This window comes from Vanessa cardui, chromosome 24 (assembly GCF_905220365.1).
Source record: "Vanessa cardui chromosome 24, ilVanCard2.1, whole genome shotgun sequence".
NCBI lineage: Eukaryota > Metazoa > Arthropoda > Insecta > Lepidoptera > Nymphalidae > Vanessa > Vanessa cardui.
Window position 1 is genome coordinate 2,387,004 of NC_061146.1, and position 121,896 is coordinate 2,508,899.

Sequence of the window (121,896 nt, forward strand, 5' to 3'; positions counted from 1 at the left end):
AAGTAAAATTTTCGAAAAAGTTATTTTAAATCAACTTCTCGTCCATTTCGGTACAAATGCTATTTTTCATGGTGAGCAATTCGGTTTTAGAAGAGGTCGCTCGACAACTGATGCGGGGATTGCGCTTCTCAAACATATTTACGATGCTTGGAAGAAATCACAGAATGCTATTGGAGTATTTTGTGATTTATCTAAAGCATTCGATTGCGTAGAACACGAAACGCTTCTTTATAAGCTCAAATATTACGGTGTTAAAGGTAAAGCTCTTGATCTCATCGCTGCATATTTAAGTCAAAGAATCCAGAAAGTTTTCATTAATGGAATAAAGTCTTCTGGATCTACGTTAAAAATGGGAGTTCCACAAGGTTCAATTTTGGCTCCCTTTCTATTCCTAGTATATATAAATGATCTTCCTTTCTATGTTAAGGGTATTTGTGATATAGTGTTGTTTGCTGACGATACTTCGCTGATTTTTAAGGTTGACAGGAAAAAAATGACTATGACGATGTGAACGGTGCATTATCACAGATACACAATTGGTTTACAGTAAATAATTTAGTTTTGAATGCTCAAAAAACAAAATGTGTAGTTTTTACCCTACCTAATGTTAGCTAGCAAAATTATAATATATCTTTAATTGGTGACCGTCTTGAAGTAGCTGATACTACGGTGTTTTTAGGAATAGAATTAGATTTCAGAGTTCAGTGGACTTCTCATTTATCATCCCTAACAGGAAAACTCAGCTCCGCAACATACGCGGTTAGAAAAGTTAGACAACTAACAGATATTGATACCGCTCGTTTAGTTTATTTTGGTTATTTTCACAGTATTATGTGTTATGGCATATTACTTTGGGGTAACGCTGCAGATATTGAAATTGTCTTTATTTTACAAAAGAGAGCCATCCGGTTTATTTATAATCTTGGAGCTAGAGACTCTCTTCGGGATGTTTTTAACACGTTCGTTGCATTACGAGATCTATCAGATCTCCTGCAGGACTTTTGTATTGTGCGTTGAACATAATCGTGTTGTTTCACTCCTTGCGGGAGGAACTAACGTGTAAAGTTCTTTAGGTATGAGTAGGACAAATAGACATATTTACTTCCTACTTAAAGATGAATTCAAGGACATTAAAAAAATAAATTAGAGATGGATTAGGTCCCTAACGCACAGTACTGTAATTATTTTCATTCCTTGCGTTAGGAGATATGTCGGTACTCGTGGAATTGTACGCCTCGTAGACGCAAGAGAGTGAAGGTGGGCGGCGCGGGCGCTGCGTGATTCGTTTTAGTGTTGTCGCGCGCACGTTTGCGAAATAACACTCGCGTATATTAGGTATATACGCGAGTGTTGATTATCATTTTTGTTATACAATGAGTGCTTTTAAAAGAAAAAAGTGTAAAAAAATCTATTAATTTTGGTGAAATTTACAACAAAAAATCAACGCCGGATTATACTGCTGCATCGTCCAGTAAAATAAAAATTTTGGAAAATTTTCAAATTTACCCTCCATTGGCTAATAATGACAGTGATTCTGATTATGAAATATTTGAAGCCCCTAAAAAGAAAATGATGAACCTTTCTACGTTGGAGCACACGCAGCTAAGAAATGAAAATAAGATATATATCAGCCCATGTACTGGAAAACGATTTAGTGTGCTTCAGAATACGATATCCAGTCCAAAAAGTAGTAACAATAATACCACATTATTGATAACTAATACTACACCTACTATACCTACTGATCCTATGACACCTACTCGTAGATTTTGTGGTACTGTTTCTCGTAACCATAGTGGTTTATCTACTCCTAGCTCGTGCACTCATTGAATGCTTTATGTACATCAAGTAGGTGCTCAATCAATGTGTCTACCTACCATGTGTTTAATGAAAAACACTTTCCATAATTATTACAATAAAACTTTTTCAATCGACAACTGAGATGTTATTTTATTCCCATCACTACTTACTACACATTTTGAACTATCTTCCGTTGCGGTACGAGATACAATCGATATCATATTTTTTTTTGGTATTTGTAGGCTATTCAAATGTCATAACTGAGTGCGAACCTAGCAAAATATAAAGCAATAGGCTATCTTTCACCCACAAAACTTCTAAATATATTTGATTGTTTTTTTTTTTGATAACTGTATCTTTAGGACACCGATTAGGTCTCAAACGCACCAAATGGTAGGTTAGTTTGGAGATCTTTTAGGTCTCCAAAGCACCAGCTGAAAGTTTTTTGAAAGTGATGGCGCAGGGAACGTGTTTACAAAGTGGGAATACTCACTGTTGCGTCGCAATATATTTACAACAATATTATGTATATTCACAGTAACTTGGATCACTTTGATAAAATCTGTGATAATCATTGTATGTGCACTAAGAGTAAGGATAAGCTTATAACGCCAAGTTTCCGACTCCGCAAAGTCAAGAGATCCTTCTTGGGGCAAGGTATCCGTTTCTATAATAAAATTCCGCAGAAATTTTTAACTTTGGCGTTTAGTAAATTCAAATGGTTTGTAAAAAATAAATTGGTAGAAAAAGCATAATATTCGATACAAGATTTTATAGATCATAAAAAAGCGTGGAGTTAATACCCGTTGACTTCCAAACAGGATACATTAATTGAAATAATTGTATTTAATTAACATGATGTTGTATTTTTTAAATATTAAAAAAGAGTAACTACTGATTTTCTTGCCGGTTCTTCTCGGTAGAATCTACTTTCCGAACCGGTGGTAGCTTCACTTAATTGTAAAATGACGATTCAAAAGTGCTTATAAAAGCCTACTTGAATAAAGTTTATTTTGATTTTGATTTTTTTTATACCAGGTACTTTCCCGCTTCGTAAATTCAATTCATTTGTAAAAAAAACACATTGGTAAATAAGGCAAAATATTCAATGCAAGATTACACGGATGAAAAAAGCGTGGAACTAATAATTGTTGACTTCTAGGCAGGACATACATATGTATGATGGTATACATAATATGTAATAGTACTCTATTTTACTAAAATGAATTTGTATTTTGAAATGTTGAAAAGAGTAACTACTGAGTTTCTTGCCGGTTCTTCTCAGTTGAATCTACATTCTAAAATTCCGCAATTCTGGTGGTAGCTTGCTGGTAAAAGATTACTTGAGTATATACATGACAGATTGATTTGAGGGCGCTACCATTCTTGAAAACTAATTTGCAATGTCCTTCGTATCTTAACGCACCATTTCTATGACATTCTTAACTCTATGGAAGAAATGGAGATGTTTTATAACTCCTTAAATCTTCTTTATTCCACGCTCAATAAAAAATGCCCTTGACTCGAAATCGTAATACATTGAAATAAAGGACGTCCTTTACTTTACGCCATACTAATTGTACCCGTGACGTCACTCGTCTTTTTGCTGTTGGTCTTCAGATGGGTGAATACAATTCCAATATTTGTAGTCCAATCCTTTCTTGAACATAGTCACAGGATATTAGCTACCAAATATAATTATCTAAAAAAGAAATGTCTGTAATACTTCCGCTCAGACAATACAATGGCAGTCTTTGTGACCAATCACATTATTTGAAAATTATCGTATTTTTCTCAGAAACGGCTCGCGTTACATGAGAATTGGATTGAATTAAAAATTAAATCAAACATTTTCCTCTAAAAAGTATTTATTACAAGAACCGTGGCAAAATTAAAAAAATCTAGATTTGGTTTGATTTGGCATTGAAAATGAATAATACGGTATTTTCACCATCATACTTATTAACAGTAAAAATGACATAATATTATACATAGTTAAATAAAAGTTTATCCATAAAATGAGAACAAGCAACAGAACCAAAAAAAGTTTTACCTTAGAAACATTCGAAAAATTTTAATTTCACTTCAAATCTCGTCGCCAAGATGAGTTATTTTTAATAAAACGCAAATTAAAAATATAATTTGAATTTGAACTGGCTTAGTCGAGCATCATTGAACTTATGCCGTTGACAGATTAGCTGTCGTTTGTAATCTTTATCTCAGATGATATTTTGATCATTCAAATCCAACCCTTTGATGTTGAATTGTTAATTTCGTGAACTCATTTTTTTAATTTAATTTTTCTGTCATTGACGGTCTATTGATGTTTTTTCTCCAATTCTTAAACAAGGCTTAAGCTACTGATTGGTTAGTTATTTAAATATACTAGACACACAGACAGACAAGACAGATTTTAAACCCAGACTAGCACCGTCGAATATTCATGTGCCTAATTTGCGTGTATAATTCATTGCGTGCTTGGTGGTGACGGTATAAATACAAAATATCGTTACGAAACCTGCATATGTCTAATTTCATAGAAATTCTGGCACATGTGTATTCCACCAATCCGCATTGAAACAGCGTGGTGGAATATGGTCCAAGCCCTCTCCTTAATGGGAGAGAGGCCTTTAGCCCAACATATTTAAATTTCATAAGGTTTGTCAATTTCAAATTGCAATTCCAAAAAAAATGAAAAGTGAGTTAGAAAGAGACACAAGGGACTTTACATCTTTGTTTCCAGGATTGATGATGTATTAGCGATGTAAGGATGGGTTGACGCTTCTTACGTTGACAATAAATTTTTTGGCAGTAACCAAATGGAATAGTTGGCAGACGATGGTATGAGACTCATGTGGTGGAATTTGACTAATACCGCCTTTCCTTGAAAATTTCCAAGTCGTATCGGTTCGGTTTTGAACATCTCATTGTTTTGCGGACATCTGATGATACGCATGAAACTTGGAATTCTAACGATCGATATCCGAAAAATTCCCCGGAACATTCCTTCAAAAAGCTCTAGATGACGCAGAGTGAGCTAACAGTCGGAAAGGTTCTGTTCAGCGGTAATTCATGCCAATCTGCGTTGAATACTGTGAAATAGAAAAAAAATGGTACTGAGAAGCTACCGCAATTTATTCTAAAATATTATTTATTAGGTACATATTTTTATTATCATTAGACTTAATAACATAAAATGCTTATATATATAAAAATATGAAATAAAACTAGTTACTGTATAAATCTTGACCGCGTGGAATGGTGGCAAGAATGCTAGCAGCATTTCCCCGTTGAATCGCTATTCCGATCGTCTGGGCAAAAGACGAACTAGCCCTCCTGTCACCAGTGGAGGCAATGAGGCGAGGTGTTACATAAATACATATTTTGATACACATACATAGAAAATCCAGTTTGATCCGGTTATAAGTAGTTTAGGTTCTCAGTGATGAAGGTAAATGGATTAAGCTTTCCAACAAGAGCCAAATTATCTATGTTAGAAACTAAAACAGACCATTAGAACGATATGATTGATGTAAGAAGATTACAGATTCATAAACCTAAAATAGCTACAACCTCGTTATCGTTCGATAGACAAGAACGCTCGTGTAAACAATTTGTTCAAATATTGGTAAGAGTTAAAACTAAAGTTCGCTGCAGCGATAAATCTACGTTGTAACATCTAACCAAACAAAAATCAGATAGCACTACATTGCTTATAAAAAAATAATCAGCTTACGTACAGTATGTTGTACGGGCCGGGGTTTTTAATGGCGCTTAAGCTTTTCATTCAAAAGTAGTCATAATATTTGGTTCCTATAGATTGTACTGTAGGTAAAAATTAAACATTCGCAATACAATAACTGTAAAATTAGACAAGGTGTGATGTTTTCCATTTCTAACGATTGATTTCTAACATTTTTTAAAACGCGCCAAAGTTTTTTTTGTGCCAGAAGAAGTTATACTAATTTCAAAAATATGTTCAATAGCCTTTTACATAAATAATGAATTGAATTTGTAATAATTCTCTGTCTTACCTCATGAGATTTCTACTTATATTTTTGTACTTAAATCTCTGGCGTTTGATAGTCAAGGTAAATGGAAATATGTCCACTTAAATGCACACAGTAATTAATTAATTATAATAATAATAATCAGCGTGAAATTAATACTCGTTGACTTCCAGGCATGATATATTACATACACATATAAATGTATTTAACTAACATGACAGTATTTATAAATGTTGAAAAATAGTAACTACTGAGTTTCTTACCGGTTGTTCTCGGTAGAATCCACTGTCCGAACCGGTGGTAGCTTCACCTAATGTTGTTTTTAAATGACGATTCAAAAGTTCTTGTCAAAGCCTACTTGAATCAAGTATATTTGATTGATTGGTTGACTGATTTATTGAACACTTGCAGTAGACTTAATCAACGTACTCATATGTTTTGCATTTTACAATAACGACATATATCCCATTTCCTCAAACTTCATCAAGAAGTCTATTAAAAACATGAAGCTGACGATGAAAGGTATGGAAATTTGAACGCAATTAAAGGCTTTGCATAATCTCTATAGTCGTTTAATCTTCGATGCTAATCTTCCATATTGAGGACATGAAGGGTTGAAAACGAAATTTTAATTTCACCTCAATACGCCCGGATTACAAGCTTATTGTTTATTTAATGATGAATTATATATATTTCAGTACATGTACACAGTATTGAAAATCTCTGATACTAACTTGCGAGGGAGATGAAATTTGCTGTCCCTTTCACTCCACATTAAAAAAAAGAGATAGCGATGCATTCACTACTGATAAAGTAGAATAGAACAGACAAAGTTCTGAAGTATATTATCCTAATACCATATTCTCTTAGCTTGCCCTTAATTTTTCCGGTCGTGACGTTCCATTGGATTACAAAAGAGAGCATTTATGGTGTACTTGTGCTTGCTCATTCTTCACTTCATTCACATTCATGTGTTATCAAATATCACTAATAGAAAAGAAAACAACTTTCGCAAGAAAATGTCTTTCAAGTAATATATATAAATTATTTTTGAAGATTTTGAGCAAACAAATGTCAGGGATTAAAATATTAATGTCAGAAAATAATTCTTAATTATTCCAATTAAAAAAAAGCAAGCAATGTAACAGGCACAAAAACGTTAAGTGAAAATGCTGACGATAGCATCGAGTCAGTTATTTTTCAGCAACTAAACTCTATCCAACTCCCACCGAGAGGCTTAAGATTAACTTAGAACAAGCACCTCTAAGTTCAGATGCTACATTTGTCTTTGACGTTTATCTTATACTTGCCATGTTATACCACTTTGATGCTACAACTTAGTCTTTCAAGTTCGGGTTAAGTTCGGTTAAAGTTGAAAAAGTCCATAGAATTTGTCTTCAATTATTTCTTAATAGAAGAGTACTAATCCAGGTGGGAATCACAAGAGTTTATTATATTTTTTTAAATATTAGTATGGACATAGTACCTTTCTTTTCTTCTGTTCAATCTTTCGAAATGTTATGTCAGGTTAAATGAATAAAAAAAGTAAAGTAACAGCCTGTTAATTTCCCACTGCTGGCCTTCTTTCCCATTTGGAACATATTCCACCACGCTTTTCCAATGCGGGTTGATGGAATGCACATGAGGCAGAATTTTGATGAAATTACCCACATGCAGGTTTCTCACGGTGTTTTCCTTCACCACCGAGCACGAGATGAATTATAAACACAAATTAAGCACACATATATAGTGCTTGCCTGAATTTAAACACAAAATCATTAGTTAAGATGTAAGAGTTCTAACCACTGGACCATCTCAGCATGTTAAATGAATGTATTATTCAAGTCAGTTAAAGAAACTCTGCGTTTGGAGAGGTTCATAGGTCGACGAGTCTCTCTCACGAAGCTGAAAAGTGATCTCGTAAGACACTATGAGGCCATCCTCTTCCGGGCCATCTGAAACAGAATACATGCATAGCCCAAGAACACGCCTTAAGAATATGCCTCAGATATAAGCTTATTTACTGTTGAGATAAATATTTAATTATAAAAAAAATAACAGCCTGCAAATTTCCCACTGCTGGGATAAGGACTCCTCTTCCATTAAGGAAAGGGTTTGGAATATATTCCACCACGTTGTTCCAATGCGGGTTGGTGGAATGCACATGTGGCAGGATTTCGATGAAATTAGACACATGCAGGTTTCCTCACGATGTTTTCCTTTACCACCGAGGGGCGCGAGTTGAATTATAAACACAAATTAAGCACATATATATAGTGGTGTTTGCCTGGGTATGAACCCGCAATCATTGGTTAAGATGCACGCGTTCTAACCACTGGGCCATCTCAGCTCATTGTTGAGATAATACTTCAAAGAAAGTATATAAGTTGTATAACAGTAAGTAAACAAATTATAACAAAGAAAATAAAAAACGGACAAAATAATTAAGTCGGATTACTTTACATATTGATTACCAAGATTTTAAGCGAAAATTCAAGCAATCTCATCTATTTTTTATTTCTGAGAACTCTCTTAATTTTCCAATCCAGATTTCAGGCTTCTTTCTCGGAAAACTTCGAAACAATTAGAACAGCAGGTTAGTTATATCGCATTCCTGAAATTAATTTGATAAACTCTTATCCAATTCGCCTAAACAAAATCGTGCCGTTACATCAAACGAAGCATATTTTGCTTCGAGAATATTTGTTGATACGTCAAAGTAATATTAAATAATCAATTTGCTTCGTTACGCGAATTTCCAAGCTAAAACATATTTAGCCACACCGTTAATTATTTGCTGTACAATACGTTAAGCGATATTGAATCTTAAAGTTATAACATAAAGTAGGAATTTGTCTAAATTGAATATATTATACCAAGTAATAAGGTATCTTCTATTTTATGTTAGTTTTTAGGTGATTGTGGCTTGTGAAGTCGAATCCAATGCTATTTTAAATTAGGAATAGTATTTGCGTTATCAACCAAATTAGAGGAAATATTAAATTGTAATGCCAAATTTATAGAAAAATAGGAAGAGGAGACTCGAAAATCTTACAATTGTAATTATAGACTTCACAGGCTAAATACTAATTTGTCTCTCTTTCTATCAATGATTTGTTATTCAATAAAAGAAACAGCGCTCTTCAACAAAAGACTCCTAAACGAAATTTGTAGATAATGCCGTATTTTTAAATACTTTGAACGAAATGAATGAAAACTACCGCTTAAATGTAGCTTGCTGGGCTGTATCTCAACTGTGTACAAAAGATAATCGAAGTTTTGTTTGGTCAGACAACAGAAACCTTAACAAAGTATATAAATTTAAATAATTTGACATTTGATAGTTTGTCAAGCAATCATTACTTACAAAATATATTACAATAGATGAGTTAGTTGAAACCGAATTTTCTTCAAGCTGACACACTTGTAAACCTTTACATATGAAAAAATATGGTTTATTTAATACGAATATAAGAACAAGCCAATTTTTCATACAGAAACGTTAATTACGTAGCTCAATATAACAAAACATATTTATTGTTGTTTATCGGTATAACACTGATGATAGTTATACGATAATTGTATTTTATATATATTGCCTGATAAAAATAAATAGCAAACCTATATTCTGCAGATATTGCTAATGCTATGGAATAAGTTCACTAACTAATATTGTTAATATTTAAATAATTAGTGTACAGCAATCTTATATGGTGGTAGGCGTTTGTATAGTTGCTTATATAGGTAACGCCCACATTTATGTATTATAGCGTAAAGCAGCAATACTTAATCGGTATATAAATAAGGGACAACATCACATACATTAACTCTGATCCCAATGTAAGCAGCTAAAGCACTTTCTATGGAAAATCAGAAGTAACGAAGGTACACAAACACCCCGACAAGACAACATAGATAACGAATGAACTTTTTTCTACATCGACTCGGCCGGGAATGAAACCCGGGATCTCGGGGAAGCATACTCATGAAAACTTCGCATGGAGGTCTTCATAACTTGATGTGGCATTTTCATGGTATGAACGGTAAGTGATCCAGTAACTACAGGAACAAGGGGCATCTTTGATCCGAAGACTAAAAGCACATTGGGGTTGTGATAGTTAATATTTAATACACTACTAATGTTGGTGGGCGGCCATTTGTCCGTCAATATTTCATTAAACAAAAGTTAGGTATCCTAAATTGACGCCTACATAAAAGAACGAGAGCATGTTAATCAGAATACAAAAGCTGATTATCTATAGTTACTTTTTGCGACGGCGTATTTGAAAGGTGATGTAACAAATGGGTTCCTTTCAAAACCATTTTGAATAGAGATGGATTTTATGAAGTACAGTCAAGTACATATTTGTTATATGAATGTGAAACGATTTATTTAATCAGTAACAAATACGCTGATTTGTTGATGGTCAACAATATCTTCCACTGGCACAAAAATAAATATCTAATAAGAACCGACGAAAGAAGCTCAGCGGGACTTCCTGTTTTTAAACGACTTCAAAAAAAGGAAAAGGTTCTAAATTCGAAATTATAGAACGGACATTATGGAATAAAAATCAGAATGACACGGGCTTTTAGCTGATCTCTGTCAGAACAACAATCATGATATTCTCAGTAATTACCTTAGTTAGAGAGTTTTACTTAAAAAAGAAATCAAAAGTAATTGTTTTGCCAACTGTACATTTTTACACTATAATATGAATAACGTAATAAAGTGTCATTTTATGAAATTCAATAGTACCTCCAAAGCGTTGCATAGAACATCATTCAGACTTGAAGGTGACACGGTATACAATTTGAAACTTTCAAAGTTACACCGACCTAGTGTAACAAAAAAAAATAATAGTCCATGAAATTTGATACACAGTCGATATGATTAATTAAAAACTGACCATATTGGCTAAACTTATTATTAACTAACGACCCGCCCCGTCTTCGCACGGATGCAATTTTTCACAAATACTCTCCTCTCGCATCACTCTATCTATTAAAAAAAACCGCATCAAAATCGAATGTGTAATTAAAAAGATCTAAGTACTCAGCGGTAAGCAACTTTGTTTTAAGCTATGTAATGATGATAAAGACGACCATGTATTATAAACAAAAACCTACTTCTCGAATCACTCTATCTATTAACAAAACTACATCAAAATCGGTTGCGTAATTTTAAAGATATTAGTGTACATATGGATATACAGCGTAATAAATAATAAATAACCACATAAGTGTCTGATAAGAAAACGTTTACAGCCCCTGCATTGTTAACAATTTCCCTGAAAATTCGTTTTATTTTCTTCTCCTTACTTACGAGGTCTCATAAATAGAAGACAGCTAGTGTCGTAGTTGACCAGGTAGGATCAGATAATTCCTTATTAATGGCGTTCCAACTATTCCCACGCTTGTAATTTAGCTCAGCATGTGGTCCAAATTAAATTTAAATAAATTCAATTAAATCTTACTTGGTTAAATAGAATACTAGATTAGATTAACACAAGAAAAAACCTTCTAAAGGATTTTAGCTGTATTTACATATTTAATATATGTATTCGTTGCGTGTGTGTAGGGTATATAGACATATTATGATGTATATAAAAAGGGCATTTTGTTCTTAAATGTTGTATAGCATTTTATAAGTAAACTGTAATAAAGATCAGGCAGACTTCTAATGACGGATTATTTTTGTCTTTAATGGGTATTTCTTGGAACTAATTTGGATACTAGCGGTGTGGTTGGAGTTGATGTACCAAAGATAGAGAGGGTATCGTTGGTTTTTCAGTGGTTATTCCGGTGTGTCAGGGTGCACTCATCGTCCGGGGCACCGGTATGTTCCACACAATCCCTCCACACATCTCCATCCGTACGAGATACCACAGTGATTCTTTTTTCGTGTATGCGATTTATTCGATAGCTTCACTTAATTGTAAAATGACGATTCAAAAGTGCTTATAAAAGCCTACTTGCATAAAGTTTATTTTGATTTTTTGATTCATTAAATTTTCTCGCGCTCATGAAAAATAATAGAACGCGATATGCATTCCGGAAAACAAGTGTGACTTCGAGCTGTTTCTGGAAATTATAGAAAGAAAAAGTCAATAACTTGAAACCGATCGGTGTGAAATTCAAAAGGTCTGTAACAGGTTAAATTATTCATTCCGCTTACGCCTTTCTCTTGTTGACGAAATACCTTCCCCTGGCACTTTTATCGCAGCGCAATGGGGGAAAATACAGCCACCGCGCAAGCAATGTTTACGTTAATAAAAATCATTTAGACCGTCTTTGATGTTTTATTTACCGAGCGGAAATATGTTCTGCGTGTAAATAAATAAGAACACTGATGATAATCAACAATAAAACACCAATAAAAGTAGCCTTTATTAATTGTTGCTAATTTTTTTTAAATGCATTTACGTAAAATAATATTGAAATAGACTTTCTTCGGCGACGACTCCTTTTGGGGGTAAACTGTTTCCTTACGTACAGTTTGTCTGGCTGGTACTAGTAATGTATTCGTAGATACACAAAATTTAATTGTACTTATTATATAATTATATCTGACAGTAAATTTTCAATTACTCTATGTATTAAAAAAACCGCATCATAATTCATTGGGTAATTTTAAACATCTAAGCAAATATAGGGACAGACTGCGAAAGAGCGATTTTATTCTATACTATGTAATGATAATACTCAATTCCAACATACTATTAACTTTGAAAAGGTATTAGATTAACTAAAATACAGGCATTTGAATTAAACATATCATATAATTTCTAATCAGCGTAAGGTTATTCAACGCTAACCGTACTCAAACATAACCTGCGAGCGTACTGTCAAATAATACAAATCAAATTAAACAATGGCCATTCGGATAACGAGAGGACCAGACCAATTTATTTTCAGGTTTATTACTGACCTTGAATCAGCTGATATTCACTATGGATTTGTGAAAATATGGCGGTTTGATTATCGACGAAGTTGTCATCGGAATTTTGGAAGTAAAAGAAAATGGATATGTCTATTTGAATGGCTTAGTGCCGTGTTAAAAATAAAGATACATATATCGCACAGCTATTGGCAAATCGCATGCTATATGAAAACCTTAGGTGTCTCCTTCTTTGATTAGAATAGTTTATACATAATAATCGATTTTTGTTGGAAATATTCCAACAGTGATATGCAAAAAAAATATCGGACAATAACTGCAAATTATTAGTTGTCTATACTAGTAACAGCTTATATTGTTTGAACCTTTGTTTCATTTCACGTTTCGTTTTGTCGTATTCTGTTCCCTTGTTTTATTCGTTGTTAATAATTTAATTGTTCAGACGTAACTCTAAGAGAATTTAAATATTTTTCGATTTTATTTATATCATCTAAAAAATTGTGTATAAAGTTGTCGTCCATGATGATGACGAAAGAGTTTACAATAACATTTAAAACCTTTTTTCAAAATCGAATTACCAATAAGACTCATAATTTACTCCTTAAACCATCACACTATGCTTCACCTCATTGATAGCTTGTTGCTTAATCATGGATTCTGGTCCCTATCGCGCTGAAAAATAACATAACTTTCTTTATCCCCAAGCAGATTTTATTGCTCAATTTTCTAAATGAATATGAGTCGATACTACAAAAAACGTTTGTCCAATATAATTGCAGCGAACCGATGTTGCACCGTTTGATTGTGTAATTCGTTCGTTAGTAATTTTTATTCACTCAATCACACTCATATTATGCAATCGTCTATAACAATCAAGTTTTTAACGGGTTTTCATTGCTCTTTTTGTATTCCAAAATCAAATTCCTAGTTATTATAATTCAAATTTTCAAGGTCATTGAAATTCGTTCATCGAGCTTTAAGTCAATCGTCTTACTTTTTAAATATACTTGAAATCAACAATAACAACTACAACCTGTAAATTTCCCACTGCTGCGGCTAAGCCTCTCTGGCCTTTTGCCTTTGAGGAGAAGGTTTGGAACATATTCCACCATGCTGTTCCGATGCAGATGCTGTTCAGACACATACAGATTTCCTCATGATGTTTTCCTTCACCGCCGAGCACAAGATGAATTATAGACACAAATTAAGCACATTAATATTCAGCGGTGTGGATTAAACCCAGGCAGGGTTTGAACGCGAAATCATCGGTTAAGATGCACGCATTCTAACCACTGGGCCATCTCAGCCCACTTGAAATCAAAAGAGGTCTAAGAAATTTAAAAGATCTTATCAACATATTATAATTTTATCTCCTGTATCATGTGGGGGAAGAAACAGCGCATAATAAAGTTACTACAACTTGCTTACTAAGTTCATAAACAAACATATATTTCAACAGATATCATAAACTATTTTGCATATAAATACAGTATTCCACTAAAACATATTCGAAGTTGAAATCTTTCGGTTACTTTTAGATTTTCGGCTACTTGAAATTTCCCTTAAATTTCTTACAACGATTAATAGAAAGTATATTACATGAATCTTTTTTGGGGGGTAATTTTGACTGATATACTGGTATGTTATAACATTTTCTGAAACGTACTACGATACGTTTTTTGCTAATAATACGTTTTTTGCTAATAAAGGTAGTTACGAAGTAGTTTGTCATGTCTTACGATCTTAGTTCATTCACCTGATATGCTCCACGAACCCTGAGCTACTAGTTTATTAATTTACACTTGAACAATTATAAAACCTTTTATTCTGATCTTTTCTTTTAATTTAACTCGAAAAAGTAAATTGGGAAATATGCCATCTCATCTAAGCTATAAATGTACGTTAGCTACGTCCTTAAAACATGCTAGAATCGTGTCATCTTACCACATGTGTAGAAACTCGCTGTGCAGTGCAGCAGAATGGAACACGTTCCAAGCATTCTTGTGACAATGCCTTGTGTAACTTCACCCATACCATCGAGAAAATAGACCTAAGTATATGATATTTATGACTAAGATGTATTTTACTCCCAGAAGGGGCGAAAAGCTACAGACTTTAATTAAACATGGGCAATTAGTTTTCAATGTAAGGAACATATATACACCCCTATATAATAGTACTTACACCGCATTGGATATAGTATCTTATATTATAATATTATGTAAACTAAGTTCGGCTTACTCCAACGCGAACATCGCTCAATTTGATGGATTCGTTCTATTTCCTCAAATGCTTATGGAAATCTGAAGCAATGCTATAAGGAAGGAGCAGTTTGTAATGTTCGTACGATATCTTAACTAAATATTTTGATAACTTGATTTGATTTACAAATACATTCTTAATTTATTCTTGACTCAGATTTCGAGAAAATCAATTTATAATTATGCTTTGAATTAAAATTTTATTTCTCACAATTTACTTAATTTTAAGTTAAGACAGGCGATCCCGAGATTTTAATTTCATTGCCTCCATTAATGTTTTTTTTTGGATTTTTCTATCAATAAATTTCATCACGGAGTACGGAATACAGCGTTTACACTCCCGAGCTTCTGAAAGCGCTTAAAACTGATTTCCCTGTACCCGATTTTTTGCAGTTTTGGTGACAGTGTGGAAAGAGAAGTTTCAGCACACTTGTACCAGTACCAGTTCCATCATCAAAATAATTATAAAATAATATTATGGTGTGATAATAATGGCTAAGACCAAATTATTACTTAACTAATAACAGAAAAGGAGCCTCCGTTTAGTGGTAGGACCGAATTTGTACATCATCCGTTATTTAAATGATTTTTCTGTTAAACTCAAACTCAAACTCAAATATCTTTATTCAATATAGAAGCATTACACTTTCTTATTGATGGTCAATTGAAACACTACCACCGGTTCGGAAAGAAAATACCCTGACCTGAGAAGAACCGGCGAAAGAAACTCAGCGGGTTTTGTTGTTATATCCATCTATCTATCTTATATTGTATTTTGTGTACAATTAAGAATATTTGTATTGAATTACAGTCTCTTTAACAGCAGTGGAACAACATTATCAGTAAGGTAATATTTTACAAATGTAATAAAAAAATCGCATATGGTATTATTCAAGAAAAATACAAAGAAATCCCTTGAAATTTCTTCATATTTGCTTTTACGAGCAGTTATTTTATATAACTCGAGCGCATTGAACGAGTGGGTTTAGTAAGTAAATCGACCAAACTTCCTACGCAACTACCAATAAGTACAACTTACACTACGGATAAAAAACGAGTTATGTTTTAAACAATTTATCAAATGTAATTATCCTCATAATCAATTATAACATGTTTTTTATTCCACTTCTTTGCGTGCATTGTTGAATGTATCCAGGTGCTGACGTCGACAGCTGAGACCAGGGTCACGAACGACGGACCGCCTTCCACGTCACAGTCTTCTGATTTCCACGAAGATATGATTCCCCAGAGTATACCATTTAAGACAACTGGCGCGCCAATTTCCCTCTGAAATTTCAAAATTATTTCTGCATATTTCATCGAATCATCATAGGTTATATTGTAAATTACTGTGAATTTTTCATGACTAGCTCCCAAAATTGATGGAGCATTGACAATGTTATTGGCAGTGGTGACATCTTACCATTAGATGGTCCATTTGTAAGTTTGCCTTCCGAATTAAACAAAAATAAATAAAGCCTTGCTAATATTGCTTTCCTTTACCTGACACGGATCACTTCCATAAAATGGGTCCAAGCACATTATTGCTCTGGTATTATTATGGTCAGGTACCAACATGTCCAGTTCCTCCATACACTCCTCAGGGTCCGTCGGGTGTAAGTGAGACACTGTCAGAATCCGAGGCTTGTATAGGTTCACTGAGTCTCGGTATATTTTAGTTTGATTCCAGTTCTGAAAAAAATTGCTCAAGATATTGAATAAGACATACTTTTACAGTGTTTTTACTATTAAATCCTGGCTCCCCATAATGGAACTTATCTTCACCATCCAGCGACTTACTCCAACTAACAAAAAAGGTTATCAAAATCGGTCCAGCCTTTTAGTAGTTCAGTCACATCCACACGTACACATTAATTATATATAAAGATTATAATTTAAGGCAGTTTAATAAAAGTATTGTAAATTTAAAGTCGACTTAAATCGAAGCGTAGTTGGTTTTTTTTACGTTAAAAAAACATTCGAAATTTAAATATTTAAATTTTTACAGACATAATTTTTAAAATTTGATGTTACCATCATAACAGGCCATGACGTAACAATAAAGTGCGTTGCAGCCACATTTCTCGGCTTCTTCTGTAGTCTGATAGGATTCATGTTGGGAGTCAATTTGATTGGATTCGGTAGTTTGATTAGAGCCACGTCGAACAATGGCTTGCTGTCATCAAAATGTGGATGAATTTCGAAAAATTTAATAGCAGTCACGAATCCACCTTTTCGGTAATTAACGCTACCGAGTCGCACCCGAATCATTCTAGAAGATTCTCTTATTCTGTAACAAATGAATTTATACTTATGACTATATTCACTATTTTTATGATTTTAAGAGATATTTATCTGAGTAAACTAAGGCGGTGCAAATAGATTTTTGACAAGAACTCATATCCTTTGTTGAAGAATTCAGAGTTTGATTGATAATGGACATTACTTTTGAGCCAATTGAACAACATGGACGTTTGAACGACATGGCCAACTTATGGTAAGTGGTCACCATCACCCATAGACAATGACGCTGTAAGATCTATTCCTTACATCGTCAATGTTCCACCAACCTTGGGAACTAAGGTGTTATGTCCCTTGAGCCTGTAGTTACACTGGCTCACTCTCTAATGAAACTAATTATTCTTTTAAAATGGCCTGTACCATCACTTGTCCTGTTACACGTATCAAGAGATTTCCTTGCAACATTTTCCTAACAGAGCAAATTACACTTAAGATCAAAATAATCGTAGCGTCAAACTCAACGTTAACATTACATTTTTCATGTCTTTGAATCAATTTAGATTGACATTTGCGAAATTTCAATAATTTTGGTATAATATGATGCGACCAGACATGATCCTGAGAAATATCGCAGATGTCGATATTTTATATTAAAATTCTAAGAATGAACTAGTTCAACTTTTAATTCAAAGAAATTTTGTCAAACCAATCTTATAGACAATCATTGCCCACAATAAAAATGTAATTTCCAATTCAATCAAACGATACTCGTACTTTTGGGGTCGTCTGCTGCGAATGTAATTCAACGTAAAGTTACCAAATTGGAATGTAAATTGATCAAAGGTGAACCAGCAATTCATGAATACTTTACAATTTATTCGGATTATCTATACTTTTATACTAATATTTTAAATGTAACTCTGTCTGTCTGTCGCACTTTCACTACCAAACCGCTTAACCGAATTTGATGATTGGTATGAAGCAAATTTGAACAAAACTCCTAAAACGAGAGCCGCGAGAACAACTAGTTATGTGTATATATGCTCTAATTATTAGAAATCCTAAACTATACCCGTGGGAAATCTGGGTAGAAAAGTTTATGTCAATCAATTTGATCAATTTGCATAAGAATGTCCATAAATTACTTGGTGTTAGGGCTTTGCAAGCCCGTCTGGGTACTTATTAGATATTCTACCGCCAAAAAAACTGTTGTTTGGAAGTAGTTAAACCGGAACACAACAATACTGAGTCAGTACTCAGGGTGAATGAGCCAGTATAACTAAAGGCACAAAAGACAAAACATCTTAGTTTCCAAGATTAGTGGCACATTGACGATGTAAGGAATAATTAATATTTCTTTATACAGCGTCATTGTCTATGGGTGATGGTAACCACTTACTATCAGGTGACCTATATGCTCGTCCGACAATCTATTCCATAAAAAGAATCGGTCCCATGTTCCAGAATATCACCCCATCTTCAACAGTTATTGTTTTTTAAAACAAACTTCATGATACTCAATATCATTAATAAAAAAACACTCATTCAATAAAAGATTAATTGACTTACAGGAATAATGAGTCAGCACCCGTCAGCACCCAGCTTTCATCGATCAAAGCACCAGCACTGATGAATTTTGATTTTTTCAGTATAGCAGCCATGAATGGAAATATTTTAGCATCATTAACCGTTGTGTGCTCACTTGAAACATCTACCTTTTTATTATTGTTGATTTGAGTTGATTTTATTGGTATTAATTTCGAACAAATTACGACAATTATTATTAGTACGAATAATTTGTTGATCATTCTTAATAAGTTATTCGTGCCAAGGCCTGAAAGTAAGATATTAATATCTGACATACGATATTAAAATTATGATGTTAAATAAAGTCCGAGGTTTGAATAATTGTATATTTATAGAACTAATAGGAAAAAAAGATCTATGAATAAAATAAAATTTTCATTATCAACAGAATTGCAAAAGTTAAGTTCTCTAATTCTATCTTATATAATCTCTAAACGAATTCTTAAGTAAACTTGTTAAAAATCAAGACTGAACGATCTCACCGTCACATACCAACAAAGGTAAATACGTTTATAAGCTTATAAAATGTTCGTGTACGTTTCAAAGTATAGTAGTGTAGTTTATAAAACTAGTTATCTGCCCCGGTTTTGTATGGATAAAATATAACAAAGTCACAACAAGATTTATATTCTTAAAAGATAAATTCCAGTTAATATTTTTTTAGTAGGCGTCTACGTCACGAAAAAAGTAACTAGACAATATTGAATTTAAACAAAATTCATTCTAACGAATAATAATAGTCATTTTAAATTCATTGAAACTAATATATAATTTTAAATAGACTACTATTTAATACACTACCATGATAAATTTAAATTTTCTCGTAACAACATACAACAATATGTTTTTTTTTCCATTACTCCAGTGCGGGTTGGTGCATATAAATGTGGCAGAATTACTTTGAAATTATACATATGCATTTCCTCACGATGTTTTTTTTCATCGCCGAGTATGACATGAGGTATAAATTCAAATTAATCACATAAACATTCAATGGTCTTTGAACCCGCAATCAGGGTAAGATACGTGCGTTCTAACAATTGGGCCATCTCGGCTCTTACTCTCGTAAACACCATTATAATTATATAGAAATATCTTAAGATGACATCTCGACAAATTTCCGTATTTCCAACGTCGCTGTCGTCTGCGAATTGAGAAATGAATTGTTCTAAGACAGACACTATCGTGGCGTAAACTTTCAGAGACCGTAAAATGTTTCAGATTTTAAAATAAACAAAACGGTCTCTTTTTTCGCTCGAAAAAATGAATAATAAACTTCATCTGACACTTCTCGTAATGGTTTGACATTCTTTGAGAAGAAAGTATATTTTTTTACAATATTATCCTGAATTCATGTGATGTTATGATCACAGAATCAGTTCTAAAGTATGCCGCGTCGGTTGATATTGTCGAATAACTTAATGACATTTATATAAAATTTGAAATTAACATGGTTATTTTTATTGCAGAGCTGAGATGGAGTGGTTAGAACGCGTGCATCTTAACCGATGATTGCGGGTTCGAACCCAGGCAAGCACCACTATATATATGTGCTTAATTTGTGTTTATAATTCATCTCGTGTTCGGCGGTGAAGGAAAACATCGAGAGGAAACCTCCATGTGTCTCATTTCATCGACATTCTGCCACATGTGCATTTCACCAACCCGCATTGGAACAGCGTGGTGGAATATGTTCCAAACCCTCTCCTTAATGGAAGAGGAGGCCTTATCGCAGCAGTGGGAAATTTACAGGCTGTTACTTTACTTTGCTTTATTTATATTACAGTTATTAAAAACAACGAGACAAGACATTCGACATCGTTATTGTTCTCGTGAACAAGACATTCATAGATAATGTCGAAATATCGAGCTTTATCGAATAAAAATAAAAGACATGGTAAATATCCCGTTTTGAATAACTATATTTTTAGTTATACTCAATAAAAGCGCAGAAAAGTTGAAATGTATAATACACAGACAGATTGAAATAGCTTGGAATTTATTCATGTACAGCCCCAATATTTAAGATTACAGACGTGTTCACAAACACACACACACTAACACATTACCAAACAAACTGAAGTATATATAATCGGATCTTTATTGTTCAATAATGAAGATTGGTCCGGTTTTGATCAAATTTATAATAGAGATAGATTGACTGACTGAACACATAATTTAACTTAAACACTTAAACATGCACCCTTCCCCCTTCATAAGGGGGCAAAACCGTGGGTGGAAGCTATATAATTACCAATAATATACCAACGACTGCAGCCAATCACACCGACATGTTTCCAATAAATCGCTACCAACTTTGATTAGTATTGAACATTTCGTAATACATAGTTTGTAAACATGTACGTTAAGCACTTGATTAGAACTGCTGGCTGGGAAATCGTTTGTGTTGTTGCATATTACTATGCATTAATGCAAACCGATTAGTTTGAAGCCAGCTATGAGCTAATAACTAATTACAGGGAATTTACTTGGTGTTAGGGCTTTGTGCTATCCAGATGGTAATCATTACATGTTCTACCACCAGCATTTGATTCTATTCCTGTCTGAAGGTATGATCCAGTGTAATTATAGGCATTAAGGACAAAATATTCCCGCGGCTGGAGGTGTATTGCAGATGGAGTGGATGCTTTCCGAAACGGTGGTATTATTGGTGGTAGTATTTAATCATTGACGATTTCAAAACGCTTCATTGTGAAGTTTAAAAGTAACAAAAGTAACAGCCTGCAAATTTCCCACGGCTAGGCAAAGGCCTCCTCTCCCATTAAGGTGACGGTTTGGAACATATACCACATACCACCACGCTGTTCCAATGGAATGCGTATGTGGCAGAATTTCGATGAAATTAGACACATGAACCTCGCTATGTTTTCCTTCACCGCTAAGCACGCGATGAATTATAAACATAAGTGAAGTATATAGTGGTGCTTACCTGGGTATGTACCCGAAATCATCGGTTAAGATATATGCGTTCTAACCACTGGGCCATCTCAGCTCTTGTAAATTTTACTTGAATAAAATTGATTTGATTTGAAAGTATGGAACTCTTATGCTGCGTCCGATGTACTATTTACTGGGCTATCTATTTAAAAATTAAAAAAATATGTTACATGAAGTTTTGTTTGAAATTTGCATAAAAATTACGCTTCGGTTTAAAAAAATTATATCGAAACAACTTCAAAGGTCTTAAGTCCCATGACGATTGAAAACCTCATAAAATACATACCCTGTTAGACATAATGCGTTACAACGCTTTGCACTCTCATTATATTTTTTTCCTGTGGTCATAATGGATGAAGTACCTTCCAGCCACAACTCGAATTTTCAATTAAATCAAAATATTCTTTATTCGATCATATATTTTATTAAAGCAAAAATTGGGTGCTATTTTATTTATAGTACTCAATAATAAGGACTATAATTTTTTTATGGTATAGTTTGGCGGACGAGCATATGGGCCACCTGATCGTAAGTGGTCACCATCACCCATAGACAATGACGCTGTAAGTAATATTAACATCGTCAATGAATGAAGGAACTAAGATATTATATCCCTTGTGGCTGTAGTTACCCTGGCTCACTCACCCTTCAAACCGGAACACAACAATACTGACTACTGTTATTTGGCGGTAGAATAACTGATGAGTGGGTGGTAAAGCCCTACCACCAAGTAATCTAGGACTATAATATTTGGATGATTAGTTTAGAAGGTTGAAACGTGATATACGCCCTTTAAGATTAGTATCGATAGAACTACCACCAGGTCGAAAAGTAAATATAACTTCACCAAAAACTACGTAAAGTTCGACACAATTTAAATATCTGTAACATAGATTAATCAGTCGTGGGTTTTTTAAAAATGCCTAAAAAAAGTAATCATCTCTAACATACACAATATTTTTGGTATTTCTTTTGCCATTGAATATTTTTCGAACGTAACCGTAGAGTATTTTTATGTAGCGAGGTATTTGTGGATTTTCTTAGATAAGAAAAGCTGTGGTTACAATGAGAGCGAAAAATTTCGATACGTATTGATTGATGGTATACAATGAATAAATGTGGCCCAACAGGCCCAACAGGGCTACTATTCATTCATTGTATATCATAGAATAGAGATAGAATGCGAGAGAGAGAGAGAGAGAGAGAGAGAGAAGATAGAACGCGAGCATCTTAGGATACATTTTGAGATTAAACTCAGGCAAGAACTGAGGGATTTCAATGTGTTTAAATTTTAAGTATGAATGTGGTTACCTGATCATTATTCACCACCGCCCACAAACATCGGTAGTGACAGTACATGAAAGGGGTTCAAAGAAATTCCTCCAGCTAACAATACACATATCGAGGTACCTGTATTTGATATCTGATTGGCAATAAGCGAAGTGTTAACACAGATTACCATTTTATATTATGCAATAAAAAGTAATAATAATCATATTGAGATGTTATTTTTCCAGATTTTTGACCGATTTTAATTAGTACGTCAATAAATAGGAAAAATAAACGTTAATTTTCTAGGTGTATCACAAGCTTTGCTTATCTGTGGAGCAATATTTTTAAAAGCTAATGGTAAGCATAGCCCGATGTTCCCCAGAGATGTCGAGCACCAATGGGATGATTGGTGTCCACTGATCTGTGAAGTCTACATGTACACGTTTAGTATATTTATTATATGGCGCCGTATTGTAATGAAAATATATACGTAACAACAACACAACAACAGCCTGTAAATTCCCACTGCTGAGCTAAAGGCCTCCTCTCCGTTTGAGGAGAAGGTTTTGGAACATATTCCACCACGCTGTTCCAATGCGGGTTGGTGGAATACACATGTGGCAGAATTTCAATGAAATTTGTCGCATGCAGGTTTCCTCACGATGTTTTCCTTCACCGCTGAGCACGAGATGAATTATAAAGATAAATTAAGCACATGAATCAGCGGTGCCTGCCTGGGTTTGAACCCGCAATCATCGGTTAAGTTGCACGCGTTCTAACTACTGGGCCATCTCGACTCACGTAAATAATAATTATATTATAGTATATACAGAAACGTGTTCTAGAGGAAACGTGTTCTAGAGTGGAGACCGCATCTCAGCAAACGTAGTGTAGGACGTCCTCGGGCACGGTAGTGTGACGACTTACCCAAGACGGCTGGCAGGAGCTGGATCCGAGTAGCCCAAGAACGATTTCAGTGGCGTGCAATTGAAGAGGCCTATGTCCAGCAGTGGACGAAAATGGACTGATGAATGGATGGAAATAATAATTTAACTTAATAAATGTAACGTCACTGGAAGCTCGGCAGATTTGGACAACTCATAATTGAGAAACCAATTAATTTCGACAGCGAAGACACGTTGAGGAAGATGCGTGAAGAGGCCTCCATTTGTGGCTCTAAGGAGGTTTTAGACTCTACTGAACTGGGCAACTACCATACCAGACCGGCTGAGGAATGCAGAGTCCCGAAGACTAATACAACATCACTACCCAACGAAAACATGGAAAAATCATCTTCGCAGATTTGAATTAATTATAATTTTTTCGTAATTAATTATAAAAATAAAGTAATAGCCTGTGAATTTGCCCACTGCTGAGATAAGGCCTCCTCTTGCATTAAGGATAGAGTTTGGAATATATTCCACCAAACTGTTCCAATGCGGGGTGGAATGCACATGTGGCAGAATTTTGATGAAATTTGACACATGCAGGTTTCCTCACGATGTTTTCTTCACCGCCGAGCACGAGATTAATTATAAACACAAATTAAGCACATATAAATAGTTGTGCTCAGCCAGTTGCCATCTCAGCTCACCAATTAATTACAAATTAATATTAATCATTCAATAATTGAACTTAATATTGTTCAGTATTGCTCTCAAATTCGTGTAACACTTTAGTTACATTAAAGTAAGAATAAAATCATTGATGTTTTGCATCCTACGGCTGTAGAAAACATAATTGGTTTCATTATTTAAAATTAATATTTTCTATACTATATTACCAATATATATCAACGAGGTTTAATATAGTACACACGCCATAAGTAGACCGGCGGCGTTGAACTGAGGGTATGACAGCCTTAAGAGAACGTCAAGTCGTTTGGCGTCGCGGTTTACAAGTCAATCAAACCCCCAAGGCGCACCAATGGTTGTTTATCATCAATAATAATATGACATAATGTAGAAACTTCCATTATATATCATGAATATTTCATTCAAAACATATTCCGGCATTAATACATCAATATATGCTAAAATTATTATTAATTATCAACCCACCTCTCATAAGTCGAGATGGCCCAGTGGTTAGAACACGGGCATCTTAACCGATGATTGCGGGTTCGAACCCAGGCAAGCACCGCTGATTCATGTGCTTAATTAATCTTTAAAATTCATCTCGTGCTCAGCGGTGAAGGAAAACATCGTGAGGAAACCTGCATGTGACAAATTTCATAGAAATTCTGCCACATGTGTATTCCACCAACCCGCATTGGAACAGCGTGGTGGAATATGTTCCAAACCTTCTCCTTAAAGGGAAAGGAGGCCTTTAGCCCAGCAGTGGAAATTTACAGGCTGTTGTTGAACCCGCCTCAGCTTAACACGGGTGCAATACTGATACTAAATATACTACAGTATTTGTTTATTTACGACATCACTTTAGAAATATCTAAAATTATCACTGTCAGTATAGTGCAATGCACTTGAAAGCCCCCTGGTGTTGCAGATGTCCATGGGCGGTGGTAGTCACTTTCCATCAGGTGAGCCTCCTGCCTCGTTTGCCACCTATGTCATAAAAAAGAAATATTGTCCATGTATTATATACAAAAATCGAATTATTCTGTATATTATAAAAAAACCGCATCAAAATCCATTGCGTAGTTTTAAATAACTAAGTATACATAGGGTCAGACAGCGGTAAGAGACTTTGTTATACTATGTAATGATTTAATTTCGAAGTATTATCGTACGACTCCCTTCTATTCTATTTTTAGAATGAGAGGGTGTCGTACTGTAATTATAAGATTTTATTCAATAATATTCATTAAAATCTAACTTTGATTGTTAGCAAATTTCAATTATCACCAATTATTGTGAGAAGTTTATATATGTCACCGTAAGATAACGAAATTCGTTAGATTACAATCTGACGAAATTGTTTATATTTTATTGATAGATTATATATATAGTATAGATAGCCGAGAGTTATGTGGAAGGTGGCTATCATGGTATGGGCATGTAATGCGGAGCAATGAGGAACATATTGTGAGGAAGGCCTTGAGCATGGATGTGGATGGATATAGAGGTAGAGGACTACCAAGGAAACGATGGATGAATTGTGTGAAAGACGATATAGTTAGAAAGAATGTTACTTGTGAGATGACGTTTGACAGAGAAGTATGAAAGGAGAAGACATGCTGCGCCGACCCCAAATATTTGCATTTTTCGGTGTAATAATATGGTGGACTCCGGAGTGCCAAGGTACACATAACGTTCAACCAATCAGCGCGACATGCATCCGTTCTACCCCAGTTCAAAATCTGACCGCTTCCCATCGATGGCGAAATATAATACGTTAAATTGTCAGATTGTAATTTGACGAATTTTGTAATCTTACGGTGACATATACATCCATATTTTATATTATTAAGTACCTACGAGACAACGTTAATTACTTTATCGCTGTTTATATTAATTCGCTGATTTTTTCTCAAAAATAATAAACGTATACAATCAAAACATTCAACGGTAGGCAATCTGTTCGCCTTTGTAGTGTTTACAGAAAAAGTAAACAACTAATTTTTATGAGTAAAAACAGCGTTCATATCGCACGGATATGTTCCATTTTTGAAAATTTGTAATATGTCAAATATAGTCACTTTTATTTACAAATAGTAGTCGCCCGTGGCAGATAGACAAACAGAGTTACTTTCAAATTTGTAATATTAATATAGATAATATAGGTTTAATTAGATCCATCAACATAAACACCAACTTTAAATACCGACACCCTAGAATATTTACCCTGGACGTGTACAATAACAACATATCATATCATAATCCTATCGGTCGTATGTGTCGCGCATATAACAAAATTTTTCTCGAAAAGGACGCGGATGAGGGTATTGACATTTTCAACAATAACCTAAATCTATTTAGAAAACAATTGGTTTCAATATTTTCAATTAACAAGTAATAATAGTGTTTAAATCAATTTTCTTATTCATTATTTAGTTCCTCATTTCACCATTGCATAATTTCATTTTATTTTTCATTGTCATAACTTGTTCATATTTTTCTGTATAATTTTTTCTTTTCATTTATTGTTTTTTTTGTAATGTATACAATGTATTCTCAAGTGCTGATGTTATTTGATTTTTATAAGTGAAATATTTCGTCTACAATCTGTGTTCACATAGTTGTTGGGTTATAACTTAGCTTGCTATAATGTTTACTTATATATTAAATGTGTATTTAGTTATAATCTGTTTTGTGGACCATAAATAAATAAAAAATAAAAATAAAATTAATATTTAACGAAATGCTTTATGATCTGACGAGCAGTCAATTAATATATAAAATAATATTCATAATTGAGCACTATGTGATCTTATTGATTGTCGTCTAGATAGGTTATGAGTATAAATGGCATATTTTGATTAATTATATGTCCAAAGAGGTTGTCAAAGCTAAGAACGTGTGGAAACAATAGTAGTTTTTGTCCCTAATACACGCTTACTAGTAAAGTAATGTGACTTGCAACGAATATCATGCTTATCTGTCACGTATGCAATAAATAAAAAAATTAACAAAAAGAAATCCGACTTCAAAAAAGCACTATTTTAAAACAAATTAATGTTCACTAAAAAGTAATAAAAATAATTGCGTTTTCCAGATATTTTTAGACTCCTCCTAAGTAACATGAAATGAGAAATATTAGACTACTTAAAAGTCGATTTACGATTACGATTGGTAACACTTAGTACTTTACGTAGTTATGCATATCATTAACATGTGAGAGAAACTGAAGAGGGCCCAAAACAATTTACAATAATTAGTTTCCGAATGAAACCGGAGCCTAAATCCAGGCTATTTTTTCTTTTCCTATGATTCGTTTAATTTAATTATATAGGTATTCGACACTATGTAGACGTATAAATAATCTAAAGTGGCCTCTTTACCCGGGCATCCTCAACAAATTAAGTTATCACGGTGTCGCCGACCCGAATTTCAAACCAACAGCTATTACGATCCAAGCCTAGTCTAGTCTAGGCAAACTGGGTGGAATATGTTCTGGCTACTGGGATCTCCTAAATTGTGGTTAAGGCCATTATTTACGTACAGTACGACACAACTTAGATGTAGCATCGGCAAAATTCGTAAAACCGATCATATCCGAATTAAGTAAATTAACAATACTGATTTCATATGTGAATATGATCTTTCCACAAACGTAATAACTTTTTATATCATATTACCTAATATATTCGTCATTTTGACACCTCGATGAATCATGACTATACTTTTTTTTAAATGTTGATAAAGAGTAACTACTGAGTTTCTTGCCGGTTCTTCTCGGTAGAATCTACTTTCCGAACCGGTGGTAGCTTCACTTAATTGTTATATGACGATTCAAAAGTGCTTGAAAAAGCCCACTTGAATAAAATATATTTTGATTTGATTTTGATTTGATTTACATGCTCTTGCTATGGTTGAACTAACGCGAGAATCTATAGCGACAAATAGCGTCGAATGGCGCGATACTGAGCTATTTCTATTGGTTGTATAAATCGGCAGTAATCTTTTATACTGAATTTGCAAATGCTACATATAGATTGTGTCGTACTATACCTTACACTCAACGATACTTGCGAACCTACCCAAACGGTCTACATCTGTTACTTCATTCATAATAATCTATGTAAATTACTTACAGATGTCGCCCAGAGTAACCAAATACCTTTCAGCGCCCTCTGAAGAAAATATGAGGTATTCATAAAATAATTTTGGAATGCGAGTTTCTTCAGGTACTATTTAACTTTGCTTGATACAAACTTTTAGTTCAATAACTTACCGATAGATGGCACTATACATACGTAAAACGTGTGTTGTAATAATATTATAAAAAAAACAAGTTCAATAGATATGTTTTTTATTTATTATTTACTCATATGCAGGCGAAAAAATATTAGGATTTGATTTTAAAATTATTTTAACAATTATGAAACAGTACATAACTTCACGACTTTGATGTAATATTCTAGTGTTCTGGTTATTAGCCAATAGCTTGACTATAAAATTATTTATTATAAATAAAAATGTATCCGATTTTTTAAAACTTTACCTTTTATTAATTGGACAAAGGAAAAATTATAGGAACTAAAGGCTGCTACACATAAAACAACGTTAGGTATATTTCTAGATTTTATTATAATTTATGTTATACAAAAAGACATTTATATTTACAAGATTATAATTAATGTAAAACTAAATTTAATAAATAAGAAACAATCAAATTACATACATTATTCTAACAGTAAAAAACATACTTTATATAGTTCGACTAGATAGTTTTAATACTCTTTATTAAATAACATGATAAAATTATTTTCTGAGACAAATATACAGTAGAGATCAAAGTATAATTAAATTTTCTTTCGTTGTAATTAACATTAAAATATACTATCTATCTTTTATCTATAATAATATTATAGAGAGACGTAATTTGTTCGTTTGTTTGTAGGGGGTAACCTACAGAACCAAAACCCATTTCTAAAAAAGTTTTAATTGATTAAAAGCTACGCAGTTCATGAGTGTATACATGCATTAAATTTACGAGTACATTAAATAATTTAATTTAATAACTGATGCACCGAGTGTCGTAGCTATCGTAGGGCCAGGTGGTGCAGTGCACCAGGGCCCCGAAGTTCAGGGGGCCCTCCAAACTTAACCTTAAGCTTCTGAAGCTAGAAAATCACGACCCTGCGCACAAGATTTCTTATTTGGTATCTATAATTTTAAAGGGTAATTATTAGTGAAAGTGGGATGGGAAATGAGGGCCCGATTATTTTTCTATGCAGCAGGGCCCTTCCTCACCTAGCTACGCCACTGGATGCACCCGTGCGAAGTCAGCTATTCAAAGATATATGGTACTGGTTTTTGGGCTAAGTATATAAAAAACGTGGAATTAATTCTTGTTGTTGGCAGGATATATTACATACAGACTGTATTTTTAAATGATGAAGAAGAGCAATGTAATGCGGGTTCTTCTCGATAGAATGCGAGATTCTACCACCGGTTCTACTTTCAGAACGGGTGGTAGAATCACTTAAAATGGTTTTTAAACGACGATACAAAAGTTCTTGTAAAAGCCTTACAGACAGATTAACTCCATTTATAATATTAGTGTAGATAAACACACAAACACATTTTTAATTTTTCTTTTTTTAATTACCCACAAATATTATCACACAACTTCATTGTATTTAAATTTGCTTTAGATAAAACTTTATCTATATCTATCTATAAAAATGTGGCAAGCTATATGTTTGATAATACTCACTCATCTCAGATTCTACTATCAAATAGCAATACTTAGTATAGTTATGCAGTTTATAGGGTGATTGCACAAGAGCATCTTACTTCCCAAGGTTCTTAGCGCATTGATGATTTGAGAAATGTTTCATATATCCTACAATTCCAATGTCTATATGCAGTGGTGACCACTTAAATTCACCATCAGTTTTATATAAAAAGTGGTACCTACCCAGACGGGTTTTCATAGCCCAACCCTCAAACAAACAGTAGTGCTACACTAAATTTGCTAGTAATATTTAAAAACAAATATTCCTTATTGTAAACACACAGTACTTCTCAAACATTAAGTCATTTACACCCAATCACTGCTTCTTTTTTCTAATTTTATTTAAAACTTTTTTGACAATAACGAACATTTTATTGGAATTTAAATTGTTCTTAATTATACTTATCCTAATCTATGTATACCGATAATATAACTGTTAACATATCCTATTCAGATAGATCCTTGCTAGATTATGTTCTAGAACAATTATTATTATAAGCACAAAAATTCTTGTATCGTCTTTGGCCGTTGTTCAGTAAATTACATTTATTGTTATGAAACATGTGATCGCAATTCTGACCTTTCAAGTTTATGTGGTCAAATTTGTGACAGTTTGAAAACATGTGGTCACAAGTTTTATCAATTTTTGTGTCACATTTGAGGCATTGTAGAGACATGTGACCACAATGACGATTAAATTTAGTGTGGTCATAGCCTTGTTCTTTTAACGATGTGTGGTTATAGTTGTGTCTTGATAAAGGAACTTGTATTGGATTTTGATGTTTTAACGACATATGGTCGCAGCGCTGGAGCTTCTCTGATTGGTCGTATTTCTTCTTGGATGTTGTTAAACGAGTCATCGTGGTCAGCGTATCGTGTGTGAGTCTTGCCGAACAACAGAATGCTCGATGAAATTCTCTTCGATATTTACCTGTGAAATTTTATAACACATTTTTTTATATTCACGATGATTCTTTAATACACATACTCGTAACATACAGATTTTATATTACTTGGTGGAATTAATTTTAGGTAGTTAAACAGATATTTGAGTCAAGTTGTTAACTGATTTATTTGTTCAACAGATTTCGGCCTTGGGTTCGGACTTCAATTCAAATCATTAAGTTTATTTATTCCAATAAATTGAAGTAGCTTTAGGGCTGGAAATTGTCAATGTCAGAAAACCGTGCAAAAATGCTGAGTAGACTAAATAATGATAGTATATAATCTATTTATTATCATTATTGTTATGTCTATATTCCTACAGATATGCCTTTGTTGTATCCTTTTTTTACGCCTGTTTTTATAATCAGGTGGCATCATAATTTTATTATTTTTTATCGATATATGGTAAAGTAAAAAAAAGTAAAGTAAATAGAAAGTAAAGTAAATGTAAATTTCCCACTGCTGGGATAAGGCCTCCTGTTCCATTAAGGAGAGGGCTTGGACATATTCCACCACTCTGTTCCATTGCGGGTCGTTGGAATGCACATGTGGCAGAATTTCGATGAAATTAGACACATGCAGGTTTCCTCCCGATGTTTTCCTTCACCGCGGAGCACGAGATGAATTATAAACAAAAATTCAGCACATATATATAGTGGTGCTTGCCTGGGTTTGAACTCGCAATAATTGGTTAAGATGCACGCGTTCTAACCACTGGGCCATCTCAGGTCGATATATGGTATCCATAGGCAAAATATATGCCCAAGAAGCGTTGCTGTAGTTGAAATTGGTAATTAAGTAATAAATGCAATTAGTTATATGTTTAGTTGAACTTACCGCTCATAAAGTTGTAAATCAATGGGTTGATGGCTGAATTCGCGTAACAGAGAACGTGCGATATGAGAGCAAGGAACGTGATGACGTCGTTTTGTTTCATATCGAGCACATATCTGTAATGAGAAATACAATGTTTTTATATCAAGCCATAAATTAAACTTTCTTTTTTTGTAAGCGCAATCTTACATATTAGTAGCGTGAGCCGATTTTTGTCCCAGTTATGGTTTTGAACAGTTCGAGCCGTAGATGTGTAGAAAATTAAAGATGATTCTTGATTGTAATTTACTGAATTGTAATAATTTAAAAATGAGTTAATTTTAGGGAGCGGAAACATGTAACTGTAAGTAAATTTTTGTCCATAAACTCCAATTCTAACTGTACTAAAACTATTTGACACAAATTTGACGCAAATGTGACTAACATTTTACATCGAAACCAAAATAAACCTTATAGGTTTCGAAAATTCCCAAAAAAACTTTTGTTATTCAAACCCCTAATAACTAAAAATCAATTTACACCATCGTTCGAAATAAAAAAAAAACACAAAGTAACAGCTTTAAATATCATGTACTTCATATCTTTGAAATCAATTAATTAATTCGAATTTCTAATTCATTTTGTGCTCGGCAGTGATGCAGAACATCTTTATGAAACATGTACGTGATGAATGAGAATCTACCATCCCACTTAGAGCAGCCTGGTGAGGTATACTCTACACTTATTTCTCAAAAACGAAACGTGGCCTATTCACAGCAGTGGACTTTGACTTAGTGGACTTTACATTACTTATTACCTTATAAAGAGTAATATTTAACTATCCATAATTTTATAACATAGCATTTTAATTAATCTCCAATTTCATAAGCGCTCATTAAAGCTTATAAAACAACGTAGATAAGAATACAAAAATGACTACAGAAATGAACACTATGCAAAAATGCATTAAATTTTAGAAGTCTGTAACTAATACTAAGGATACGAAAATTAATATAAATATTATTTCAAATAGGTAGACAGGCTGGCAATCAGGTCACGTGAAATCTCAAAAAGACCATCTTATATATTTATAATACCAAATGTATATAATGACTGGGATATAGTCGAACTTATGACGCCAAGTTTCTGACTCCGCAAACTCAAAAAATACTTCTTGGAGCAAGGTATCCATTTTTATAGTAAATTTCCGCAGACATTTTTAACTTTGCCGGCACAATTGAATTCATTCAAGTCATTTGTAAAAAATACATTGGCAAAATGGCATATTATTCAATAAAAGATTATAGAGATAATAAGCTTGGAATTAGTACTTGTTAACTTTCAGGCAAGATGTGTTACATACATATATAATATGTATAATTTTATTATCTATCATGACCTTGTGTTTATAAATGTTGGAAAGGATTAACTACTGAGTTTCTTGCTGTTTTCTCTCGGTAGAATATACTTTTTGAACCTGTGGTAGCTTCACTTAACATAGTTGTTAAATGACAAATAATGATTCAAAAGTTCTTATGAAGGCCTACTTGAATATATGTTTTGATTTGATATGTATATGTTTGTTGATATTAAGATATTTGCATATCTTTGATTATACTTTTGCGTTTGCAGGAATTCTCACAAGAATGCGACTTTGACGCACATAAACGCTAATTAAAAGTTTCAATAATAAATTCGTCATTGTGTGGAATGTGATCGAACGCTTGTATCATATGGGGAAGTTTAATTTTATTATTGCTTAGTAATTTTATGTATTCTTTCGTTGTTCCGAAGATTGTATCGAAATAATTTATTACATTTTTATTAAATAAAGGTCGGTTCGATTGATGTATGCTCAATTCAACGTTGAATTTCTTTAGATATGTCGATACCTGACATGTTTAATAATTTCGTTAAATACATTTGAAAAATATACAGTTATTTCGTTGATTCGAATAGGACTCTGGTCCAGTGGTTAGAACATGTGCATCTTAACCGATGATTGTAGGTTCAAACCCCGGCAAGCACTGCTGAATATTCATCGCTTAATTTATGTTTATATATAATCTCGTGCTCGATCGTGAAGAAACCGGCATTGGAACAGCGTGGTGGAATATGTTCTATAGGACCTCAAAGTAGAGGTAGCTAAAGTCTAAAACCCAGCAGTGGGAAATTCACAGGCTGTTAATGTCAATATGTAATGTTCGTTTAATGAATGTGTATAATCAAGAACGACTTCAATAAATATATCTCGTAAAACGTTATCTAGTAATGAAGAACAGAAACTTAATTAAGAATCTCCAAAATAAATCACAATTTCTTAAATAAACCAACTATTATAGTTGAATAACTTTTCGTTTTGATCAACGAATTAACAAAAAGGTTTTGATTATTCTGACAAGGTATTAAAACACATATTTGTGTCCGTAAATTTTGAATTCTCTGAATTAAGAATGTATAGTTAATTGGCTCTCGTCTCGGTTTTCTACGTTAACAATATCCCATTACTAGGCTAAAGTTTCTTCTTTCTTTTGAAGAAAAGACTTGGAACTTATACCAGAAATACTTTGAAATTAGACACATGCTGTATAATCATGATGCTTATTCTTCGCCGCCAATCTTGATATTAATTATAAACACAAATTAAGCACATGAAAATTTAGTAGTTCTTGCTTGGATTTGAATCTGCGATTACCAATTAATATACACAGGTTTCAACTACTAGGCCATATTGGCTTGGCTTTGTACATTTAATGAACCATCAATAGTCATAATAATTAGGAGAGATTCCGCGAATATTCACTATTCGGTATTTAGAATTAATTGAATATTTCTTGTTCTTTGTCGAATAACGACATTCGGTGAATAGTTGTCTCAAATGATCTTTAAATATTACTCGAGTCTAACTTATATCAAACTATGGTTAAGGAAAAAAAAACAAAGCTTTTGGAAATTTTATTTTCTTAATAAATTAAAAATGTATAAAATTCAGTGACAAATCTATGATTGCTAAGTACAAGACCTGCAAGCTTGATAGTATAATTTGATAAAGTATAAAATAATTCTTTCTTCGTTGCTTGTAGGGCTTCGTGCAAGCCCGTCAGGTAAGGTACACGCTCATCAAATAGGAATACTTAGTGTTATACTGTGGTTTGAAGAAGGTTGTGTGAACCAGTGTATCTACGGGTAAAGATGATCTAACATGAAGACCTCTGGGGTCGACTGGTGTTTACACCGGTTTTCATGGTTACGCACTCCGAGGTCCTGGGTTCGATTCCCGGCTGAGTCGATGTAGATTATCCTTAGTTTTTTATGTTGTCTTGGGTCTGGGTATTTGTGATACCGTTTTGATTTTCCATAACACAAGTGCTTTAGTTACTTACATTGGGATAAGAGTAATGTATGTGATGTTGTCTCATATTAATTTATTTATAAACATCTTAATTCGAAGTTGGTAGAGCTTTTGGCATCTAAAATGACTATTTCTTAGAGTGCCAATATCTGTGGAGAGTGGTGATTATCATAAGGTAATCATTTATTCATACTTGCTTATTTATATTATAAAAAGAGTAGCATTGAGGAACGGCTTAGAACGAAGTCGCTATAGTACTATAGTATGTATTAAACTAACACAATAAATAAACAATATAGAGCATAATTCAATAAAAAAAAAATCTTATTAAAAGTATAATATATTTTCATATGTCATATAATAGAAAGAGACAGTAAGAAAGGGAAAGAGAGGGGAACATCAACCAGAAAGATGTCTGTCAGTTCACTTTACTGTAAGCCGCTTATAAGCACATCATTTCAAAATAAAGTTGAAACACTTTGACCTTGAAATAGATGTGCAAAAATTCCATTAAAAGTATAACACCTCGCTTTATTGCCTCCACTGTTGTCTGGAGTCTGGATCCTTTTTTTGCTTCAAAATTACGATTGAATTGGAAAATACTTCTAGCGTTCTTGCCACAATTCCTCTAGTTTATGTTTTGTCTTACTATTTTAAATTATTATTCGTATATTCTTATATGTAATATAGTAGAGAAATATTTATAATTTGTAGAGGCTATACCCAAGGAGATACTATTACTATTATTATAGTCCACCTTAAGAGGATCTACAAAACAGTCCGAGATGATAAATGTATATGTATTTATCTCTCGCTTATAACTCTCACTATAACTATTTTTGATCCTTTATTTCGTATGAGAAATAATTGCTTATTTATGAAACAATTTTAAGCAATACAGTATCTAATTAAGTACCTGTAATAAATTGTGCATTTTATAAAAATAAACCTACATATTGACCTATCATCCCATAATTCCCCAGTAGTATATTTAGTATCAGCATTAATAAATGATAGCCGAGAAGTTATGAGGATCGCGGCTATCATGGTATGGGCATGTAATGCGGTGGAATGAGGAACATATTGTGAGGAAGGCCTTGAGCATGGATGTGGATGGATATAGGGGTAGAGGACGACCAAGGAAACGATGGATGGATTGTGTGAATATGGTTAGAAAGAATGTTATTTGTGAGATGACGTCTGACAGAGAAGTATGGAAGACATGCTGCGCCGACCCCAAAATAATATTGGGATAAGGGCAGGAGGATGATGATTAATTAATTAAATAACAAACCTGAGCACAGAGAGCAGATGAACGGGAAAGTAGCAAACGGCGAACATTATCACCACCGCTACCAACATCTTCGCTGCCTTTCGTCGTGAGGTTAGTTGAGCTGAAAGAATATCATTTTATTAACAAAGGGATACATTTTTTATTATATATATATTTAGAAGGGCCATAAATAAAAAAAAATTAACAAAAAGTAAAATCGACTTCAAACAAAACACTCTTTTAATACAAATAGATATGCTCTTAAAAGTAATAAAAATAATTGCGTATTTAACACTTTTAGAATCCTCCCAAGTAAAATGAAAAATATAAGACTACTTAAAAGTCGTTTTACGATTATATGACGTATCAGCCGATGTCAGTCAAGAAAAGCTTACAGTATATCTATCAAAAAAATATTTTTGAAGTCGGTTGAAATTGCCTAGTTGTTAGAACGCATACATCTTAACTGATGATTGCGGAGCAAAATAATGCCACATGAGAATCCACCAACACGCATTGGAGCAACGTGGTTTAATATGGTCCTAACCTTCTCCTCAAAACGAGAGGAAACATACGTATACATGAATACCCCTAAAATTTGACTAGCAGCCGGGCTATACTGCGAACTCAAAAATCCAAAACACATCGTCTGTTTCACGATTATCCACTAAGATCCACTATTTATAAAAAACTCTTAATATTGTTAATTTAAAAATGTTGTGACATAAAAGCAATCAGATATGAATTTTGTTATTTATTACATAACTTTTGAGTTATATAATAGCAAAGATACGAAATATTGATAGTCATGTAAATAAATAAAATAAGAGTTAATTCACAAAGGGACATATATTTATTTCTTACAATAAATTCTTCGAATCAATCGTTATGTGAAAGAATAATGAAACGGAAATACTTTTAAATTTGTCTTTTTTTTTTATTCACGCAAATTTCTGTTTTCTCTCACGAAATCAAATATTCGACCTACTTCAAAGTCAATTATTTAGTTTATTAAAGAAAAAGACGAAACATCTGCCTCATTACTCCCTATTATAAATTGAATGAATGAAATTTCGTTAAGTAGCGCTTTCCATTTTTAATTTATGATGAAACAGAGAATCGAGATATTTCGGATACCGGCGCCCCGTATATCAATCGTAATTTCGTTCACTCAATTCTTTCATTCGTTAGCTTTATTGAGTGTAATTTCGGTACAAGACCAGAACTTTCCAGGTTACAAATTAAAAGTTACGCAATTCTTTTTTGAGGCAAAGGAATTTATATTACATCAGTTCGTTCGATTCCAAATACGAAATCTAGGCTATATTCTCGCTTGTGCCCTTAATAATATTGAGACAGTCACTGAAACTGGAACACAAAAGTATGTAAGCCGTAGAATAAATGTTTCACGATATCGAAAGAGCCTAACAGACAACTACCGATAAAATTATCGATTAACACAATGATATACAGATTATAATTAAAAATAGGTGCTGCTTATGATGTAACATTGTCACGGAAAAAGTGCCAAAAGATAGTAAGTAATCACAGCTTATCGAGACGAGTATGGAAAGGTACGATATCGGTACAACTCTAATAGTATCTATGCAATATCATTACATAGTATAAAACAAAGTCGCTCACCGCTGTATGTCCCTATGTTGCTTAGATCTTAAATGACCGCATCAAAATCCGTTTTATAATTACAAGGGATTTTGATGCGGCTTTTTTTAATAGACAGATTTTTTCAAGAAGAAGCTTTATAAATACATGCACAATATGGTAGAGAAACACTGACAGTTTTAGACGTGCGAAGTCGGGGAGGTTAGCTAGTGTCACTATATATGACATCAACGGCTTATTTTTAATTAGAATATATACTATTTTTATGCAGAAAAAGTGGCATATGCTCTTAGAAGTCTCCAGGAGTTCAAGCTTCCCATATCCTTTTCATCAAATGTGGTAAATTTGTCGTGAAAGAGCAAGGAACAGATAGAGTCATTATCGCATTTTTGATATTAGTATAAGTTCAGATCAAACTTAAATTCATTATAAAATAACACACATAAAATATAGGTCAGACTATCATAGAAGTCACGCTTCAGCTTGTGTCTTAAGCCAAACGAAAACACGCTATAATATGCTCAGTAAAACAATCAATAACCATAAAATTTGATTTGTGATCAAAAGCTCTATATTTATTGAGAGCGCTGTACGTGTTGACTTAAAATATGCGGAAACAATTTTTAATGTATTCTGGTGAAAGAGAATTTGACGCATATAATACGTGAATCTTATTGAACGATAATAATTAATTAAAATCTCTCCTTCTTACTATTCTAAGTCACTTCACTTCACTGCTGAAGCTTCTCGAATTTGGAACTCATTATCCTTAGCTAAAAGGCGCGCACAGTCATTAGCCGTTTCTAAAAGGATGGTTAAGGACTTTTACTTGTCTCATTAGTTATACGAAGCAGTCGTTATCGTTGATAATTTTTTTGTTTTGTTATTATCTCCTATTTTTATTATATATATTTTATGTATGTATTTATGATAGTATATATGTATATTATATGGTATATATTTATATACACTGACTTAAATTACTGTACCCTTCCCATATATGTCAATATTATGATCTTCTGCCCTGCAAGAGATCGCTGCTTAGCGATAAGGCCACCTGTTGCACCTCTCAATTTTGTATAGAAAAATTGTAATTTTTAGTTCTAAGTTTGAGTGCAATAAAGAGTTAATAAATATATAAAATGGAGGAGACGAGATGGTCCAGTGGTTATAACGCGTGCATCTTAACCGATGACTGCGTGTTCAAACTCAGACAAGCACTACTGAATATTCATGTGCTTAATTTGTATTTAGAATTCATCTCGTTCTTGGTGATGAAGGAAAACATCGTGAGGATTTTATAGAAATTATTTAACGCATGTATTCCACCAACACGCATTGGAATAGCGTGGTCGAATAGAGAGAAGGTCTTAGCCCAGCAGTGGGAAATTTACAGGCTGTTGTTGTTGTTGTAACTAATTCAAGTACCTAACTAAATACAACTGTCCGAAGCTGGTCTCCGCAATCAAATATTAAGAGAACAGTTCGGTAAACTTCATAGCGTTCGCTTCTGTCTTAAGCTAAAATTAAATTGCGTAATAAATTTGTATCGGTTTATTAAGTATGTTATAATTTCCCCAAGGAAGGTGTCAGCTAGGATGGGCCCACGCTTCTATAAGCACTAATGAGGCCCCGAGGAAAACTCTAGCGAGCGATTCATAGGAGCGGCATCTCCAATTCATGCCATAAACAGCCATCATAAATAATTCCATATAATCCACAGACTTGACGGTACTTTATGCAATCTCAAGACCGTCATATATTATACTAGTTTGTAGTAGAATAAATAAATAATAAATTATGGTCCGGTTTAAAGAGTGTAGTGCTGAGATGGCCCATCGGTTAGAATACGTGCATCTTATAAATTAAGCAGGCACCACTATATATAGACCGGGAGATGATAATGACAAAATATTTGGTCATTTTTACCAGTATGGCAGTTCTTCAGGGATCTAATTACGTAAAGGCAAAAAGGAAATTGATGGTCGTAGCGCTTGCACCAGCGGCCCAATCGCGAGGGCTTTGATCGAACGCGTCGGAAAAATAACGAGTGTCGAGCGATTTGTTCCACAAAAATGCTTGTATTTTCAGATAGTTGAAAAAAAAGAAGTAGCCAGTAGTGCCATAGGTACTTCTCGGGTGTGGCTTACAGCCTGACATACCGACGCGAATACATTAATTTTAATAAAATAATTCAACCATTTGTACCAGGCTAATTTTTGCACAGCTAATAATCGTCGAGTTCCCAATGGCCGCCATACCACTGCAAAGGAGTAATTTTTATTTTTTTGGCCTAACGCTTTGTACCACCCTGAAACTTTTTTTAACAGAATAGAAGTCTGATAATGCCATACCTGTGGAAGGCGGCGAATATAAACAATATTTTTTCAAAATCCTAAGATTTTATTCGTAATTCGAACGATTTGTACCAAAATAGTAAAGGAGGCCTTAGCCCAGCAGTGGAAAATTAACGGGCTGTTACTTTTTTACTTTTTTAAAAAGTGAGTGAGGCAGTGTTCCCACAAGCACTTGGGACATGATAGGTGCCAAGGTTTGACGTTGCAAGCAATGGTCAAAATTTCTCACAGCATCTATGGTCATTGTTGAACACTTCATCATGGCTCGTGATTTTTTTTATTTCGAGATTTTCTTCAGATTACCTCTACAGACTTTTAAAGCGTTTTGCATACGAATTCTTCGCAGCAAAATTTTTCTCCTTCTATTTTCTAGTTCTCACAGAACGCTGACTAAACTGTAGTAGAACAACAAAACTCATTCGTTTTTAAACGCAGGACTGCACTCGCTAATGCAATCGAACTAATCTTTGAACCATTTGGAAATTGCAGTAGCTATGAGATAAAATACAATTATGGCTTATAAGAAAGAACTTATGTATCTGGACTGGTTAAGCAAGGCACATTCTTTACTGTACATTTTTCAATTTCAATCTTATTTGATTGTATAATGTAGCCTTTTTGATTTTTGATATACTCGGTATGTCTTTTTTAAATCATATAGCTATGAGTCTTTGGCAAATTGTAATAATTGTGTGACTTATCAGTCATCAATAAGCGGAACGAACCGACTTTTAATAAATGAATTAATAAATTTAAATGCTTAAATATATACAAATATGAACTAAAACTCGTTACTGTATAAATCTTGACCGCGTGGAATGGTGGCAAGAATGCTAGCAGCATTTCCCCGTTGGATCGCAATTCCGATCCTCTGAGCAAAAAACGAACCATCCCTCCTGTCACCAGTGGAGGCAATGAGGCGAGGTGTTACACTTTTGATGAAGAATGTAAAACAGAGTTATATACATATATATATATAATCAGTGGTTATTGTATAGTATATAATATTTTTAAATTGTTCAAATTCTAATTTTAAATTTTCTTTATTACACAAATAAAAAGCAGAGATGGAGACGCCTTGTTACTTTGCGTTTATTATTTGTGTTAGATATTGATGGAAATTTGATTGGTTTATGTTTTATCTTATTGTCATATTCAATATTTCTATACTGTTGTTCTGTTTGTTTTCCATAAAATAAAATAATAAATGCAATGTTTCTGATGAGAGCACAGTTAAAAGTTAAAAATGTATCGAAAACTCTATCCCGAAATACAAGCTATTGACGTGTTTTATTTGTCTACCCTATAAGATCTCTATATGATATTGATTTAACAAAATTCAACAACAACAACAACAGCCTGTAAATTTCCCACTGCTATTTTAAGCCCCCCCCCCCCCCCCCCCTTAAAATAGCAGTGGGAAATTTACAGGCTGTTGTTGTTGTCTCCCTTTGAGGAACATATTCGAGCACGTGATGAGAAGATAAACACAATATAGATCGAGATAAAGCAAATGAATATTCAGTGGTGCATGGCTGGGTTTGAACCAGCATGGCACTGGGCCATCGTCGACAAAATACTAAATGAATATTAATACGATGTTATGCATTGGAGTTTTATATATACTCTTACAAGAACTACCCTCTTCTCAAACAGAGCCGAGCGGAATCACATAAATACGGCACAACGCTTAGTAACGGGTTAATGTTCGGTTGACTGTCGGTCGATTAGGTTCGAGTCTGTTTGTATCGGTCGTGGTATTTACTGTTCTTACATACGTACATACTAATTAACCGTCTATGTATTGAAATATTCTTGTAACCGATTAAAGTTATGTAGTGATGGTAATTGTGTTCAATTATAAATAAATAAAGATCTGTAAAGCATAGTTTAGTCATTCGTGTTACATTTTTTTTTAATTTAATTAATCATTAATATGTAGCCATACTAACTTTGTTCAGCTGGAGCAAGTTTCGTAGTTTCCGCGTGTCCTGGAATCTTCTCCGAACTCCAGAGTATCCTAACGATCTGGTGATACGCCATCGTCATCAAGATAAGAGGTATTCTGGAATAACATATACATACATAAACAACATTTAATTAAAAAAAGAGTTTTGCAATATTTTACATCAAAGTTAAAATCTTATAATATCTTAAGTAAATTTAAAATTTTATGTTATTTACTTTTTAGTGAAATTACGTTAGGATAGAACCTTTTAAAACTGCGTTAAGTGATAGTGATTAACTACTGTCAGAAAAACAGTCAAGTAAATTTTCAAAGTATTTTTTTTAATAAAATTACAATATTTTTATTGTAATGTATTATGACTAAACACATTTAAAAGATGCTCAAAGTAAAACGGTGAGAAAAATTAATGTAAAATATGATGTCGATCTTATTTACTAAAACGTTAAATTTGAATAATTTTCCATTTAAACCTTGAACATTTTTTATACGTCTCATTTTATATTTCTACGAAATTTAATAAGAGTAGGCTCTATAGTAGTTTGTAGTGAAAGCGCGGACAGGTATAATTAATATTTTTAGTAAATAAAATTAATGATTCAATTTCTCGTACAATCGAATCAAATCAAAATATACTTTATTCAAGTAGACTTTTACAAGCACTTTTGTTTGTATCGTCATATAACAACTATATTGGTTGTAGCTACCAACGGTTCGGTATGTAGATTCTAACGAGAAGAACCATCAAGAAACTCAGTAGTTATTCTTTTTCAACATCAAAAATACAAAGTCATGCTAGTTAAATACAATTATATATGCATGCAATAATGCATTGAATAATATACCTTCTTTACTAAATAACTACGATAGCGTTGTTAACATTATTTCTTCGGCATCAGTAAGTATATTAAATTAATAACTACGATAGCGATACAATACGGTACTTCTATTCATGAGTAAGTATATTAAAATACTTTGCAGTTTAAAAGGTCCTATACTAACATAATTTGTAAGATATTCTAAATACAGAAAAGAGTTTGAATATTAATAATGATGTAATGATTATAACAAACTGTCTCGATTATTCTATAAATTCTAAATTTTTTTTCATTTGAAAGGTTGGCTTTGTTGACGCTGTGATTCCTATGTATCAACTGGTTGTCGAAACTTCAATAATGTTGTATGTAAACTTACGTGTATATAAAAACCACTTTAATGATATGCCACACAAGGTCGCTAGTTGATGACCATATCGCTGTACACTGGACGAGGTATTCCAACTCAAAGCGAAGCGGGACTGTCTTCACTGTTGTTAGTACTACCAATTCAGGAGTATCTAAAAAAAAAAAAATTAACAGCATATTCTTTTTTTTTAATTCGTGGTACGCAAATGGCTCCACTAATGGATTCCAAAAATAAAGACTGATAGTACAGTCAGGGGAAATGAGCTGAATTAACCGCCCTCGCCATGGAACCTCACAAGATGCTTCCTCAAGTCTCTTTCAAAGGAACACAGGGTATATAAGGAAGGGAACACGTGTGCTAGAAGGTAATTCCATTTTTTAGCAATGCGGCAAAGAAAAGTTTTGCTCATTAATTTCATGCCTTCATGAAATTAATGATACATTGATAGAGTTATTTTTATGTATGGTTAAATGTCAACTTAATAAATTTAAATTCTATATAGGACATATTTTTTTCTTATGATACCTGAACGAGCTAAAAAATTAGAGTAAAATGGTAAGTATGACCACCGAAGGATTTAAAAAATTAGTTACTCTTTTTCAACATTTAAAAAATACAGTCATGTTAGTGAATACTATTATTTAAATTAATATATCCTGCTTGGAAGTCAACAGGTATTAACTCCACGCTTTTTTATCATCTATAAACCATCTATTTTAGAACCATTAAAAATAAATTGGGAAAAATTTCGGGTGCTAAGTACCCAGGGACGAAGGAATTTAATTATTTTTTTTTGCTATATTTATGAAATGTAACAATAATACTTACTGAACAATAAAGATACAGCCCATATGACAAAAATGGCGGTCTTCGCGCGATTGATCGTTGATTTAAACTTGAGTGGGTAACAGATGGCGTACCAGCGATCCACTGAGATGAAAGCCAGAGTCAACACTGATACCGTTACCGACACTGACTGAAAAAAAAATAGAACATTATTCGAATAACGAGGTTTTTTTTAATTGATTGTACAGTTGGGGTCGAGATGGCCCAGTGGTTAGAACGCGTGCATCTTAACCGATGATTGCGGGTTCAAACCCAGGCAAGCACCGCTGATACATGTGCTTAATTTGTCTTTGTAATTCATCTCGTGCTCAGCGGTGAAGGAAAACATCGTGAGGAAACCTGCATGTGACAAATTTCATAGAAATTCTGCCACATGTGAATTCCATCAACCCGCATTGGAACAGCGTGGTGGAATATGTTCCAAACCTTCTCCTCAAAGGGAGAGGAGGCCTTTAGCCCAGCAGTGGGAATTTACAGGCTGTTGTTGTTGTTGTTGTACAGTTGGTGTAAGAAAAGATTTGTCACCTTAAGATCTATTTTCGTGTGCTCAGTATGAGCGATAATCTGCTTTACCGATCGAGAATATATGACAGACATATTTTGACAATTCAGTAGAAGCTATCAAATCCAATTTAAATTTTTGATGAGTAATTACGCCAATAAAAAGATTTCATTTTGATATAGAGCTAGACGTAGCCCAAAGATGTTACACTATTTTGAACCAAGTTATCATACGATGTAAGTTTAATTTTGTACGTTGTCAGATTAGTGCTTTAGTTTAAATATGTACTAAGAGTTTACGACTTAATAAAGAAAATAATTTGAATACTGACGAAGGTTTTCTTACTCTGATTGTACAATAATGAAAATATACAGCCAAATAATACAGTCACACTAAATCAATATAAGCTAGTTTGAAATTAGAATAAAATATAAATACTAAATAATTATTCGAGCTAAAAAATTATAAGTAGTAGAATACTGTTTAGTTGTACGTGTGTGCGTTTCTGTACTTAAGATAAGTCGTTTGTGTGGGTATATTTTATATAAATCTTACGATTCACATTTTCTTTTTTTTTAATTGTCTTTTAACAAGCGAGATAATTTACAATTGTCTGCACGTTGTCTGTCTTATTTGGTTTTAGCTTTTGTTAGAATCGCTACATTCAATAAAATATGTTACGGTAACAGCTTGTAAAGTTCCCACTGCTGAGCTTATGTCTCCTTTCCCTTAGAGGAGAAGGTGAGGAACATATTCCACAACGCAGGTCCAATGCTAGTTGGTGGATACACATGTGGCTGTAATTCGTTGAAATTAGACACATGCTGGTGTCCTCACGGTGTTTTCCTTCACCGCCGATCTCGAGATGTATTATAAACACAAATTAAGCACACGAAAATTCAGTGGTGCTTGCCTGGGTTTTAATCCGCAATTATCGGTTAAGATGTACGTTCTTACTTATCTAAACATATCTTATCTTACTCTTACACATAATAATATTGGAGTGTCGGTTTTTAATATTAAAATAGCCCCTTTTTACTCAATGCATTGACATGTATACACATAACATTTTCTACAATTTTTGTCGGTCTGTCTGTCTGTCTGTCTGTTCCGGCTAATCTCTGGAACAGCTGGACCGATTTTGATGGACTTTCACTGACAGGTAACTGATACTTTTTTAGTAAATTTAAACGAGTACAAGGTCGCGGGCACCAAAAATCAAAATATTCTTTATTGTTGTAGGCTCATAAAAGCACTACAAAATCTTACCACACTATGGAATTAAATGTAAACATACCTCTGGCTCAGAATGTAGAATGTTTATACGAATTGAATACAATTGAATTTGTTGTTTATCCTGCATGAAAATAAACGAATACTTCGCATACGTCGCAGTCGGAATCACAAGTCGAGAAAATCTAATAAATTACCGGCGGCTCGGACCCGGAACGGTAACGGATTGATATACTTTTATTTATTGTATGTTGCACTTAATTGTATACTGAGTAATTACATTTCTATAGTAAAACTTTCATTTATTTATTTTTTTTACTCATATATATTACATTTTTAAATATAAAATACAAATTTTATAAAATATATTTAAAAATATAAAACACAGAGGCCAACCAGTGGCGGGGACAGGGTCCAAGCCACCGGTGGTCAGGGTTCCAGCGAGAGGAACTTCCTCACAATACGCGCCGTGCCGAGGAGTACTGTCTTCTGCCTCAGGCCCTTGACCCAGCTACCTAACGAGAGCCTCTTAAGGTGTTGGTCGAGGCTCTTGGCCATTAGACCATTCACTGAAATGACTATCGGCACAATAACTGCTGTATCCACTTCCCACATGTCGGCAACCTATATCAGGCCTGTTGGCGACAACAGTTCTGTCAGTGATTATAGATCGGTCCCAGTACAGTGTGTTGTTGTTTCATGTCGGTCACATTGATGCCTAACGCTTCCGATATACCCAAGTATTTGTATGATTCGTTATTATTATTATTAGTAAAACTTATTATTATACACGTTATATTAATATAATTAAATAATGTATAGAACATCGTTGTACAAGGCATGGCTTTATCGCTTAGCGCTAGCTATTTATGCGCTTGTAAGTAGCGATTTCGTTCAGTAAACACGATTAGGACGCTTATCTATTTTTTGTATATAAACTTTTAAAAATGATTTCATAAAGTTGCAAACAAACAGTCTTATATTTAAATTATATTTAATCAACAGACTGAAAATTCCCCAGTGCTAGGTTAAAGCCTCCTCTCCTTTGAGGAGAAGTTTTGGAGCATAATCCGCTACGCTGCTTCAATGCAGATTGATGGATACATATGTGGAAGAATTTCGTTGAAATTAATCACATGCAAGATTTTTTACGATGTTTTCCTTCACCGCCAAGCACGAGATGAATTACAAACATAAATTAAACAAATGCAAATCATCGGTTAAGATGCACGTGTCCTAACCACTGGACCACCTCGGCTATTATTATATTTATTAAAATTGAAAATATATGTATGTCGGAAATGAAGTCAAAACCACAACTATTGAAACGCCAGCTCAGTTCTGTACGGTCAGGCGGACAGCTCACTACTAGAAACTGTCGCGTTCTACATAGAGTGTACATAGTGAAAGTGAAGTGATTAAAATAAAGAAGTTAGAATCAGTGTTATAGTAAAGTAATTAGTAATTTTAATTGTTCTAATTGTTGTATTCGTAATAAAATTTTGAATTAATAAAATCTTTGATTACCAATTGCTCGTTATTTGGACCAACACTTCTCAGCCCACAATATATACTATGGATCGAGAGATCGAAAATTGCGATAATCCGATATGTAAATAAAATTAATGAAAATTCTATATTATATACTTATTTCTAGCATAGCATACGATATATTGAAGCAAATTTTCCCCTTCACAATGATCAAAGATTATTGCAAACAGCTTCCCATACCGGAAGTAATTCAAATTATACGTCACGATATACTTACCCTATGCTCGTGTATTCGAAGGAGGAAGGGAATTTAATAGAGTTTTACTTATTTAACTATTGTAAGCCCATAAATTACTTTTAATAAAATATTTATAAATTATCGTTAAAGGTTGTATAACTTCTGGCTATTACTTTAAATTCAATCACACAAATAAATGTAATGAATACTTTTTGGTTTGATATGATATTTTTAATAAATAAAAAAGTAGAAAATAATATTTTTAAATTTGACATAAATTGTACATCAGATTTAGAAAACTAAAGATAAGGAACGAATGTAATACAAACTGGAGAAATAAAATATTATATTATGTTAAATATTGTTAATTATTTAATGGTCCCGAATATTTGAAGCTGGGTTTACACTATATACTTGAAGCTACAACCCGTAATGTCTACAAAATCTTTATTTTAAAGAAAATATTTAGATGTTTCCGCAATTCGATATACAAACGCAAATTAAGTACATAAAAACTCAGAAGTAATGCTTCGTTATTGACGACCTCCGTGGTCGAGTAGTGTGTACACGGGTTTTCATGGGTACGCCACTCTTTGGTCCCGGGTGATTCCCAATGTAGAAAGTTTGTTAGTTTTCTATTTGTCTTGGGTCTGGGTGTTTGTGGTACCGTCGTTACTTAGTAATATTTTTTATAACACAAGTGCTTTAGTAGTGCTTAAGTACACTTACATTGGGATTAGAGTAATGTATGTGATGTTTTCCAATATTTATTATTTATTATTGAACTCGCTATGACCCGTGTTGTGACACGTTTCTATGAACTAGCAAACCTCTGCTCCTTGATATCATAATCAAAATTAAAATATACTTTACTTGAGTAGGTTTTTACAAACACTTTTGAGTCGTCATGTAACAAAATATATTAAGTGAAGCAACCATGACTTTGGAATATAGATTCATCCCAGAAGGACTAACAAGAAACTCATTATTTACTCTTTTCCAATATTTATATTACAAAGTAATGTCACTTAAAGTAAAAAAGTAAAGTATGAGCCTGTAAATTTCCCACTGCTGGGCTAATGACCTCCTCTCCCATTAAGGGGAGAGAGAGGGTTTGGAACATATTCCACCACGCTGTTCCAATGCGTGTTCGTGGAATGCACATGTGGCAGAATTTCAATGAAATTAGACACGTGCACGTTTCCCCACGATGTTTTCCTTCACCGCCGAGCACGAGATGAATTATAAACACAAATTAAGCACATATATATATATATATATAGTGGTGCTTTTCCTGTTAAGATGCACGTGTTCTAACCGCTGGACCAGTTCGGCTCGACTTAAATACAATTATTTTTTAATATAATACATCTTTTTTTTTTTTTTTTTTTTTTTTTTTTTATCGCTGGAAAAACGCTTTACGCGCTTCCCCCACGTGATGGAAGTGGGGGGGTGTGTGGGACTCCCCAGTTTCCTGGACGCCGAGTGCACCCAGGACCACCGGGTTTACCCACTAAAAAACCAGCGGTACCCTCTCCGTCCTTCGGCGGGCGCCACGGGATCGCTTACGCATGCTACCGTGACGCCCTGACGGTCGACCCGCCTATGCTGGCCTCCAACACCTAGGGGGGATTCTCGGGGTACTGAGACCCCCCCTTTTCCCTGCGGCGCCTATTCAGGCGGGGAGAGAAGGTGCGCGTAGCGCCTTTTCCTCCTCCCCGGTCGTCTACGGCGGAGCGGGTCTGTAGCGGCATTCTCCCGCTCCCGCTCCGCGGCTTCCTTCTGCGACATCACGTTTTCGCAGAAGGAGCGCATCTCCGACCAACACGTCTCACTGCTAAGCATTTCGTTAATGATGCTCGACAGCGAGAGGTCTCCGCCCATAGACGCCGCCAAGGAGTGCCTCTGGGGACCCCACGCGGCACACTCACTCAGGGTGTGGTGCGCCGTGTCGATTGGCGCACCACACTCGTGGCAGGATGGTGACGCCTCCCGCCGTGCTATTCCGTGCAGGTACTTACCGAAGCATCCGTGCCCGGTAAGTACCTGCGTCATCCTGAAGGTGAGCGTGCCCTTATTCCTCGCGACCCAGCGACTCAAGTGGGGACGGATCGCCTCCACTGTCGCCAGGCCCGCCGTGGGTGACCCCAGATCCTCCTGCCATCGGGCGATCAGGGCTTGCTGGGTTAGAGCCCTGATCCGCCCGACCTCCGCCAACCCTGGACGGTCGCCGCGGTTCCTTGCCTCGACCCGGAACCGGTACACCTCCGCGAGCACCTCCGCCTGGAGCTCCCAGGGCGGATCGCCCGCGAGAAGTGTCGCCGCAGTCCACGACACCGTACGGTACCCTCTGATGCCTCTCACCGCAATGACCCTCTGCGGCTTCCGCAGCAGGGCCCGATTATCAGCGGTGAGGGCGTCGACCCAGATCGGGGCACCGTACAGCGCCATCGACCTCACTACGCCGGCGTACAGACGCCGGCACAGCGATCCCGGCCCCCCCACATTCGGAAGGAGGCGGCCAAGAGCGGCGGCGGCGTTGATGAGCTTCGGGCCGAGATGCACAAAATGCTGCCCGAAGCTCCATCGACCGTCCAGGATGAGGCCCAGATACTTCATCTGGGCCTGCACCTTGATCACCGTCCCCCGGACGGTGATACTCGCCCCTCGTGGGGGTCCCCTCCGTGGACCGTGGAATAGGAGGGCCTCCGTTTTGGTTATGGAGACCCTCAGGCCCAGCATTCCCATACGGTCCACGGTGAGAGCCGTTCCGACCTCGGCGAGGCGAGCCGCCTCCCGAAAGTCCCGGCCAGTCGCCGTGACGAGGGTGTCATCGGCGTAGCACAACACCCCCATCCCGGGAAGGACCGGAGCTCGCAGGAGCCAGTCGAAACCGACGTTCCACAGGATTGGGCCGAGAACCGACCCCTGTGGAACGCCGCAGCCCACCCGACGCCGGACCAACCTCCCGTCGACCCCCGCCCAGAGGACCTCCCTGTCCTGGAGGTAAGCCTCCAGCAGCCTCCTCAGATAGGTTGGCACCCCATGGTATCGGAGTGCCTCCCGTATCGTCTCGAACGGGAGACTGTTGAAGGCATTCGCCACGTCAAGCGACACCGCCAGGACGACTTGCCCCTGGGCTACCGCTTCCGTCGTCCGAACCTTCAAGGCGTCCAGGGCGTCGACCGTCGACCGGCCCGCCCTGAACCCGAACTGAGCCTCTGAAAGGCCCGGACCGACCTCCTCGAGGTGCTGAACGAGACGGGCTGCGAGAATTTTCTCGAAGAGTTTGGCCGTCTCGTTCAGCAGCACTATTGGTCTGTATGCCGAAGGGGAATCCAGCGGCCGACCTTCCTTCGGCAACAGGACCAACTTTCCCTCCTTCCAAGGCTTCGGAAACTGTCCGCTGTACAGACATTCGTCGAACAGCTCCCGAAGCCCTGCGCCTAGGAATTCCAGGGCGTCGCACAGAACACGCCCTGGAACCCCGTCCGGACCCGGCGCTGTGTTCTTGGCCCTCAGGCGGCTGAGAGCCATCTCCATCTCCCGCTCCGTGATCAGTGGTGGAGCCACTGTGTCTTCGATCACGGAGTGGGGGGCCATCTGCGGAGGGACATGCTCGCCTGGATGGGGAAAGAGTTTCCCGACCAGGCGCAGGAGGAGTTCCGGCGACATCGTCTCGGTGACGGGGGCGCCTTGAGTGCGGAACCTCCCGCGTACGCCTCGCGTACGATAGAGTCTCCACGCCCTCTTCCACTCTCCAATCGACCACTCTGCGTGCTACGACAGGGGTGGCGAATGAAACATCCACCATGGAACCCCCCTGATGGCGCACGCAGGTCTGAACCTGCCCCCTGTTGAGAAGGGACAGGTCGGAGAGCAGGGCCCACACCTGGACGGCCCTCCCTCGCGGATTCGTGGAGGGGTTGCCCCAGGCACGCGACTTCGCGTTTAAGTCGCCGAGAACCACTATCGGTTTCGGCGACTGCCTGGCCACCGCAGCTCTGACTAAGCCGAGATAGGTCTCGAATTCAACCAGGCTACGGTTAGGGGAGAAGTACGTCCCGACGACGACGTACTCCCCCCACCCCACCACTACGTAGCCCGATCCCCTCTCGATGAGTGAGAGGGGGGGCCCCGTTCCGCTCCTCGTGAGGACCGCCACGGTGTCATCCGAGTCCCCCACCCAGTGAGGTAGAGGAGGGACGAAATAAGGCTCGCAAGCCACCGCGAGGTCTACTTGCCACTCCGCCATGGACTGCAGAAGCAGGTCCTGCGCTCCGGCGGCGTGGTTTATATTCGCTTGGAGGAAGCTTAGTTGTCCGTGCATTTTTTGGTTCGTTGAGCTTCCTCCGAGGCCTGGCGGCTACATTCACTTGTGGCGGTCCTGGTTCCTTGAACCGCCTTTCCTTTCGTGTGGGGAGGGTTGCAGTCCCTTCCACCCATCGAGTGCCCTGAGGGCCTCCCAGCCTCTGCACAGACTGCGCAGCGGGCTGTTGCAGAACATGACGGTGCCAGGTGCCCTGCACCTCCACATCTGTAGCACAGCGAGCTCCTGTCAACTTTTGACGGGCAGAGGGCTCTTGTGTGCCCGAGACCAAAACACCGGAAGCAGCGAAGAGGTTGCTGCTCCAGAACCCTGACCCTAGCAGAGCTCCATCCCACAAGGAGCCTGCCATTGTTGGCCAGGGTCTTAGCCGCCACCGTCGGGCACCTCACGGTAGTCATGCCTACCCCCGCAGGACCTTTGGCGATAGTCCCGACCCGCACAGAGTCAACGGGGCAGTTACCAACCCTGGCAATGGCTGTCGCCAGCTTAGCCTTAGTGACGGAGTCGTCCAGCCCCGTGATCCTCAACTCAGTCATCCTCAGGGGTAGAACGACGTTAGCCACTCCATCCAAGGCGACGCGGAGCTTATCCGCCAGTCGCCCAGCCTGTTCCTGGCTCTGCGACTTGGGCAACTCCAGGACCCTAGCACCGGTGGCAGCGCGGCGGATCTTCATACCTTCCCCTATGCCTAGCTGCAACAGGTCGACGCTTTGCTCGGCCTTCTCTAGCACCTGAGCGTACGTCACTCCCTTCTTCTCTGCCTCAGGCTGTAGAGAGATGATGACGGCAGCGGTGCGGGGCATGGATATTTTGCCCTTCTTCGGAGCTACCGCCGAGGTGGCTGTGGGTTTGCTCGCGATTGGTGGGGAAGATTTCCTATTTTTCCCTTTCCGGACAACCGTGGCCCAGCTTTCCTCCTGTCCCGTACGAGCCGGAGCTGAGGGGGCGGGCGTCCTAGCTGCCGGTGGTACCACTGCAGCTAGAGTTGTCCTATTAGTATTGGCCTGCTTCTGCCTTTTGGGAGCTGAAGCCGTGGGTGGCATCAAGGGCCTCGGTGCGTCCAGCTCTTCGGTTTTAGCTGGTGGGCTGCTAACTCTAAGGGAAGGGAGTCTAGCGTCTAGCATCGCTCCGATCGAGATCGTGATGAACTCTTTCAGTTCATCGATCATTGCAACGCTAGATGGCGTGGCCGCAGAAGGCCCACTCGAAGCCGTCATGGTCGCCCTCATGTCGGCGAACTCCCTCCTGTGAGCCTTGAGTTCGACTTTAAGGTTTTCGACCTCTCGGCGAAGGCGGTTGTTGTCCGCCTGCAGACGCCGTGTCTCTTCCGTCTCGGTGCGAGAAAAGAGGACCTCCGCTATTGCCTGTAGAGCGGCAGCCGATTCTTTGAGGCTTTTAATGTAGCCGAACTTGAGGTTGCCCGATTTTTTGGCAACCGTGAGGATAGCGGCTACGTTGCGCTCCACCTCCGCGTGCAGTTCCTCCGCTCCGAGCGTCGCCGGGTCCATGCTGTTTGTGCCCGACGATGACGGCACTACTGCGTCCTTCCTTTCGGTTGGTGCCTTTTTAAAGGCACGGCTACGGAGAGCCCTCTCGAAGGCAACTTCCCGATCCTCCTCCTCCTTTTCCTTTAGTTCGGCCCTAGCCCGGGTTAGGACGTTACCTTTATTTTTGCCGCGGCGGTGGGCAGTGGGTCTCGCCGTCTCAGCTCCCTCGCTTCCGGAGTCGGAGTCATCCGTCTCCAGCGGGCGATGTTTTTCGACAGAGGCCTCCGAAGCGGTCTCCATCTCCGAATCCATCTGGATCCAAAATCTGGTCGCAGACTAGATTATCCCGCACGACAGGTACGGTCCATAGCTTCTGATTATTGAATTACGTCATTTTTGTGAAAGATTCATCCACCAGAGAAGAAAATGACGTTACTAAAAATTAAAAGTTAGCCTACTGAGCAACCGAAACGAAAGTTTAATTTTGAAAATTGTTACAAAAATTTTTAATTTTCTTTACAAGGTCATCTGAGTCGATATACCAAATGAAAACTGGGAGGGTGTGGGGGGCTTTTTTTTCCGATTTCCCGAGTGGAAATCGAGAAAACGAGTACGGGGCGATGATCTGGGGGTGGATCCGAGTAGGATTCACGAAAAAAAGCGGTCAAAATCGAACAAAATTTTTATATGAAAATATTTAATACTACGTAACGGGTAGGACTTAGCGAATTATTATAGAAAAATTTAAAAGTAAAAAAGTGAAAAAAATATGAAATTAAACGATTAAATTAGTTAATATAAACAAAAATAAGACGAAAATGTGTAGTGAGAAAATGCGATATCTCTAATATTTTAGAAGATAGCAAGCCTGTAAGGAGACCGTGTTTCGATCGCTTAGGTAACCTCGGTTTTGAGGGTGGGTGTCTTTTCCGATTTCCCGAGTGGAAATCGAGAAAACGAGTACGGGGCGATGATCTGGGGGTGGATCCGAGTAGGATTCACGAAAAAAAGCGGTCAAAATCGAACAAAATTTTTATATGAAAATATTTAATACTACGTAACGGGTAGGACTTAGCGAATTATTATAGAAAAATTTAAAAGTAAAAAAGTGAAAAAAATATGAAATTAAACGATTAAATTAGTTAATATAAACAAAAATAAGACGAAAATGTGTAGTGAGAAAATGCGATATCTCTAATATTTTAGAAGATAGCAAGCCTGTCAATATAATACATCTTGCCCGGAAGTCAAAAAATATTAACTCCACGCTTTTTATCATCTATTTAATCTTATTATCCTTTTTTATTAATATTTATATTTTAAAATGAATTAATTTGTGAATCGGCAAAGCTAAAAATATCTACAGAATTTTACTATAGCAACGAAGATCCTACCCGAAGAAGGATTTAATTACTTTGCGGAGTCGGAAACTTGGCGTTATAAGCTTATCCTTTCGTGCAATGATTATCACTGATTTTATCAAAGTTATCAATGTTACTGTGAATATACATAATAATTTTATTAATATATATCACAATTATAATAAATAGACACTAATAATATCAAATTCTAAATACAGTACCGGACAGAAAAAAGTACGCATCGTTCAAATTTTCATTGATATGCTATTCTCGTTCTAAATATTATAAATAAATCAATCTTTGATCAGTTCCGACGAAAGTTTATTGTTTTTCCTTTAATTTTATGATGATTTTTTTTTGTTAAATATTCGTTTGGAGAAACAAGTCGTTGTCAGCGCTTAGTGTGTCTATTATAGGCTGGACAAAAAAAAGTACGCACCTGAGGATTCGTATTCTCATACGTGAATACAACGCGATATTTTCCTAACAAAGCCAAGAATTGTGAGTGTAATAGAATCATAAACATAAAGATAGTTTTCGGCCAGTTATCAGTTTTATAATTTTTAAATAGGGTAACCACAAATCCAAGATGCCAAAAATTTCGGTACAAGTACGGGAACTCGTAGTTAAAGATCAGGAAAAAGGACTTTCGAAAAGAGAAATTGGTCGAAAATATAATATTAGTGAAGGCGCTGTAAGAAAAATATGTGAGAAGTTTAAACAGTTTGGTATAGTTAGTTATAAAATTGGACGCGGCAGGAAAAGAAGAACAACTGCATCAGATGATCGGAAAATTATCAGAGAGGCAAAAAGAAATCCAACTGTTACTAGCCGTGTCATTCTTGAAAATACAGGACTAAACATTTCAGATCGAACAATCCGCAGGAGACTTTGAGGAGCAGGCTTAATAAATAATTTTGCACAACGTCGTCCGTTAATTCGAAAAATTAATAAAATGGGTGTTTCGCGTGGTCTGGAGTGGGAAATCTGGTTCGAATCAATGGTACTATGACCGCAGATGTTTACATTGGATTAATAAATGAAAATCTGGAAGAATCCCTACTGAAGGTCGGTCTGCAGGATGAATTTATATTTCAACAAGATAACGACCCTAAGCACACGGCTCGAAAATCAACTGCTTTTTTCCGTTCTTCGCGGATTAAACTTCTGGATTGGCCAGCACAATCCCCAGATTTAAATCCCATAGAGAATCTGTGGTCGATTTTGGACCGTAAGGTTAATAAAGGCGAAGTAACCAACAAAGACAAGCTTTTTGCTGCTTTGCAAGATACGTGGGAAAAAATCGATGAACAGCAAATTCAAAACCTAGTAGAAAGTATGCCTCGGCGTTTACAGGCTGTTATCCATGCCAAAGGTGGCCACACAAAATATTAATAGCGAATGTGAACATTTAAGTTTCTTTTTTTCTCGGTGTGCGTACTTTTTTTTGTCCAGCTTAAAATTGGCATCCTAAAGATTTAATTTTTTTTTGTATAAATTTCTAATATTTGTGTTGATTTTACACTGAAAAATTTATCCTGAATTTATAAACTATCATTAAAATGGCTGTGGAAGTACTTATTAACTATTTTCATTTGTAAAATAGCACCAATATTAAATTCTAAGCAGTGCGTACTTTTTTTTGTCCAGTACTGTATATATTATTCAAGCAGACTCTAAAAGGGAATTTCGATCGCGACTTACCATTTAAATTCAACAAAATTGAAACTAAGAATGTTAAAATAAGCGTTATAACGAAAATAGAATACTATTCAAATACCGAGATAATTTTTTTATTTTTCTAATGACTTATTTTTTTAAGAAAATAATTGTACAATATTGAAAATATACAGCCACAGACAACTATCTGCGCAATGAAATTGAAAATATATTTTTTATTATATCTCATTTTTTATTTTTTTAAATCAACATACTTGAAATTGAATAATTTAAAATAAGTCTAGTAATATAGCCGACGAGAAACTTAGTTCGGTAAGGTAGGTAAGGTTAGCAGGGATAAATATCGAAATGAAATAGTGACGTAATATAGATTTAAAATACGGTATGTCTACATTTCCAATTTAAATTAATTAAATTAATAAAAAAAGTTATCAAATGTATTTTTACTTGAATATCTATAACAATTCTAAAATATAATAATATTAAATTAAAATAAAAAAATACCTTTTGATAATATTTATTTTATATAAAAAACACACATATGATAGATGTTATAGCCAAAATGTAATAAAACCTCCACCCCTGAGGGAGTAAAACGAGGTTTGGTATTTTTTATAAAAGTCCTATGTTTTCGAAGTAAGAAACTTGGAAATTAAAAATCTATCTCTATAGATGGTGTACCAACAACCTTTTGGGATTAAAACAGAGGATGCTAGCAATGTATAACAATAAATCTATACCAGCTTGTATTTACTCAGGTGATTGCTCAGTGGTTTTTCACTTCGTTTCTCACTTCTTTAATTTTGACAACTTAGTATCATATATATTTTAGATACGTGTATCATATAAATTTTATAATTATTCTGACATTTCACATACGTATTCCGTGGTGAGTTTCGATTTTCTTGTTTCAGAAATGATCTACTGATGCACTGTGCCAGATGCAATTTTGTAATTAAAATAATATATTATATACAGTGTAATGTTCACATATATGATTGTAAGATCGTTTTACAAGTTATATATAAATATATATTATATTTAAATATCCACTCGCCGTACACACACCGTCTTCATCCGCGCCCAAATCATATATATTATATTCCCGCGCTTTCCGCGATGTGTGTCACTCGAGGGGACAGATACATAAATACACAGATAATATATATATCCATATACAATATAAGTCCAATAATATTTATTATATTATTACAGATCTGTGTACACTACATATAGCTTATGTATTTTAATTAATATTGTAGTCTAGTTTCGTATCTATTTGTATAGTTAACTAACGCTATTAAGAACTAATTATTTATTTTTGCCAGACAAAGGAATCGTTTAATTAAGTCAAGTAAGTAAAACTTAAAATTAACACGTATAATAAATTAAACGGTTTATTTCTGTGTTAAAAGCAATTTGATTTATAATTATCCTTCAGACTATAGAATTATTAATTCAATTAATTATAATGGCTATGATTTGAAAGCTAATAATAATAAAAAAATCATAGTCTATTTCGCACAAAAAATATAATTATTATCAATAATTGGTTTTATTTTTTTAAATACGACGAGGAAATTATATGTATGATGTAGATTCATATATAAATGATCAACTGTACCCTCACAAGATATATAAAACATATACTTCCAAACCCCATTTTACCCCCTCAGGAATAGAGTCTCGTGACGTCTATTTTTAGCGGATTTGTACACCATATAAGGAAAATGTTGCCAAATTTCAAGTCCGTAGATGTCACTTTCCGAGATTTCCTGATTAATTAGTGAGTATTTTATTATATATAGATTCCATTTTATATATATAAATAAATACTAAATATACGACGGAACGTCTTATCATCGTTCACAGTTTTTCAGTCATAACCTAATATAAACCGCTATGTCCCTGAGCTTTAATTTTATTCATTTATTTAAAAGGCGGACTTAATGCCTGAAGGCATTCTCTACCAGTCAACCTTTAGGCCAAACAGAAAGTCATGAAGGCGGTAACAATAAATTTTACAATATATACGATAGTAATAATAATAAAACAAAAACATAGATAAAATATTATATATATGCATGAGAATATACATTTATAATTATACACATATGATATAAAATAACAGAGACGTAATAGAAATTTTAAAAACACAGCGTAGTGAGAGAAAATGGAAAAACTTAAGAGAGTCTTAAATTTTCGCGATTATTACACATTTAAATAAAACTAATTATAACGGATGAATCGCGTATATTAATTATTTTTAAACATCCCGACGTTTCGAGCACTTTGCAGTGTTCGTGGTCACGGGTAGACTAAGATGACATTTGTCTATTTGAAGAACAAAGGAAATATTATTAACAACTACCGCCAACGATTTCTCAATTGGTATCTTGAGTACCTAGACCTAAAGATACAGTTAGTGCCTTCTGCGTGCAACCGGAACGTTACTCAAGATATCAATTGAGAAATCGTTGGCGGTAGTTGTTAATAATATTTCCTTTGTTCTTCAAATAGACAAATGTCATCTTAGTCTACCCGTGACCACGAACACTGCAAAGTGCTCGAAACGTCGGGATGTTTAAAAATAATTAATATACGCGATTCATCCGTTATAATTAGTTTTATTTAAACTAAAGAGAGATTTTTAATAAGATGATCCTTTAAACGACGCTTAAAAAATGCCATAGTAGGAGCCTTTCTAATTTCTACCGGAAGTTTATTCCATAATCTGACAGCTTGGACAGAGAAACCGTTAGTTACGAAACCAGAGAAGTGACTGGGAAAAGAGAGAAGGAGAGAATCAATAGAGCGTAACCGTCGATCGTGATTATGTACTATCTTCAAATATATTTATTAAAACTGCATACTGTAGGAGCCATATTAATATATATCCATATCTATATTTTTGTTGTTGGATAGGGGCTAATGCTGTATTGTTATTGCTGTGTTTTTTAATAATAATACAGTGATTCGTGGGAATGGTTTTTGATAGATATACTGTTGGGTTTTCTTGGCTGACACCGGCTACAAATATAACAATAACTATAACTACATTATATAATCGTAAATCGACTTTTAAGTAGTCTAATATTTTTCATTTCATTTTACTTAGGAGGGACTCAAAAAAATATGTTGAATATGCAATTATTTTCATTAATTTTTAGTGCATATTCATTTGTTATAATATATTGTATATAATACGTGAACAACATAATACAGAAAGTGATAATTTTAGATATTTTAATGTTATGTCGTAAATAAACAAATTCTATAGAATATTTAGTACCAGTATTGCAGCCGTGCTAAGCCGGGACGGGGAAGCCAGTAATTTATTAAAAGCAGTATAACAAGTATAAAAGTTAATGAAGTATTTTGTCATAACTATGTAATATATCTTATTCCAATCGAAGAAATACCATAACTATATACCATCCAAATTGATATACAACACTATTCCAGATAACGATACGAACTTTGTTATATCCAAAGTTCCGAAAACAATTATTCAAAACAAGATTTTTCCAGGAATCCATATTGAGTTAAGTGAAGAGCTCGGATTCGTTTGAGTGAGTTTCAATGAATATTATTTTTACTTCTATTCCAAAACATATCTTTATTATCAACTGATCAGCATAAACTAAACATGTAATAAAATTGGAGCGTCTGTTTGTAATAATAAAATAACCACTGCTTTGGTACATATACCAAAATAAGGTATTTCATGTAATTTTTTTGTCTGTCTGTCTATCTGTTTGTTCCGACAAATCTCTAGAACTGCTGATCTGATTTTGACTGGACTTCCGTTCGCAGATAGCTGATGTAACTAGGAGAAACTTAAGCTACAACATTAACTTTTTGTTTCATTCGAAAGCTCATGAAGTCGCGGGCATAGCTATTAAGTAATATATATCAAAATATAAACGCAACAATACACTAAAACAATTGTAAAGTAAATTTACAGCTTGTAAATTTCCAATTGCTGGGCTAAGGCCTCCTCTACCACTAAGGAGAGAGTTTGGAACTTATTCCATTTCGCTGTTCCAATGCGGTTTAGTGGAATGCACATGTGGCAGAATTTCCATAAAATTTGTCACATGCAGGTTACCTCACGATGTTTTCCTTCACCGCTGAGCACGAGATGAATTATAAAGACAAATTAAACAAATGAAAATCATCGGTTAAGATGCAAGTGTTCTAACCACTGGGCCACCTTGGCTCTTATTATATTTATTAAAATTGAAAATATGTAAAAAAAATAATGAAAATATTTATCTTATTTAAATTATAAACACTTTTAAGCACATATATATAGAGGTGCTTGCCTGGGTTGGAACCCGAAGTTATATAAAGAGGCATGCGTTCTTACCACTGGGCCATCTCAGCTCCAAAACAATTGTAATAGCCTAGAAACCGATGGTCAACAATAGCGGAACAAACAACAAATCAATGAGGAAATTAATTTTAGAGATAGCAATATTATAAGAAGAATAACAAATAAATAAGATAGAGTTACGTTAATCAAATAGATCTGTCGTTCTTGTTTGTATAATATAGAACAACCAGGAACATAGATCACTGAATACGGACATGAGGGTGTAGATAAATGCGACTCAGAGGGGTGAGAGGTCGTTCGTGCCCAAGAGACAATATCTAGTATCAATTGGTGTAAAAAAAAAGTATCCACACATATGCGACGGCAGCTTTAGATAGCAGTATCTCATAACTATTTTAACTGATTATTGAATCGATTGATTAGAAATAAATTGGTATGGTATGGTATCTTTTCAACCGACTTCAAAAAGAGGAGATTATCAATTCGTCTGCATTATTTTTATGTTATTTACCTGATTACTTTTTACTGGGGGACTTTGACAATTTTTTTCTTCGTTTGAAAGCTACTGCTTCCCGTGTGCCGACTCCAAATATAACAATAACTGTAACTACGTTATATAATCGTAAATCGACTTTTAAAATGTCTAACATTTTTCATTTCATTTTACTTACTAGTAGGGGTTGAAAAATCCGTTGAATACGCAATTACTTTTATTATTATTTGTGCATATTTATTTGTTTTAAAATAGTGTTTTAATTGAAGTCGGTTTTTCTTTTTGTTACAATTTTTATTTCTTAATATCCATGATCAGATTTATGTATCAATATTGCCCACTAATCTTATATATAAATAAATAGCGTTAACTGATTTTTGTCTCAGTAATCATGGAAGATAGCTGTAAGTAGAAAATCGGTCAAGGTCTTATTTTGAAAAGCTCCAGCCGTAGATGAACAGAAAATTAAAAAGGATTCTTAATTGCAATTTACTAAATTGTTGAGATTTAACACAGAATTCATTTTAGAGAGCGGAAAATTGTAACTGGCCGAGTGGAGAGCGGCGCTCTGGCTGTAAACAAAAAAAAAAGAAATTATAAAGAAACGCTAGCAGCATTTTTCCGTTGAATCGCAATTCTGATCCCCCCGGGAGAAAAGGGAGCAACTTTCCTGTCACCAGTGGAGGCAATAACGTGTATTCAATCAGTGGCTTTTAAGTAAATAAATAAATGAATATTGGACAACATCACATACATTACCCTGACCACAATGTAAGCAGCTAAAGCACTTGTGTTATGGAAGATCAGAAGTATCTACGGTACCCCAAACACCCAGACCCAAGACAACATAGAAAATTAATGGACCTTTTCTACATGGACTTGACCGAGAATTGAACCCGGGACCTCGGTGTGGCACACCCATGAAAACCGGTGTACACACTACTCCACCACGGAGGTCGTCGCTTTTAAGGTTAGTTAATTAAACAAAAATAATACCTAGCAATCAAACATAAATCATTACGAATAACATAGTTACCCTATATTTTCTATTACATAATTCGAAGTAACTATCGGAGTTATCGAATTCATGAAACGATTGAAAGTAATTGAATATAATTCAGCAATATCGTAGGCGTGGAATTTCAGATATTAAAATAACTTGAGTGTTTGTAAATATTATTTCAACTATCGCAAATATTCTTAACCAATAAATCACGTGGATACGAATCGAAGGTCACGCATCAAGAGCAGACATCACTAATCATTTCTAATTCTAAGCTTATTATGTTACCAATATATTCCACGCCTTTGAAAATGATGTTTCATTTACGAACTTTGCCAATCTAGGGCTTAGAAATCTTTACATAAAAAAGTGTGTTACGAGGTTATATATTACACATACATACGTAGGTTATACCGTCATATTCTAAAAAAAATAGTCAAAAGCAACTACGTGGTAATGACAATAAAAAGAAAAGTTCAAAAAAGACTATATTATTTTAATTATGAGTAACTGTTGGCCATAGTCGCCTGTATGTCACCGGGCGGCTGACTAGTGGAAGACTCTGCCGGGTATTGTGAAGAGCTTAAAGTAGACGCCTCCTAAGGTCGCAATTCCTGTGAGGCCGGGTCAGAGCTGGGGAAGTCTGGAGGGAGGACATAGTGTGCTCAGAGTCCCTTCATACATCTGGGCTCGGACGGCTGTCATCTATATTCACACTGTCAAGACCCTATATATATTGGGACGAACCAAACGTTAGCGCGATTCAGAAATCTGTCATAGTTTAATAAGTAGAAACATACTCGCGAATAGGCGTTTTGATTGCTTTTTCACATTGGCATTGTAAGATTTATTGATTTTCGTTTTTCCATTTAATGGATATGCTGACTGGTATATAGGCCACCTACCTGTAATTTATGTTGTTATTGCCAACACTGGTGAGTAATAAATTAGTATTTTAGTGAATTGACGTATAAATGGAATATTTTTGGTAATACATTGGGAGTGGCGATTATAATTATATTATTCTGAATCTAGCCACCTTGGAATAATATGAGCCTTGTCTGTAATTCTGCTGGCTCACTCACTTTTCAAATTCTGCTTAACTCTTGATTCAGTGATGATTGTGTGGTACATACCCAGTCTTTCATTACACACATTATATTTGTTATATTCCTACAGTTCTATCAACAATCGAGACAGATTATCAAACAATAGGAGATTATAAGAGAGGCCAAAAATAAGTTCAAATTCTGTGGAGCACACGCGTCTCTTATGGAATATGTATGAAGAATGAACCACCTAATGGTAAGTGGTCACCGCCGATTCTAATATGCCAACAAAATATGTCCCTTGTACCATACACCACAATATATATGTGCTTAATTTGTGTTTAGAATTCATCTCGTGCTCGGCGGTGAAGGAAATCATCGTGAGAAAACCTGCATGTGTCTAATTTCATCGAAATTCTGCCACATGTGCGTTCCACCAACCCGCATTGGAACAGCGTGGTAGAATATGTTCCAAGCCTTCTCCTTAATGGGATAGGAGGCCTTAGCCCAGCAGTGGGAAGTTTCCAGGCTGTTACTTTACTTTACTTTTTACCATACAGTTACACCTGTACACATGGTTACACCCTTACTCACCCATAAACAGAAAAACATTAAAGAGGAAATATTTCTAAGCCCTACCATGAAGTAATGCATAAACAGTGTTGTTACTTTGATATTGTTAATAATTTCATTCACGTGTGTGGATTCACTACAAAGTGTTCAGCGCGCTCCTATTCATTATTATTATTAAATAATTGTCTTATGATCTGCATTCACAATGTCTTCCTTGCTAATTAACTAGCCAGCCTCTAAATGGAATTACTTTTGCATAAATCTGCCTTTGTAATCTTTCCATTTACATTGGAAATGGATCATTTGTTAATTCTCATCACTCCGGACCCTAAACAACCTTTAAATAAATAAAATGATAAAGTATTCGACCCTTTTAAAACCCTTGGTCGTGATTTATATTTTTGCCAAACGGTTTTCAATTCTTTAGGTCCGGTACTCGAACCGATGAAAAGGATAAAAACATAATACACATACCAAAAAAAGGTTTTTTTGTATGTAATGAAGTATTTGGTTCATATAGGTTAGCTGAATCAAAAGATATAAAATGTATTAAGCATAAAAATGTCTCACAAAAGTGTTTTACTAATATTTAGGTCACATTTTCATATCGTATAAAGCGTTGTAGTCATTAATATTTCTTACGGTTTCAATACCTGTCTTTGACACTGTAAGAAATATAATATACGATGGGATTTTCCTATTATACAACAATAGCCTACCAATCTATCTACAAATTTTGAAATTTAAATATGCTTTCTTTCACTATTTAATAATAATGTATTAACCGAAAAGATTAAACTCAATTAAAAGCCTTCTAAAGCCTTTTCTATGGTTACGTCCTATAATAAAAAAATAGTAAAAACGTGCAATTGAACATACCTGAAAATAAAGCAATATCTTGCACAGCACATCTCCTAAAAACCATGTCTCCGTAACATCCCATAAAACCGTCGCCGGTAAACAGAACAATAACACCATGAAATCGGCAACAGCTAAATTCACGAGGAAATAATTTGTCACAGTTCGCATTGAATGATTTCTATAAACAGCTACACAGACAAGCGTGTTCCCAACAAGTCCGATGATAAAGACAGCTGTGTGAGTACCTATAAGTACCCATTCGTATGTCTGTGGATATATGTAGTCGTTTAACATTGCTACATAGTCCTCTTTAGTCATATTACAGTATTCAGCGTCACCTACGCATTTCTCTGTTACGTTTTCTATACCAACTTTGCTTTTATTTTTGATTTCGTCAAGACTTTCAATTTTCTCGTCTATGTTTCTGAGGCCTCTTTTAGATCTTATATTTAGATTATCTTTAATAAAATTATTAATTATATCATTTTTATTTATGGTATTTATAAATTTATGTTCGATCATATTTATGCTTTTTGCATCTCTTGCGTCATTATACTTAACGCTTACAATTATTATTATACCGAAGAAAATTATTCGAAACATTTTTCCTGTTGACGATTCTTCTCCACGATTTCGCTTCTTGTTTAAATCATATTTATCTGTAACAAAAGAGAAAAAGAGGTTATTTCTTGTTGAATTATTAACAAGTGAAATCTTTAAATTTATTTTTATTTCATGTTAATTAGTTTATAACATCAAAGGAGGTTTAAATTAAAATTTAAAGAGCAGACGAGAAGTCTAATTTAATTAAACCGTCTAAACATTGAGGTAATAAAGCTCTTATTGTGGATAACATAATATACAGCTTCGTTGCATATTTAAATTTTAATGCGTCTTAATTGTTTACGTACTTAAAAAATATTCTAATGTAATTAAAATTAAAAAAGGATAAAATAATTTAAAAAAAAAAAAAACAAATACTTTTTTTAGTTATACTCTTTTCGTTTTGTCATTTTTTTTACTCGATTAGTTGGCGCTTTTAAAATTGGTTTACGAATATAAAAAAGTTTTATCTTAACTTTTCTCAACGTACATATAATTATTTTTATATATTATTACATGATGTCATTCTTTGCAGTTTATCTTAAACTATTATGTAAGTCTCCTTATCCTATGGTTTAGGTTATGAATAGACAAAAGCTCGGATGGCCCAATTTCAACAAAATTCTGCCACGTGTGAATCCACATACCTCTAAGGGAGAGGAGGTAAAACCTCCTGCCCAACGGTATGAAATATACAGGCTGTTACTGTGGACAAAACTCCAACTAAAATCTTATAACAGATTGCGTGAACGTATTGAAAACTTAAGAAAATGATCATATAAATTTAATAATAAAATATCCGGATACTGATATACTTGTTACGCCTAGTACCCGATTACACAGGGTTAGTAACTCTTTTTTAGGGCAATATATACGTTTTTACAACAGGATCCCGAAAAACGTTCAACAATATTCAATTATAATATTCAAAAGAATCGTAAAAGAGCGTTTGTGTGCTAAAGGATATTACAGTACTAATGACTTTCTAGTTGACTGCACACCTTGGGAATGAGATGATCGCCTGCAGGCTGTTTCAAATAACAAAAATATGTTTATTATTGTATATTGACATTATAAAAAAAAGAAAAAAAATAGATCCCGCTGAGTTTCTTTCGCCGGTTCTTCTCAGGTCTGAGGTATTATCGTATTCCGAACCGGTGGTAGATTTTCGACAATCAATAAGAAAGTGTAAACACTTCTATTTTGAATAAAGGTTAATACTCAAATATAATAAAACAGATAATTCAAAGCGGGATAAAGTACTGCTGTACAAGGAAGACGCTGAATTGAATGTTACCCATAAATCCCTACCGTGTATTACGCTACTGATCTGACTGAGTTGATGTTATTGATGGTATTTGCGAAGGGATCCTCCGTTTCTTTAATAATACATGTTCAGCGCTGGATTAACAATAGGTATAGTAACTGACTGGGTAAGTGTCCAATATAATAAATATACAGAAGCGCTTACCGCTTTAGGATCAGAAGATTAAGAAATAATCATGTAATTCGCTTTTTTTTTTTAAATCCAAAACAATATGATTGTAAAATACATACTTTTCTTTTTATTATGTAATCATTACCATCATATATAAAACAAAGTCGCTTACTGATGTCTGTCCTTATGTATGCTTAGATCTTTAGAATTACAGAACGGATTTTGATGCGCGTTTTTATAATAGATAGATTGATTTAAGACGAAGGCTTAAATGTACACGTAAAATATAGTAGAGTTAGAATAATAATTTTAGAGGTTTCTAAAGCGATGTCGTAAAAACACATTCTGTATTATATTTAGTGTCAAAAATGCCATGCGAAGCCGGGGCGAGTAGCTAGTTTTGTATATACAAAGTTGAAACTAGGGCGACAGTTTGCACAGTGACAAAAGGCGGAACTAATATTGAATCCGGTACTTGGCACGTCAATATACACCTCTTACTTTCCAGTGCCTCTTTATAAATAGCATCTCCGCTATCGACCTCCCCCTCCCAAACCAAACACCAAAGAGTAAAACAAACCGTAATCACTGCAATAACGGGTTAACGTGTACATGAAACATGATTCTTTGCTAATTCAGTTTATGAAAGGGACAGACATACAGTCCAATGTGTAACAGAAAGAGATGGATAATGTTTACAGCGAACGTATTGGATCTGAAAAATATTATTTATGGGGTTGTGGAAATGACGATTTGTTTTCAAGCGAATGGTTGTTTAAAATTCAACGAGCGTTAATAGATGTGTGACACTTTGTTTGGATTGAGCTGTAATGTGCTGGCTTGATTTATGATAATACAACGCAAAAGGTTATCGACGTGTTTACTGAAAACCGTAATTGATATGGTATACATTATTAACATTCAAGGAATTCTTTGTAAGGAAACAATGGGTATATACGTCATGAGTACAGACAGGACTCAAGAAACAGACAGGCCATTTTGTAAAGTCACGCTGATCGGCTTTTCTATCTTCGTCAAATACGGGTCAATGAACCACCTGCTCCTGAATGATCGCCCCAACCTGTGTCACGTAAGTTGGAAATTCTTTCTCAAATCGTTTACTTGTATAAAATCTCAGGAATCATTCAAAATGATTCTGCTAAATTAAAAAAAAATGCTAAGGAACGCTTGTGTGCGAAAGGTTACTATACAATTAGTGAGTTTATGATTGGTAGCACCTTGAGAATGAAACGATCGCCTCCTGACTATTTCTGGTATATAACTATTATGACAAAAAATGAGACTCGTTGTGTTTCTTTCGCCGGTTCTTCTCAGGTCTGGGTGTTTACTTTTCCGAAATAGTGGTATTGTTTATTTGACTATAAATAAGTAAGTGTAATGCTTCCATAGTGAATGGAGTTTGAGTTTATATTCAACCAACAAAAACAATCCTGCGCACTTAAGTAGTAGGTATGTTTCAGTTTGAAGGGAGATCCAGTATAACTACATTTACAAGAGTCATAACACCATCGTTCTCAAGAGTGGTTTCGTATTGGTAATATTTATTTATTTTCGGTAAACATACAGCATATTATACACAAATATTTGATAGCAAAATAAGTATCGCATAAGCCAATAGAGTTTCCACTGTTACATTAAAACGTGAAGCGAGTCGACTATTGTCAAGAGGAATATTTGAGTATACTCCAAGTCGCTGCTCCACTGCGGGTTGGCGAAAATAAATAATGTCTCCGAATTTCACGAGCAAGAAAAATACATAGTTGTGTGATGTTTGATTAAGATCCACTATTCCACATCTTTTATAAAGCGCCAGTATATCAAAATGCCAGGGTGGCCCAATGGTTAGAGCTTGTGCATCTTAACCGAGGACTGTGGATTCAAACCCAGGGAAGCACAGAATTTTCATGTGCTTAATGTGTATTTATAATCTCGAGCTCGGCGGTGAAAGAAAACATCGTGAAGAAACCTGCATGTATCTTTTTAGGAAATGAAACATGTCAATCCAACCGGCACTGGCGAAGCGTAGGATATGCTCCTAACCTCCTCCTCGAAAGCAGAGGAGGCTTTAGCTCAACCGTGGGAAATTTAGAGGCTGTTACTATTATTATTATTATTACTATAATATCGAAAACCTTTTAGTTTATCTTCGGATAAATCCCCTGCCTAACATGACGTTTAAAATATGTAATAAATGTATTTCGGAGTCAATATTAACCCTTTCCTTGTATCGTGTTTCCCACACGAATCATAATGTATGTTCAACTAATATATAGGTCTGTACAGGAAACTAAATAATTACAACCATGGGTACATAACATAAAGAAAAAAATCTGTGTAATTAAATATCCTCTTCAAAGCGTAGTTCATTTAAAGGTTATTATAAATATTACAGCAATTAATTAATAAATTTATAAGATTTAGAAATTTCTTCTTCTTTAATTTAAAATATTATTTTGAACGACGTTTGTTGTTTTGAAATTATATTTTTATAATTAATAAATATTTCTTATTATACACTGAGGCAAAACGATGGGATATATTTTTTTCTTGACTTGGAAACAGATACTCAACCGCCCCAGCAATACTTACGATTGACGTATTCTGCTTTAAAGAGTGAATGACAAAGAGAAAGAGCCAGTGTAACCGCAGGCACTAAGGACATATCTTAACTCTCAACACTGGAGGTCCAATTGGTGTGATGTATGGAATGGTTTATATTTCTTACAGTGTCAATGCCCATCTAACATCAATTAGCATTTCACCGTCAATCGAATTTATTTAATAATTAAATAAATTATTTTATTTGTAACACTTCATAATTCTGAGACATAGAAAAAAATGTACATGAAAAGAAATTTGTTTCTTTATACAAAATAAAAGGCAATATATCTGATACTTGAGCATTGACTCAATAAATAACCTTGAATCGTTAAGGCGTCAAAAAGCCATACAAATATGTAGTAAAGAAACCATTTACAGAGGTTAAGGTATATTTGTAGAAACGAAAGTTCAAAAACCTTTATGAATTATAAAACATGACCTTATCTATTTAAATGATCACCACATGTGCGACACACATGCCTATATATACCCTATCCCGCCCTTGAATAACTTTGATAGAATAGGTACAACAACAGCTTGTAAATTTCCCACTTCTGCGTTAAGGCCTCCTCTCCCTTTGAGAAGGTTCGGAACATATACCACCACGCTGTTCCAATGCGAGTTTGTGGAATAGAATAGATAAGTAAGACGATATTTTAAAATAACAGACGGTATCTTAAAAACACTCTTATTTTCTTTGTACAAGCCCGTCTTGGTAGGTACCACCCACTCATCATCAGTTATTCTACCGCTAAATAACAGTACTCAGTATTGTTGTGTTCCGGTTTGAAGGGTGAGCCAGGATAACTACAGGCACAAAGGACATAACACCTTGTTCCCAAGGTTGGTGGCAAATTGACTATGTAAGAAATAGTTAATATTTCTTACAGCGTCGTTGTCTATGGGTGAAGATGACCACTTACCATCAGGTGGTCCATATACTCATCCGCCAACCTATACCATAGGACGATAGCGGCACACAGGAAACGGTTATGGTCTCATTTTGAATAGATCTAGCCATACATATATAATGCAGTAAAATAAACAGGATTCTCGCATATATGTATGTATCTCCTACATACATGTATGCATTTAAGATATCAGGTACTGTACATTATTTTATTTTAAATATATTAATATTATTTTAAATATATTATTAATTGTATTTATTTATTATGTCTATCTGCTTTGTACACCCCTTCCTCTTTCTATGTCTGTTTTCCTCTACCTTAAGGTTGCCTGGAAGAGATCGCTGTGTTAGCGATAAGGCCGCCTCTTGTACATCTTTCCTAGCCGTGTATATGTGATTTATTTTCTGGTATACAATAAACAATATGTTGATTTAGATTTTTTTTTATTTTTGATTTTAATTTACTAAATTGTTGCGATTTAACAAAGATATATAAGAGGGCGGATAAAAGTTACTGGTTAGATAGCGGTATTACTACGGTACAAGAAAATAAATAAAAAACGTAAACAAAATTAACGAAACTTGATATCGACAAACTCCAATTCTTTTGAATAAACGAAAAGTTTCGCTGGAGACCCACTTGAAAATTAATCAAGTATGATAATTACTAAATGATAACATTCTTTTATTAACAACCAGTGTAAATTAAAAGTTTAAATAAAACGAAATTTATAAATGTATCCATACCAGTATCCTTACGAGTCGAGCCCCAACATTACGCCTTTTCCTTACGATGACAAATCAAATCAAAGTAAAATAAACTTTATTCAAGTAGGCTTTTGAATCGTCATTTAACAATCAAGTGAAGCTACCACGAAGACGATATTCTAGTTCATTTTAATGTTGGCTGTATAAGAACTTAGACCCTAAACTCCCTAACTACCTTAGTAATTACATTAATTTACATTCAAATTGTAGCACGTTAAAGATATAATTATTTGTTTCTTACTGGCTGGCTAATACAAAAAACTAAAACAACGAACCAACTTCCTTGCCTTTGTGTACCTTACATTTACCAAGTTTTTCTTTACGAATTTGCTTTTAATTAGTGGCCAACCTGACCATTCGAAGACGCAGTTTTGGCTGTCTATCTTGACGAGTAAATAATCAAAGATTTGAAGTTCAAACTTGTATTACTCGTAAATCCTGGGAGCATTTGAATAGCTGTTTTTTTTTAAATAATTATTTTACAATAAATATAGTCAGTGTTGCCATTTAAATAAATCATGAATATATACTTTTATTCTTTATGTAGTATTAAGTAACGTTTGATTTTTGTTTGACATTCATATTTTGTAAGGATATGTCTAATTCCACGAATGGAAACGAATTCATGCGATATAATACGAATGAGAGACGGTTAAAGTGAACGACCGATTACAAATTATAAGCGTTCATTCGCTATATATAAAGCGTTTAACACTCCATTTATACATAATAAATCTTACCTATATTTACAAAAGGCAATGCCCGTCTTTACATTGAAAATGTAAATGATCGGAATTTGATCTGATTTTTATCGTTCTTGTAATGTATTATATGAATGTATGTATTTATATATAAGAGGACTCAGTATCTAGTATAAATGTTATATATACTAAAGCGACGATATATCTTCTCAGAAAAAAAATATCTTGAAATTTTAATTTTTTTGTTATAATATTTTTAGAGCCTAAATGGCCTAGTGGTTAGAACACGTTGATCACAACCGATGTTTGCAAATTCAAATCCAGGCAAACACCACTGAAAATTGCATGTGCTTTATTTGTATTTATAATTCGTGGTCAGTGGTGAAGGAACACATCGTAAAGAAAAAGTGTCTAATATACAAAATTTGACGTATGTGTATCAACCAATCCGCATTGGAGCAGAAGATGGACGCTTTGGCACAATTATTTAGGTACCTGTCAAAGATTCGTACAAGTGAAATAATAATTACATATATTTTATATCATTTTATATAAAAAAAACTCTGAATCCAAACACAGTCCCACCTACCGGATCCAATCTAAAGCACCCAGGGCGTCAATCATACAAAAAAAATCAGCAAAATCATTCCAGCGCGTATCCAGAGTTCATTGACATGTTACAAAGATTAATGTAAACGAATTAGGAAAGGTAAGACCTACCTATATGTATAATATAGGTAGGCCTTACCCTTCCTAATTCGTTATCTAAAATCATGAATTAGTAATTTCGAATACTATTAAATAATTTAACATTCAAATATTTACGAAGCAGTTTCAATGACGATGTTCAGTAAATCGTCTGTTTGTTTGTATAAGCCCACGTTTCTTTAAAAGTATGTTTAAAAATTCCTGAATAATTTTGCAGCCTTGAGTGGGTTGGATATTGAGATTTAATTTTAATGGTGAGAATGAGTGATATTTAAAATGGAACTGTTAATTAATATATCGAGTTATTTATCTTTCAGCTACCCCGGCTTCACTTGTGCGCTGATACTAAATATACTACAGAATTTGTGTATTTACGACATCACATTAGAAACTTCTAAAATTATCTGTGTTTATTTACTATGTTGTCTATGTATTATATACAAAAACCTTCCTCTTAAACTCTATCTATTAAAAAAAACCGCATACAAATACGAGGAGTAATTTTACATATCTAAGCAGATATAGGGACAGACAGCGGCAAGCGACTTTTACACTAATGTATGATTAAATTTTTTGTGTATCATGACAATTTTTTCTTATAAAATTTTAAATTAACATGGTTATTTTAATTATTAAAGCTATTGATTTCGGGATATTAACCATGTTTTTTTATTTTTGTTCGGTGGAGCTCGATGTCTGTCTGTTTAGACAGACCGAAAAATATTGTAAAATTGTTATTTTGGTATATGTACCGTGTACACATACGTATGCATTGAGTAAAAAAGAGCTATTTTAATATTGCAAACAGACATTTTTATTATTTGTATAGATATAACTAAGCCATTATCAATGCTGACAACCAAAGTTCAAAAACAGTTTATGTCGGAAATCTTCCATAACAAAGCAAAATAAACAATCGTAAATAGTCTAAATAGTATTATACTAAAGAATAACTTTTAGGCTTTTCTATAGCTAATAAAGTATTTCAATAAACAGAGCATTTCATACCATTAACTGACAGAAAGCTTTAAGGCTAATTAAAAAAATAATGAAGAAAAAATATGGCAACAAATTTCAGAATTAATTCAAACAAGATCAAATCGTAATAATTACATGTTTATTTGAAACATGTTGATAAGCAAATATAAATGTATTTTGTGTATAATTTGTATGTAAAATCGTTTTATTCGGTCGTAAAATTTTCAATGATGATCTTCTTTACGCGTCGTTGAACGACCCCAAAGAAAACTATTAAATTTGATGGCTGAACTTACTGCATAAGGCATCGGTTACATTTATAATAATATATTATATTTCATTTTGTCTTTCTTAGCTAAGGCTGTTATAGAACGACACGACTTAGATGTAGCATCGGCAAATTCAATAAAACCGCTTACTGTCGATTTATACCACCAATAGAAATCGCTCTATCGCGACATTTGACGCTATTCGCCGCTATAGATTCTCAGTTCAACTGTGCAAGTGCATGTAAATTGACGAATACATTAGGTCATATGATATTACAAGTCATTACGTCGGGCAAAGATCATATTCACATAAGAAATAAATATTAATGATTTGGAAACGCGTAATTAATTCGGATGTGATCGGTGTTACGAATTTTGCCGATGCTACGTGTTTTACTATACGTATTTACACCTATACGACTATAATATTTAAATTGCATTTAGGGTCTAGCCGGCGCGAAAATCTATTCAAGCAAATGGTATTGAATTTTGTGTAGTAAAAACCCTCAATAGAAGTTATAAATTCCTAAGCTTTGGAGAAGAAATAAATCAGTTGATTCTGGATCGGGAATTTATCAATTGTATTAGATGTGTTCCAATAGGATTATGAAAGCAAGGAAATCAGAAGTGCACTTGTGTTTGTGGACGCAGCTGAGTTGAGTATTTCTTGTGCGGTTAGTTTATTGAGAAGTAAAGCTGTCGATATCGGTCAGGAAAACAAACTTTGATACAGTGTATACGTACGCAGTTTGATTATAATACAATATATCCACCAATCCGCATTAGAACAGCGTGGTGGAATATGTTCCAAACCTTAGGGAGAGGAGGCCTTTAGCCCAGCAGTGGGAATTTACAGGCTGTTGTTGTTGTTGTATATACATAAATTGGACAACATCACATACATTACTCTGATCCCAATGTAAGTAGCTAAATATTTGTGCTATGGAAAATCAGTAACGACCACCACAAACACCCAGACCCAAGACCAATGAACTTTCTACATCGACTCGGCAATCGAACCCGGGACTTCGGAATGGCGTACCTATGACAACCAATGATCACACTACTCTACCACGGAGCTCTATAGTTGTGTCCACATCCTAACACGTTTATATTACAACAATAATCTAAGTAAGGGAATCATAGTCGTAAAATGTGATGGCTTAATGAAATAATGTCGCTCCGAGGTCAAAGTTTAATGCTCACGGCATTTTCCTTGTGCTTTATTTATGGAAAATTTTATATACATTCGAAGCATATTATTTATATAACACAAAGGATACAAAGATGTCGGAAGGACGATTTCGGACAAAGGATAAGATTTCCGGAAGTATTTATCGTTATCAGTAATTTGAGATTGTCGGTAACATTATTTTATTATCAGATTAGGTTTCTTTATGAACGACGTTGACAAAGAATGGTGTTGCTTCATTGTATACTCGTATATTGTATACTATGATTTGTTATCTATACATATCATAAAATTGGAGTGTATGTTTGTAATATTAAAATAGTCCTTTTTACTCAATGTATACGTATGTATACACGGTACATTTTCCAAAAATAACATTTTTTACAATTTTTGTCGGTCTGTCTGTCTGTTTGTTCCGGCTTATCTCTGGAACGGCTGGACCGATTTACTGACGGCTTTTACTGGCAGATAACTGATATAATAAGAAGTAACTTAAGTTTCAATGTTATTTTTTTTTTGTTGAATTCAAACGTGTAAAAGGTCGCGGGCACAGCTAGTGTAGTATAAAATAAAGTCGCTTTTCCTGTACCTATATCCCTATGTATGCTTAAATCTTTAAATATACGCAACGGATTTTGATTTGGTTCTTATTAATATATAGAGTGATACGAGAAGAAGATTTTAATATATAATACATGGACAATTTAGAAAAGAAACACTGATAATTTTAGAAATTTCTATTGTGATGTCATATCATTGTACCCGGGCGGAGCCGGGGCGAGTCGCTAGTCCTACTACTATTATAAAGGCGAAAGTTTGTATGTATGGATGTGTGGATGTTTGTTACTCTTTCACGTAAAAACTACTGAATGGATTTGAATAAAACTTTACCACAATATAGCTTATACATCAGAATAACACATAGGCTACAATTTTTGAGGTTTATAATGTGATGTCGTAAAAAAACACATTTTTTGCGCTTACATTGCAAACGCTGACTGAATCCCACAAGATAGATCAAAACAATGTACTACAGTATTGTACAACTTAAAAAGGTCTACAAAAAATTCCGTGATAGTATATGTTTATCTCTTAGGAATAACCCGCAATAACCATTTTTTATCCTTTACTTTGTACGAGAAATAATGACTTATTTACGAAGCGATTTTAAGCGATTACTAGACTAGACGGGACGAACCTGAAGTCCACGCGAACGAAGTCGCGGGCAAAAGCTAGTACTTAATAAGTCTAAACCTTTTGACAACTAAAAGTTTATAATATTTATGTAAGCTTTGTGTTAGTAGTTAGTAATTAATAGTTGAGTCGAAGGAGGTTGACTCAGTAAAAAAGATATTATATATTTTTTTAATGACATAAGAATTGTCAATTAATTTTAAAATATTGATTTAAGACATTCATGTTATAAAAGTATTTATTTTTATTAATTAATGTTCATTTGGTCTCTGTTGTTTAAAAATTAAAGCAAGAACATTGCAATTGTCGATTCTCTATTTTAGGTTTGTAATACTCAGCTTTTATTATTGTATTTTTTTTAATTGTAAAATTTATTTGTTACTAACAAAATTAAACTCTATTTTAGATGAATCAAATTGCTTAATTTGAAAAACCCATCACCCTTATATTTATAGTCCACAGTCATCAAGTTAATAATATAAATAATTTACATTCAACACAACACACAATCGAGTTGAAATCTTTGTGCAGTCAGAGTAAGAAAACGTCGTCAGTTTTCAAATTGATTCCTTTATCCAGTCTAAAACTCTTGGTACCTCTTGAATCTAAACATCAAATCATTGCGACGTAATATGTCATTCTCACACACACACACAAAAATAGATCTTAACAACAAAAACATCTTAAAAACGTTGTAATGTAATGCCACCGAGTTATTTTGTCTCATCTCGTTTATAGAATTTTTACTTGCGAAACATCAAGTAACTTTGAACAGGTCTGTGACGCATGAATACCAATAATAAGAAACCGTAAATACACAATGATTAAACCCACAAATTGCGGAGCACCCACATTTCAACCCATTCCGTTCGAAAATAACTAATCTATTTACAATCCCATCGCTTGACTCATGGTGTTTTAAATCTGTCAGGTTTGACATAAATATGCGATACTTTGGCGTTTCTTTGCATTGTTGCTTTGCGTTGGTGTTTTATTAGACCAAAACTAACAAATAAATAACATGTAATAAATCAAAAGAGCCAAAATAGCCCTGTGGTTAGATTACGAGCATCTTAACCGATGGTAACGAGTTCAAAACCAGCAAAAGAAAGAAATCTATTCTTTCAAAATAAAGTAAGATCTCAACCGATCCATCTCGAACGTTTCTTTTCGATCGCTTGCGATGTTGGTGAAATATTGGTACTGAAAGCCATAAAAAAAATCCTAATTTGTAAATTGTTTCACCAATGTATTTTGTGTCGATAGAATAAACAGCTACATATATCCACGACCACGCATTAAAAATTGGAATATTTTGGTAAAGCTGGCGAAATGTCCTAAAAAGTCCTCCTCCTTCCTCCTTATAGTAAAAACCATGTTATGTAAATCTACCATATGAACCCTTAATATAGCGGCATGAGAGCAACCAGTCAGATTAGTGAAAAAGTCGATCCTCAGAAAAAGCGCGTCAGATTAAGACAAGTCCGCACGACGAAATCCTGTAATAAAAGGAAATCCAGACGTAAAAAGAAAAAAAACCGTCGTTTTTTATTCTTTAAAACTTGTTAGATTATATTCAGACTAAGACATCAAGTTGATCCCTCTTCATAGAAATCAGACACGATCGAGCATTTTGAGGTCAATATGTTTTTTATATTTTTGAAAACCATCACTTTTGGTTACGTCAAAGTTGATCAGACATTTATATAGCACATATTTTTGAGTTCACTTTAAAAAAAAAAAGTAAAGTAACAAGCCTGTAAATTTCCCACAGCTGGGAGAAGGCCTCCTCTTCTATTAAAGAGGAGTTTGGAACATATTCCACCACGCTGTTCCAATGCGGATTAGTGGAGTGTACATGTGGCACAATTTCGATGAAATTAGAAAAATGCAGGTTTTCCTTCACCGCCGAGCACGATATGAATTATAAACACAAATTAGGCACATGAAACAGCGGTGCTTGCCTGGGCTTGAACCCACAATCATCGGTTAATGTGCACGCGTTCTAACCACTGGGCCATCTCAGCTTCACTTCAGTTCACTTTACAACTTGAATATCTGACACGCACGAAGAACTTTTTTACATCATTTTTTTTCTTTTTTGACCCCTTTTGTACGCCCACCACTAGCGTGAAAATTCGTGCACGCTGCAACTCAAAATAAAATGGAAAACTTGACATAGGCTTTTTTCGTTTAAAAACCATCACAATCCAATATATGCCAATGACCAAATAAAATAAAATAACTACAAATTAAGCACCCCAAGCTTCCCCACTTATTATAATATCTAATTTGCAATTGGGACTAGTTGAGGTTGAAATCGATTCAAGTAAATGTCATTGAATTTTTCTGTAGAGAAACCCTCAATAGAAGTTATTAGTGGTAAATTCCTAGCCATACTAATATTATAAATGTAAAAGTAAGTCTGTCTGTCTCGCTTTCACGCCCAATTACTGGACCAATTAAAATGAAATTTGGTACAAAAATATTCCAAAGACTGAGAAAGGACATAGGCACCGCTTGTAACAGCTAGTGCTTCATAATTACATCGCACATCCAGAACGACATCGTCACAATTGCAAAAATCTCTCAAATAACTTTTTCATTCCAAACGATCTCATTTTGTACATACTTTCTAGTGTAATATTGTCAGAATTATTGTTATATAGATGTCATTCAAAAACTATTGAATTGTGACGATGTCGTTCTGTATGAGCGACATGTGTTTGTTAAACTCAAGAAAATAGTTACTCAGCTATTAATTTATTTCATGATATTTAATAAAATAGCTAACACATTATCAATGTTGTGTCTGAAAGGTGAGTGAGCCAAAGTAACTGTACAAGAACAGGGAACATAACATCTTAGTTCCCAAATGAAGGCTGTGGAGAATAAGGGGTGAGGTGAAGATTAAATTAGTAGTATCAAGAATGTTTAATATTACTAAAATATCTATTACCAGACTTACATATAAGTCGCAGCTCCAAATACAATATAGTATATGTATTAATATTTAATTTAATCTATACTTAATAATATTATACATGTGAAAGTAACTCTGTCTGGCTGTCGCTCTTTCTATCTAGCTCTATATGAAGCAAATTTGAACTCCGAGGAAGGACATAGACTGCTTTATGCCTAACACTTGACCAAACCAAATTCCTAAAACGCGAACAAATTTACGATCAACATCTATAGCCCAGGCAGCGAAAGACAAATTTCACGAAATAAAAATAATAAATAAGAAGGTTTTGAAACTTGGTTAAAATGTTCATTTTGGCTTGTTAATGAACGGGTTAAAAGTCCTGAAAAATTGAAGTTCCGGAATCGCCGCCATCTTGAAAAAAAGGTGCATTTTATGTTTTTTGATTTATCACACTTCTCAATTATGATATTTATTTAAAAAATTTTTATTACAAAAGTTGGAGAGCATTAAATTTTCTTACCTAGGCTACTAGTATTAATATATATAGACTTGATATTATTCTTGTAATTTAAATGCCTTAAGTTATAATACTACTACACTATAACATTATCAGTGTTCAATGAAATCTTAGGAAGGCTAATTTATGTCTTATCTGAGAAAATACACTTGAAAGCAAAAGTATCGTTTGAACTGCGACTGTATTTTTCCGTTTAAATTGCACTCTTCCCATTCATTCCGAGTTAATATTAAAATACCAACAAACGACACTACCAGTAGAATTGAATTCTTCAATACAAACTACAGGATGTTCACAGATTCTATTATTCTTTATAACATCCTGTGGTTTTTCCTACCTCACTTTGCGTTGCGGTGGTAATCACTTCCCATCAGGTAAGTCTCCTGCTTGTTTGCTATAACATACTCATACACGTGTTATACTGTGTTGTACTTCACTAAACTCCAATCTACCCACCTACTATAAATATTTGTATCTGCTTGTTGACTTCCGGACAGGATTTACAACATATATAATTGTATTTTTGTATTTTTAAATGTTGAAAAAGAGTACTGAATTTCTCACCGGTTCTTCTCAATAGAATCTACATTCCGAAACGATGGTATCTTCACTTTATATATTTTATGAAACGACGATTCAAACTGCTTGACTAAAGTTAATTTTGATTTGATTTAACAATCAGTAATATTTGTGTTCCAATTTGAGCCAACTTCTCAAGTACATCCCAACGTACTCCCAATGATGGTGGTGCATTGGATATGTAAGGAATGGTTTAAATTTTTAACTGCGCCAACGTCTATGAGAGACGGTGACCACTATCATAAGGAGGCCCATAATGCCCGCTAGTGTTATTTCGTCATTTTTATACTCTAATATAATTCTAAATAATTAGAATAAATTTATTTCATCCGTCAACTTTAGATTTTCTAATACATCTTGTAGAATTGGCTGGCTTTAAGTTTAGCATAACGTTTTCTGATTTCTTACACAAACGGCTTTCTGTCCCAAAAGTTCAGCGAGGTTTTATCATCTCTTACAATCCATGAACACGTATTGAGGACATTATACTCTTAGGGATAATTCGTTATAATGGCAAACGTCCATCTATCGGGTCATTGACACCGCTTTCCTAGAAACCGGGTCCGACCCTGTTATAAGTACATTAAATTTCTGGCCGAAGCGTTACGAATTACGAATCAACACAGATATGATAGATATATATACTTCTAAATGCAAAGCTTCGTTTGACATTATTTAAATAATGTAGAGATATCTTTTTATTTGCTATGTCATCATCAACATCATCATCATCAGAAGCCCATGTTTGTCCACTGCTGGATATAGACATCTCAAATGCACGCCACTGTGGTCTTTCTTTGGCTACATGCATCCAGCTCCTGCCTACCGTCATGCGTAAATCGTCACTCCACCGAGTAAGAGGACGTCCTACAATACGTTTTCCGAGATATGGTCTCCACTCTAGAACACGTTTTCCCCAACGGTTATCGGTTCTGCGACAAATACGGCCAGCCCACTGCCCCTTCGGCTTGCTAATCCGGTGGGCTATGTCGATGACTTTAAACATCTATATAGCACATCGGAAGTGATTGTTTCAAATAGTCTGAATCTTATAATTAATTTCGTAAGCAATGAAGTCGAATAAACAGCAATATATTTCTTTAAGAGAGTACGTGACATTGACGTATATACAGTCTGTTCCAAATGACACACTCGATTGAATTGAAATTGCATTGGCACCATTAATCATAATCGCTTGCAATAATAGAAATAGAGAAGTATTTTCTTGTTTAAGTTTTCATAATTTTTGTATTTTATGATACATATAAATTCTGGGCTTATGCTTATAGCTCAATTCATAAAGACCAGTATTTAACATTTAATTTATGCAATAAAATTATATTTGAAGGGTATCTTTAAGTAGGGTATATTTTAATCTGGCTTACGATAATTTAAACTTAAAAGATGACTTATTAATTAAAGATTAATTGGAATATTCCAATTGAATCTCTAGATGTGATATTAATAAATTGGACTAATTTGAACAAGATAATCGTTTCTTTCATAAAAATCGGCCGATATTTTTACTTTACAAAGTCAACAATTTAAAAGAATAATAAATAAGTTAGATGACATAAATGATGCTCTAGCAACTACTAATATTATTAACTGATAGATAGCATAAATACTCGGTCTCCAAAATTTGGTATTAAGGTAAATCCATCAAAATGTCAGGCGATCGTTATTGGAAACTCTCACCTTATCAACAATCTGGGATTAGCATATTTAACTGCCGTTTTGTTGAATGACATCAATATTCCTTACCGCAATCATGTAGAAGACCCTGTTCTGCTTATCGATCAGTATCGTAATAAATTAAAATGGTTTACAGTTCGACAACGTTTCCTTCCTATTACTTTCTCCTCTGTTCTCTATTCTATGTATGTATGTATGTATTTTCTTTTATTTAATATTATAAATGTTAAAGTAACTCTATCGCTCTTTCACGACCAAACCTTTGAAACGAATTTGGTATGAAGCAAATTTAAACTCCAAGAAAGGACATAGGCTACTTTTTTGCCCAATACAACCAATACCCTAAAACGCGAGTACAGCCGAAGGCAACTACTGGTAGTCTCTTATGTAAGTTTTTTTTTATAATATCCGGTTAGGCATATGACTCCACTGCCGCCGCTGACTCCGCAGAAGACGACGGGGGAGGAGGAAAAGGCGCTACGCGCACCTTTTCCCCCTGTCTCAATAGGCGCCGCAGGGACTAGGGGGGTCCCAGTACCCCGGGAATCACCCTTAGATGTCAGGGCGTCACGGTAGCATGCGTAAGCGATCCCGTGGCGTCCATCAAAAGACGGAGAGGGTACCGCTGGTTTTTTAGTAGGTAATGCGTTTATGCGTTTATGCGCGTAATGCGTTTTACTAGCGAGAAAAAAAAAAGGCATATGACTCCACTCCACCTGATGGTAAGTGGAAATGGAATCCAAACGCGAAGACGACTAGTACGCACAGCAAGAATGAGCTGCACTAGTCACCTTCGCGATACCAGCCCGCGAGATGCCTCTTCACGCCTCAGTATGTGTATTGTTATGTATTGTCAATTACTAATTATTATCTCTTTCATGGTTTTCTGTTCAACTCAAGGTTGACTAGCAGAAAATACCTTCAAGCACTAGCTCCGCCTTTTGTATCATTTATTTGGTGGTAATCAATAAAGTATTTTAATAAAATAATTTAAAAAAGTAAGTTATATTACTCAACACACAGATTATATAGATGATAAAAAGAGTGAAGCTTATATTTGTTGACTTTCAGACAGGATATATCTTACATGGTATAAAACACAGTCGCTTTCCACCTTTTACGCTTAGATCTTCCAAACATCGCGGCTTTTATCAATAAACAACGCGGATCAAGAAGAAGTTGATATGTACAGTCCGTTTTAGAAAAGATTCGTCGCCTTAAGATCTATTTTCGTGTGCTCAGTATGAGGAATAATCTGCTTTACCGATCGAGAATGACATATTGCGTCACAATGTCTTTATACGTCACGAGTAGCAAAATATACTATGTAAGTATAATTTAATATGCAGTTGTCTCTTAAGTGTATTAGTTTCAAAAGGTACTAAGGACTTAGGACTTGATAAAGGAATTAATTTGAAAACTGACGAAGGTTTTCTTACTCTGACTGTACGTATAATACATGAATATATTATAATAGACTAACTGTGCCCGCGACCCTGTACGCGTGTTTGAATTTAACAAAAAAAAATATTATTGTCTCCTAAGTTACTCCTTATTATATCAGTTATCTTCCAGTGAAAGTCCTGTCAAAATCGGTCAAGCCGTTCCAGAGATTAGCCGGAAAAAACAGACAGGCATACAAAAATTGTAAAAAATGTTATTTTAGTATATGTACCGTGTATACACATACATATGAATTGAGTAAAAAAGGGCTGTTTTAATATTACAAACAGACACTCCAATTTTATTATATGTATATAGATAAACGCTGAGTATTTAATATATAGGTAACCGGAAAAGTAACGAGTATTTTCTTTTTATGTTCGTTCACCAATATGAGAGTTGTATATATGTACATATGTAGGTGGGCCCTTATTGTACTCCTGTGAAGTTGAGACAGGTACCGTTATATCAATTTCTATGTATTTGATTGTCATAAATTCGTATATTAGTATCAATTTTCAACTTTTGGAAAAACGTGAGTTTATCGTTCATATAGAGAGAATATACATTTGAAACCGGCGCCAGCGTAACATTGAATACAATTCTGTAAAATTTAATTGTTTTATTTTTATATATAAGACAACATCACATACATTACTCTGATCCCAATGTAAGTAGCTAAAGCACTTGTGTTATGGAAAATCAGAAGTAACGACGGTACCACAAACGTCCACATACAAGACAACATAGAAAAGTAATGGTAATCTACATTGACTCGGCCGGGAATCGAACACGGGACCTCGGAGTGACGTACCTATGAAAACCGGTGTACACACCACTCGACTATGGAGGTCGTAGTAAAATTCAAGTGTTTGTAAATACATACATAATTGAATACAGTAATTTTTATTTTATTATTCTAGACTTAGAAGATTATACTAGAGTTATTATTTTTCATACTAGGCAAAAGTTGGGTGTGTTATAACCTTATGTGAGAATATTTAACAAATTTCTTAAAAATAGTTATTTTATACTGGATAAATATAGATTTTTAAAATAACAAGGGGTCGCCCACATATCTTTGCTTTCATTCAAAATTTTTTTTAGGATATTCAAAACATATGACTGGTTTCGTTTTGATTCCATTTCATTGTAAGCTTCCAGTCACTTTCTACATTCCGCAACAAAATTATGAAAACGAAAGAAGGAAAGAAATGTTTATTAGGACACACTACATCATAAAAAATAAGAATTATAAAAAATTTAAAACAAAAAAAAACATGTTAACCAACTATAACTACTCACTAACTTAATATACAAAACAAACAACACATGATAACGTGTCCTAAAGGTTACCATTCAACTTCTAAGTTGGATTCCAAGAACCCAACGCTGATTTTCAATAGTACCCTGTGTGGTTGTGACGGGTTGTGACAATAAGAAACATTATTTAAATACTTTTTTTTTATATTGCGCTCTCTAACCGTCCAGTAACCTTTCCGCTCTATCTATAATTAATTCTTTATTAAATCGTTACTATTAATTGAATTACAATCAAGAATCATCTTTACAATCTTTACTTTTCAGCACTACTACGATTTGAGATCTTCAAAGTGAGACCATGTCCGAGCCATCAGCAAAAAGTCACTGGGACAAAAAATCTTAAAAAAGTACTACATATCGTTGTTTTAATAATATACGGTGGATATTTTGTACAAAAAACCGGTTTTAACCGGTAGTAAAAGAGTTTTAATATCCAAATAATGTTTTACTCTAAACTTTTCTTAAATAAATATTCCACGACGTGCAACATCATTTAACAGCCAAACTATCAGCGTTATTACTTTCTAATCATTACAAAAGCAGGTGATCTTCATTCATCTTAACAATACAACGATAATACATATTCAAACAGGATTTCCGTTCGATATAAACCGTAAAGTAATCAGATCAAAGAAAAGCTTATACTTTGTGAGATTGTTTTTGTTCGATGGTAAGTTTATCTTAGCTATAAGAACTAACATTATTTAGGCGATAGAGATACGGAACGAAGTACTTAGTCAAATAATATTCTTATATTTATCTTATCATAGACAGGGAGTGTTTGTTGAAACGTGTTACCCTGACAAAATACGGAGAAGGTTTGAAAAAAAAAGTTTTTATATTTAACAGTAAATATACAGCGTTATTGGTAATTCGACGTACATCCGCCAGGAGGTGATAGGGGTAGCTATTTGCAATAATTTTAACCCTCATCCAAAAGTGAGCCATTTTTGAGTTATCAGGTTTTTTTAGCTTTTTTCAAAATTTGTCAAAAATGCAACTTCGAATATTTATTTAGAAAAAAATATTAATAAAATCAATTTTTTTTTCTTCTGATTTGCAAAAACGAATAAACACTGGATATCTGTCAATATTTAAACAATAATTATCAGTCCAAATTTAAAAATGGGAGACGGAAAACGATATTATTTCAATATTGTTTTAATTTGTTGTCCTCAAAAATGTCTTAAAAACTAAAAAAATCATTAAGAAAATTATTCTGCAGATTATTTCAAAAACATAACCGTTTTCTTAGCTTTCCAAAAATGTATAAAAACTAGAAATTTATATCAATGCAGCCGAAATAAAATGACATATATACATATGGGGGTTAAAATTATTGCAAATAGTCACCCCTATCACTTCCTAGCGGATGTACGTCGAATTACCAATAACCCTGTATATACAAAATTCAGGCATTAGATGTATTTCTCTACGAGATTACTTATTTGTATTATTAGCAATTTGTTTTTTATTTATTTATGTCAACGTTATTAGTTACACTGCTGACGGAGGGGTCGCGCCGTCGTGCAAACGTCCTCCTAAATGCCTATTAAATAAAATATTATAAGTGTATTTGAACGAGTCGAGATGGCCCAGTGGTTAGAACGCGTGCATCTTAACCGATGATTTCGGATTCAAATCCAGGCAAGTACCGCTGTTATATGTGCTTAATTTATCTTGTAATTCATCTCGTGCTCAGCGGTGAAGGAAAACGTCGTGAGGAAACCTGCATGTGACAAATTTCATAGAAATTCTGCCACATGTGCATTCCACCAACCCGCATTGGAACAGCGTGGTGGAATATGTTCCAAAACCTTCTCCTCAAAGGGAGGGAAAGCCAGCAGTGGGTTTTACAGGCTGTTGTTTGTTTGTTTTTTATTTTGTATTTGACTGAATTAAGAAGTATACTAGTCTCCTGTTAATGATAATATTTCGAGCTCCAGTCATATACCAATATGCCTCCCTTTCAATGTTAAATTGACTTCGAATTAAAAGTAAATTTTAAATACAGATTAATCAAATAAACAGCCAGATACTTATCTGATCTAAATCAGTGATGGGGGTACAAACAAACGTGACTAATTAGGAATCTACGGATAGGCCCTTTAATCTTATATGATTATATTTGCCAATATATGTATATAACTAATTTGTGTAATCATGATATTAGGTACTACACTGTAAGGTAGATGACGCCCTGAGGGAGCGGCAACCAGGAAGGCCGTACCCACTTGTTAAAAATGCGGCGAAACAACCTTCACTCCTCGAAAACTTCACGTTTGGAACATATTCCACCACGATGCTCCTATACATGTCGGTGGATTCACATGGCAAAATTTTGTTGGAATTAGGCACATGATTCACGATGTTTTCTTCCAGCGCTGAGCTCGAGAATAATTATAAACACAAATTAAGCACATGATAATTCATTGGTGCTTGGGTTTGAACTCGCAATCATCGGTTAAGATGCACACGTTCTAACCACTGGGCCATCTCGGCTCTTCACCCATAACTGTACAAAAAACATTAGCACCCAACTCAACTTAATACTTTACCCGCGTGGAATTAATAAAAAATTATCTTTAGCACATAATCCGTCAACCCAAATTTTACTTAAAAAGTAGCTTATGACATTACCCGGGACTTAAATTATGTCAAATAGACCTTTTATTTAAATCTGTTCAGCCTTTTAAGCGTATAGAGGAATAATATAATTACAAATTCAAATTCCTTTATTAAATATAGAAGCGTTACACTTACTTTTACTTAGTGGTAGCCCTACCACTTTGTGCAAATTACTGAGTAGGTACCACCCACTCATCAAATACTCTACCGCCTAGTACACAGTACAGTACAGTACAGTACAGTACTTAGTATTGTTGTGTTCCGATTTGAAAGGTGAATGACCTAGTAACGACGGGCACAAGGGAGATAACATCTTAGTTCCCAAAGACGATGGCGCATTGGCGATGTAAGGAATGGTTAATGTTTGTTTCAGAACCATTGTCTATGTGCGTTGTCGACCACTTACCATCAGGTGGCCACGAACCTAGAGCATAAAAAATATACTTACTAATTGATCGACAAATAAACTGTACCACAAGTTCGGAAAAGAAAATACCCTAACCTGAGAAGAACCGGCGCAAGAAACTCAGCAGGACTTTTTTTGTTAATTTTTTTATTTACATATATTCAATACGAAAATAAATATTATATATTGACCGGCCCAAGAAACTCAGCAGTTCTTTTTATATCAATTTTATTATTTACATATATTCAATATGAAAATAAACATTATACATAGGCATTTATAACATTAGAATAGATTACTTGAAAGCGAGCACTGTTAGTATCACTTCTTTGCGTCTTGACAGGAGAATTAAAATATGTGACCTTATCATCTGTAGCCCAAAGGCTAACGAATCGTTTCTACAGGACCAGTTATAATATATAATGTTAAGTATGAGAATTTTCCTAACATATTATATGATAGGTTTATCTATCTATATGTATTGATTACGTTGATAAGACAGAGGTTAGACGCCTCAGTGGAGGTAAACCCCCACTCGCTATAAATTATATCACTAAGTATGGGTTATTAGAAAGCATTTACGAAATTAGTTTTTTTTGTAATGTTTTGACGTGCAGTATATGTGATACATGTGTTATACATTAGCAAATATGTCTGATAATAGATTTTTCAAGCTACCTCAAAAAAGTATCTTTTCATTTCAACTGACCGGCAGTAAATCTTTATAATTTTTAGTATTGCGTTTTACGATTTGTTAAACTTTTACATGGTATTAGGGCTTCATAAAGAGGCTGGGTAGGTATAATACTGGTTGGTACCTACTCCTCTGATATTCTACTCTCAAATAACAGATTTAACGGTTAATTAAGTCAGTATAACTACAGACACAAGGGACATAACATATTCGTTAAATAGCACAGGGAGTAAGGGATGGTTTTTTATTTATAGCAATGACAATTTCTATGGACAATGGACCACTTACTATCAGATGGCTCATCAGCCAGCCTGATAGTAAGGGATCACCATCTGTCTGAATAATAATCATACTTATATTTTATAATAAATACGTTTTTTTTCCCTTATAATACACTTAGAAATAGAATTTAGATCTAGCAATATAAACTATAAAAGTATAAGTTGTAAGTAGTAGAAATAAAGGCTATTTTTATTTTTTTTATTTTATTTTATTTAATAAATACGTTGTGATCCCAAAAATTGCAATTATGAAATAAATAAAAGTATAAATTAAATATTTCTAGTAAAAAATTAAATTGATAAAAAATACCATTATCATAATGGATTTACAATCAATTTACGTACAAAGGGAGCAAATATCGCTCATTCTTCCAGGAACAGAATCACGACCTTGACCTGAAAAGAATCTGACTGACAGCAAAAACGTTGGCGAAGATAATGAAGATTCCTTGGAAACGTGACCCAAAATGACAAATGTTCCTTGAATATGTAAGATTTTACAATTCATATAAATGGAAACAATCGATCCCTTCAAACTCGACATTGATGAAGCTCTCCTCTCGTCTATATTTAGGTGAGCGCGTAAAGTAAGAAAATCCGTCAATCATTTTTAACAAATACGGTCTCAGCCGAATTTTCCTCTTTTGTTACATAATCTATGACGTCATCAGATATTTAACATGACGTTGATTATGTGTATATTTGTGGAAAGGTGTGTTTGTTTGAAGAGCCGAGATCAGTGTTTAGATTGCGGGCTTCTTTAACTGATGGTTCCGGGTTCAAACCCAGGCAAGCACTGAATATTCATGTAAATATATACGAATATGAATTAAAAATAGTTACTGTATAAATCTTGACCGCGTGGAATGGTGGAAAGAATGCAAGCAGTATTTCCCCATTGAATCGCTATTCCGATACTCTGGGCAAAACGAATACTTGGTGGTAGGGCTTTTTGCAAGCCCGTCTGGGTAGGTATCAGCCACTCATCAGTTATTCTACCGCCAAATAACAGTACTCAGTATTGTTGTGTTCCAGTATGAAAGGTGAGTGAGCCAGTGTAACTACAGGCACAAGGGACGTAACATCTTAGTTCCCAAGGTTGGTGGCACATTGACGATGTAAGGAATAGTTAATATTTCTTACAGCGTCATTGTCTATGCGTGATGGTGACCACTTACCATCAGGTGGTCCATATGCTCGTCCGCCAGCCTATACCATAAAAAAACCAGCTCTCCTGTCACCAGAGGAGGCATTGAGACGAGGTGTTATACTTTTGATGAAGCCTATTGCCTACTGCAAGGATCAAGTGTTTCGACAGCAAATGGGACAAAAAAATAATTTGACATAAGTAAAAGTCGTAGATTTCGATTTCTTAGAAAGTAGTTTCCTGAGCCCATCCAGCCAAGTCAATACTCGGCTCGCTGGAAATAGAATCTAAACAAAATTCAAAGCATTTATACCTGTCTGTCTGTTTGACAATGATGTATGTTCGAACTAAAAAACTGTTTTGTTTACGAGGTTCATTTTTAATGGGCTTTCTGTCTTTGTAGGTACGTATGTCCAACATTAATAATAAAACACACTGTTGTGTTAAGCCTTATTATTGTCTACAACAACAACAACAGCCTGTCAATTTATCACTGCTGGGCTAAGGTCTCCCTTTTAAGGAGAAGGTTTGGAACATTTTCCATCACGCTGTTACAATGTTGGTTGGTGGAATGCAAATGTGACAGAATTTCTATGAAATTAGACACATACAAGTTTTCTCGCGATGTTTTTATTCACCACCGAGCACGAGATGAATTATTAACAGAAATTAAGCACATGAATATTCAGCGGTGCTTCCCTGGGTTTGAACCCGCAATCATCGACTAAGATGCACGCGTTCTAACCACTGGGACATCTCGGCTCAACTGGGCCATCTCTACTTTTATATATATTTAAAAGTAATGCTTGGTTCAATAATGCAGCTGTGACGATGACCATAAACAAGAGAGGGCCATTTCATTAGCCGTCACGTCCCTTACATCCAAAAATCAAAATATTTCCCATAAACAAAGATTTGCATCTGAATCTTATCAATACTGCCCTTGATTTTAGTTAGCTTTACGATATTTATATCAAATCCCTCTCTGTAACATCGCCGACGACAACTTAATCTATTTTCAAAACGAAATTGATTATAAACCGGGTCCGGACCGGCTTATGGTCTTATTTCCAATTATATCCAGATTAAATAAAACTAATTATAACGGATGAATCGCGTATATTAATTATTTAATTATTTTTAAACATCCCGACGTTTCGAGCACTTTGCAGTGTTCGTGGTCACGGGTAGACTAGGATGACATTTGTCTATTTGAAGAACAAAGGAAATATTATTTACAACTACCGCCAACGATTTCTCAATTGATGTCTTGAGTAACGTTCCGGTTGCACGCAGAAGGCACTAACTGTATCTTTAGGTCTTGCAGTCTGTTGGATTTGGGATTTTAAATTTTTAATAAGTGGATCCCAGGTGTTAGAAAGTCTCCAACCATCTTCTCTATTGAAGTTCGGATGTTTTTGAATTTCAATAGCCTCGCGTATCATTCTAGGAATGAATCTGTGTTCTCTAGCGAGGATCTGTGGTTTATCAAATCGGATAAAATGGTTAGGTTTATCCAGAGCATGTTCACAGACTGCAGACTTTGAAGAACGCCTATTTTTGACATCTCCTATATGTTCCTTGACCCTGGTACCGATGCTTCTCTTTGTTTGGCCTATGTAAGATAAACCACACTCACATTCGAGTTTATATACTCCTGCAGTTTGTAAAGGGATATTACTCTTGATAGGTCTCAAGAACTGGCTCACTTTCTTATGAGGCTTGTAAACGGTTTTAATCGAAGCTCGCTTCAAGATGTTGCCAATCCTGTCTGTAACTCCTTTCACATACGGTAGAAATGCAGGTTGTCGCTCAACTGTGGGTGGCTTGGTACGGCTTCTGCGATGCTGGCGAGGCACGGGCAGCTTGTTCTGGTGGAGTGCAAGCTTGACTTGACGTAGCTCGTCCTCTAGGTGTTCAGCATCGCAGAGATGGTGGGCTCTCTGAAACAAAGATTTGCCAACGGTAGCTAACTGACTAGGGTGGTGGTGCGAGTCACCATTGAGGTATTTGTTGGTGTGTGTGGGTTTCCTATAAACTGTGTGACTTAATGTATTATCAGGATTCTTGATAATAAGGATATCAAGGAAAGCTAAAGAATTATTTGCCTCTAATTCCATAGTAAATTGAATGTTTTTATTTATAGAATTAAGATGTACTAAAAATGCAGATGTCAGATCACTAGGTAATATTGTGAAAGTGTCATCTACGTACCGTTTATAAAACCTAGGTGTTATTGGTCCGGAGCGAAGAGCCCTCTCCTCCAGGTCTTCCATGAATAAATCGGCGACCACGGGGGATACTGGAGAACCCATGGCTACCCCGTCAACTTGTACATAGAATTCATCATTCCACAATAAATAACCTGATGTGAGGCAGTGATGTAACAGCTCTGCATATTCAATAGGCATGTTGTGTGTCTGTAGCTTCCTCTTAACAATTTCGATGCAGTCTTGTATGGGTAAGCATGTAAACAATGACTGGACATCAAAACTAACCATTTTCTCGTTGTTGGTTAATTTAAGGTCTTTGATTTCACCAACAAACTGGTAAGAATCCTTGACATACGCCGCAGTGTGTCCTCGGAGGGGTGATAATATCCTTGCTATGTGTTGAGCCAATCTATATGTTGGTGTATCGATTTGGCTTACAATAGGACGCAGCGGAGCACCAGTTTTATGGATCTTAGGTAACCCATACAGTTTTGGCGGCTTTGCACATGTAGATATATACGAATATGAATTACCTACTCGTGCCTACATGTGCAAAGCCGCCAAAACTGTATGGGTTACCTAAGATCCATAAAACTGGTGCTCCGCTGCGTCCTATTGTAAGCCAAATCGATACACCAACATATAGATTGGCTCAACACATAGCAAGGATATTATCACCCCTCCGAGGACACACTGCGGCGTATGTCAAGGATTCTTACCAGTTTGTTGGTGAAATCAAAGACCTTAAATTAACCAACAACGAGAAAATGGTTAGTTTTGATGTCCAGTCATTGTTTACATGCTTACCCATACAAGACTGCATCGAAATTGTTAAGAGGAAGCTACAGACACACAACATGCCTATTGAATATGCAGAGCTGTTACATCACTGCCTCACATCAGGTTATTTATTGTGGAATGATGAATTCTATGTACAAGTTGACGGGGTAGCCATGGGTTCTCCAGTATCCCCCGTGGTCGCCGATTTATTCATGGAAGACCTGGAGGAGAGGGCTCTTCGCTCCGGACCAATAACACCTAGGTTTTATAAACGGTACGTAGATGACACTTTCACAATATTACCTAGTGATCTGACATCTGCATTTTTAGTACATCTTAATTCTATAAATAAAAACATTCAATTTACTATGGAATTAGAGGCAAATAATTCTTTAGCTTTCCTTGATATCCTTATTATCAAGAATCCTGATAATACATTAAGTCACACAGTTTATAGGAAACCCACACACACCAACAAATACCTCAATGGTGACTCGCACCACCACCCTAGTCAGTTAGCTACCGTTGGCAAATCTTTGTTTCAGAGAGCCCACCATCTCTGCGATGCTGAACACCTAGAGGACGAGCTACGTCAAGTCAAGCTTGCACTCCACCAGAACAAGCTGCCCGTGCCTCGCCAGCATCGCAGAAGCCGTACCAAGCCACCCACAGTTGAGCGACAACCTGCATTTCTACCGTATGTGAAAGGAGTTACAGACAGGATTGGCAACATCTTGAAGCGAGCTTCGATTAAAACCGTTTACAAGCCTCATAAGAAAGTGAGCCAGTTCTTGAGACCTATCAAGAGTAATATCCCTTTACAAACTGCAGGAGTATATAAACTCGAATGTGAGTGTGGTTTATCTTACATAGGCCAAACAAAGAGAAGCATCGGTACCAGGGTCAAGGAACATATAGGAGATGTCAAAAATAGGCGTTCTTCAAAGTCTGCAGTCTGTGAACATGCTCTGGATAAACCTAACCATTTTATCCGATTTGATAAACCACAGATCCTCGCTAGAGAACACAGATTCATTCCTAGAATGATACGCGAGGCTATTGAAATTCAAAAACATCCGAACTTCAATAGAGAAGATGGTTGGAGACTTTCTAACACCTGGGATCCACTTATTAAAAATTTAAAATCCCAAATCCAACAGACTGCAAGACCTAAAGATACAGTTAGTGCCTTCTGCGTGCAACCGGAACGTTACTCAAGACATCAATTGAGAAATCGTTGGCGGTAGTTGTAAATAATATTTCCTTTGTTCTTCAAATAGACAAATGTCATCCTAGTCTACCCGTGACCACGAACACTGCAAAGTGCTCGAAACGTCGGGATGTTTAAAAATAATTAAATAATTAATATACGCGATTCATCCGTTATAATTAGTTTTATTTAAATGTGTAATAATCGCGAAAATTTAAGACAACATTATATATCCAGATTAGTTTTCACAATCAATATTTCATACATATTACACAACACACAACCTTGTTATTATTATATTACATAAACATTGGAAATTAATAGTTCGTTCGTTCTCAATTGCATCTGTAGGTTTTCAATGGACAAAATAAGTCCACTGCACAGCAGAAGATGTATAAGTTTGGGTATAAATTTTTGGGTCATACGAAAAATTGGAATATTATACTACTTTTTTGACGACTATGTTCCATTCTTCTGTTACTGTTTTCTTTTGCACTAAACGTTGAGTTTGATTCGATATATCACTGACAAGGATTTCCTTATGGAAGCCATAATAAAATATTAATTGAAGTTCTCCATTCTTTACGTGGATAAAGTTTGGAACTTATTCCAATAGTTGAGTCCTATGAAGTAGATTTTCATCCAGGACATTCGAGAAACTCGCATAATTCACGATACTTATCTGCATCGTCTAACACGTGGTGATTAAATTACAAGCATAAATATCTGTTAAGATTTACCAACTATTAATTAATTAATGTACAATCATTAATTAACGCTCGTATCCTCATTATAAATAATTAATTGGTAGTGGAGTATAGTTGTTAGTGTTAATCTTATGAGCCCTAACAGGAACCAATAATAAGTACAAAATAAAACGTTCTTAATGGGTAACTCGATAGCGCCGAGATAATAACATAGAAAATCGACAACCGTTACTTAAAAGGGAAAACTTATCAGGAAATAAGAATGTTTAATAAAGCCTATTCAACAAAAACAACAGCAGCATGTAAATGTAAATTTACCATTGCTGGACTAAGGCCTCCTCTCCCTTTAAGGAGAAAGCTTGCAGCATATTCCACCACGCTGTTCCTATGAGGGTTAGTAGGTTCACATGAGGTAGAATTTCGTTGAAACTAGACACATGCAGGTTTCCTCACGATGTTTTTCTTCACCGTTGAACACGAGATGAATTATAACACACACCACGCTGTTCCTATGAGGGTTAGTAGGTTCACATGAGGTAGAATTTCGTTGAAACTAGACACATGCAGGTTTCCTCACGATGTTTTTCTTCACCGTTGAACACGAGATGAATTATAAACACAAATTAATCACATTAATATTCAGTGGTGCCTGCCTGGGTTTGAACCCACAATCATTGGTTAAAATGTACGTAATGTAACCACTGGGTCATTTCAGCTCTTAGTCTATTCAAGCAAATCTATATATTTATAAATGGAGAGAAACACTTTAAACCTGAAAATCGGAGATACAGTGAAATAAGAGAAAGGAAGAAAATTAAAGATGCTTTACACCAAGAAACTAAAGTGGAAACGGGCTGGTCACATTACACGTCACGTCAGATTAAAGATGGATGGACTTGGAAAATCACTGCCTGGACCAAGTGTCCTCGAAAAAGCAAAAGAGATCGCCCTCATGAAAGGTGGGAAGGCAAACTTTAGAAATTGTTAAACAAAGACTGGATGAGAATAACTCAAGATAAAAAAATGGAATGTGATAGAGAAAGTCTATACTCGTCGAGAAGTCCTAAGTTAAAATAAAAGCTCTCTTACTAGTATTATTACTGAGGTATTGAAGTTTAAATTATTAAAGAGGCTTACTATAAGGTAAATAAATAAAAATAACTAAACATAACATGTATATACAATAATGTAGCTCCGAAGATTACTGCTTACACTGATTTTACTTTTTCATAATATAAGAAAATACAAAACTACTGCTCGTAACTATTTATACCAACTTAAATTTTATATCCTGAATTCCAATAAAAACTTTGCCAGACTTTAACAGACTTCAGTGTTCTTTGTTTTTAGTCATCCTCTGTGTATATATAGTCTGTAAATTTAATTAGGGTAAAGTAAAAATAAAAATAGAACAAATTAAAATTGCTATCGATTCCATCTAGTAAAAACTTAAGCTAAATTTGGATGAGAAGACTACGAATAATTAGCCTAATAACATAGTAGAATTCTTAAGTGGTGTTTTTCACTTGGGAAGACTTTGAGCAAGCTTTGAGTACGTACCAAAAACACATCATTAGTTGTATCGTAAAATAGCAGTAGTTAGTATTGTTGAGTTCAGATTTGAAAAGTGAATGAATGAAGGTATCTAAGGCACAAGGAACATCTAAGCTCTCGCTGCTAGTGGCGTTGAGCGATTTAATAATTAATATTCCTTACAGCGCTAATATTTATGGATAGAAGTGAAAGTAGCATCAATCGAGATGAAAAAAGCAGGATAATCATATTTTGGTCCTATTTCTGTTATGTTAAGGTTAAGTTAAAGTTGAAAATTAAGTTGTTGATTGATAAAAAGTTCGTGATTGTCATCAAATACAATATCAAGAGCTAAAATCAATGTATATTAAGACCGTTTCTCAAAAAAACAATCAAATTACAATCAGACCTTAGCTTATCTTAAGCCTAAGACGATTACTAACAAGCAAGGAAGTCCAGCAATTCTTTTGAAGAACATTAAAGATATTATTTCCTTGACATGCGTAAAGATGAAGGTCAAAGAGGATCACAAAAATCCCCTAACCATAAATCGGTTTACCGATCGATCTAATACTTTTGATTCAACCGTGTTGAGACGTAATCTTCCAATCACGACAATTTATTGCGCCACTTTGTTTTACCGTCCACTTTGTCTTTGAGTTTTCGAGGCGTTAGATTGATTGCTCACTGTTCATAACAAGGTTTTTCGTAGAAGATAAAGTGACACCTAAAAAATTTATAGAAGCTATGACAATAGTCATTAAAATAAAAAAAAATTATAGAAGCTATGACAATAATTATGAAAGAAAATAAATAAAATTTTAACAAAAAGAAAAACCGACTTCAAACAAAACACTATTTTAAAACAAATGAATATGCACGAAAAAGTAATAAAAATAATTGCGTATTCAACATATTTTTTAGAGTCTTCCTAAGTTAAATGAAATGAAAAATATTAGACTACTTAAAAGTCGATTAACGATTATATCATGTAGTTATAGTTATTGGTATATTTGGAGCCGGTGTCAGCCACGGTGCCCTAGCCCCAACAATCAAAAGAAAGAAGCGATACGAGCCCCTTGATTGATCCAGTATATTATTGTGTAAAAGGTAATTTGTAAAAAACATATTTGTTAAAGTATTCTCGTATTGTTTTTTGATAGATATACTGTAGGGTTTTATTGGCTGACACCGACTCCAAATATAACAATAATTATAACTACATTATATAATCGTTAATCGACTTTTAAGTAGTCTAATATTTTTCATTTCATTTAACTTAGGAAGACTCTAAAAAATATGTTGAATACGCAATTATTTTTATTACTTTTTCGTGCATATTCATTTGTTTTAAAATAGTGTTTTGTTTGAAGTCGGTTTTTCTTTTTGTTAAAATTTTATTTATTTTTTGATATTAAGTGAAGCTGATGTTGACTAACTAATTTTTTTTTAATATGGATAGATTAAGCGTTCCGTTTATATGAGTCAGACACTACTTCGAGGACAATTTCAAAGGAAACTTGCGAATAAAGCAAAAATAGACTTTCGAAAATGCGGATTTAATACGTCACGCGGCGTGAACTACAAGGATCTCTCGAAAGAGCTGTAATCGAACTCAGCAAAAAAACTTTGAAAAAGACCAACTATATTTCGTACATCATATGACATCACATCACATACACAAAATTTGATTAAAGATAGTAAGAAATTCTGCCCCATATCGCACCCTAACTGCGAGCCGTATAGGAGTTCCATCACTACATAGTATAAAACAAAGTCGCTTTCTCTGTCCCTATATCTTTAAATCTACGCAACGGATTTTGATGCGGTTTTTTTTAAAAGATAGTGTGATTCAAGGGGAAGGTTTGTGTATATAATACATGAACAATATAGTAAAGAAACACTGATAATTTTAGAAGTTTGCGATGTGATGTCGTATATAAACAAATTCTGTAGTATATTTAGTATCAGTATTGCACCCGTGCGAAGCCGGGGTGGGTAGCTAGTTGATTATAATATTCGACTATGATAATTACATAAACATAACCACATTACGGAAGGTGACTCAAATATCCAAATAACCTATAAATAAAAGATTCGACCGAGTATCGCTAACGTGCTCCTCAGAATTGTTCCGTTCCCTTCCGTTCCGTCACTTTGTCATGGATCCTGTGCTCAGAACCTTACCAAACTTTCACCAAATTACCCTTGAAGTATATATTTTATAATAAAAAAAGAATTATCAAAATTGGTTAACGTGATTTTCAGTTATTCACCTATTTGTCGCGCATATACGTAACGCAAATTTAAGACTTATGTCGTTTTCACATGGATACCATCATCGGAAAAAAAAATAAAAAAAATGGGACCCCACGGGAAGCACTACCTTTCAAACAAAAAAAAATTATCAAAATCGGTCCACCCAGTGAAAAGTTATGAGGTAACAAACATAAAAAAAAAAAAAAAAAAATACAGACGAATTGATAACCTCCTCCTTTTGGAAGTCGGTTGAAAAAAGAAAACGAAAACAAAATAGTGTTAAATATAAGATTTTAAATTAACATGGTTATTATTATTACACTCGTAGATAATGACATATATAATACAAAATAAAACATGGTACATATCACGTATTTAATAACAGTAATAATGAAATAGTTTTTTTAAGAATAAAATGTTTTAAACAAATTCGTTAATAATACTGTAAGGAGTGTCATCCCTACCACACCATCCTACTTGCTACAGGCTATATAGGATGTACGATTCCAAGACTTGAGGGCCCACTTATCATCTCACGTATGATGTCGGCATGTTAGATAATTGTTATTATTGTCAGCTAGTTTAATAAAAAATATTGTTAAATTCTTTATTTTAATAAAACATAAAATAAGAGTGTTTTGTCGGTACATTGATTTTTTTTTAAATCACCTCTTCTGATTCTTACAATACAGTTTCGTCAGAATATATTTAAATTAAAAGGGAAAGCAACGTTTACTTAACAAAATAATAAACTAATAGCGCTTCCGCCTTTTGCCGCTGTATGGCGTCAAATATCAATAAAAGGTTGCTTAGAGAAACAAGATTGTGTTCCTAGGAAACGTCAAACAGCTTTGTCGCTATTTTTGTAGAGGGGCAATACGTATAGAACAACTCTTGGTTACACTTGGATACACATGTGGCCGAATTTATTTGAAATTAGACAAATACAGGTTTCTTCACGATGTTTTCCTTCACCGCCGAGAACGAGATGACTTATAAATACAAATTAATCACATGAAAGTTTAGTGACGCTTGCCTGGGTTTGAACCCGCAATCATCGGTTAAGATTTAAGCGTTGTACCCACTGGGCCATCTCGACTCTTTGTGTTACATTTTTATATCTGTCAAATTACAGAGGCTATTTTGTGAAAGATATGGTTGCATATTGGGGTATATAAAGACACTACTCTATTTATCACATGTACATACGAAATAAAAATGTACATTTTGATGATCATTGTGATCATTTGTGATGATCACAGATGATCACAGGAGAATTTTCAAAAAGAGAAAAATAATAATCAAAGTTTACCAACTTCACAAACTTCTTGTAGGATTGAAGGAATACTTTGCTTTATAATAAAAAACGTAAATACTTTTAAAGTCAAAAGTCACGTCAAAGTCAAAAATATTTATTGAATATAGAAGTGTTACACTTACATTGATAGGCAAAGTTCTACCGTCGTTTCGGAAATTAATATCGCGGACCTCAAAACAACCGGCGAAAGAAACTTATTTTTTAAATGTCATTTTTTACAACTTTTGTTAAAATAAAACTAGGGATATGTTTTAGCAGGCAGGAGCTGGATGCGAGTAGCCGGAGAAAGACCACAGTGGCGTGCACTTGGACAGGCCTATATCTAGCAGTGGACGTGTACGGGCTGATGATGTGTGATGTGATGTGATGTTTTAACTATATAAAACTACATCGCTTCCCATCGCTTTAAGACTATGTGAATTGCTTACATCAAAATGTATATTTATTTTATTAATGAATAACCGACATGACCCAGTGGTTAGAACGCGTGCGTCTTAACCGATGATGCAGGTTCAAACCCAGACAAGTTCCATTGAATTTTCATGTACTTAATTTACCAGACAAGCATCACTTAATATTCGTGTTCTTAATCTGTGTTTATAATTCATCTCGTATTCGGTGAAGGAAAACATCGTAAGGAAACCTGCATGTGACTATTTCCAACGAAATTCTGCCGCATGCGTACACCAACGCGCATTGGAGCAGCGTGGATGAATATAAAAGTAAAGTAAAGTTTTTTTTTTTATTTTTTCTACTTTTGCGTATCCACAAACACACATTGGAGCAGCGTCGTTGAATTTCCTCCAAACCTTCTCCTCAAAGGTGGAGGAGGCATTTGTAGTGGAAAATTTACAGGCTGTTTGTTAATGCATATAAATTTTTTATCATTTTTACTCCATATTTATTTATCGGTTTTCTTCAATTATTTATTTTAATGAACATCAATTACGTCATTTCACATGTTGTACAATTCGTTAATTGGCAAATAAACAAATTACACACATTAAAACATTTCACGAAGACTATAAATAGAAGTGATATAGAATCGTACAAAATTCACGTTTCATTTAATAAGATTATCTGATTTGAATAAAGTAATAAATAAACGCCAGACATTTACTATTGACGGTTTTAGGTTTACGACTAATTAAGGTTAATTATTTACGGCACCAAAGTGAATGTCTTACTTAGTTTTGCGCAAGCCCGTCTGGGAAGGTACCCACCCATCAAATTTTCTATTATACTCTGTGTTGTTGTGTTTCGGTTCCAAAGATGCCAGCCGAGAGCCGAGATGGCCCTGTGGTTAGAAAGCGAGCATCTTAACCGATGATTGCGGGTTCAAACCCAGACAAGCACCACTGAATATTCATGTGCTCGCTGGAGAAAGAAAACATCGTGAGGAAACCTGCATGTGTCAAATTTTATAGAAATTCTGCCATATGTGTATTTTACCAATGCGCATTGAAACATGTTTCAATCATTCTCTTTAAAGTGTGAGGAGGCCTTAGCTCAGCAATGGAAAATTTACAGGCTATTGTTGTTATTGTTGTTTTTGTTGATGCCAGCCAGTGTAACTACAGGCACAATGGACATAACATCTTAGTTCTTAAGTTGGTAGTACATTGGCATTGTGAGGAATATAGAACTATTATCTACCATTGATTATGACCAACTTACAGATTGGCGATGCAAGAAATGGTCAACATATCTTACAGGGTTATTATCTAAGAGCTGTTATGACCACTTACCATAAGGTGGCAAATTTGCTCGTCCTAGATAACAAAAAATAATGTTATAAGTCTATACCTATTTTGTTCTTAAAGGTTTCTTTTTCTTTCTTTTATTTCTTTTTTTTTCTTCAATATTTGTTTACTTTACACCTTTTTTTTAAGATAGTAGCAATGCCCCAAAATTAATTAAGGAATTACTAATATTCATATTTAAGCTTTTTTACTGTTGGGCGTGGGCAACAATAGACCAAGAGTTGGTAATCGATCCTGGGACATTTTACATCGCTAACCCCTAAGCCATTGCGGTATTGACGCTTCAAAACGTTTTAAAACATTGTCTTTTTCTTTCGTATATTAAATCAATAATGGCAGAAAGAGAGGAAGTAATGCTTTATTAAACTTCCGCTATACGACGCTATTTATATAAAAAAAGATGTCTGCCTCTGACTTCTTAGCTCCCAAAGGGCATAGCTTTTTAAATATTCAATCACTTTTTCAATTAATTTATATTGCGCTTTATTTTTGATTGGTTGGTTTGGCGTGGTAAGGCTGGCTATTGAAAATAATTGAGAAAAATTATGTAGCCACTTAAATTATAAACCAAAGAAATCGACTAGCGACTGCAACCGGCTTTAGTTGAGTGCGATTTTATATCAAGTGAAAAAATTGTATCATCCAACGATTAATATAAAATATAAATGTAATACAAATCTGAGACAACATCACATACATTATGATCCTGATCCCAATATAAGTAGCTAAAGCACTTGTGTTATGGAAAATCAGAAAAAAACGACGGTACCACAAACACCCAGACCCAAGACAACATAAAAAACTAATGATAATCTACATTGACTCGGCCGGGAATCGAACCCGGGACCTCGATGTGGCGTACCCTTGAAAACCGGTGTACACACCACTCAACCACGGAGGTCGTCAATTAATCTTGACATACAAACGAATTTAATTTTAGATTCAGGTAGGCTCATTTAAGCACATTTGAATCGACATATTACAAGATTAAGACTTCCAACAGTATACTCTACTAGCCATAAGTAACAAATTTCAACCAATCAGAGGTCACTACTTTTAGTCTCAACAAATGCACGTATGTTTTATAACATATTACTAGAAAAGGCACTGTCTTTACATTGTCAATAACCAGAAGTTAGTTTCATGGTTCAGTGAACAGGAATTGCGATACGATTCATTTGGGAAACACTTCTAGATTTATTGCTACCTTCACACGGTAAATGAAAATTGTTAATACAATTTGAACAGTAATTAAAGAAATAAACATTAATGATCGTAGCGAAAATCAAATCGTTTCATTCGCTCCTTCGTTCATTCATGATTCATTCAATCAAAGAACAAGAATGTTGAAATTAATTTGAATAAGTTCAGGTATAAAAGATTTGACTGATTGACTGATGTTTTTTCTTTACGACAGTCTTTAATGCTATAAATCGTTTAAATAGAATGAAAGAATAAAAGTACTAAAAAGCATATGGTCTTAAGTGAGAATCACGACTTCCGTTCCTCCTGCCCTTATCCCAATTTTAATTGGGGTCAGCGCAGCATATCTTCTTCTTCCATATTTCTCTATCTGACGTCATCTTACAAGAAACATTCTTTTCCGTCATATCCTCTTTCACACAATCAATCCGTAGTTTCTTTGGTCGTCCCCTTCCTATCCATCCACATTCACGCTGAAGATCTTTCTCCCAACATGGTCTTCATTCCTCCGTAAAATATGTCCATACCATGATATGTATATGCAAGAAAATATGATTATATGTAAAAAAAAAAAAACAATTATACATTTTTAATCATGAGCTAATGCTTTACTTCAGCATTAGCTCAGGTAAAAAATAGCTAAATACCCATTTGAAACTGACATACATTACGATAACAACCTCATAAATACTCACTACACATTAGCGTAGACAGGAAACGTGGAATATTTATTTTACAATTATGTATCTTAACGGCTCTTAAAATATCTGTATCGTTCGAATTGCTTCCAGGAACTTTTAAATCTTCATCACAAATTGCCTTAAAAATGATTATGAGTAACATTTATTTATCATCATCATCATTAGTACAGCCTATGGGACTGACGTACCTGTGTTGGACAAAAGTCCCAAAATAAATAAGATAAAGGAAAAAAAATGTACGGCCGGTAAATTTTCCACTGCTGGGCTAAGGCCTCCTCTCCCTTTGAGGAGAAGTTTAGGAGCATATTTCATCACGCTACTCCAATGCGGGTCAGTGGATTCATATGTGGCACAATTTCGACATTTGACATGCAAGTTCACCGTCGAGCAGGGGATGAATTATAAACACAAATAAAGGACATGAAAATTCGGCGCTGCTTGGCCGTTGGTCCCATCACTTCCTCCAGGTCCATGAAGACTTTAAGACTCATCTGATCCAACGGTCAGCGCACGGCTACTTTGGTCAAATAGTTTTGGATTAAGGACAAAAAATAATTTTACTCACTCATTGGCTGTTTTACAAACCTTTCAAGTTCTTCCAATTCGATTTTAACGAAGGATATATTCATTTTATGAAATTCGTTGGTCATAACACAATAATTTGTTGTTGGGTCTTAAAATAGATCTCCAAATTAAATCGGAATTTCGAAGTAATGTTGAAGTAGATATCGGACTTCACAATAAAATTCCGAAATACTTCATATTTATATATATACTTGCTGACCTCTGTGGTCGAGTGGCGTGTACACCGGTTTTCATGGGTATGCCACTGCGAAGTCTCGGGTTCGATTCGATCGAAGTCGATGTAAATTGAATGGTTTGGGTCTGGGTGATTGTGGTACTCCACTTTTACGCCACTCCAATTTTCCGGGTTCGATTCCCGGCCGAGTCGATGTAGATTACCAATAGTTTTCTATGTTGTCTTGGGTCTGGGTGTTTGTGGTACCGTCGTTGCTTCTGATTTTCCATAACACAAGTGCTTAAGCTACTTACATTGGTATCAGAGTAATGTATGTGATGTTGTCTCATATTTATTTATTTGGTAAATCGTCATCAAACAAACAATTAATACTTGGGTTCATTTATCAGAATTTAACATGAATATCAAATTTTGGGTGTACGGAAAGGGCATTTGAGATAAATTGATAACATTCGAATTGGAGATCGGACATTAAGTTGTCAAACCGAGTGTAATTACATACAATTAGCCGAGATTATCAAGTGACATAAGTGAAATTGTAATTGATTGAAATTTGAATTGAAAAAACTTTATGTGTGACACAGTACTGAAGAAAAATATATTAAAAAAACTAACACAACAACAACAGCCTGTAAATTTTCCTCTGCTGGTGTAAGGCATCCTCTTCCTTTGAGGATCAGGATTTGGAACATGTTCCACCACACTGTTGCAATGCGGGTTCGTGGAAGACAACTGTGGAAACATTTTGTTGAAATTAGACACATGCAGATTTCCTAACGATGTTTTCCTTCATAACATGTCAAATTGAGCACATGAATATTCAGTGGTGCCTGAGTTTTAACCCGCAATCATCGGTTAAGATGCACGCATTCTAACCACTGGGCAATCTCGGCTCAAAAAAGTAACACACTGTATTTTATATGATATCTGCACATCAGTTTACAAATACCAAAAAGCTTATGTTAAAAGAGAAACATAAAATGACCCCAAAAGTTCAACTGATTTTCAGCGACCATTGTAGATGCCAGTGAGAGATATTAATAATTCCATATATGTATTAAAAAATAAATATATCAAAATTACAATAAATACATCAAAAATAAAAATATCTTTAAAAGTATAACACCTCACTGGTGACAGGACTGGTTCGTTTTTTGCCCAGAGGATCGGTATTGCGATTCAACGGGGAAATGCTGCTAACATTCTTGCCACCATTCCACGCGATCAAGATTTATACAGTAACGAGTTTTAGTTCATATTTGTATATATTTAACATTTAATGTTATTAATTCTTATGTTAATAAATTTTATTTTAAAACATAATATTTAAATCACACGAAACAGTTAAACAACAAAACTAAAACAAACAAATAATATGATATTTCGGAAATACATGAAAAATGACATTCAAATAGTTTACCTTCTATTCACACATCTGTATGTGTGTGTTGACGTCACAGTAATCCATTAAACCAGCCATTCGATGAATCGTCTAGTCTATTAATTAGTGTATCAATCGCGCGTCTGTCATTGTAGAATTTGATAACACATTTATTAATAATAAAACTATCAAATATGAAGCCTCCATATTCGTTCCGCTAATAAGTGCGTATCTTATCTTATTAATTTCAGAAAGCATAAGCTGATAGATTCCTTTGTCGGTAAACTTGTTCATAGATAAGTGTTATCTGTGAGTTTAGAAGTTATTTTTGACGTGAACATCTATTGGATTAAGGCTAAGACTGACATATGTTCCGTAGCTGCAAACGGCATCATCATGATCTGCCGTCAAACCCTTCCTCACCTCCGTACTTTATCTTTCGTACATGGCATGTATATTTTAGTCTTTAACCTTAATTATAATTATATATTTATTACATTAACGATACTTCATTATCACTACATAGTATGCTTAAATCTTTAAAATTGACCAATGGATTTTGATGTGTTTTTTTTTAATACATATATTGATTTGAGAGAAAGGTTTTTGCATATAATAAACGGACAATATATTAAAGAAACACTGATAATATTAGAAGTTTCTAATGTCATGAATAAACACATATTTTGTAGTATATTTGTAATCAGTATTTTACCCGTGCAAAGCCGGGGCCGATCGCTAGTTAATGAGGCTTTATGTTTTCCTTTATATTATGCTCTACTTATTCATCGTATTCGTTCAATTATATTATACAATAATTCAAAAAAAAAACATTTAAGACAAAAAATTATTTGTGTTTTAAAATACTTTTCACCTTTTTTAATTTTAGTGTGATCAACAGTCTAGTCTAGAAGGACCGATATTTCTTTTAAAATGATATTTTATAAGATAAAATATTAGAAAAAGAAAAAATATCTGACTTTTTTCAATTCAAATGTAGGCACAGCTATGTTGTACTATATCGATATATAAGAATATACGCAGGTGTATTTGAAAACAGATTGGATCAACCGAGAATAAAAGTTTACTTATGTGAGATGTGATTATTGGATTTCTGGGGAATATTATGATTGTTAGTGAAAGAATATCAGAACACATGTTACCGAAAGTATTTTATAAATTAGATTTAGTTATATTAAACCTCAAACATCATTAAACAATAGCGGACGAGCATATGGGCCACCTGATGGTTAGTGGTCACCACCAACCATAGACAATGGCGCTGTAAGAAACATTAACCATTTCTTTCATCGCTAATGCGCCACCAACCTTAGGAACTAAGATGATAAGTGATCTGTTTCCCTTCTAACTTCGAGAGCGTCCTAATCAAAGAAGGCAGGCAGCCTTAGGACGCTCGTACTAAGAGCTCATAAGTGGGCTTCCGACATCTGGATTATTTTAGCTCGCACTTGTGGTGAGAGCTTTCAGACCATAGTAATACCAAAAAAACAATAATCAATGAAATAAACATACCGTCACTGTTAGATATGTAATGTGGCTATAAATAAACTTGTACTAAAATATCAATTAAATGGAAAATTATTTTTCGTTAAGCATACAAGTTCTTGGTGGTAGGGCTTTGTGCAAGCCCGTCTGGGTAGATACCACCCACTCATCAGTTATTCTGCTGCCAAATAACAGTATTCAGTATTGTTGTGTTCCGGTTTGAAGGGTCGAAGGGTGAGCCAGTGTAACTACAGTAACTACAGGCACATGGGATATAACATCTTAGTTAACAAGATTAGTGGCACATTGACGATGTAAGAAATAGTTAATATTTCTTACAGCGTCCTTGTCTATGGGTGATGGTGACCACTTTCCATCAGGTGGCCCATATGCTGATCCGCTAAACTATATCATAAAAAAAAGATTGGCGTTAATATTTTTTATAATCTGCTTATCTTAAGTTTATAAAAATAAAACTTTACCACGAAAATATTTCCTTAAACACGCTTCATACCTACATAACTTAACAGATGAATAAATAAAAATTAACAGTTAACATTATCTCAGCTCCATACGAGATATTTGAGTACTTACATAATCTATACACGTCAGGTTAATGGCATTTGAGTACCTACTCGTGAGATAATAGCGGCGACTAGATTGGATAATAGCGAGTGTGAAACACTTTACTTTACATGTTTGACAAATTTCAGCTGACTACTGAACGTAGTATTAAAAAAAATCTCCAATCGGACAGTAAAGGTACATTCCAGCAATATTTTCTATCAATCAGGAATTTGCGAGAGATTTGTCTATCTGCGAAAAAACAACAACAGCCTGTAAATTTCCCATTGCTTGGCTAAGACTTCCTCTCCCTTTGAGGAGAAATTTTGGAACATATTCCATCCCGCTGTTCTAATGCGGGTTGATGGAATACACATGTGGCAGAATTTCTATGAAATTAGACACATCCAGGTTTCCTCACGATCTTTTCTTTTACCGCCGAGCACTAGACGAATTATAAATACAAATTAAGCACATGAATATTCAGTGACTGTATTTTTAAATGGTGAAAAAGAGTAACTACTGAGTTTCTTGCCGGTTCTCCTCGGTAGAACATAGCTTCACTGAAAATAGTTGTTAAATGACGATTCAAAAGTGCTTGTAAAAGCCTACTTGAATAAAGTATGTTTTGATTTTGGTGCTTGCCTGGATTTGATCCCGCAATTAGCGGTTATGGTCGGTCGCGACTATCCGCGGATATTACACACTATTTTCGATAACCAGTGTAACTTATAAGGCATATCTTAGTTCCAAAGGCTGGTGACGCATTTGTCGTAAACATTCGTTCAAATTCCTTGTAGCCAAAAGGTTTATAAGCAATGATGATTCCGAAATAAAAAGCAGCCCATTTGTATGTTCTTTTCATCATACATACCATCTTCTTCTTTGGGCTTCTTTACAATAAGTGCATGTTAATAGTTTGGGTTCAATGTCGTCTATGGTGCTTCTATCTTAGACGGCGATAATATCTGATGCCAAAATTTGTGCAGGTTTATCAACTACGCCAAGGCACTTTCCCACTTACATGGATTGCTCACACTTGTTTCAGGAAATATTGTGCAATATGATAGTGCATGGTGAGACTACCTGTAAGTAGTAGAACTTTATCCTAGATAACTTTGAAATGTATTTTTTATATGTGTATCTACTGTCGGTTGTCCTAATAAGGATAAAATACTATCAGAGGATCTGACGTGAAACGAATACGCTGTGAGAGAAGAAGAAATTAATGATTATACCATTATCAGAATAGAAACAATAAAAGTTTCAATGAGTATTCAGCTTCCTGTTTCAATGAAAATGAAAATGTATACCTAAATTTAACTTAATTAAATATTTCCATGACCAGAAACAAAGGCCTCAAAATCTAGCGTTAACGAGCTATTGAATAAGTCATATTATTCCTAACAAGATTATATAGCTAGGTGAAAATTATTTCAAAATCCCAAACATTTTTTCCTCGAAAGCTTAATTGTAAATAAATATAAAATAACACTTTCCGCATTCTGTACCACCCACTTGGTTATCTGAGTAGCTTAAGAACAATTCAACATAAATCACATCAGATCATTTTCCTCGGCAATTTTTCATTCTTAAGAACATTTTTCTTGGAAGAAACTCGAAACTCACTGCAGAAACTTGATCGTAAGATATTAAAAAATGATCGACTGTAATAGCTCTAGCATTAAAAGAATATACGTATCAAAATAGTGCATCACCGTGAATTGACTTACGACATTTCACGAATGAGTTCTTAAAGAATTGCACTACTGTATCGATTTTATCTCCAAACAACGGTATTGTTATATTGAATGTTCGTGATCGTGTAATAAATAGTCGTAAATAAAAAGTAAGTCGTAATCAGTTTTAGATCTTATATACGAAAGTAATCGATTACTAGTAAACAGTTTTATTCACGAGGCTGTCTATAAAACATCATATTGAGTGACGTTTGTTTACAGAACGAATTTTATCGATTTAAAATCGACCAATAAAATTTTCAATACTACGACGATAATAAAAAACCCATTGAGTTTCAAGTCTTGCGGTACGAGTTCTAAAAGAAATAAAACCTTTTTAATGAAGTCTTCATTATTAAGAAAATGTGTGAAAAATTTCATCCAGTTCGACCACTAGTTACGTCTACCTCTACAAATTCCCCTCATTTCTGTTGAAAGTTCCAAAAATCCTCAGGGAACGACTATCTTGAAAACGAGCAACTATTCTAAACTTGGAGTCAATCAGGCTTATAGTTTCGAAGATCTCGTGGTTAGTCAGACCTTAATGTTTCAATTACATCAACAATAAAGTCCAACTTCAAGTCAGAAGTACTCCAAGTAGGAAACAAACTTTATGAACAAGCGTTTATGACCAAATCTTGTCAAAGTTTTGATAAATGAACCAAATATTTGAACAGTACACTCCATCTCAAAAATTCTCCGAAAATTTTGCAAATCTAATATGTTTTTTACGTATTTAAATTGATATAATAATATATGATATATGTGTACGAAACAGTATTTTTGAAGATGTTAAAAGACGTTTGAATGAACGCCAAATATTTCTGATGAATTCGACTTGAGCAAATTTTCCATAGTAGATAATCATCAATATTCTTGCAGACTGGCATTGAAAATATGTAAGCCAGGGCAATTAATGCGCTAGTATCACTATTATATTATTTTTCGATGACAACTCACTCACCCTAAACCGAATAAAGAGTATTGATATTTGTTGTTGCCTTAAATTATATATAAGGTACAACCGACCCAAAAAATCCACTCAAAGGATACCAAAGGATTATTTGGAATTCAATATTAAGTTAAAATTGATATTTTGAATCTTTGATTAACGATATGTTATATCAATAGATTGTTGCACTACAAAATAATTAATACAACTGGGATAACTTCATTTTTTGGCTTTTATTTTTGCAAAAGGCCAAGATTATTTCGCCATCGCGTGCGATGAAGAAGACACGATAGAAATTGATCGGTACGGTAGAGATTACAGGCTCAAATTAATTTTGAATTTTGAACCCATAACCTAAAACAACACAATAATAAACAGATAAAAAAAATATCTATTAAAACATATAAGAACAAAACTATTTGCAGCTTAACCTTATTAGTTTCAATGTATTTACATAGAAAATTTTTAAATGGGCTAAAAACAAATATTAACAAACATTCATCATTAATAGGACGAGGAACTTTATCAAGGAGAACGTCGAATATAGGATGGATGAGTTTGAAGCAAGAGAACAGTGTATGGGATAAGAAACCTTCGTCTCCTTTTTATCTTGTGTTCGTGACAGCTACGTCTGACAGTTACCAAACAACTTTACTAGTGTGCGTGTTCTTTGTGATCTTGTGCCCAGGATTGCCTACGAATGGCAAAGAATAGGAATGGCTGGAGGAAGGTGGTACGAAGTGTTCAGGCAGCCACACGCATGATGGTCACGACCCTCAGTAATGAGGAAACGCAAACGACTAGGAAGAAGTGTTCTTTTTTCGATGTGTGTCTTTGACAGCACTTGCAACGTAAATTGCATTTACGTTTAGAATTACTCAATGTGTCGGAATATATCATAATTTTGGGTTACTGAAGAGTAGATTATTTACAGGGAGGGATTCTCGAAAAGAACAAAAGCGACTAAGAGCAATACCTATAAGGCCTAAAGTTTAAGTATCCGTTCTGATTAAAGAAGTTTTATTGGTCAGTTTTATAAAAATATTAACTTACTATTAAAACTTTTTTTCACTTAGCCCTTTAAAATTATTTAAATCAAAATATTTCTTGTTACGTTCAAATCCGACACAAAGGCATAAATTGAACGCGTGATTCGTAGCATATTGGCTAAGGAAATTTCCTTTCAAAGCTAACAGCTTTGGCTACAGTTGTTCAATCCACGAATCCATCTGCCATTTGTTCGTAAAACGGGAAAATAGAAAGAGTAAATACGCTTCCAATGTTTTTAAATTACCTGCATAATAATATGCTTTATAAAAAACTATGCCTTTTAAGCAAAATTAGTTTGACTGACGTGCGTTTCAATTAGTTATGTAAACAATAATAGTCCGATCAATCTACACGTTCAGTGATAAATAAACTCACAACATAATAAACTATTTTATTAATTATAGGCTTGTTGCCTTTAATTAATAAAATTACTCATAATATAATTATAAATAAAAGGTGTCGAAGTTACCCGCCATTCCCGTTAATGAAAAATTTTTTAACTCAAGGTTTAAGGAAAAAACGAGTTTTCCTCAATTATCACCAAAACAATAATGACAAAAATTGTAGATCATAAAAATATCTGCAAAAAATATACCAATATTTATTCCTACGGACTACCATTTCTGACATTTTAAAATTCAATAAGTTTTATAATTATATACACACGCAGGTGGCCAGGTTTACCATAATCTCTTAAGAATACATACATACAAATACATACAAACACATAGGAAAGGTACAAACTACTCCAACTCACTACCACTAACCTAGCCTATAATTTTTATAAGCTGTCACAGATAACTCTACTAAAAATCAATTCAGTTTTTCTCAAGATGCCAGTTCCACCTGCAGCGCTGTATTTATAAAGTTCATCGGTAGTTTGAACATAAAATATAAACTGAAGCTAATTTAGAACTATCGCAACCCGCACTCTGACTAGATTACAATAACTTCTCAATTAAAAGGTCAATAGCAGCCGTGTACGGCGTTGAACCCTAAATAAGAAGCAGACATTTTTCCACATATATTCCGCATATCTGTAACTGCCTTTCAAAAATAAGGACATGAATATTCAAAATAATAATTGTTTATCTTGACTCCTCCTTCCATTTGAGCTGAGTTAACCCAGTGGTTAGAAATCGTGCATCTTAACCGATGATTTCGGGTACAAACCCAGGCAACCACCACTGAATTTTCATGTGCTTCATTTGTGTTTATAATTCATCTCGTGCTCAGCGGTTAAGGAAAACATCGTGACGAAACCTGCATGTGACTAATTTCAGCGAAATTCTGTCACATATGTGTTGGACCAGCATGGCGGAACATACTCCAATTGACAGGCTGTTTATTATAGGTCTTTTCGAATTGTATTCATTACGTCACACTTGGGTTTTTATTCAATTGACAAATGAGGTCGTGACATTAAATCTGTCATTATAAAAGGAAATTTTAGTTAAGAGATTCCTTTATCACATGAAAATGTTTTATAAATGAATGGGCGCTATTATCCGAATCGCCATTTTCGTTTGTGGGCAATCGGACAATAAGCTTAGGTCGTTATTGGCGCGGCTCGTGATTTATTAAAGTGTCCAATTGTACTATTCGATTTTTCAGTGAATGTCTGAATAATTTACTTCGATTTATTTAATTTGGTGTTTTATTCTTCTTTGTTTTTATTAAGTTCAACTCTAGATTTTTCTTAATCTATGACTTCTAAATGTATATTACATTTTTTTTATGTGATAGGTGGCAAACGAGCAGGAGGCTCACTTGACGGAAAGTGACTATCACAGCCCATGGACATCTGCAGCACCAGGGGGCTAGCAGGTGCGTTGCTGGCCTTTAAGGAAGGAGTACGCTCTTTTCTTGAAGGTTCCCATGTCGTATCGGTTCGGAAAAACCGTCAGCTAAAGCTGGTTCCACAAGGTTGTGCGAGGCAGAAAATGTAGATTTTCGGACATCGAACAACACATACATGGTAACGCTTTCTTTTTGTCCCTATTATAGCTGAAGTAGTTTACCCAGTATTTATAATCTTAATATATAAAGCAGTATTGACAAATTAAATGGCCTTCGAAAACTAGGAGTGTCCAAGTCAAGGCCGTGCATCATAATTTAATAACGTTATAGACGCAATAAACAATCATATTCAATTATTGTTTTCCATGTTGTAAACTTCTTTTACAATAAGACAGCGTCAACTTGTTAGTAACATACAATGTTATAGAATTAATTAATGTAAATATATTTGATAAAAGTGTTTCTTTTTTTAAATTCCGCGATCTCAGAGAAATCTCTTTGGTTACTTAATTGTTAAGTCACGGACATTTTTCTTTTTTTTTTTTAATTTTTATATATAGATATATATTTATTTTCAACCGACTTCCAAAAGGAGGAGGTTATCAATTCGTCTGTATTTTTTTTTATGTTTGTTACCTCATAACTTTTCACTGGGTGGACCGATTTTGATAATTTTTTTTTGTTTGAAAGGTAGTGCTTCCCGTGGGGTCCGGGTTTTTTTTTAATTTTTTTCCGATGATGGTATCCATATGAAAACGACATAAGTCTTAAATTTGCATTATGTATATGCGCGACAAATCGGTGAATAACTGAAAATCACGTTAACCAATTTTGATAATTCTTTTTTTATTATAAAATATATACTTCAAGGGTAATTTGGTGAAAGTTTGGTAAGGTTCTGAGCACAGGATCCATGACAAAGTAACGGAACGGAACAATTCTGAGGAGCACGTTAGCGATACTCAGTCGAATCTTTTATTTATAGGTTATTTGGATATTTGAGTCACCTTCCGTAATGTGGTTATGTTTATGTAATTATCATAGTCGAATATTATAATCAACTAGCTACCCACCCATTTGTTAAAGTACTCTCGTATTGTTTTTTGATAGATATTCGTAGGGTTATGTAGGGTTTTATTGGCTGACACCGGCTCCAAATATACCAATAACTATAACTACATTATATAATCGTAAATCGACTTTTAAGTAGTCTAATATTTTTCATTTCATTTAACTTAGGAAGACTCTAAAAAATATGTTGAATACGCAATTATTTTTCTTACTTTTTCGTGCATATTCATTTGTTTTAAAATAGTGTTTTGTTTGAAGTCGGTTTTTCTTTTTGTTAAAATTTTTATTTCATTTATAATATAATATAATATTTATTTTTATTATCATGTAGTTATAATTATTGTTATATTTCGACGGAACTTTCACTGACAAATAACTAATATAATAAGAAGTAACTTAGGCTACAATAGTTATTTTCTTTTGTTTAATTCAGACTCTTACAAGGTCGTGGGCACAGCTAGTATGTTATAATACACAACGCAGGCAAATTCATTCACACCAAATGTAGTAGGAATCCATCGTGTTTTCTTTACATGAATATATTCATTTGATTTTTATATATTCACGTCTCGTTATGAAGACATTATGATTCGTGCTTACAAAAACTACGCATATATGTAAAATGTACGTACTAAAAATATAGGGCATAGCGTAGTCAAGCATAAGTAATATTATGCATAGTAGGGCTTGTGTAACTTGTAGTGAGTTTTTTGTATTCAACGGAGAGAATACGTAATTTATAATATATATGAATAATTTGATCATTTATTATCTATGTGTGTTTCTACTTTTTATGTGTGTGTGTGTGTGTGTTTAAGACTAGTCAGTTTTTGGAAAATTTAAACCGTTAAATAAAAACCTACACCCAATGGAATTTATAGTGAGAATATCATTAACTTGTATTTAAAATAAATCTTTTTTAAGTTACAGTGCATTTCAATAACCTACAAACTTAAAAAAATAATATTACAATAAGTTTAAAATTTTTCCCCAAAGTCCACATTTACTAGTTTCCAACCTCAGTACCGCCCACGTGACGATAGAGAAGGGGTTGAAGAGGTTAATTGTAACTGTTATTTATAATCCAGACTATTATCTATCTCTGTTCCAAATTTCAATCAAGTTAAGCCGTTAAGCCGTTAAGCCGTTCTGAAGTGGTTGTGGAACAAACACACATACGTCCAAACTTTTGCATTTTAATATTAGTAAGATGGTACTTGGAATCAAGTCAAATCAAATTGGTATATTTACGAATAAATCACAACATTATAAATACCTTTACAAAAAAGTCAGTCAAATTCTTATATTATGAGCAAAGTTTACAAACTCTTATATTATAAGTAAAAAAATGTTTCATAAAACTGATTAAACGCTAAGCTCTCATTGGTCGGTTATTGCGTCATAGAATGCTTTCGACCAATAACCAACTAGATATAAACTGAATTCGATCGGTGTTTCCGAAACTGGTAACATATTTGCAAATAATTATCAACAATTTGTTGTTTTTTTCGCAAATTTCTTCCGTCAGTCCTATCTCGTTTTCATTATCTTATCATGCTAAACATATTTCATATTCTAATCATTCACCGCAAGGGCTTTAAACTTTATTATCTCGTAAACATTGTAAAATAAATCATTTGAACAGATAAATATATATATTTCTAAAACGTTAAACGTTAACGTATTGAATCAAGTTTTCACCTTGTTGGACGTGAATCACGTTAGATTTGCATGAAACGCGCATACTGAGTTATTCGTAGCATTCGATTGAAACTGAATGTGTTCTATACCAAATATAGACTTTATAGAGAATATCAGCAGCCTACACGATATTAAAAGAATTTTGTTACATATTTTAATTCCTTAACCACGTCATTTTTTAATTATATTGGCGGACGTGTATATGGACCACCTGATGGTAAGTGATCCCCACCACATATAGATAATGGCACAGTAAGAAATATTAACTATTCCTTACATTGCCAATGAGCCACCAACCTTGGGAACTAATGTTATGTCCCTTGTGCCTGTAGTTACACTGGCCCACACACCCTTCAAACCAGAACACAACAATACTGAGTAATGTTGTTTGGCGGTAGAATAACAACCAAATCATCAGTGAGTTGGTTGTACCTACCCAGACAGGCTTGCACAAAGCCCTACCACCAAATTGACAGATATGAGTTGACTTTAAAATAAGCTAGATTGTATATATACCTGGTAGGCACCTGTTAGGCACCTTAACGATAACTATTAACACCTCAATTAAACTACATCACTAATTTTTTAAACATTACAATGTTATATACAAATATTGACGGTGATACATATATGAATGACTGGTACCCATACTGTAAAAACAACAATAACAGCCTGTACACTTCCCACTGCTAGGCTAAGGCCTTCTCTCCCAAGAAGTTAACACTCATTAATTACAGTCAATAAATGGTAACGAATTCAAATCAACACAATACCCTAATTGTTATTCCTGCACTGAAGAGTTGATCAAAGATAGAGTTTAACCGAAAACTACCAACTTCTCCAATAATGGTTACATTGATTGAAATATTCAGACCAACCGTATCAATCATATCGAGTCAATGTACTCAAGTGTATGACAAATTTCCTTCAGTAAAAAAATGAACGATATGTACTTCAATGTATAAAAAATAGCGACTCGTCCGGCGTCGCACAGGTACAATCACCAACAACAACAACAGCCTGTAAATTCCCACTGCTGGGCTAAAGGCCTCCTCTCCCTTTGAGGAGAAGGTTTGGAACATATTCCACCACGCTGTTCCAATGCGGATTGGTGGAATACACATGTGGCAGAACTTCTATGAAATTTGTCACATGCAGGTTTCCTCACGATGTTTTCCTTCACCGCCGAGCACGAGATGAATTATAAAGACAAATTAAGCACATGAATCAGCGGTGCTTGCCTGGCCAATCACCAACATCAACATCATATTAGAAACATCTAAAACTATTAGTGTTACTTTATTATATTGTATGCACAAAAACCTCTCCAATCACTCTATCTGTTAAGAAAATCCGCATCATAATCCGTTAATTTTAAAGATCTAAACATTCATAGGGATAGACAGTGGCAAGCGATTTTATTTTATACTACATATTTAATGATGATTAAACAATACAAACTAGTAGTAGTAGTATACATTGTTTAATCTATGTACCTGTATTGTTTAGTCTCTGCGTTTTAAATCCATAATATCTTCGAAAATATTCAACCTCTAAAATTAACAGTGTTTCTTTACCATATTGTCTATGCATTATATACAAAAACCTTCCTCTTGAATCAATATATTATTAAAAAAAAACATCAATATCCCTTACGTTATTTTTGTCTTTGTTTTATATTATGTAATAATTATGTTCTGCCAGTTTACTTCGAGAATTAAATTAAATTTAGCCCTTTTAAATTTAGTCCTTCCCTGACTCAAACTCTCTTCTCACTAAATATCATCTAAATCGGCACAGCAGTGTAAGCGTTTAGAGGTGACAGACAGAGTTACTTTCGCATTTACAATATATAAGAAAAGATTCTTCCTTTCTTAAGTGTTAATAACTTAACATAAAATATATCTTATAACGTTAAAGTACTAAATGTATAACTACAATTTATAAGTTTAATACCTGTTACGGTTATTTGTAAGAATAATTATGTGTAATTAAAATATAAAGGTAATATAAGGATAATCTTATATCATAGTATATAAAAAATAAAGAGATTATTTTTTTCGCTGTTGACAAAACAAAAATAGTTTTATTAATGTTATTTTAATTGTCATTACAGCACCACCCACCTCATATTCTATGAGCTATCTATCACCTACGCCGTTGGTTAGACGAGTTCGCTATGTTACTAATAGGTCGCCAAAATTGTATGCTTCTTCTATTATGTTGTATTGTATTTATTCATTTTCCCTTTTTGGTGACAAAGCATACATATTTTTTATGAAAATCAAACTTAAACTTAATATTGACGTAATATTAGTTGTTTTTTTTTCTCTAATAATTTTTTTTTTTCAAATATATTCCACTACAGTCAAATTTCAAAGTACAGAAACAAAAAAAATAATCATAATTTTTTTTTACGTTATTCCGCGTGCTAATCTGTTAACAATTATTTCAGTTATTCATGAACAAACATTAAATTTATTATGGAAATTTAATAAAAAAATATTCCGTCCGACGATAAATAACTTTAAAATAAAAATTATCAAAGGTAATCAGTGTTTATGTTAGGTTAAGTATAATCAATCATGTGTTTATGTACATTTATTTTATACCATGTATAGTACAATTTATACTCAAAATTAATTCTATATTTTTTTATTTAATATCATCCATAATTATATATTTTTTTAAAACATGAATTAATATTTTAAACACAATTAATGTCATAATTTTTTAAACTTTAAACAACTACTAAAAAGTTTAATTATATTTTTACTTACCTAAGTCACAATTCAATATTTACTCCAAACTTTTTTGTATCAAACATTAAAAAAAAAGTTTATTAAAAAAAACTGTTCTATAAAATGACACAATGTTTTTTTTTTAATAATACGTTAAGAGCTTTAGAGCATACTGCCGATTTTCCCGCCAATATTAAAGGTAACAGAACACGAGCGCGCGTCACTCGTTAGTAAAACCGACTGCCGTTTCCGAACGATACAACGAAGGAAATATCCTAAATAAAGAAACCAATATTCCGATTTCAGATAGTTCTACCTTATTTTTCTCTTGGAAACTATAAAGTCATAATATATAACAAATCATTTAACATAAGCAATTATTATTATTTTTTATTATAGTTATTATTTTATTACTGGTAAGGATTACATAAATAAAAAAGGGTAGATTTTTTATAATGATCGTGACATTTAGTCGAAAATATTAAAAACCATTAGAAATTAAATACTTAAAAATTTAAAAATATATTTTTCTTAAATAGTACAAAAAAAAATGTTGATATTAAAATATATAAGACATTCTCATAAAAATCTATGCCAATTGACAATTAAATAAAAAAATAACAGGCTACATTTTTAGACCATAAAAATAAAATTATTTAACGTTGTTTAATTGCAATTACTTTTTGAATTAAGATTAAGAAAATGAGGAATATTCGTAAAGGAAAATCTTATCTTCAAAAATGAACGAACAAAAAAAGAGAATAATGTCACAGCGTAAACAATCCTTAATGTAGTAGTCCCAAAGTCCCATAATGCATAAGTATATAATAAAGTCCCAAAAGATTTTCAAAGATTATTTAAAAAGTTATTATTTACGATCCAATGTTCATAATAAACATAAATTATAGGAACTTTTTTTAAGATTAATTTTGTTGAAAAGAACTGTAAATCAACAGCCTCGGATTTTTTTTAATTAACCGACATTCTAGATTCTAATTAATATCATTGTTGAATTTGAGACAATATACATATACATATGTATGTATTATTAAATCGAAATGGTATGTTGTTCAATAGTGTATATGTCTAACAAATAAACACTATATTGGCCTACTACGTTAATATATAGGTTATAAATCCTCTTTGTTTTTTTTTACTAGCAGACCATACGTCACATACATCGTACGCTGAATAATAATGTTCAGCACATAACTCTCTGCAACACTCAATAAACTTCTTTTTTTTTTAATTTCATGCACTGGAAAGTTCGCTACAGATCGTGTGGAGGATCATTTTTTAGAGCGTAGGTAGGTCGCGAATAGCTCACTGAATATTCAAATTTATAGTCCAAAAATGTTTACTATTCAGCAAGCTATCACGTATTTAATATATGGGCTAAATAACACATTAAAGCATACCATGCAACTTTTTAGGCGGTCACTACGAGTGATTCTCTTTAAAATGTTTTTCCTTTATAAAGGTTCAGAAGATCTTATGTCCGTTTTCATATGATCTTTACGAGTGTATGTAATTATTTTTTATTTATTCTTTAGTGTCACCACACATAATTTACAATAAATTATAGATTTGGCTTTAATAAAACAGGCTTCATTTTGGCGACCTTATCGCAACCAACGGTATAGGATAGAATAGCTCATATAAAATATGAGGTAGGTAATGAATTAATCAAAATAAAATAACATGAATTTATTACTAAAACTATGAAATAAATTTAAAAATATAGTACACTAGTTATATATTAGTTAATAAATTATGATATAAATACATATAATGTATGATGTACAACAAAATATAAAAAAATGCAGACTAAAAGTGTTTATTTTATAGAAAACTAGCTGTTACCCGAGGCTTTTCTCTCATAGAAAATATGAATATATTTACAAATTAACTTAAAATATTACAATGATGTAAGAATTTACAACATTTATTTAATTAAAAAGGTACTTATGACCTTTTTCAGGCTGTAGACTATTTATGTACCAAATTTCATTCAAATCAGTCCAGTAGTTTCGGCGTAAAAGCGACGCAGACAGACAGACAGACAAAGTTACTTTAGCATTTATAATATTAATATGGATGTATAAAAATTCATTATTTAATGAAATTGAATTTTAATTAATAAAACATATTATTATTAATAATATATCAATTATAAGTGCAGTAAAAAGTCGTAATTACAGGCCTCAAGGATAAAACTAATTATACCCGAGTTGATAGCGTGACGTCATGAGAGTCAAAGGGGTCTGTTACCATCATATATTCATTAAAACGATCACAATTTCTGTATAAGTAAATTTGGTTTTCATTATGAGACAATAGAGACTCGAGACTCCATCAACGACCCTTTATGATGTGATACATCTCTTGGCATGACTTAGAATTATGACATACGGCATGTTATGAATCCCACTTACCCGAATTCATAGCCGTGATGACAACGTCTAAGGATGTCTTATGCCGTCATACCCGTTATATATTTTTATTTCTTCTTCATCACATGGTATAAAAC

General features: G+C 34.4%; 2 protein-coding genes across 2 annotated transcripts; both read right to left on the bottom strand.

Annotated features, from left to right (window-relative positions):
* Positions 1-16,049: 16,049 nt before the first annotated feature.
* On the bottom strand, positions 16,050-19,034 carry LOC124540334 (trypsin-like). The gene is made up of 4 exons (XM_047117850.1): positions 18,783-19,034; positions 17,007-17,262; positions 16,476-16,664; positions 16,050-16,259 (listed from the first exon to the last, which is right to left on the bottom strand). Exons 1-4 carry the CDS (start codon positions 19,019-19,021, stop codon positions 16,050-16,052), a joined length of 894 nt encoding a protein of 297 aa, XP_046973806.1. The 5' UTR covers positions 19,022-19,034.
* An 11,407-nt stretch (positions 19,035-30,441) lies between these two features.
* LOC124540201 (orexin/Hypocretin receptor type 1-like) lies at positions 30,442-119,526 on the bottom strand. Its single transcript, XM_047117661.1, has 8 exons — positions 119,406-119,526; positions 65,411-66,051; positions 44,735-44,882; positions 43,916-44,057; positions 42,708-42,820; positions 36,797-36,896; positions 32,175-32,287; positions 30,442-31,323 (listed from the first exon to the last, which is right to left on the bottom strand). The coding sequence occupies exons 2-8, from the start codon at positions 65,993-65,995 to the stop codon at positions 30,863-30,865; spliced, it is 1,662 nt and encodes a 553-aa protein (XP_046973617.1). The 5' UTR covers positions 65,996-66,051; positions 119,406-119,526; the 3' UTR covers positions 30,442-30,862.
* Between the last annotated feature and the right edge of the window lie 2,370 nt (positions 119,527-121,896).

What these genes read in the sequence shown, in the direction of transcription:
- LOC124540334 (XM_047117850.1), bottom strand. Translation starts at nt 19,021, where the DNA reads ATGATCAACAAATTATTCGTACTAATAATAATTGTCGTAATTTGTTCG. An exon ending in GGTGCTGACTCATTATTCCT is followed by an intron (nt 17,263 to 18,782) that starts GTAAGTCAATTA and finishes CATTTGTTACAG; the next exon opens with AATAAGAGAATCTTCTAGAA. An exon ending in CGTCATGGCCTGTTATGATG is followed by an intron (nt 16,665 to 17,006) that starts GTAACATCAAAT and finishes AATTTTTTTCAG; the next exon opens with AACTGGAATCAAACTAAAAT.
- LOC124540201 (XM_047117661.1), bottom strand. Translation starts at nt 65,995, where the DNA reads ATGTTTCGAATAATTTTCTTCGGTATAATAATAATTGTAAGCGTTAAG. An exon ending in AGATATTGCTTTATTTTCAG is followed by an intron (nt 44,883 to 65,410) that starts GTATGTTCAATT and finishes TTTTTTTTTCAG; the next exon opens with TCAGTGTCGGTAACGGTATC. An exon ending in GGCTGTATCTTTATTGTTCA is followed by an intron (nt 44,058 to 44,734) that starts GTAAGTATTATT and finishes TTTTTTTTTTAG; the next exon opens with ATACTCCTGAATTGGTAGTA.